Source organism: Sturnira hondurensis, unplaced genomic scaffold (assembly GCF_014824575.4).
Source record: "Sturnira hondurensis isolate 20B ecotype Veracruz unplaced genomic scaffold, ASM1482457v3 Scaffold0013381, whole genome shotgun sequence".
Taxonomy (NCBI): Eukaryota; Metazoa; Chordata; class Mammalia; order Chiroptera; family Phyllostomidae; genus Sturnira; species Sturnira hondurensis.
The window spans coordinates 2721084-2833909 of record NW_028086012.1 but is presented as its reverse complement, the minus strand read 5'-3'; the positions used below and the strand labels follow the sequence as shown (position 1 = coordinate 2833909).

The window sequence follows — 112826 nt, the reverse complement described above, 5'->3', positions numbered from 1 at the left end:
TGGGGGCTGGGTGAGGGAGGTCGGGAGAGAGGAATGAGCGAGGCTGGGTTGGCTTCAAGATGGGGTGGGATAGTGGAGGGACAAGGCTGGGGCTGTCCAGGAAGAGACTGAGGTGTTCTTGAGTCAAGTTGTCGTCACTGACTCAACGTAGAATGCTTACCCCTCACCCCTCCTCCTCCCACCTGCTCGCTTCCCTTCCTCAGTATTTCCAGGTCAGTCCAAACCCATTGGCCCCACCTTCCTAGGCCTCATATCCATGCCTGCTGGGCTGCTCCCTTCCTTCCCCGTTTTCTCCTCTTCCCAGCCAATCACCTCCACTTCCTCACCTCCCACGCTGCAAGGCCCGTTGCTGACTCCCTGGAAGTTTGCCTCTTAGCTGCCAAATCCCTCACCCAGCCCAGTCTGATCTCTCAGGGACAATGGGCACTGTTGCCCAGGCCCATCCTGGAGCTCTTTTCTTGGCTTCAAACACCACCCTGCTGGTTCCCCTTCTGTGTCTTGGACAAGTAGTTCCCATTCTGAGCTCAGCTTCCTTTCTCCCCCTTAAAGGTATGTGCTCTAGTCCTTTCTAGTCTCCTGCATAGGACAGGGACTACAGGAATGGACTTTGACATCATATGGGCCTGGGTTCAAATTCTGACTCTGCCATTGACTAGCTGTGTAACTTTGGATACTTTAATTTACTTCTTTGAGCCTCAACTTCCTCCTCCATCAAATGGGTTGATGTTATGTACCTCCTGGTGATCAGGTGGGAAAATGTCCATAAAGCATTTAGTGCTGTGTCTGGCACACGGTAAGTTGCTGTCACTATCCCTTCTGCCTGGTCAGTTTTCCTCCCATCCCCACCCCCCCACCTCCTGCCTACTGGGTATGTCCAGTCAGATGTCCTAGGGGTACCTCAGACTACAAATGGCGAAAAGCAAAATCCCTTCCCAGAATTTCCTCCCAAACACTAGTTTCTCTTCTTGATCTCCCTTTTATTTCTGCTACTGCCCCTTCACCTTCCATCAGCCCCAACCCCCAGGGAGGGTGTCCATTCGTCTCACAAGTACTTACTGAGAATGCAAAGCCACGTGCAGCAAAGACAGAGCTGAAAAAGCATTATCTTTGCCCTTAAGGAGCTCACAGTCTTGTGCTGCGAGACAAACACTTAAATAAAATATTAGAGGTTTGTATGGAGAAAGCCAACCCAGGAAGCCTTCCTAGAGAAGGCAGCATTTGAGCTGGCCCTTGTAGGCTGAGTAGGAGCTTGAAAGGTGAACAAGTCGGGAAAGCTGAGCAATCGGCCACAGGCAAAGGTGTGGCCGTGGGAGGGCTGGGAGGGCAGAGGCTCCTGTTTGAGTCTTAGAGAGCTCCCTGGGGCGCCATGGAAGACTGCTGGGAGGGAGTGAACGTGAGAAAGTGAGGCAGCAGGGAGATGCATTAGGGTCCCCAAATGTTCTCCTGCTCTGCTGTGCACTGGCTGTGCAAACTTGGAAAAGTCACTTCACCTCTCTGAGTGTCCATCCCTCATCTGTCAAACGGAGATAATAATAGGCACCCGCAGGGATGCTGGGGAGGGCCGAATGAGCTAATGGAAGGGAAAGTGCTGGGCAAATGCAAGCTGTTGTTATTGTAGACAATTGGCCGGGGCGGTAATGTTCTAGCCGCAGCCCCACCTCAAAAATGGCCTCCTTGGGTCTCTTGCAAGCTGCCGGGCCCACATCCTCCCCTGCTGGCGAGGGGGGGGGTGCCGGATGCAGGGGAAGGATGCCTGACTCCGGATCCTGGCTCACTGGCTGTGTGGTCTGGGACCAAGTGTGTTCCCCACTCTGAGCCTCATTTTTCCAGCTGCAAAAATAGGGCTAAGAATCCAACCTACAGGGCTACTGGGAGGATTTGGTGACACCTGGCAAGCGATCATTAACTATAAACAGTTCGACGTCCCCTGCCCTCTGGTCTCCTCCTCCAGGGCCTGGCACCAAGCTGAGCAGAATGGGAAACTAAATATTTAATAACAGATCGGCTGAGAGCTCCTGACCGAAGGGATGCGTGAAGGAGCCGGAGCACACCTGCTCTCCCGCAGGGTCTGCCAGGCTCCAGGGGCACCGCAGCCAGACATGGGGGCACTTCAGCCTCCAGCGACTTCCTGGGAAAACCCAGAGAGCAGGGCTCTCCCAGGGTAGCCCAGCCTCCCAACATCCCTCCCGTCTCTTCTGATTCTGTCATTCATGCGTACAGCAAATGGATGGGTACCCCAACTGACAGTCATCTACTGAACTTCTCCCCGCTATGCCAAGCCTGTGCCAGTTTCTAGTCTCAGAGTGTCCACTCTAGCTGCTGGGGGAGTGATGGAAGCATGATTGTATGTGGCTTGGCCAAGGACTGATTTCTGAGAAAATCAGACCCTGAGGAAGGGACTTAACTTCTCTGGGCTTCCATGACACCATCTGTGAAAAGGGGACAATGCTTCTCTCTCTCTCTCTCTTTGTTTTTTAAGATTTTATTTATTTATTTTTAGAGAGAGGGAAGGGGAGGGAGAGAAACACCAATCAGTTGCCTCTAGCAGGCCCCCAACCGGGGACCTGGCCTTCAGTCCAGGCATGTGCCCTGACTTGGAATCATTAATCAAAATAGGGAATCGAACTAGCCGCCTTCTGGTTTGCGGGACAATGCCCAGCCTGCTGAACCATACCAGTTAGGGCACTATTTATCTCATTGGGACTGTTGTAAGGACAAAGGGAGGCAATTATGTCATGCACTTTAGGGCAGGACCTGGAAGCTGGTCGGTCTATTGGCGAGGGTAAAAATGGTTGGAAGCCCTGTGGTGGGTGCCTCCTGGACAAGCTCCCTGGGGCGGGTGGTGGGGAGGGGGATCAGGGAAGGATTCCGCACGGGGCTGTCAGGGACGCTCCGCCAGAGGAGCAGTTGAGCTGGTTATAAAGGAGAAGCGCTTTGCCAAATGGAAAAATGGAGAGAGGCGGGTCAGGTCACAGAGAGAGAAGGGCTCTGTGTGTCCTGGAGGCTGGGACTTATCCCGGAGATAACAGGAAGAGATTTAAGCAGTGGAAGGACAAGGTCTCCATTTGGCCTTAGGTAGGGTCCCCTCTGGGGAATGGAGAGAAAGGATTGACTAGGGATGGGGTTAGGGGACTTGGGGAAGCTGATAGGACGGTCCTGGGGGTGGAGCCCTGAGTGTGTGAATCACTTACTCACCTGCTGGGTGCTCTGCTGAGGTCAGTGATTCAAAGGTTCCAGTCCTAGGAATACCCTGCCCTTTAACAGGAATTTACAGGGACAACGCCTTTAGCCAGAGGAGTGACCCAAGGGACCCAGAGCAGAGCGATCAGGCAGAGAGCCTGCTGGGACTGCCCACCTCCCCTGTGGGGAGATGCAGCCCCTCCCCCTGCCCCTGGGCCTCCCCTTTGTGAACTTGCATCTGAGGCTGCCTGTGGGCTGAGGCAGCAGAAAGGTCCTTTCGGAGTGAGCCGGGCTAAATCCAAATCCTGATTCTGCTACTAACTAGTTGCATGGCCTTGATCCAATTTCTTAACCTAGCTGAGTTGGTTTTGTGGAAACTTGTCCAAACTTGTAGTATCTTTAAATGCTTGTACGTACATGCACAGACAAAGTATACACTGCCCACTAATAATAGTGGTTGGGATGAGATGGGGAAGGTGTGTAAAGAGGCGCTTTTACATTTTACGCAACTTCTCCACTGTTCGGGCCTTTTACAAGCGTGTGTTCTCTACCTGATCGCGCTGGTGAAAAGCGGGCTAATAGTGCTCCCACCTTCACAGGTGGCTGGGAGGGTCTTCTGAAGACCCTACAGATAACAAGCCTTTGGTGCTGCTTGTGCAGCATGGACCCTCACCAAGTGTCACCTTTTCTTCTCCTCCCCTTTCCTGGGTTTGTGTCTGGTGTTTGTGTATCTGTATCTCTACTTGCAACTCTTTGATTCTTTATGTTTATAGAACAAGGCCTTCTGTATATCTCTGTCTGGTTTATGGGCCAGTGAGTAGCTGTGTGTGTTTATATATCAGTGGTTGTCGGTGTATGAGGGTGTGTGCATTGGGGAACGTGTGTGTTTGTGTTTCTGCGTACGTCTGGGTGTCAGCCTGTGTGTGATTGTGTGTGTGGGGTGTGTGTCTGTGCCTGGGTTTGGTGTCAGTATGTTCCTATGTCTCTGTGCCTGTGTTTAGATGCCAGCTTGCCGAGTGTACGTACCTTAGTGTTTACGGTCGTCTCTGTGTATCAGTGTGTATCTGGGTTTGTTTTGCTGCGTGTGTCTGTGTATCCGAGTGTGCCAGTGGGAACTGGTGTGCATGTGGGGATGGCAACCTCTTTGTGGCTCACTGGGTTTGTGCGGGATGGTGGGCAGGCTGTTTCTGAGAATCTGCATCCTGCCACTTCCCTCTGGTCGCGGGCAGGGAGCTCTGCCCACACGTCTTCACCCCTCCCCCAGCTTCCCAAAGGCCCTGAGTGTGGGTGTTTCCCTCCCAGTCCTGCCTTGGGCACAGGGCCAGTCCTGTTGCCCAGGATGGTGGGGTGGGTGTCTGCAAACACCTTGGGGGCTCCACCCAGCAACCCCCTACATGAAACCTTATCAGCTTGCAGGCCAGACTGGTCATCCCCCTATTCTGGGGGTGAGAACGGAGCACTGAACCCCTCGCCTTAGAGAGCAGTGAGCCCTGTGGTTCTTGGGGTCAGGAAATCCCTGTTGTCTCTGCCAAGGTCAGTGTCCATCTGGCTCGGCTTTTCGGCTTTTTCTGTCCTTGTCAGATGCAGCCAGACCGCTGGGAAACAAAGCATGTCTCCATGGAAACCCACCTCTGCCTGAGAACTTGGGCAGTTCGGTGGTTTTGTGGCCCCTTCTTCAGGCCAGAGCTCGGGTGGGGGTGGATGGTGAGGATGAGTAATGGAGTCTCTGCGTGTGTGCATTGTACCCCGCCCCCAACACCGCCCCATCGCACACTCAGATACCTCCACACACATCCTTTTCCTGGGTGAACTGATCCATGTTCCACCATGAAAACTGGTATCTGGGGTGGGCAACTGTCCTGCCCAAGGACACCCTGAGAGTGGCAGGACTGAGGTGAGAACTAGCTTAGGCTAACTTTTGACAGGCCATTAAGCTGGGCTGGCTGGATAACTCATTTCTGCGCAGACTTCAGACTAAAGCTTCTCCTCACATTTCCACTAAGTTGTTACAACTCGCCGTTCGCCCCTGCTTGTCGATGAAGCTCTGTCTTTTCTAATTACCGGTTGAAACAGACTGCCGCGGAAATGAATGGAGCGACGGCTCTCAGTTCAAACCATCACCATCACCTGTAACTCGGGGTTTCAAATTTTCAGTCCATCAAAATGCCATCGTTGTTCCCGCTGGTTTACTTTGTGGTGAGTCAGGGTTCTAAGTTCTGAGCTGTAGAATGAGTTCGTACCTAGAAAACAGTGCTTTTCTCCATTTTATCCAGGAGATAAAATTTGGGTAGCTTTTGTTGAAGGGGAAAGATAAAATGCCCAACGCAAAAAGAAAAAGTTTGAAAACCACTGGTCTACACTAGGAGAGAGATGGTCTGATCACAGAATCTGGTTGGTTTGGCAGCCTGGAGCACAGAGCTGGTGGGGGAGGGGAGGGGGAGGGGAGGGGAGGGGAGGGGGAGGATTCATGCTGTACTGGGGTCTGGGCAGCAGGGGCAACAGCTACTTTTCCTTCTCCCTTGTCCCCCCCGCCCCCCACCGCCCTCTCAGACCTTCCCTCCCTCTGCCTCCCAGGAGCGGGCACTAACTCAGAGCTGGGAATCCACAACACTCCACTCATTCCCGCCACACACCACTAACACCTTGGGGTTATTCCACCTCTCAACCCAGCAGGGAAAGTGGGTGGAATCAGACTGGCAGCTGATTCCAAGAGAGGCTGGGAGGATCAAAGAAGACCTCAGCAGGCAGGCTGTTTGATATGAACATGCTGCCACGATGCCAGGAGCCACGCAGTAGGGGGCGGGGGACGGAGGGATGGCCACTGGAGAGATGGGACCTGCAGGGCTCTCCCGTCACCCTTGGGCTACACCCTTGGGAGAGGTGTATCTGAGGCCAGGAGCCCCTTTCTATCTCCTCTCCTTGTGAAAAAGGATCAAAGGATACATTCTCGGATTTCATTCTGAAACAGAACCCCTTGGAGAAGCTGGTTAAAGCTGTGGACCCTTTCCCTAGATAAACACGTGAAGGTGCGTTCCAAGTGAATAGAGAACATTTTGGAAGGTTTCCGAAGCCCCAGGTGTGGCCCCGTGATAAATACTCTCCCCTTTTCTAGGGTCTTAACCACCAACTCTTGAGAACAACTTGCACTGGGTGGGGGGAGTGCCTGGTACAAGGCAGGTGCTCAGTCAGGAGACACACGCATACATACGGACACACACACACAAACACAAATCGGCTTTAAATTCCACCTCTGCCCCGAGGTGGCTGTGTGACTGCTGGCCGGTCCCTCCTCCTCTCCTTCTGCTTTCTTGTCCGTGGAATAGGAACACTATTACTCTCTCAACATCTTCGATTTTGCAGAGCTGCCCCGCCCTCCACTGTGATTCCAGCCCCTCTCATTGGTCTGAGCACTGAGGGGAAGCCACAGGTGCTCCCACACCTGGCTGTGTGATTTGCAGGCTCTTTTCCTCCCTGGTGTCCCTATAAAATGAGGGAGGTTCAGCCATGCCTTGGCCTGGCTGCCCAGGCTGGAGTCTGTAGGGAGGAGGCCAGGCCCCTGAAAGGGACAAAGCCAGAGCCTGTGGGAGGCAGGTCTCCCAAGGTGGAGGCTGAAGGAAGGTTGCATGGCTGTGAGGGCAGTAGCTGGGTGGTCCTGGATTTTCCAAAAACAGAGAGGGCAAAGCTAGAGAGCAGGGCGAGGGGGCTGCCACCCCCGAGTTGATTGTTGCCGGTTCCACCGTGGGGACAAGCTGGTACTTCCTTTCTGGTCAGGTGAAAGCCTGGCTCCAGAATGGACTTTGGGCCCTGCTCATGGGGATGCTGAGGGTTAGTTCTGTCAGCCAACAAAGACATGTAGCTGAGCTGAGCATTCACGAATCCAGAGAGGAAGGTTGTAGGCCAGCTCTCCCCAGGCGGGCCCTCTCTGGTGTCTTAGAAGCATGTCTGCCCATTAGGTCAGAGGACCAAAGGCAAAGCTGGGAGATGCCGGCCTGGAGTTGGTCCAGGTTGGCGATGGAGGTGAGAACGTCTGGGTGCTGTAGTTAGGAACGGTGAAGGGAATGTAATGCTGACTGCTCTCCACTCCCTACTGTCCTTGCCTCACCTTCAAACCAGGGTACCTAATGTATGGGTTAACTCCTGGGCATTCTGGTTTGAGGGGAGCCTTCAGTGAAAAATTATGAGAGCCACTGGAAGGGCCAACTTCATGGATGTCGCCACACATGGACCAGTATTTGGAATGGTCCACGTTCGGCTGAATGCTCTGCTATTGCCCTCTTGAAAGTTTTAATAATTTTTGAACAAAGGCCTTGCATTTTTATTTTGTACTGGGCTCTGCAAACCACGTAGGTGTCTTGACTGCTGGGAAGAAGAGGGTGCAGAAAGGGTGGATGGGGGACAAGACTAACCAATATTCCTCTCCTGATCAGCCCTCCCAAGAAACTTCCTCTCTCTTCCCTACCCAGTGCAACCAGACCGTCCAACGGGCCGAGCCCCTGCGTGCCGTTCTCTTTCCCAGTCTCAGCCCTGCCTGTAACACTTGTCCTCTGATGTTCACCAGCTGAGAGAGAGGCAGGGTCCTTAGAGCTAGTGCTGGGCTGGGCAGAGGGCATGAGGACAGGGTCCAGTGTGATTCCTGTGTGTGACAATGCTTGAGCCAGAAAGGGTGCTCTGAGCTTGTGGGCTGGCCCAGGACGAATGGTTACGAGACGGAAAACAGGCCCAGCAAAGACAGTGATTTGCCCCAGACCCTCCAGGCAGGAAGAGTGTCCGTGATGGCCCAGGTTTGTCAGGGCTGAACCTCTGGGGACACTTAGGAGCTAAGGCAGGTTAAGGAGGTTACACTCTACACTCTCCTCATCTTACAATATTATAGTGAGTGCTGTCTACATTGTGCCACGGCAGACATGGGCACCAGGACCAGGAGAAAGCTACCTGGCCAGGGTCAGGTTGGGTGACTAAGACAAACTCTACCTGGTGGGGTGTTCATGATGCTCTTCTGGGTCATGGGGACCCAGAAGGGGATTCCAAGACTTCTGAACCAGCAATTGGCCCGTAGGGCAATTTCTAGACCCTAGGACCAGACCTAGACCAGTTGGAGATTGCTGGCCTTGGCTCCTCCACTCCTGACCACTTCTGTGCCCCCAATCATTGTCTCCTGCTGGCTTCAGTTTCCCTCTTGTCATCTGGGGATAATGCTCCCTGTTCTGCTTCCCTCCTAGCTTATTGTGGAATTATTTTATTTATTTATTTATTTATTAAAGATTTTATTCATTCATCTTTAGAGGGGAAAGGAAGGAGAGAGGGAGAGAAATATCAATGTATGGTTGCCTCCTGTGGGTCCCCTGCTGGGAACTGGCCTGCAGCCCAGGCATGTGCTCTGACTGGGAATCGAACCGCGATCGTCTGGTTCTCAGGCCTGCGCTCAATTCACTGAGCCACACCAGCCAGGGCAGAATTATTTTATTTTTTAAAAAAGATTTTATTTATTTTATTTTTAGAGAGAGAGGAAGGGAGAGAAAGAGGGAGAGAGCCATCAATGTGTGGTTGCCTTTCACACACACTGCCCCCACTGGGGTCCTGGCCTCAAACCCAGGCATGTGCCCTGGACTGGGAATTGAACCAGTGCCTCTTTGGCCTGCAGGCTGGCACTCAGTCCACTGAGTTATACCAACCAGGGCATGAAATTATTTTTTGAAAATACTTATTGATTGATCTGAGGGTAGGGTGAGAGATTGAGATTTTGTCGGTCCACTAATTTATGTCTTCAGTGCAACCTTGGCAAATTGGGACAGAGCTTTAACCACCTGAGCTACCCGGTCTGGGCCTGTTGTGGGATGAAAAGATATAAAAGAGCTTGGTCAGCTATAATAAAAAGCCAGAGGCCTGGAGGGAATGAGCACAACCTTTTCATAGTTCCCTACCACATTCCTCAGTCACTTCTCATCTGCAGAGGATCTGAAAGCACTTTATAAACTGTGCGTTTATAAAGCCCCAGATCAGCCCCAATCAGTTTTGAGCACTTCAGTGGGAAATCCAGACCCAGGCCGGGGTACCTTGGGGCCCCACAGCCTGGCAGTGGGGTAAACTGAGGCACTGTTCTCATCCCCTTTGCTCCCGAGGCTTAGGCCCCACTCCACACTGACGATAGTAGGAAGCTGGGGGAAGATGAGATGAGGGAAGGGAAGGGAGTAAAGTGGCCTCAGGCGCTTCTGAATTTTCAACCTGTAGAGCAAAACTTTCAATACTGTCCGGTCCTAGAAAGAATTCTCAGAATTCCCTTATTCCAGGTAAAAAATTCCAGAATCTCTCATCTCTTTCCAGACCAAACACAGAACACCATGTGTTCTGGGGTCCAGCCCCAGCATTTCTCTTCCCTGAGTACCGCCCTCCTTTTCCCAAACCCTCCAACCACCATCAGTGACTCCCTTTAGAGAATCGAACACCCTTTAGCGGCCCCGCCGGGACAGAACCTCAGTACCGCCCCCCACCCCGACCCGCCCCGCGACCCTGCCTTCTCGGTCCCCGGCAGTCCGCGCGACTCCGGAGACTCTGGGCCGCCGGCAGCCGGCCCCAACCTCGCCCTCCTCCAGCCTCGCAGCGCCCAGGCCCGGGCGGCGGGGAGGGGCAGCAGGCAGCGCCGCTCCCACTCCGCGGCCGCTCCCTCTCCGGGCTCCGTCCCTCCGGGCGTCCGCCGCGCCCCGCCCGCTGCTGGTCGGCCCCTCCTGCCGCTAGCTCCTAGCTGGCTCGGCCTCCGCCGCCCAAACTTTTCTCCGGGCGCGTCTCCCGCGGTAGCCGGCCGTGCGACCCACGCATGGGCGCCCCGCCGCAGGGGGCCTGACCCCGCCGCCAGGTCCGTCCGCCGCGCCATGGCGGCCCGCGCGCCCCCTGCAGCACCTGCGGCGGACGAGCCTGGGGGCCCGGGAGACCCTCGGCGCAAGAAGAAGTCCCGCTCAGGCACGTCCGGCTTCCGCCGCGCCTTCAACTGGCTGCGGGGCAAGCGGCGCAAGAAGAAGGCGGCGGGGGGTGAGAGTGCCGAACCGGCCTCCCCCCGGGCCAAGAAGGCGGATGACAAGGCCAGGAGGGCCAAGGGCAAAGGCCGAGGTAAGGCGCCGGACACCTGGGCTGCGCGCCGGGCGGCGCCCAGGTTGAGGCCAGGGTGGCTCCGCTGGGGGTCCGCGGCTGTTGGAGGGGGATGAGGCTAGGCGTTGGTGCTGGGGAGGTGGAAAGGCCCAGGGCTCAGCCCAAGCAACCCCATTTTCCGCCGACCCTCAGCTTTTCCTGCACTCAGCCTACACTTTACATTAAGGAAGGCGCGCGGGGGGGGCGGGGTGGGGGGGCGCTCGGCTAGATCTGGCATCCCTGGCCTAAGCAGGAAGTGGTGTCAGTCTGGCTCTTGGGACGGTAAGGCAATCAATCCCCCATCCCCTAGACTCATCCAGATTCTGCCCTCTGCTGAGTCAGGGGGTCAGAGATTGAACCTGGGCTGGAGCCAATGGGTGAGGCTAGTGGCCTGTGGCTTTGGTGGTGGTGTTGAGGGGGTCCCCCTAGGTCTGGAAGGTCACCTGCTTTCAAAAGGTGTTTCAGCTGGCTGGGTGGATCTGGGTTGCCAGCCCCATATGCTTTAGGTTTTTAAAAGCTAACAGTGTTGCCTAGCAGGGTTGCTCAGTTGGTTAGAGCTTTGTCCCCCTATGCCAAGGTTGTGGGTTCGACCTCTGGTCAGGGCATACAAGAAGCAAACAATGAAGGCACAAATAAGTGGAACAATAAATCAATCTTTCTCTCTCTTCCTTTCCCCCCTCTCTCTCAAATCAATCAATCGATCAATCAAATCAAATAAAGACTTTAAAAATCTGACTGTTAGCTTTTCCCACCTGGTTGCTCTCACGCTCTCACGACTCACCTGGGCCAGACCGCAAACATCCACCTCCTGGTGTGGTGAGCTCACCCATGGGAACCATCCCGCCCTCCCCTTCACTCCTTCCCCCCACCCCTGCTAGAAACGTGCCTGTGTTGCACGTGTGCTTACAGATGGGGAAACTGAGGCCCAAGTGAATTGAGAGGCTGTGTTTGGACTGGGGCAGGTGCTTAAAATATAATCGCTAATTCCCTGCCTTTGGGCTCCCTCTGGCCTGAGGACGGGCAGCCCAAGGGGGAGGCTGACTTGGCCCATCCCTGCTGGGGTCACTTCTCTTTTGGCCATTTGCTTGGCTGTTCTCTCATTTCTCCCTGTTTTTGTCTCTCATTTGAAGGGGGGGGCAGACGTCTCTGCAAAAGGGCGGGGCTCCCTTGGGGCTTGCCAGGCCCCCACGTCCACCTACCTTTACTTTGCTTCTGCTGCTGCACCGGAGGTGAGGAAATGGCAGCCTGTTCGGCCCATCCCATTCCGCCCGTGTTTACCCTCCCCGTGTCCTTCAGCCATCTCCTCTGGAGGAGAATTAAAGGAACACTTCAGGGATCAGGAAGAGGGTGAAAAGTCTCTTGTGTGATGGCATCCGACATGATCTTCCTTTTGGAGAAGGGCCCCGCTCCCCTGCTGCGCTGCCACAAATGGAAGTCAGGGTGCCGGGGCTGGGATGGTGGTGAGGTTCTGAGGGAGGATTTGGTAAGGGGTGTTACCCAGGGCTCTGCAGTCCCAACAGGACCTGGGGTTTGTCCAGGGCTGCCCTGCCTGGATTCCACCTGAAGTCGTCCCTGTCTCACTCAAGGGCTGGGTCAGAACTGCCACGGGATGGATTGCGGTGAGACGTCAGGATTGGAGACTAGAGGCTAGTGGTGTGCCCCGCAGCAATGGACCAGCCAGGAGGCAGAGTCTGGGAAAGCCCACCCGTGGGTGCCTGCTCCAACAGCCTGCGCTAGAGGTCATCGGGTCAGTGGTCAGGCCTCCCCTCGCCTTATGTTTTGGTATCAGGTAGCATGGGGCTTTCTGGGCAGCAGGTCAGCTTGATTGAGCCCACGTGTAGGAAACACCTCCCCTGCCCCTGGCTGTTGTTTCCTCAGGTCTGGGGGTGGCCCCAGGTACAACTGGAGCAAGTCCTGCTCCGTTTTGCTCCAGCCTCCTATTATTCGGTCTTTTCCTTGTCACCTGCCTGGCTCTACTTCTTTTCTGTTTATTAAGAAAAATAAATCCGATCTCTCTAATCTCCACTGGCACCGCTGGTCCGGAAGGGGGAAGCCCAAAGAAGGTTTAACTCTTTCTGGGGAAAATGTTCAAATGGGGATTGGGGGAGATGGGAAGGACAGGTACACAGAAAATTCCTGGGAGGTCGGCTTTTGCCAGGAAGGCCATTATGTCCCCTCTCCTGTTCTCTGAACCAAAGGCCCAGAGATGCAGGTCTTGGCTCCTCTAACCTGGGTCCCTGCTGTAAGATGGGAAGGCTGAGTTTGACATAGAACTTGGAGCCCAGTTTTCCGGAATCCCCCTGCTCCCCCCAATTCCCTGCACAGACCTACAAAGACAAGAGAGGAAACCTGACATTTACTGATTATTCTGAATGTGCCAGTAGCCCCGTATCCATAATCTCATTTGAACCCATTTGTAGATGAAGAAATTGAGGCTCAGGGACAGTGAGTGAGTGATTTGCCCAAACCAGTGATTTTCAACCCGTGTGTCGCAAGAATTTTAAAAACATGTGATACCTGATTGTTTAGTCAGGGGCACTGACCTCTTTCAAACCCTTAGGTTGCAAAATAAAAAAATGATAACAGCCAACACAGCAATAGCTTTCTGGTGTGACTGAATGAAAATTATACCTTTTTTTCTTTGTCAGATAGGCAAAAAATATATCTTCTGATGTGCCACAGAATTTTTTTTTGTTTACTCAGAGAGGAGGGAAGGGAAGGAGAGAGAAACATCGACCTGTGGTTGCCTCTCATGCACCCCCTACTGGGGACTGGCGCACAACCCAGGCATGTGCCCTGACTGGGAATGGAACCAGCAACCTTTTGATTCATAGGCCCATGCTCAATCCACTGAGCCACACCAGCCAAGGCTGATGAGCCACAGAATTTTAGTAATTAGTTTATGTGTGCCATGAGATGAAAAAGGTTGAAAAATTTCTCACCTATACTGGGATTTGAACTTAAATCATCTGCCTCCCAAACTGGTACCGTTTCCATCATGCTCCCAAGGACATGGACTAGTGGGTAAGGCATAAAGGTCTTCTCGCCCAACCCATTTCACAGATGGGAAAGGCCCAGAGAGAAGCGAGGGAACCTGGTAGAGTGGGAAGAGTTGGGCAAATGAGAGTTCAAGTTCTGGCCCAGTGGTGTACAGTAGGCCCCATGACACTGGGCAAGTAGTGCCTCTGTGGCCTCACTGAGTCCATGCCTATCTCTGGAAAGAGAGGGGGCATTGCCTTGATGGATCCATAACTTTTCTGTTTCTCCAAGATTCTCATAAGAGAGGATGTGAAAATTACGTGAAAGTGAAGTCACCACAGAAATGCAAGGGATTGCTATTATTGTGTTGTTAAGATTAATTACCTGTGCCCTGGCTGGCATAGCTCAGTGGATTGAGCGCGGGCCTGCGAAACACACGATCGTGGTTCGATTCCCAGTCAGGGCACATGCCTGGGTTGCAGGCCAGTTCCCAGCAGGGAACTTCACGAGAGGCAACCATATATTGACACTTCTCTCCTTCCCTTCCCCTCCCCTCTAAAGATAAATAAATAAAATCTTTAAAAAAAGATTAATTACCTGTGACTTAAGGACCCAGGGGCTGATTGGATAACTCTGCTGCCTTGGTCTGCGCCCCTCAGGCCACAAGACACCAAGACCCCAGCGAGTTAGTAACCCCTCCAAGCTTCAGTTTCCTTATCTGTAAAACAGAGACATTAAATCCAGAGTCTACAGGGCTGTTTCAAGGATCAGATTAGATAACAGACTAAGTGCTTTGAAAGGGTGGTCCAGACAGTAGCAGGTTCTTGGTATTGGCTAAGTTCACCCTGATGCGTGTTTGGAAAACAACTCACTTGGTTACACCTCGCATGCTGGGGGTGGTGATGGTTACCGAGAACCCACAGAAGGTGGAGTCTTACCTTTGTCCAATGGGAGGGTACAGGCAGAAGAAAAGGCAAACAAACAGGGATCCATATTTTCCAGAAATGTCATTTGGTCTCTAGACAAATGTGTGTGGGAAGGAAGTGTTTCTGGGCCAGATGCCAGGCCTGCAGCCCAATAATCAGGGGAGGCTTGCAGGAGGAGGTGAGCAGGGTGTGGAAGAAGGACAGGGAGGTGGCCGATTTGAAGAGAAGTATCACGAAGGTTCCATGTAACAGGCCCTGGCTAGGCATCTTCATGAGTGTTTTCCCTGTCCTCAAAACAACCTGGGAGACAGGCATTGATTACCATTTGTAGGTGAGGAAACAGGCCCAAAGGGGGAAAGTAAGTTGGTCAAGGGTACTCAGCTTCATTCATCTGAAAAAGACATATTCTTCACTATGTAGTGTTCAGCACTGATCAAGGTAATGTGAAGACCTGGGCCACGACAGGCGAGGTCCCCACCTGCATGGAAGTGGTGTTCACAGCATGGCAGTGACAGGAGCACTCAGTCTGCTACCAGATGCTCCACTCTCCTAACAAATCAATATGAGGTTGCATGTGTTTCTGACTCTGGAGAGGAATAACCGTTGCAGTGTCTTGGGACCAGCTTTGGGGAAAGGCGTCTGTAGCCCTCCGGAGGTTTCTCTTGGGGAATGGGCGGGGGGAGGGCATGTGGGGGCTCCTATACCCATAGTGAGAATTCAGGAGCCGTCTTGCTAGGCCCAGTGGATTTAACCAGAGGAACTCCGGCTAAGCTCTCAGGGGAAACTGCCCTTGGTGTGGGGTTGTGGAGAAACTCCTGGGTTGCGGTCTGCTCTGCTCTATGACCTGGGCAAGTCCTGCCTCACTCTGGGCCAGACATGCCCTATCTTGACAAAGATAGGGTTTTCTGGCCTCTGAGATCCCTTTCAGTTCTAGAATTCTGTGGCTTTGAGAATGGGCTGAAGGAGCAAGCTGGTAGGGGCTGGGGATAGAGGGGTGGGAACTGCACCCAGAAGAGGAGGGCCTCCCATTGGTCGTGGATAAGTCATGGGGACCCAGGGCTTGGTTATCACAGGAAGGTGGAGGAGGAGAGTACAGCCTAATAATGCCACGTCTCCCTGTTGAGGAAAGGGCCTGCGCGTCACTCAGTGGGGCAGTGACTTCCACAGAGGAGTCTGGGTTCATTTCCTGCAGGCCCCTGGAAGGGATGTGCATTGTCTGCCTTGGGTGCAGACAAGAGAGGCAGCCCCACTAGTGTATTTCACAAATATTTAGTCAATATTTAATATTAGGTATAAGTACCTATTATAAGCCATTGTCTTGGGGAGGGATGAATGAGACAAGGTCCCAGTCCTCATGAACCTGACAGTCTGAGGGGCCCAGGAACCAAGATCAAGGAGGCAATTAAAGGTCAAATAATAAAAGATATAGGGTCAAATGATAAAAGAGTGATCCCAGGGGGAGATTGGGGATGGCTTCCCCGAGGAGGTGACACGTGAACTCCAATGAAAGGATGAGGAGAAGCTGGGGTTGAGGGATTTGCAACCCTAGAATCAGGTGGGGCACCTGCTGGGGATGGGACCAGATGGCAGTCTGGGCCCTGTGGGGTGCAGAAGTCACCATACCTCACTGTTCTGAGTACCCTGAGGGCAGAAGCTGCGGTGACTGTCTTTTCCCCCTGTGCCCAGTACAGGGCCTGGCACTAAGTGGCTTTGGGTGACAGGCCGGTGATCTGATATGGGCCCCTGGTGTATGAGCATTTCCACATCCTAGATGCTCAGAACTGATGGCCCAAGATGTCACAGGGAGCCCACATGGCACATGTAGGTGGGAAGCTGAGGCTGAGAGGTCTAGGTCATAGAGCCAGACAGCATTAGAGGATCAAAAGGGGCCCACACCTGCCAGGCTCGCCTCAGCTTTCCCACTCCTGTGTCAGACTTCGCGTGGGAAATCCCTTCCCAGAGAGGCACCTCTAGCAGGGGCGGGGTAAGGTCAGCAGGAAGCTGAGGCCGAGAAGGCTGCCATCCCCTCTTTTACCTCCAACACCTTCTGGGGCCACGCGGTTCCAGCTGCCTCTCCCTCCTTGTGGAGGCCCTGAATCTGCATCTGTGGCACACATCCCAGCCTTCTCCTGGAAATCCCCTCAGGTGGGGGGGCTGCCCCCCACTATTCTCTTCTCCTTCCCCTGAATCAAGTCTTCCAGCAAGGTTTGCTGAACTGGGGCGGCTAAATCCTGTGACTAGAAAAATCTACACTGAGCCTCCTTTTACCCGCCTACCCGCCCCTTGGAAATCCCCCTCTCCCCGAACCCTAAAAGCAGTCTCAGCTGCTCCTGACCTGTCACACGCTGGGGAAGACTAAGGAGAGGAGGCGTTGTCTGTTATGTGAGCTCGGTGAACATGGTGGGTGGGGCGAGCAGGTATGCGTACCTCTCCCTTCCAGCCACAGACCCCATGGCCACCTCTAGCCCTTTGGTTCACTCGGGGAAGGAAGCAGGTGGAAACAGATTCCTTGGGCAGGAGGGGAAAATCACTGTCCACCTCCCTATTTATTATATTCTACTGCACTCTGTGCTCTTGGGTCCACTGTTCTCGGGGCCCGTTCCTCAAAGGCCATCAGTTCCACTTAAAAGGTGTCTGGCTCTGTGCTTGGTATGGACGGGAGGTAGCTTGCAAAGAGGTTTAAGTCCCAAATCGTCCAGCAAAGTGCATGATTCCCAGGAGGCTACTGGTGGGGTCTGCTCTAAGTAGGGCCCCTGGTCTGCTTAGGACACCCTCTCCTCCAGGCCTTTCCCTGGGAGAGGTCTTCCCCAACATTGTCCAGGAGGGTCACAGGGTCATGGGGCACTCAGGCTGAGTGTTGTGCTTCCAGGAGTTCTGGTGCACACTCCTTCCATACCACCTACTTCTTCCCATGCTCTTGGCTACGGAGCAAGCGCAGCCTTTGTTGTGAAAGAACGTAAGGCTGGGAGAGTGCCCTGTACTCTTCTGCCCATACCTCCTCACCTCCACTAGTACTTAATCGCCATCATCACCACCTCCACCAGTATGCAAACCCTACCTTCTCCACCTCCACCAGTTTCTGTTCAACATGTATGGCACACCTACTGTGTTCCAGACGCTAGGCTGGGCCGGGAGTTACTAAGAGAAGTGAGACCATCACTGCCCTGAGGGACTTGTTTTCTGGTTGAGACAAGGGCTGGGGAGGCCTGAGCTATGATCAGATTTATGTCAGCAGGCAGCACTAATGCCTATAGGAGCACAGAGCACTGAGCTGGGGGAGGAGAGCACGCAAGGAAAACTGTGTGGAGGAGTAGACTGTGGAGCAGGGCCTAGAGGATAATGAGGAATCTTCCAGGCAAAGGTGGAAGAGAAAGGAGATATGTGAAGGCCTGGAAGTGTGTCCTGGTGAGTGGCAAGCAGCTTTGTGTAGCTGGAGTTCTGAGAATGAGAGGGATGAGGTTGGAGAGGAGGCTGAACTGGTGCGTGTGGGCAGCTCCTGCACGGCCTCCTGTGAAAGCCACGGCACCTGGCCCACAGGCATCCTTCAAGGCTCTTTGCATATCTGCCCCCACTCAGTTTATGCTCCCCCATACTACCTTTCCCCTTACGGGCCTCAGTTTCCCCATCTGTAAGTTAAGGGAATTGGGCTAGCAGATCTCTGAGGTCTCTTCCAGCTAAGACACTAGGACCCTCTTCTCTGTGCCCAGCAGTGAGTCCAGTGCACACAGTTTGCTGTACAGTGAGTGCTCAACGAGTATTTTCTAAATGGATGAGTAAAACACAACCCTGCAGAGACTGCACTGTTATTCGCCTCAGACTCTTAACAAGAAATGAGCATCGGGGGAGGTGGGGAGAACATCTTTGACTTTCATTTTGCAGAGAAGGCACAGGGGGTTCTGGAACCTGGGCATAAGAGGCAGCGTGGTGTACTGGATGCGCTTGCCCAGGTGGCAGAAAGGATGCGCCATTTGGGATTAGAACTGAGGACTCTGCACTCCCAGCCCAGTGTTCTCTCTGCTACACCGTGCTGTCCCTAGTTGGAGAGACAGGACAGAGTGATGGTAAAGGAGAGGCATTTCCCAGGCTGAGGGGCTCTGGGAAGGTCCCTGGGCACGAGGGTGCTTGTGAGGACACAGAGGGAAGGGGCAGCATGACAGCCTGGAAGGCTTTCAGAAGAGGTGATAACTTGGCCTGGGGTTGAAAAAGAAAGACCTGTATAAGGGGAGATGCACACAGACATGGGCAGTGTCACGTATGTCTACCTACTATACTCTCCTTACTTAAACCTACATGCCCACACAATGTAGATATGGGCACACACTCAGTAAACATACTTGCACAGTCATACCCATACACAAAAGCACCTGCAATCACACAGTTCATAGATAAACATATTTACACTGACATGTACACAGGCAGGTTGTTACCCACTGAAATACATAAAACCCATGATTCCAGCCACCTTGAGAGAGACAGTCACAATTACATAGGCAGAGACACAAAAGTACACATCTAAACATTTGGAAACAGACTAAATTATTACTGATATAGGCAAATAGTCACATGCAGATGATTACATGGAGAGGAAACTGTATGTTCAGGGTCACAGGTATGTACACAGGTACACAACTACACAGCCATGTTCAAGCACACAGTTACAGATTCCCAATTACTATGCTCTTCTTTAAGGTCCTGTAGAGGCATAAACTGGAGGAGCGGTGGCATGGAGAGTGGGCATTGGAGTCAGTCTGGGTTTGAGCCCTAGCTCTGTAGCTTAATGCTGTTTGACTCTGGACTAGTCAGTTGACTTCATGGAACCTCAATTTCCCCATCTGTAAAATGGGAATGATAAAGGTACTTACTTACCTTATATAAGTTTTGTGGATGAAATGAAGTAATGCATGAAAGCAGTTACACAGTGCCTGACACATACTACGCAATATTGTAACAGGGTACTACTATTATTTTGAAGACCATTACTACAGAAATACAGTCAGATCGATACATTTGTACATACACCTGTGATGTTTGTTGGACCTTAGCAGAAGGGTTCTAGACCCCTCCTGTCTGAAGCCCTGTTCCTAGTTAACTCGGTTCCACTGCAGTCCTCAGAATGGCGGCCTTTGGGCTGGGAGAGCGAGCTACCTGCCTGCCTCACCTGGACAGGCCATGCCTTTCCCAGAGCGCTCTGGGCGGGGTGGCTCAGCTGGTCTCCCAGGTCTTGGCGGGGCGGAGCCTACGGGGCGCTCCAGGCCCCATCCCTCCGCCTGCCCCGCCCCTGGTCCGGCCATTGGCCACAGAGCCTGGGGGCGTGGCTGAGCTGGGGCTGGGGGCGCCTGCGGTGGCCGCCCGCGCGCGTCTCTCTGCCTGCCTCCCGGGGCTGCGGGCCCGGCGGCCCGGCTGGTTGAGCTGTGCTAGGTTTCCTGTGCTGGCTCTCGTGACCACCATGGGCAACTCACACCACAAGAGGAAGGCCCCCAGCGGTCCCCGGGCCCGCAGCTTCTGGCGGTTCGGGCGGTTGGCGAAGCGGCCGGCAGGTAGGGGCCGGGGGTGGGGGCGGGGCAGGCAGGGAGGAGGGTCTCTCTGCTGCAACGGCCGCCACCGCTGCTGCCCCCTCCCGGGGCTTGGCGGGTGTGAGTGTGGGGGGCCGGGAATTCCCCGCATACAAACCCGATTGCTCACATGCACACAGAGACACAGACACATGCACACATATATACCCACGGTCAGGCACATGTACATGTTCACAATTTAGACACACACACAACACCCACTCAGATGTATGGACGTGCAGACGTAAAATCACATACACGTTTATATCCACACCATCGCTGGAGGAAGCACAGATCCTGAGACACATATACCTATGTGTACGATTTACATAGTCATACGATCTACATCACATACACAAATTCAGACCCACAGTCGTACACACACATTAGTCATGTAGATACAGTTGCCCAACATGTTAGGGACATAGATGTACACACAGGTTCAGAACAGCCCAACCAGCCAAACTCACACTCAGGATTAAAGACAGACCATAAGGCACTTGCGTGACACACACACATACACGCTCTTGTTTTCCAGGCTTTAGCCCCCAACAGGCTGAAAGTTTGCTGGAGGGAGGGGAGACAAAGGTGAAGGGGAGAAGCAGGAGAAACCAGGGGCTGGAGGCTCCGGGCCACATCCATCTGGCGCAATCAGGAGTCGGACTGGTTCTTTGGGCTCCCTCCCCACCCCCACTTGCACCACCGCGGCCTTTCGGTCCCCCTACCCCCACCCGCCGTCCCTGTGGTCGCTGCCGCATCTCCCCTCTTTCAGTGCAGCCACCGAGCTGGAACACAGCCTTTCCCAGCGTGCTGCGGGATCTGTCCTCGGGTCACATTCCAGCGTCCAAGTTGGGGGGGAGGAGGGAAGAATGGGGAAGGCCTCCCACCCCAGAGCTGGGAGGTGGGATTCCTGGGTTCCCTCAGAGGGTTCGCAGTTCAGGGTATTGCTCAGAGTCCCAAGGGGTGCTGGGGGAGGGGCGATTGAAGGTGCCTAGTTCCCCCACTGGTGAATCTAGAGATGGGGTAGGGGCAGAACAGGGGATTCACTGCCCCCCCCAATCTCCCAGGAAGATAAGGGCTTTCCAACAGATGTGGGTATCAGCTGGTCTTTGGCAGTGAGAGAATCCCCATTGGGAATGAGAAATCCCCAAGGGGGTGGGTGGGGTGGGGTGCCCTCTGCCGTGATGGGAAAATCCACCCATAATTTCCCAGGATGGCCCACATTCTCTCAGGTTCTGAACTGAACATGATGATCTCATCCGTCCATGCAGGGGGCCATGAAAAGAGCCTGGGCCGGGAAGCTGGGGGTCTGGGCTCTCAGTGTGGCTGTGGTATGGGCTCTGGTGACCTTGAACAGACTGCTCTCACTTCTCTGGACCTACCTGGCTCTTATGGCAGTGTCTAGGGGGGCTTAGTTTAGGTGACTTCTTGGGACCCTTACGGTGTGGCTAGCCATTTTATGGATAAAGAAACTGAAGTCTAGAGAAGATGGACTTGTCTGAGGTCATTTGCCTGCTGTGGTTTGAAGACTAATCGTGATAATCAAAATAACAGTAGGAAAAGGGTTAAGTTCTGGTAGGCTCTCTGAGGATTCCTCAGCAGGTGGGTTGATGAGAGCGTCCAGGACTTCCCGGTACAGTACTTCCTGTCCCAGCACTCCTGAAATCCAGGTTGTGCCCACCTGTCTCTCCTCTTGGGATCTGCATGGAGTGGGTGGGGCCGGGGCTCTTCATCTGCCATTTCATGGCCACTCTAAACTGATGGTTTCCTGAGAACCAACTGTAGGTCCAGACTTGTGACCATTTGTGGTGGGAAGAGAGATTAGGAGGGTTGTGTTTACAGTTTGCTGCCCTCTGGCCCTGAAGGAAGAGGCCAGGGGCTTCTAGCAGCCTGCTCTTCCAGTTCCTGCGGTAACTCAGGGGTCAACCAGGCTTCAAGGTGTTCCTCCAAAACCAATGTGATGTCAACAGAGAAGTGAGTGTGGGGGCTGGGGAGTGTTCTAGGCCACATATCAGAAAGCTTTTAGGTTGGGGTCAGTTTTTAAAAACTAGGAAGATGGTCTTAATTTGGTCTTTGAAGTGACTGCAGGGTTGGAATGAGTGCTGAATTGTTGATTAAATGAGATACATCTCTAGGGCGTGGTTGTGAGTGAAGGCATGGAGTTGAGACAGTGTGAAGGTTGGAGAGAAAAGTAGTTGAGGCCCTTTCCTGGTGCCTGGGAGAAGTTCCATTGTGAATGCAAACTTCAGTCCGCTTGGTTTTACTTGTGCAGAGGATTCTGAGGTCTCTTTGGCCTCAGCCTCTGCTGTCTCAGGCCCAGGTATGGGACTGGGACGTGAGTAATTATCCATTTGATTAGTCTGTGAGAGGATGAAGGAAAAGAAAGAAGGCAAGGCAAGCAAGGTAGGGCTGGAGTCTACAGGCCATAGGGAGCCAGTGAAGGTGTTTGAGCAAGGGAGGAGCCTATGAAACCCGCGTGTGAGGGAGATGGCTCTGTGTGCAGGCAAGTACAAGGCAGGACAGGTTGGCGGGTGGAGTGGTAAGTGTGGAAGCTGGGGCGAGCAGTCAGAGCTGTTGCGGTAATCCAGGGGAGAGGTGATGAGGTGAGGGTTAGGGACAGGGTGGGGGCTGTGGGAATGGAGAGGAGCGGCAGGTGCAGGGACACTGCAGAGGAGGTGACAGGAGTGCTAGGACCTGGGATGAATCAGATGTGGGGAGTAAGGGCCAGAGAGGGCTGCTCGGCTCAGGGGTTGTAGCAGAAATAACACAAAGATAAAAACGAGGCTCTATGCTAAACGTTTTCATTGATTCATTTGTCCTTGATCTAGAAGCTGCTATTCTCCCCACTTTGCAGATGAGGAAGTTGGATCTGAGAGAAGTGAAGTCACTTTCCTAAGGCCACTCCACAAGGACGTGGCCGAATCTTGGTTCAAACCCAAGTCTGTCAGATTCTAAAGCTGTGTCTTCAATCTGTTTAGCGATAGATGGTTTCCTCTTATGATGGAGGGGCCTGCGAGTCCTCTGGGCCTAGAAAGCCGGAGGCCCCAGGGAGTCTGGACTCTGAGGAACACAATTGGAGGGAGGCTGAGAGGGAGGGGAGGGAGTTCAGGACTAAGCATGGAATTCTCTAGGGCTCAGAGAGGGAGCAGGTGGAAAGTGGGAGGGATTCCAGGAAGGATTGCTCCCTTCTATCAAAGGCCCTTGGACCCTGGGGAAGGAGAGCGAGGGTGGAGGGGTGAGGCCTCCTCACTGCTGGAAAGACTGTAACCTGCTGGGATCGTGGGGCCCAAGACTCTATTCACCTTCTCCGGTGGTGAGGGGGTGGTGGGGTGCTTGGTTCTGGACAGTTGGGGGACTGTTGGAGGAGTGGAGTTGGGAGCCCATGGAACTTCCCCCACCTCCCACTGGCTTCTTTGTCCCCTTCATTGTCCCGTCAGCTTTCTGCATGGCCCTCCTCTTGGTAGGGTTTATCATCCCCTTCTTGCAGATGAGACTGAGGGAAGGGCTCAGTCTTTGGTGGGATTAGACCACCTGAAATTCTTTTCATTCCTGCCCCTGGACTGGGGGCATCAGGGGTCTTTGGAAGGTCCCTCGGCTAGGAGATGGCTTGTTCCTCCTGACCCCCATGCCTCCAGCCAGCTTCTCCCTGTCTCCTCCCCTTTCCTGTGGAGAGACTTGTGACTAACTGTATGTCTGAACTTGCGTGGAGGAGCCTTGAGCTTCCCCCTAGGGTCTGAGGGCTCTGTGATAAGCTGAGCTTCCTTGTTGCCCCAGGCTCTGACTCAAAGTGAGGGACCACTGCCTTCCTTCTAGGAGCAAAGCCATACATACTGCAGGCTCTTGAGAGAATTTTCCAACCCTCCCACCTCACAGCTGAAAAAATGAGGCCCAGAAAAGGCCAGAGCCTGGCTCAGGGTCATGCTGCAGCTGAGAGGCAGCAAGAGTTCAAACCTAGGACTTCTGACTCCCAGGGCAGGGGGGATGTCTGGGCTGGGCTCAAATTCCCTTCCCTCCCAAACAGGGGGCCAGGGCTGTCAGATGGGGCTAAGGCACTGAGGACCTGGTAGGGAGCTTATGTTAAGTGTCCCTTATCAAACCTTATCTTAATGGTCCTTAAGTCCACTTGAGATTTGAAGAGAGCTCTGGAAGTGGGTGGGAGAGGAAGCCTCTGGTGGCTTGAGAACTTGAGTTTTCAGCCAGTCAGAGGGCTCACATCTTGACTCTGCCGTTACCAGCTGTGTGACCTTGGGCAAGTCACTGACCCTTGGGGAGCGCTTCTGTATAACGACAGGGATTTAGTGAGACCACGTGTGTCTCAGTGAATCGGCACTCTATAATGGTGAGCTTATTATCTTTGTGTACACTAAGAGACATTAACTTTCCCAGGAAGTCTGTGAAGAGGGTTAGTCCCACTTTACAGATGAGGACACTGAGGCTCAGAGAGACTGGTTCATTTGTCCAAGGTCCGGAGTCCAGACCTCTGACTCCCAGCCTTTTCCTCCCCTGGCTTCATGGTGACCGATACTGGCCTCTGTGGCATTTATAGGAGGATAATCGTGCCTTGAAGGAACAAAGGAAAGGGCTTTGGAAAGTCAAAATTGCTCCCTTACTGAAAGAGATTATTATATCATTGTTGAGAGCAGACACTGACCCGGAAACTCATTATGACATTTATTAATATTATTGTAACTAATTCCTCCCTGCATTACTGCCGTTCCCCTAGGCACCTTCAGGATGGGATCCTCTCCTCCCTGTCCGGGGCACTCCCTGCCCCCTAATATTTATCTTAGAACCGGCCTGTCAGCTCTGCCTCTGCTGGGTGGGGCTCCCCACTGAGGGAAGGAAGGAGGGGGATTCCCCCTCTGCAGAGGTGGGGTGCAGAGCCTGCCCTCTTTGGGCAAGGACCCAGCCTGCGGCCCCCCACCCCTAATTCCTTCAGACTTAGGACTGCCACAGCCTTTGGAGTGAGACCCAGGTTCGACCTCCCAGGTTCGACCGTGGGCTGGGCCATTTCCTGGTTGGGTGACCTTGAGCAAGTCACTTTCCCTGGTGTCTCCCCTTGTTCCTTCGTGAAGAAGGAGTGTCACAAGCACCTTTCAGGTTTCTTGTAAGGTGTGTACAAGGCTAGAAGAGAAAGTGTTTTGGGAAGTGTAAAAGTGTCTCCACCTGAAAGTTTTTGTTATATTTAGTTCTCTTTGTCTTGCCTATGGAAGAATGAAGTCTACATGTGCTCTGGGTTCAGTTCCCATGGGCCAACCCCAGCCCCTTGGGCTTTGGTTTTTGCATTGGTCCAGCCAGGGGTTGAGGCCCAGAGCTTCCGAACACCCTGAGTTCCAGCTCCTGGGCTGTCCAGCGGCACACTCAGAACGTGGAGGGGGGTGTGGAGTGGGGACAAGGTCAGGCCTGGAGGGTTCCAGTTCCTGAGAGAGGCCACCTGGGCAGTTGTGCCCGCCCCCCTCATTCCTGTCCTCTGAGTCAGGCCTGCCTGGCTGTGGGTGCGCCGCCACCACCCCCGCCCCTTGCACTGGAATAGGGCAGGTTGAGGCCTCACCCATGGAAGACGTTGCCAAGACAGTGCAGACGCATGCGCATGGCCTTGGGGGCTGGGGCTTTCCCCCTCATTTCGCCCTGTCTCCAGGCTCAGGAAAGCCCCAGAGTGGGGGGTACGTGCACCTACCTTCATGTGCACACAGCCACCTGGCAGGGCCCTGCGTGAGTCTGCAGTCCATCTTGTGCGTGTAGAGGACATGGACTGGGGGCCTTAGCCGTGCTTTTTGGATATGGTCCTGAGAGCACCCATCTGTGGGATTGGGCCCAGTGGGACATTTTGGAGGTGTGTGCCTGCCCACCTCTGCTAGTGGACCAGACCTAAGCTTGTGAACTTGCATGTGTGCTTCCTTGGGTCCCTTGTGTGTGTGTGTGTGGGGGGGGCATGTCTAGAAGTAAGGTGTCTTCTCAGATCCAGAAGCCTGTTCTTTCAAGCAGGTAGAGGAGAAGGGGAGGCTTAGGCTGCACCTCTGGACTCTGGAGCAGAAGGTCCTAGAACATGGGCTCTTAAGCATGCCCTTGGCAAGGGTCCTTCCACTCTCTAGAACTGGATTTCTTTCTTTTTTTTTCCTTCAGTAAAGGCCTGGATTTCTTTGTGCAGTACCTGCCCTCCATCTGAGATTCAGGGTGCTGAGCCTCTCCCTTAGCAAGCCACAGATGTGTAGACCTGTGTCTGGGGTATCTCAGAGAAGCCTCAAGCTCTGGCTGAGCTGTGGGTGGGAGAAGGCAGGGGTGTTGCTGGGGCAACCAGGCATTATCAAGAGTGAGAGCCTTGAATCTGGCTGGGAATTTGCAGCTGTGACCCTGACTCTTCAGCTGTGCGCTTGGGACCTTGAGGAACTGATGTGCTCCCATCCCTAACTTAGTAGGAGCTCAGCCCTTTGTTTCCCTGATTAGGGGGAAGCTGAGGATGACAGCACCCTGTGTGGTTAAAGGCAGCTCTCTGAGCCTTACAGGTCAGGGACCAGTTACCAGGAGAGTATCTTTGAATGCCTGTCTTGAAGGGCTGTTGCTGTAAGATCCATGAGGGCAGAGACTGCCTTCCACCAGCACCTGGCACGGTGCCTGGCACGAATTAATCACCCTGCACGTGTTAGTCTACTGCTCTTTTCTGGTCGAGTGGGACTAATAAGAGGGGTGGACAGGCCTGGCCTAAGAGAGAGGGAAGAGGAAAGTATGTGGGCAAGAAAATGTGAATTGCCTTGACTGGTGTGGCTCAGTTGGTTGGTGCCAGTTCGATTCCTGGTCAGGGCAAATGCCTGGGTTGTAGATTTGGTCCCTGGTCAGGGCATGAACAAGAGGCAACAAATTCATCAATGTTTCTCTCTCAACATCGGTGTTTCTCTTCCTCTCATTCTCCCTCCCTTCCCATCTCTCTAACTAAATACAATCTTAGAGAGAGAAAGAGAGAAAAGAAACCTTGAATTTATGGGGATCAGACCCCTCGGCCCTTCTGCAGAGGGGAGATCAGGTTTGTAGCTGACACAGCGGACAGAGGATGGCTTTGAGTTGTTCTGAGTGCAAAAGCTGCCCTGCCGCCATTTACCGGCTTGATAGTGCTTCAGCTCTCTGGCCTCCATTTCCTCATCTGTAAAATGGGGATTAAATACCAATTTCTTAGAAGTGTTTAGATTTCAGTGATTGGAGGATATATACCATCCAGCTCCACAGAAGTTTGTTTTCCAGGGAGCAGGGGCTCTGCCATCTGCCTGACTGGCCTCTCAGAGGTGGGGCAGCAGAGGGGGGAGGGTCTGCAGAGGGGTCTGGCAGCATGGGAGCCATTGGGAATTCTTCAGTCCCTAGGAACTTGGAGAGAAGGGTGCTGTGAGACGGATGTCCTCAGGCCGGTGGGTGGGGGCGGCACTTTATAGTTCACAGGTTTTCTCTTCCACAGTCTTCATTGCACCTTTTGGAGTTGCTAGGGGCATCTCTTTTTAACACGGTCATTACTCAGGTTAACCTTCATTTTTACTGACCAACCTCCTGGGGGAAATTCAGGCTCTGCCGAATTCTGTGGGACCTACCACATCAGGCTCCTGCCCTTGCCTTCTGCCTGCCACCATTCTCTCCCTGGCTCACCATGTTCCAGCCACACTGTTCTAAAAAACCTACCGCTCCTGCCTCAAGGCCTTTGTCCTTGCCGATGCCCCTGTCTAGGAATCTCCTCATTCTTCAGGTCTCGGTTCCAGCGTTCTTTCCTTGGAGAGGCTTTCCTTGATGTCCCCCGAAGGCACCCTCTTCCTGTCACAGCTCTTGAGTCTTCCCTATCTAAAATTATATTGTTAGTTTATCTCATTTGTGTATTCATCAAATATTTACGGAGCTCACAGTATTACTGGGCACTGATGTAGGCACTGGGGATATACTGGTGAACAGGAGAAAGTTTTCCATTAGATACAGCCCCTGGGACCAGCTTAAGAAGTATTTCCTGATCAAATGAATGGATATAATAATATCATAAAGAGGAGTTATTGGCTTTGTTTCTATATGAAGTCATGACTTGTGTGGATTTGAACCTGGACCTGCGTTCCCCTCCAAGTACTGCTCCCCTCCTTCCCTCACCTATGAGCTGTTTCTTGGCAAACTCTGTTCTCCCTGCCTGGTGATCCAGCAGAGTCCCTGAGTCACAGTGAGGCCAATGGGAAGAATCCTGGCCTTGCGTGGAGCGGGGGGGGGGGGGGGGGGGGGGGGGGGGGGGGGGGGGGGGGCAGGAGGTCTGCGCTGAAGGCCTGTCTCTATGACCTCAAGGAGCTCACAGTGCTTCTCTGGGCTGCTGCTGTCTCATTACCTAAGTGGGAAGAAAGTCCTTTGGAAAGCGTGGGTCTGAACATATACATGAGGGTTGCCACTCTGGGCAGCTTCCTGGCTTCCCAGTACGGTGTCCTGGGCTGGCACCATCTCTGCAGGGGCCTCTCCACTAATGGCCTGGCCATCCATCGGCTCAGGGGCCATCCGCACAGGCATTCTGGTCTTCTGCCTGGTTGCTCCACGCTCTGAACTCCTTCCCCAGGGAATTACCCTCACCAGCCAGGAGGGCCTGGGGTGGGCACCATGCCAAGTCTAGGCGAGTGGCTCTTCTACCCACCATCTGGCAGCTGGGAGCCCTGCCTTAGCTTTGGCTCCTGACTCTTTAGAAAAGGACTTGAGGACAGGGTTCGTGGTCTGGCCCTGGAATTGAGTATCTTCAGCCTTCCTAGTCATACCGTCCACCAGAGCCAAGCACCCACAGGCCCTGGCCCCCCTTCCTCTGTGAGCCAGGGTTCCTGCCTCTGCGCTTCACTTGAGGGGCGGGGTCGGTAGGGGGCGGGGCCAGTGGCCAAGGTGGGAGGAGGACCTGGGGAGCAACCCTTCCCCCTTCCCTGCCGGGACCTGCGCAACGCAGCTGGGTGGGCGGGCTGGCGGACTGTATTCCTTAGTGCTGGGTTTGGGGAAGGCGTCACCTCGAGTGGCATTCTGGAGAGGTCGGGATAGTGACGATCCGAGTAGCGCCCGCCGTCATGGTGGTATTCCTGGGCCGCCACCTTCCCGCGCTTCTCGGGCTCTTTAAGAAGAAAGGTGAGTGGTTGTGGCTGGGTTGGGGGAGAAGAGGGATCCCCGACACCTCCATTTGCCAGACCCTGGTGTAGAATGGGGTGATCAAGGCCGGGGAAGGGTAACGGATGGGGGATGGGGTCCAGTAATGAGGCCAGACTCCCCTGTTCGCTGCCACGCCTTTGTCCAGCTGCTTTGCCGCTCCCTTTGTCTGGCCCAGCTTGTGTTTGGGAGGATGGATCCAGGTGTCTCTGACCTTGAAGCCTGCAGCCCTGGGGCGAGGCTGCCTCCAAAGAGTACCGACACTTTACTGGGTACTTCCCAATACCTCAGTTCAGAAAGGAAGGGCACTCCTACCCCGGGTGGTGTGTCTGGGAGGAAGGAATACGGGGAGCAGAGTAGAGGGGAAAAGCAATTCCACTGGAAGTTGGGGAGCATGATCAGTGGAATTCTGTTTAGAGGTCCCCCCGGGGTGAAGGTTTGGAGGGTGGACAGATGGCCACTTCTCCCAGGAACTGGACTCTCAGGTCTGGATTAAGGCATGGAGGCCAGAGGGTCCCCAGGTTGCGTGTGACCCAGGAAGTCCCTCTGGGAACTTGGGATTTAGTCCTGTGGTGCAGTTTGACTCCAAGTTGTTGGGTGACCTCAGGCAGTTCCTTTCCTCCTTGAGTCTTTTTCCCGATTTTTAAAATCGAGATTGGGATTAGGCGAAAGGACCACTGAGAGACCTCCCAGCTCTGACTTTGTGGAACTCCTGCGGATTCCCTGGGCTGGGAAGGAGGAAAGGGCCACTGAAGCCCCTGACCTGTGGGCGTGGCCCTTTAAAGGGCGTGTTTTATTCTTCTGCTCTGCAAGACACTGCCAAGGTCACATGACCCAGCTATTTTGCTTGTGTTGTGGGTTCCATTTAAAGCGGGGCTGGGGCTGCAAAGTGCTGACACAGCCCCCCATTCCCAGGATTAGATGACCAACTTCCCAGTGGGTGGGGCCTGTAACAGAATCGTTTGTAATGGATCCCTGACTTGTGTGTGTGTGTGTGTATGTATGTGGGGGGGGGGAGTGGGGGGCAGCAGCAGGAGAGGGGAATACCTGGGGCTGTTCTCCCAAAAGAGTCCGGAGCTCCCTTTCTGGGGGGTGTAGGGGCCTGGGTCCTTTTTCTCCCCCACCTTGCTTATTCTTCTAGTAAAGGACAGCCACATGGGTGAGTAGGGGACCCAAGAGGCCATATCCCTGCTTGGTTCCTCCTCCCCGATACTTTTTGGTAATCTGGTTATGACCCCTGCTAACCCCCACCTCTTCCTAGTGTCCCGTGGTCTCTTCTGTCTGGACCCTGGCCAAAGTGTCTATGAAAAGGGTGGGTGTTGTTTTGTTTTGTTTTCCTGTAAAGTGGAGCTTGGGGTCTGGAGATCAGAGAAATGTATTTGCTGTGGGCTGTATGGGTACTTGGTGACTTGCACGGGGCCCTGGGTACACAGTTGTGTGTGTGTGTTTGGGTATTGTTTGTTATGTGTGGAACCGGACTGGATGTTGTTGTGTGTATATGTGGTAGCTGGGTGTGTTCTGTTGGGGCCCCTCATGTGCAGTGTGTACACACAGATGTGTTTATACTTGGGTGCTTTGTCTGTGTACATAACGAGGCCTGTGGGTGTTGTATACATATGCGGTGGGCTTGTGGGCCTGCGGTGTGGTGTCCCGTATGGGGCCTTTTGTGTCGAGTGGGTACTCAGATCTGTGTATGCTTGGGGATGTAGTTTGTATATGTCCCTGGGGCTACGTGTACAGGTTGGCTGAGTGGGCACTGCATGTATGTGCAGGGGCCGTGTGTGGCCTGGAGGCTGTGAGTGCCCTTGTCCTTTGAGCCTCACTTCTCTTCCTCTCCCATCCCTCTAGGCTCAGCCAAGGCTGAGAGTGACAAGCGTCTGAGTGTAGGGCCTGGCCAGGGGCCCGGGTCTGCAGTGGATGAGCACCAGGACAATGTCTTCTTCCCCAGTGGGCGACTGCCTCACCTGGAAGAGCTGCACACGCAGGCCCAGGAGGGGCTCCGCTCCCTGCAGCAACAAGGTAACCTTCCAGCTCCTGCAGCACTCCTCTCAGCTCTGGAGGTGAGAGGCCTAGCCCAACACACCTTTCTCGTATCTTCCAGAGAAACAGAAACTGAACAAGGGTGGCTGGGACCGTGGAGACACCCAGAGCCTCCAGGTGAGCCCTGTCCACCCCCCCCCCCCACCCCCCCCGCTCAGTCTGACTCCTTTTCCCTCTTGTCTCCAGACCTTTTTGGATCTGTCTCCTTCCTGTACCAGGAAGTGTCTGCTCAGTGCAGGGTGATGCTAGGGGCAATCTGAGCCAGACATTCTAAGGGAGAGAGCCCTGTAGAGGCAACAGTAAGCCCCACCCAGGCCTCTGGGGGTGGTCCTGACCTGAGGCCAGAGCCTGATCTCCTTTTTCCCTCAACAGTCCTCCAGGACAGGGCCAGATGAAGATAGCATCTCCTTCTGCAGCCAGACCACATCCTACATGGCTGAGAGCTCCACGGCAGAGGATGCTCTCTCCATCCGCTCAGAGATGATCCAGCGCAAAGGTGTCTGCCCACCAGCCATGATTCTTGGGCAGGGTGGGCGGGTGGTGGGCAGGCACCGTCCGGGTCCCAGTGCCTGTAGCTTGTGTCCCACTTTCCTCCTCATCTAGCGTTTCTTGAGTCTCTGTGATTCAGTGAATTCAGGAAACAGAGTACCTTGTGTGCTTTTGGACAGTCAGGATGCCCATTAACTGCAGAGCAGGGCAGTTAAGGGTTGGGTTCAAGTCCGACACTGCTGTTCACTAGCTATGTAGCCTTGGGCTAACTCTTAACCTCTCTGAGCTTCTGTTTGATGTTCTACAAAAATGAAGACAGGAGCACTTATAGTATTGGAAAGAATACCAAGTGTTTAGCATGCTAACACCCATAGTGGGTGTTCACTAATGGAAGTGATCATTATTGACCTGGTAAATGGGAAAGCCTTCCAGAAGTCTTACAGAAAAGAAGTGCCTGGCTTTGACCTAGCTTTGCCCACGCCCGCTTGCCAATGAAAATCTTTTTTTGTGGAGTTACTGATATTCTCCAGAATGTCCTGAGACCTGCTCTAATGGTTTCTCTCCCCTGTATTGGCCCCCAGGCTCCACCTTTCGACCCCATGACTCATTTTCCAAATCGTCAGGGAAGTCAGGGCGGCGGCGGCGGGAACGGCGGAGCACGGTGCTGGGCCTGCCACAGCACGTGCAGAAGGAACTCGGTGAGCCCTGGGTTAAGGGGGGTAGCGGTGGTGGGTGGGGAGCCTTGGGCAACCCGTCTGCTGACTCCTAAGGCCTTCCTGTCCATTCCAGGCCTGCGGAGTGAGCGCGAGGCACCGGGCACTCCTCGGCCTCCTGGTCCGAGGGACGCTGTACGAATCCCCACGGTGGATGGCCGCCCAGCAGGTCTGGCCTCAGGAGCAGGGGTCCGGGTGTCCCTGCTGGCGCTGGAGGCAGAGGCGGAGGCTGGGTCCAAGGCAGAGGCCATACTGCAGCGCCACATCGACCGTGTCTATCGGGACGACACCTTTGTTGGCCGGTCCACCGGGGTGCAGCCTCCACCGATTACCCGGCCCATGTCCCTAGCAGTGCCTGGACTGACAGGAGGGGCAGGGCCTCCTGAGCCTCTGAGCCCGGCCATGTCCATCTCACCCCAGGCCACCTACTTGTCAAAACTGATCCCACACGCTGTCCTGCCACCCACAGTTGATGTGGTGGCCCTGGGCCGCTGCAGCCTGCGCACCCTGAGCCGCTGCAGCCTGCACTCGGCCAGCCCGGCCTCCATCCGCTCGCTGAGCCGCTTCTCCTCGGCCTCCAGCCCGCAGCCCCGAAGCCGCCACCCGTCCTCCTCCAGTGACACCTGGAGCCACTCTCAGTCCTCTGACACCATCGTGTCGGATGGCTCCACCCTGTCCTCTAAGGGTGGCTCTGAGGGCCGGCCAGAGGGCTCTGTAGCCAGCAATAGTGTGGTACCCCCGCCCCAGGGGGGCAGTGGGAGGGGCTCTCCCAGTGGGGGCAGCACTGCTGAGGCCTCGGACACTGTCAGCATTCGGAGCAGCGGGCAGTTGTCCAGCCGGAGCGTGTCCCTACGCAAGCTGAAGCGGCCCCCACCACCGCCCCGCCGGACCTACTCCCTCCGTCAGCGGAGCTCAGCGGCTCCTGATGGGCCCTTGGGGTTGCCTCCCAAGCCAGAGCGGAAGCAGCAGCCACAGCTGCCTCGGCCACCCACTACTGGTGGGTCCGAAGGGACAGGGGCAGCCCCCTGTTCATCCAACGCAGCAGGCAGCTGGGTGCCTGGCTTGTCTCCAGGTGGCTCCCGGCACGTGCCACGCTCCCCAGAACGGACACTGTCACCCTCCAGTGGGTACTCGAGCCAAAGTGGTACCCCTACCCTCCCTCCCAAGGGTCTAGCAGGGGCACCTGCTTCCCCAGGCAAGGTCCAACCCCCTAAACCAGAGCGTGTCACTTCCCTCCGGTCCCCTGGGGCCTCTGTCTCCTCCTCCCTTACCTCTCTGTGCTCCTCCTTCTCTGACCCAGCCCCCTCAGACCGTTCTGGTCCACAGATGTCAACCACCCTTGGTGACAGGTTTGTCATACCTCCTCATCCCAAGGTGCTGGCCCCTTTCTCCCCACCTCCTTCCAAGCCCAAGAATCCTAACCAAACTGCTCCTGCTCTGGCTGTCCCTGCGCCGGTCCCTGGGCCCATCGCCACCATGGATACCAGTCCTGAGTCCCGTCCCACTCTGCAGACATCCCTGGCCCCACCACAGGAGTCTCCTGTTGCCCCCAAAGACCACTCACCCCCACCATCCCCACCCCCATCTTATCATCCACCCCCGCCACCCAATAAGAAGGTAGAGGTGGTTGAAGAGGCCCCATCTGCCCCAGAGACTGCTGAGGAGCCCCTCCAAGATCCCAGCTGGCCCCCACCCCCACCTCCTGCGCCTGAGGAGCAGGACCTGTCCATGGCTGACTTCCCCCCACCAGAGGAGGCCTTTTTCTCCGTGCCTGGCCCTGAGCCTGCAGGCCTTTCAGACCCTCCAGCTCCTCTCAGCTCCCTGGCTGTTTCGCCCTCAGCTACCATCTCTTCTCAGAGCCAGCCCCTGAGCACCCCAGACCCTCCAGCTCCGCCAGCCCTCCCTGACAGTCCTGTCACAGGGCATGAGGCCCAGCTTCCTCGGAAGGAACCAGTGGGCTGCAGCAAGGGCAATGGGGCTCCCAGAGAGGAGGCCAGTGCCCCCCTGGTCACGCCCTCCCTCCTGCAGATGGTCCGGCTGCGTTCTGTGGGTGCTCCCACAGTGGCTCCAACTCCAGCATCGGGGCCATCGGCTCCCCAGAAGCCACTGCGAAGGGCCCTGTCAGGGCGGGCCAGTCCAGCGCCTGCCCCCTCCCCAGGCCTGCAAGCTGCCATCCGACTCAAGGCCTCCAGTCTGGCTGCCAAAGAGGATCCTGCGAGTGCCCAGCCCAATGGGCCGCCTGAGGGAGAGCCACGGTCTCCCCAGTCCCCCGCCTCTATGGCCAGCTTCATCTTCTCCAAGGGCACTAAGAAGCTGCAGTTGGAGCGGTCTGTGTCCCCCGAGAACCAGGCTGACCTCCAGCGGAATTTGGTGGCTGAACTTCGGAGCATCTCAGAGCAGCGACCACCGCAGACCTCAAAGAAGGCACCGAAGGCTCCCCCACCTGTGGCCCGCAAACCCTCTGTGGGCGTGCCCCCACCCACCTCTCCCAGCTTTCCTCGGGCTGAGCCCCTTACTGCTCCTTCGACCAATGGGCTCCCTCATTCTGAGGGCAGGACTAAGGGGGAGCCAGCCGAGAATGGAGGTGTGGTGCAGCTGGTGGGCCCGGAGGAGAAGCTGGACCGGCCTGGCTCAGGTACAGAGGGCAGTGGCAGCGTGTGGGTCTCGTTGATAGCGATGTAGCTGGGTATTGGAGTCTTGCACTAGGGGTTGCTCTTGGACCTTTTGACTGCTCTGGTTTTGGGATGTCTGGGGAGGGCGAACTGGCATCCTTGAGCTACTGTGAAGAAGCATGGCATGTGGGGCTTGGTTTTCTCGGTGGTTCTTGTTATTTTTCACACATACCGTGTGTATTTTTTCTTATGCAATTACAGTTGTCCCAAGTTTTCCTCTGTTGCTCTGCCCTGCCCCTCCCCCCAATCTCCACTCTGTTGTCCATTACCATGGGTCCCGTGGGCCCTCTATACATGTTCCTGGACTAGACCCTTCCTTTTCTTTCCCTCATTATCCCTCTTGTGTGGGGTTTTATTATCAGAAGTAGAGTTTGAATTCCAGCTCCGCCATTTTGTCTACCCATCCTAGCCTCAAGTACCTCACTGCCAGGTGGGGACATTGGTGTGTACGTCATAGTGTCAGATAATGTTTGTGAATTGTCTAATGTGCTGCTAGTCTGGTCAGTGAGCTGAGGGAGTAAGAATGTGCCTTGGGCTTTTAGTGTCCAGAACCAACTGGGGAGGCTCTTTGCTGAGTGTTCCTTTTTTTTCCCCCACAGATCCACAGAAAGAGCTGGTCTGACCACCAGGCACCTCACTGGCACTGCTGACCCCTCCCAGGAATACAATCTCAGGGACCTGAGCAGTTCCAAGGATGAGAGGATGTGGCAGAGACTTAACCTAGTAGAGAGGATGCCTGCAGCCTTAACCTCCACGGCCTTCAATATTTATGCAAGCCTGGTCTTGACCCTGTCCTCCAAGTCATCCAGCTCTCATGCCTTTTCCCTAATGGAGTCACCTGCGGCGGCTGCCACTTGAGTCTTGGCCTTAGCCTCATTTTGAAGGAGGTAGCTGGTGGGAGTGGGCGGCTGTGCCCCCTGCTGGCCCTGAGGTCAGAGTTGGGTGAACACCTCCCTTGGGTTTCATTTTTTTTAATGTCCAAATCATGCACACCCTGTAGTCTGGAATCAAAGCACTTTCAAAAGGAGACTGCATGTCCACCCTCCAGGGCCCATGAAGCCACATTCCAAGGGCCTGTTTACATGGCGGCAGCATCAATCCCTGGCAGCCAGCCCATAGCTGGGACCATCCTTTCCCTCTCATCCAGTTTGCTCCTTAGTTCTTGGAGGTGGGCAAGTCATTGCATCCCCACAGGCTGGAGGCAGGAGCAAGGCTGTGGAATTCCAAAGCACAAAAGGTGCAGCAAGGGTTAGCCTTCCTGTGCCTCAACTTACCACCAACCACCCTCCTGCCTTCCAGTTACGCTAGGTGCTCTGTGCAGGGAACAGGAAGTGGGAGGCTGCCCGAGCCCATGGGTGGGGAAAGAACAGAGGGGAGGGGGTCACAGACTCTCCTTAGAGGGCAGAACAGTATAGGGAGCCATCTTGGGGTCACTTGGCAGTTGTCCCTTGTTTCATCTGATCAGGTTGGGGTGCGCAGGCACAGCTCTTCAGGGACAAAGCTGTGTCCCTCTCAGTTGGGCAGAAGCACTATGGAGGTGGGTGGCAGGGAGACTGCCACAGGGAGAGCCCACGTGGGCAGCAGGCCCTGGCCCAGCCCTACAGGTGTGCTCCCCTGGCTTCCTCGCCTCTGTTCATGGCCTTTGTGCAGCTGCCTTTCAGCACAGGTGGCTCTACTGGGGGGAGCTGGCACTGAGTGACAAGCTTGAGAAGCGGAAGGTACATCCTATTCTAGGCTCTTCCATAGTCATTGGGGGCGGGCACCCCATGCTCCCAGGGAGCAGAATCGGTGGTTTGCCCCCCCCACCCCAAAAGAAGTTGGTCTCTGCTACTGATGTGCCCTCCAGGAATTTTAGTGACTGTTTCCACCCTGTGCTACCTCTGTAGGTAAGCTGGCTTCCTTTCTGGCCCCTGTGGTTGCACAGTGACTCAGGCTTGAGTCTGGCAAGGAACGTTCCCATTAGCTGTTTTTCTTCCACCGAAGAGTTTGGCCTCCTCCCGGAATGAGAGCTGGGACCATGGGATGTGGTGCGAGCACCCAGGTTCCTCAGGCCCTCACTGCTTCCTTCCTGGAGCTGTAAACCAGTGTTCTCCCCTCGCCCTTTGGGTAATGGAGAGCTGCTGCTGGGGACGTGTTTGGCCTGCCCCCGAGTCGGGGAAGGAAGATGGTCAGTAGCACCGCTCTGCTCAGAGCTCCTGATCCAAGCCCCTGGGAACCAGGACCAGGCCAGGGCCTCCGTGAAACCAGGTCCTGACAGCAGCCTTGGAGCTGCTGGACGTGGGAGGGAGCCCGAATTCCCTCTTGCCCTCCCTTCTTTAAACGTTACTCAAGCTCCTTTTCCTTAGTTGGAATCTTTATTTCCCCACCGGGTGGGACAGAGGACAACGGGAGGATCTAGCAGCACGCCCTCGTTCTCCTCTGGGGCAAACGAGCTTGATCTAGTGCAAATGGAGAGACCAAAAGCCTCTGATTTTTAATTTCCACAAAAATGTTAGAGAGAGAAGTATATATATATTTCTTTAAATTTTTGAGTCTTTGATAATGATTATATAAACAAGCCATTCACTCTGCCCTGAAGCTGTGTTTCAAGTGGTAATTAAATGATTAAAACTTGGCTGTGGCTGCTTCTTAATGGGAGAGGGTAGAGTGGGGGGTGGGGCCCAGATTTAGAAGGGAAGATGGTCTCGTGGCAAGCACCGGGCCCCCAGAAGGGGCCTCTGCCGCTTAGCACCGCCAGAGGGAAAGTCAGGTGTCCATGGACCCTCACCGCATCGAACGCCAGGGTGAAGAGGACAAGGTACAAGCAGTCCAGGGCGGGGGGAGGGGCTCTGCAGCTGCTGTAACACTCGGGTTTCTCTCTCCTGAGATGGTCCAGTTCACAGACAAGCCTCATCCAGACACACCTTCTCAGACATTTTATTTGAGTTCATGACACCGATGGTTAATGATCCTGACTAAGATGCCTTACGGAGAAGTACCCAGCCTCTAACGAAGACCAAACCAGGCCCTACGATCCACCTACTCCTGATGTGAACCACACAGCTGGTGGAGGGACTGCCCCAACCTGGCAGAGTCACGGGAAATTCCGGGAGCCCCGGGGCAGACCCTGCCTCCAAAGCCAAGCCTCAAGGCTGGCAGGCGTGGCGAATGCTGCCACCCGCGTGGCAGACCACTAGGTTCTCTTGTTTTCCCTTCCCTTCCCTTTTCAAATCCCACAATTTCCTGTCGGGGAGAAGCTGTAATTAACCCAATTCAGGCACTGGGTCCCAGGCAGAGGCGCAGCTGCCAGGATAACCAGGAAAACCAGAAAACCAGCATTTTTCCAATTAGAAGAACTGTGGCATAAACTTTTTTTCTGTGCGTTGTATTAAAACCAGGTTTCCGAAGTCAGCTGCCAAGGGAAGCAGCAGCGCTGGACTCCCCACTGCTGCCGCCGCTGCCGCCCAGCCCTCCTCACCGCCTGGGAGGTCGGCCTCCCACGGCAGCCAGCCTGGGATGGTCCCGGACTCTGGGCAGACTGCGCTGCCTCTTACCAAGTTCGGTACCTAATAAAGCCCCAAACTTCCTGCTTCAGTGTCCTGGGAGATGGGTAGACAGACGACAGAGCAAACCAAGGAGACAGCAGATGACTCAGGATGATGGGAGAAGGGTAGAGGGTGCTGGGGTAGCTAGCTGATGTTCCCCCCTTTCAGCGATTTACAGGAGACGTAACCCAGCTTGGTCATGAAGTTGGTCTGCTTCCACTGCGCAATGCACTCCTCAGAGACTTTAAAGTCAGCCTGGGCGAGAAACGAAAAAAAGTGATTACAGTGATGGTGCTGGGCCTGCAAGAAAACAGACTGTCTACACCACCAGTGTGCACAGCGACGGACACGCCCCACTCCTCCGAGGGCAGTTTGCCAAAGGCTTCCTCCTTCATATCTTTTTTTTCAGTCCATTTTTTTAAAAAAAGTTTTGCATCTTCTGACTCCGGTAAACCCAAAACATTGCTGGAGGCAAAATGACAAAACTAAAGCTGTCCTGCTTCAGGCACATCCTGAGAGGCAGGGTTCCTTGGAAAAGACAGTCGTGTTAGGGAAAGCGAAGGCAGCGGGACAAGAGGAAGCCCAAATACGAGCTGGGCTGACTCCGTAAAGGAAGCTGAGGGCCCGAGTCTGCAGGAGCTGAGCAGGCTGTTGAGGACAGGACGCTGTAGACGTCACTTGTTCACAGCGTCACCAGGAGTCGAAGCCAAACCAATAGCACGAAATTCATCTTAGGGGCCTAATTTAAGAAAATAATCACGAACCTGTGCAAAGAACTAAGTACCAGGGCATCCATCATGGCCTTCTCATGGTGAAAAACAGAACGGCCTCAGTGCCCACTCAGGGTAAACAATTTGCATACGTGAAATAATGGTGATACAATACTACGTATTAAGATTCGCCCCTCAATATTTAAGAAGACAGGAAAGTTTTTCAGGCATAAAGTTTAAAAATAATATGGTATGATTCAAACTATAAATATTTCTATGTATAAAGTCCAGAAGAAAATACTGACATTTTTTAGTCTCTCTAAGTGGTGGGACTATGGATATTTTATTTTTTCAATTTCTCCTATGTCTTACACATGTCTACAATGGAAATTTATTTTATACAGCCAGAAAAAAATGACTCATAAAACCATCCTGGAAAACCAGGGAGGCAGGGGACAAGCCATTTGGTACCCACAGGGGCATGGAGCGGTGGGACTCACTCCAGACACCCTCCAGAAAACCTCTAATGGCGGAACGAGTTACTATCTAGAAAAAGTCACACAAGTCATGTTAGTTCCACGAGGGGAGTGAATTTTTGCTGCTTCAGTCATGGATGTAGCCCGAACACACAGAACCACGTCTCGGGTACAGGAGGGACCGGGTATTTGTTGAGTGAATGGGTTCAGGGGTCGCAGGGGCAGGCCATATGTGACTCAGTGACCCAGAGGGACAGAAGAGAACGAGTGCTCCAAGATCAAGGTGGGTGACAGGGACCCTGGCAGGGCTCTGATCTTGCTCCCCCACCTCTGGTGACCCTGGCAGGTATCCTGCCAGGTAAAATGGGGATCACCTATCACAGACTTTAGATCAAATGAGGAACTGTCTGAAGTCCCTCAAGTAGCCTGTCAGCCCTCAGTATGGATGAGGGCCCCCTGCTCCTCGGGTGCCTCCTTCAGCAAGGTCCAAGATGAAGAAGGAAGAGAGGCTTAGATGCACAAAGGCCCAGCTGGGAAAAAGGCAGGTCTGGATTCAAGTACCAGACATAGCCCAGGCAGCCCAGGTAAGAGGAGAACTGCCATAGCTTTTTACCTGCAGCTTCTCAAAGATTTTCTTCTTGGGCTTGAGCTCCTCATCTGGTTGGCCCTTCTCATAGCCCTTCACAAACACGCGCTCGCCAGGGGCAGAGTCTGCCGGAGGGTCCAAAGGCTCGACTTTGCGGCTGACCCCTTCTCTGGGAGGACACACAGGACAAGGAGTGAGGCTCCGGATGGCTTCCAGCTGCCGAGGAGGCCAAGGCATCGGAGTCCCCACACGGAGGCCCCGCTGGGATGGAGGCCACCCCTGCTGTACTACATGCCTGCTCTTCATCAGTGTGGGGTTAACCAGGGCTAAACTGAAATCCCGTGTCAGGAAAAACCACATTCTGGGCCCTCAAGGGAGGGAATATGACAACAGCGAGAGCAAGGCCTTAACAGCCCATGAGAAGTGGGTTTGAATCCTGGCTCCGCCTCTTGTTAGCGGTGAGAGATGGGCGCACATGCACTGCTTTGAACCTTCCCTTTCTGTTATAACTGTGGGCGAAGCGCTCCATTCCGAGTACTTGTACGATAAATAATTCCTGCATGCACTATTTTTGGCCAGTGTTCTCAGGGCTTCCACCTGGCCTGGGGAGGGCCATCGCTTGCTTGGGCCAGTTCCCTACTCTTGGCCTTCCTGGTCCTATGCCCTGCCCCAAGTCCTCACTCACGTAGAAGCACACAGGAGCATGCCTTGGGACTCGACCCCTCTCATCTTCTGCGGCTTCAGGTTGCACAGCACCACCACCAGCCTATCCTGCAGTTCCTCCTTGGGCACAAACTGCACCAGGCCGCTCACCACGGTCCGTGGCTCAGCTTCCCCAACATCAATCTTCTCCACGTACAGGCTGTCCGCATCTGGGTGCTGCCAGCAAGAGACGTCAGACCCAGAGAGTGTCATAATGGAAGAAATCACGGCACCTGGAGAACCCTCTGACTCCGGAAAGGGAGGCACATCTCCCTAGAGAAGCCCCTGAGGGACCCTCTAGAACTTACTTTCCATGCCTCAGTGCACAGGAGACTGGGCTTTGAAGGTACATTCTAGTCTCAACCAAGAGGTGGGGTTTAAGTAAAACCAGCCTAATTACTTGTGTAAGAAGTGGAGGTAAGCTCTAATAAGAGAGAGGTAACGGCCCGGACTATCTGGGGGTTACCATGACGACCACAGCCACACCAGATCAGTCCTGGATGCAAGTCAGATGAAAACGGACGATGGCTGGTGTCACCACCTGAGAGCACCAGCAGCTCTCAAAGTTGTCGTGGCGGCTGGGTTTATACAGTGACAGGCCAATCAAAGCTGGGAGCAGAAAAAGCCCACAGCGCCCTGACGGGTGTGGCTCTGTGGGTCAGACACTGTCCTGCAGATGGACGGGGTTACAGGTTTGATTCCGGGTCAGGATGTGTGCCTGGGATGTGAGACAGGTCTCCAGCTGGGGGCATGAAAGAGGCAACCAGACATTGATGTTTCTCTCCCTCTTTCTCCCAACTTCAGCTCTCTCTAAAAATAAATATGATCTCCAAAAAAAAAAAAAACAAAAAAAACCAAGAGTGAGCAAGAGAGAGAAAGCCCACAACAGTGGTCCCGGCCACTGGGTGCATACCCTTCTGTCTCTGTGGAAGAGTGCCCCCTGCCCCACCATTTTCTCCGTGTGTACGTACTGGGGTGGGGGGTCTGCAAGACAAGGCAGCAGAACCAAGATAAGGTCTACAGCTAGTCCAGGCAAGCTGGTGGAGACCACCAGACCGGCTTTAACAAACAAACAAGTTCTCTCCAACTGACACCCGCCCCCACTCTGAGTTCCTGGCTGTGTTGGGTTGCATAAGGCCGAGACAGCAAAGGGAAAAGCCTGAGGCCTGGAATTAGACGCCTGGGTTCTGACTTGCAATATGACCTCAGGGATGTTACTTCCCAGCCCAGGCCAGGTTTCGTCCACATGGAAACAGACAAACTTGACCCCTACCTCCCTCTCTGGGATGTGGTGACAACAAGTACCTTGTCCACACTAATGACTCTTCCCACACGGATATCCAGTCGGGATGGGATGACCTCCTCTGGTTCTGAGTTCTTGGCAGGGCCTCTGGCAACTGGCTCTGGGAATGAGAATAACCCCAAGGGGTCAGAAGGGTCCTCCTGCCCCATGAGAGATCAACTGCTGATGCCATCACACGAGGACACCAGCAGGTTTCATGCAGAATCCCGACTCCACCCACTGGCTACACCTTCCTCCACCTACTTACCTACCACCTAATCCTTCCTCCTCATTTAACTTCACTGAAAAGATTTACAGAATTTTATATTAGTCATGTAGAATCGCACCAAGTAGCTGAGGACCTGAATAGGAAACACCACTAATATTACTAAATTTTAGGGACCGTGGGAATCCTGGCCTCTCTTTTAGAGGTTCGGACTTTTATGGATCAATTAAAGTTTACCTTACCGTGAATGCTACTTCTGAGTTACACCCTCTTTAAAACAGGGCTGGCAACCTTGAGAAGGGACGGACTAGATTTCCGTCTACTCTTTCCCTCAGTTACTAGGCTGGAGGGGAGGGGACAGTAGCAGCTCTGCCGCCTGTGTTTCCATTCCTGCGTTCCATACATATTTGCTGAGTCTTTTCTGGGTGGGGTGGACGGCCAGTAAGGGCCAGTCAGAGACACGTGGAGGGGTCTGCGCGAATCTAAAGATGAGCCCCTGAGAAGCTGTGCGGGCTCTGCCTGAGTGGCCATGTCGCTCTCACGGGCTGACCCAGCTGGTCTCTGTGACTGAAGAGGATTTCGTGGAAGGAACCATGCGCACGCCTTCCACTTCCCGGCAGTGCTGGTGCAACAGGACACGATCACCGCACAGCACCCGCCAAACCAGAATGGAGACGGCGCAAGTTCCGTCCAGGAGTCAACATCCTGGCACTCTCGACCCCCTGGCTTCTTCAGCCCTCCGGACAGGACAGACTTTTTTCAGAGGCCCACGAACAGGGGAGCTGTTCCGGTGATGTCACCCCCCCTCCCTGGCCCTGCTCCTTCCCCCTGGCCTTACTCTGCTTCAAAGGATCTGGGTAGGCAGCACTGGACAGTTTCTTCAGGGCCGGGGTATTAAACTTTTCCCGGATGGGATCCAGCAACTTGTTCAGGGCGACTTCAACAGAATTCTTTAGGTCTCCGGGGTGCACAACCTGAAAAAGTGTACGAGGCCTGGTGAGATAAGGCACCAGAATAGGACAAAGGACACCTGAACCTATGAACCACAGGTGCACAGCTGCAGGGTTTCCCCAGCCCGGTCAGGACCACCCTGTGAGCTGACAGAGAGGGGTCACCGGTTCAGAAAGGCCACCTGACTTGTTCAGGATCCAGGTCTTTTGACTCTGAATTTGATACCAATTTGAAGGTTTTTAGAGGCTACATGCTTTTATTAGCCAAAATCTTCTGGTCCCCCCATTTACACCTAAGGTGCTGGCATTAACCAGGTGTCACTCACAAGCAGAGAAACACCGGTACAGGCAACGGCAGGACTAAATGCCCAGAGAGGAGCTGAGTGAGAAGAAAGAACAAGGGCCGTGGGGTTCAAGTTCCAGGTAGCTGTATGACCCCGAACCAGGCACCCTCTAAGCATTACATTCTTTGCTTGAAAAATGAAGATAATACCTTCATCTTACAGAGTCAAAGTGAGGCTCGGATCACCGTGAAGGGGTTGGGGGGAGCTCCTAACTCAATTTCAAGGAACTGGGATGTAATTTGCTTTTACACCCTGGATCTGGCCGCAGTGATCTTCCAGATGCTCTGAGGGGCGATCTCTTAGTTGTGAATGCCTGTGACACAACACCCACACTTGTGGTTTCTGATGCTGTTCCCACATTTCCTCGCAAACGCTGAATTTTTAACGACACGGAAGCTTTAGGCCTGCATTGTCCGACATGGCAGCCACTAGCTTCATGGGGACATTTAAATGTAAATTAAGCTTCAGGTCTTCAGTTGACTGGCCACAGGAAAGGATCTATAGGCAAAGGTGACCAGTGGCGGCGGTGAGACAGTGCGGGCAGAGCAGTGCACCGGCACGGACAGTGCTCTGGGTTATTGCTGCGCCAGGCCCTTCATTCAAACGCATTTCTTCTTTCATCCCATCTCTCCCTCAGAGGACTGTTCACAGGGCTGGGGCGCAGAGGGTGGTCTGCCTTGGGCTGCAGCTGCAGCGAGGAGGTTTCAGAGCAACGACTTTCAAATACCCCAAAAGTGGGCCCTGAGGGCCCAGAGCCCCCAGAGGTCACTGCGTTTTTTCCTCCATTTGGTGCCCCAAACCTTATACGACACTGTCTCCTGTGGTCCTCTGGCCTGACACTTCAGTGGTGGGGGGAACGCAGGGTCAAGTGGTGCAGCCCTGTCTATGCCCACGTACCTGTGGCCATTAGAAAGTTCTTCCTGAGGCTGAACCTAAGCAGGACTCCCTGTGGCCCTGAACCTCGGTCTGGGTTTGGCCCTCTGGTGCCCCAAGAAGAAACCTAACCCTGCTCCTGTGAGGGTCCTTCGTGCACTCGGGGGCGACTGAGCCCACGCTTGCTCCTCAGCCCACCACGCCCAGTTCTTTCACCTGTGCTTCTGTGACGTGGTGCTGAGCCTGTGGCCTGTAGTGGCATCGCCTACACTCCCAGACTGCTAAACAACTCTCACACACTCAAAGTCCGGGGCACCACGTACGACCCCAAAAGGACGCAGCACAATGGAGAACTGAATGAACCACAAACTCCCTGGTTCTAGGACCCGGTGACTTGGGCCAAGACTTCATTAGCAGCTCTGACAGCCCTGTCACACTGCTGACTCAACTGCAATTCACAGTCGGTCCCAACTCCCCATTTCATTCCCCAGACACACTGTAAGTCGTCCCTGTACGATCTGGCCCTGCTTGCACATCCCACAACGCCCCACCTCACCTTTCAGACTCAGACCAAGCCACTTAGGGTCGCTTGTACACCACGCTGTTTCACCTTACCAACCTGCGGCGCGGTTTACCCCTTCACCGATTGCCTCACGGACTCCTACTCAGGTGAAACACTGGATGCCATCCCCTGTGCAAGGCTCCCCAGACAGCAGGTTAATCACTTCCTCCCATTTGATGTCTGGACCACGTTATGTGTCTTCATTGTGCGGTAAGACAGGAAGTACTTGTTTGTATGTTGGCTTCTCCTAGTGCATTATGAGCCTCATGTGGATACGTGTGAGGTGCTGCCAGCCCCCAACACGGTGCCTAACGCATGGGCACCGGTAAGTCCTGTTAGACTGAGTGCTGAAATGAATGGTACCCTCTATTCTGTCCCTGTTACTAACATTTTATTTATTTGAAGATTTTTTTTTTTAAGATTTTATTTACTTACCTTTAGAGGGGAAGGGAAGGAGAGAGGGAGAGAAATATCAATGTACGGTTGCCTCTCATGCGTCCCCTGCTGGGAACTGGCCTACAACCCAGGCATGTGCCCTGACGGAATCGAACCTCGATCGTCTAGTTCACAGGCTCGCCCTCTATCCACTGAGCTACACCAGCCAGGGCAATTTGAAGTTTTTTAAAATCCTCACCTGAGCGTATGTTTTTATTGATTTTAGAGAGAGAGGAAAGGAAGAGGGGGAGAGAGAGACATCAGGAAAGATAAAAACATCTACTGGTTGGCTCCTGGATGTTGGGGATCGAACCTACAACCTCGGTATGTGCCCTGACTGGGAATCAAACCCATAACCTTTTGGTGCCTGGGACAATGCTCCAAATAACTGAGCCACCTGGCCAGGGCTCTCTATTTTGTCCTTTTTCGTGTCTCTTTTTCCAATCCTGATTTTGTACCCATCCCTGAAATGTTTCCTTTTGGGGTGGGTTTGGTCCTTCATTCCAGGTTAAGTCCTTTGGAGAATGATCAGCTTTGTGCCGTTTGCCCATCTGATCTGCGAACCATCGGAGGCCTCATCTTACCCATTAAAATATCCCTGGAGAGCACCAGGCCAGAAAGCCTGGTGGCACATAACCACAATCCCGGCTAGGATAAGATGGAGGTTTGCTGGAACGAGTTCAATGGGGATTATGCCTCCTCTGGTGTTACCTCGTCAGCAAAGTCCTTTTCCAGGTCCAAGTAGGCTGTGTAGGTTTTGTTTCCACCCCATTTTTCATCTCGAAGGATCACAAACTCTGTAATGAGAAGGATCCACACCAACAAAATCACTGCTAATGGCACAGCCAGCATTCCTAGTCCAAATATATGGTACCTGTTGTTTCTGCCATCCATGTGTTTTGAACTTTATTATATGGTTTTATTACTTTTTTAATTGGATGTGTGGCCATGTTGTACACCCAGCTAGCACCCAAACTCAAGAGGCAAGGATCGTGTTTTACATTTCTTTTTCCTCTACTTCTTCCGGCCCCCACCCTCATTTCCACCACCCCGCCCACCCGGACACCCCACCTAGAACCTAACCCGGCGACAATACAATCACAGTTAAAGGTAGCTCCACTCCAGTCGTACAGCAATATATGCGAGTTCAGAGCAGAGAATCAGGGAAGCCAGCCCTGGAGGAAGACGGTGACAACCACACGTGTGATATGGCGTGTGACCGCACATGTTCACACTACTAACTCTGTGATCTCCCCCGGCCTCTGAGAAGAAAGCAGGGCGTGTCTTACCCGACTTGAGGGGGAAGAGGACGTGCTTAATGAAGGACAGCACCCCGTTGTTCTCCACGTTCCCGGGCTCGCAGAAGGCCTTCTTCAGCTTTTTCTTTACATCCTCCTTCGAGTCAAGGAGATCGATCTTGGATTCCTGGAAGCCAAGGAGGGGAAGAGGACCTCTTGTGGTAGAAAATGAGAATATCCTCAACTCATCTGTGCATAGCTGATTCTTGAACAGCACAGGCTTGAACTAAGTGGTTCCGTTACATGTGATATTTTTTTCAATACATACAGTCCTGTACATATACTTCCTCTTCCTTATTTTCTTAATAACATTTTCTCTTTTCTACCTCATTTTATTATAAGAATACAATATACATTGCACATAACACAAAATATGTGTTAATAATTGGCTATTTATGTTATTGGCACGGCTTCTGGTCAACAGGAGACCATCGGTGGTTAAGTGTCTGGGGAGTCAAAAGTTACGTTTAGATTTTCCACGGTGTGTGTGGGAAGTCAGTGCCCCTAACCCATGCGTGTTCAAGGGCCAACTGTATTTTAATTTTTTCTTTTTATTTATGTATTCTTTAAATTTAATTTTACTTTTTCTATTTTATTACTACTTTCCATTTTATTTTTTCCTGTATTTTAATTTTTTAAATGAAAGATTTAAACATTAAATAACTTCAACAAAAGCATAATTAATCAGAGTGAAGGACCGCTCATAATATTGCCACCCGATAAATAAGACTTTAAATTTTTCTGTGTTTTCCGAGGCCTTGCCTACAGTGCACAGAATCATCACAAATTTGTAGTGAGAGAACAAATGTCCTGTGATTTTTCACTTAAGGCTTATTTCTGAGTGGCTACTTAGCCTTCACGTAATTAGTGTATTATATTCTCCCAAATGAGTGACAACATAGTTTACGTAACACTTTCTAAACTTCCAGATTATGCTCTAATTGTTACATATTACATATCATGCTACCATGCATAGCCTGGCAGAGGTGTTTTTGTTTGTTTGTTCGTTTGTTTGTTTTTACTTTCTTTAGGATTATTTCCTTAAACTACTAAAATTGCCAGGCCCCTGAAAGGGGCACACAGATGAACACTGCCACCAGCAGTGTGTGAGGGCACTTGTTTCAGGGCGCTCCCCAGCGCCAGGTATCACGAATTACCTAGAGCCATTTCTCCTTTTTGGGGGAGTAGAATTTGTTTTGTATCTTAGAGCCAGTAAGCTCATGCTCATTTGAGTTCAGTGGTTACCAAATTCTGGTCCATGTGTGCCTGTGTGTGAATCACCTGGGGTGCTTTCAAAAAAACATAAATTACTGGGCTCCACCCAAAACTCATGAATCAAAATCTCCTGGGGTCAGGCCAAGTACTGCATCTTCACAAAGCTTTCTGAGCAGTTCGGATGCACTCTCAGGATTAAGGTATGGTGAACGTCAGCAAATAGGATGAGTAATAGGATGCTCTGTTAGAGAAATAACTGGCACAAGGAGCATTTTGAGACAAAAAGTGATGGGTATATTCTTTTAAAAATAATAGTAACAGTTTCCATGCATATATTCATTAATCTCTGATTTAAGATCAAGAAGTCAGACTTAAAGAACCAGATGAGTGCCCAAATGTGACTTTAAAACAGAATCACCTAGTAAGATTTGAAGGAAAATATAGATTCTTGAGTTGTTTACCCAGAACCATTTCATCAGAACCTAACTAAGGACAGGGTCTAATCAACTTTTTAAAAAAATTCCTAGTGATTCTGAAGACAAGCCATGCTTGAGACCTCTGAACTCAAACTTTCACTATTCTGGGCTCTACTGAGGCCTCTATTCTGTACTCTCAGTGAACAAAACAAAAGCGTGTATTCCTTAAACAGGACTTTCAAGTGTTCAAAGACAGCATATATACGTCATATTAATTATACAAAACATCACTCTAAGCACCGAGATGCTGGCTGGTGAAATGCAACCACAGCCTTCTTCTCATTAACATGCCTGAATTTTATCACGGTTCTATGAATAGAGAAATCACTTTTGCTTGTTCTTTTTATCAGGAGCAGCAAAACTCTGGAAATTCTCAGGACTGCTTCTGGGTCCTTCAGTACTCAAGAATCCCTGGAACTAATTAAATGCCTTCAGATTACTTATAACTTAAATTTTTGAGAACTCCAGTTAGCTAAGTTCCTCTTCTTTTGAGTCCCTATCTATCTCTTGCTGAAGATTTCTAAACTCAAGTCGGAGTTGGCAACCTACCTCTTCTGAAGAACTCATTTTGCTACCAGTTAATCCTGGAACCATGGGATTCATCAGATGGATCCGCTTCGAGTAGCCAAGTGCAGGGAGATACTGACGGGGGAGAAAGAAATACACCAAGCAGATATTACTATGAATTCCTCCTCAATTCCCTGATCTCATCGAAGTTGGCCGGCAACGTAACTGTTTCATATACTCCTCCTAATCTTTTTTTTTTTCCTACTGATTATATAACTTCCAATAGTGATCACAATGTAAACAAAGTTGTTTTTTCCCCCTAAAGCTTTTCTATTAGTATTATATTGTGAGGCCACTGGATATGCCCTCCCACCATAAACAGCTGTAAAATCTGGCAATACGTAAAACAACTTTGCAGGTACTGACAGCAACAGGTGCACAGCCACGTGTCTTGAGAGAAGAGAAAGCAAATGTGATCACACCTTTACCCTGGCGTTCTCCTTGAGGGCACCTTCCCAAGCCAGGTGCTAAGAAAAAGAGACTAGGCCGAAAGCAGCAGGCTGACTGCACAGAGGAGACAGAGAGTGAAGTTTAGGGCTCTCGGGAGGCTAGGATTTGGGAAGGGTTCTAGAGAGAAGGACTCCCCCCCTTCTAAAAATCTAAGTCAAACTTCCCCACTGACTTAACAGCTGACTCATAGGCATGCACGCGTATGGAGAGAACCCAGGGAGCCCAGCCGAGAGCGGGCTCTGGGAGGCTGGCGACCTGAGCAGAGATTCCAGGGGCTGTGCAGTGCTAGGGAGACAAAGGGGTAAATTCAGGTCCAATCAAAGCAGAAGGGGTTTCCTGAACACCTTCGAGTTTCAGTATGAGACCCCCCAAAATGCCCCAGCCTAAGAATAAATGCCACATTGTGGGAATAAGGGCAAAACTGTAACAGAGCCGTTCTAACAAAGCCTAAAACCAACCCCTGACAGGATCAAGGTATGTAAGTAATTTACCAATAGGTAAGTAAGTAATGATATGTAAGTAGTTTAACAGTCTACAGAAAACACAGCACTCTATAAACATAATCCAGAGCGTCTATAATGTATCTACAATGACTCTGATACATTTGTAAGTATTAGATGGGGATTGCCAGGGGAGGGGGGATAAATGGTGATGAAGGAGACTTGACTTGGGGTGGTGAACACACCATACAGTGTACAGAGGATGTGTTGTGGAATTGTGTGCCTGAAACCTGTGTAATTTTACTAACCAGTGTTACCCCAACAAATTCAATTAAAAGAAAAAAATAAGTACTAGCAATGGAAAGCAGAAAAAAATGACTGATCCCTAAAACAAAAGCAGAGCCTGCCCTGGCTGGCATAGCTCAGTGGATTGAGTGCGGGCCTGCGAACCACACGATCGTGGTTCGATTCCCAGTCAGGGCACATGCCTGGGTTGCAGGCCAGTTCCCAGCAGAGGACTCACGAGAGGCAACCATACATTGATACTTCTCTCCTTCTCTCCTTCCCTTCCCCTCTAAAGATAAATAAATAAAATCTTTTTTAAAAAGTTGATTAAGAAAAAAAGGGGAAAAAAAGCAGAGCCAGAAACCATCCAGATATTAGAATAAGCAGATCAGGGTGTCTCAATAATTATGATTGTGTGTTAAAGGGAACAGAGGGAAAGACAGACAAGATGGATAAAAGACAGAGAACTGTACCCGAGAACAGGAATCTACGAAAAAGAATAAAATGGAAGTTCTAAAATGGCACAATACAATATGAAATGGATTCCACAGAAGACAGTCAAACTTGAAGAAGAACTTGAAGAAAAGTCAAAAGAGGATATCCAGGCTAAACACAGAGGGAACAATGAAAGGAAAAGAACAGAATGCAAGAGGCATGTGAGACATAATTAAGAGGTCTAACTGATATATAATTAGGGTCCCAGGAGAATGGAGAGAGAACAGGACAGAAGCAATATTTAAGGAAATAACAGAGGACAATTAACCAAATTTGATGAAAACATCAACCCATAGATTCAAGAAGCTCAACAAAATCCAAGCAGGATAAATACAAAGAAAAATATAGCAAAAAATAGCATAGTCAAATTGTTGAAAATCAAAACAGAGAGCCCTGGCTGGTGTAGCTCAGTGGATTGAGTGCGGGCCTGTGAACCAGGTGATCGCGGTTCGATTCCCAGTCAGGGCACATGCCTGGGTTGCGTGCCAGTTCCTGGCAGGGGCTAGTTCCCAGCAGGGGCTAGTTCCCAGCAGGGGATGCACAAGAAGCAACCATACATTGATATTTCTCTTCCTCTTTCCTTCCCTTCCCCTCTAAAGATAAATAAAATATTTAAAAAAAAGAAAATTGTTTAAATGCAATTATAATAGTCTTCAGGATTTAAAATTTACATAGAACAGTGAACTATATGACTGCAATAGCAGAAGGGGCAGGAAGGCACTAAACGGCATAGAACAGTAGGTCCTTGCATTGTCGGAACGTGGTGAAAATGCCCAACCAAAACTGTGCTCAACTACAAGAAGCGTGTCACCTCCAGGGCAGGGGTGAGCAACACTTTTCTGTAAAGGGTAAGACAGTAAATATTTGAAGTTTTGTGGGCCACACATATGGTCTCTCTTGCTAACTTTTTTTTAATACCCCTTGAAAAATACAAAAACCAATCTCAGAGCATCTGAGTAATACATAAATAAGACCTGGGCTGTATCTCTGCTAGAATAATAAAAGAAGGTTGAACTAAAAAGTTAATAGAGACGATAAAGTGGATGGAACAAAGAATACTCGATTAATCAAAAAAGTTTACATTGGAAACATTTCCCCATTCACTAAATATATCCCAAAACTGCATAAAAATATGATATAACATTCCATTGTAAGGCTTTATCATAATATTTTTAACCAATTCTTTGTCATTTGATCCAATTCTTTGTCATTTGATATAAAATTATTTCTAGATTTTTGCTTTAAATTGATAATGACATACACTTCCATACATAATTCAAGTTGCGCCATCCAACCCCTGTCCAGGAATTTTCGCCAGCGGTGTTTTCTCGCCACGCTTGCCAGTGTGAGGTTTTGAGACGTTTTCAAAAATACCAACCACTTCTCAAAAGCCCTTTCCAACTTACTCAAGTTCTTTCCCAGAAAAAAAAACAAACAAACAAACCATGGGCTTGTGCTAATTTCCTCCTTTAAACCTCATCTGAGAGACGGGTGGTTTATGTAAGACCCAGAGCAAACAGGCCAAATGCTGCGGGAAAGGACACTAGTGCCCTTCCCTGGACACCGAGCTCTTAGGAAAGAGGAACATCAAATAGGTCTGGGGCAGCTTCTGCCAGAAGCAACGCATAAGCTTTTGCGTCCCACAGACCTGGGTGCTAATTCCTGCTTGGTCACTGATACACTGGACAACTTTCTATCCTTAGTTTTCTCATCTGTAAAAGAAAGGGAAATAATACCATACAATATGATTATGAGTGGTGGGACTGGCATTTTCAGTAACTTTTAATTGCATACCTCTGAGGCTCAAGAGAAAAAAAGATGGTAAAAAGGATACTAACCTTCTCTGCAAAGGTGAAAATCTTTCTCTGATCAATGCCTCCAAATTGTGCATCTACTTTCAGATACTCTTCATCCAAGGCCTGTGGACAGAAACACGGGAGCATGAACTCCTATTGTATTTCTTCTGCATGCATCTGAGCAATCGGAAACGTCGGAAAATCACTACGCTTTTCAGAAGGTAGAGGCAGGAAGCAACTGAGCAGCATTCAGGCTCCATGTCGGCCTCCAGAGCCGCATCAACCTCTGCTCAGTGCCTTCGGTGAGCAGCCCTCCAGGCGGAGTTCCTGGGGCGAAACAAGTCTCTGCCCGCAGGAAGCTCGCAGTCCAGGGCGGGGGAGAGGGAGACAACAAAGTACAGTCATGTCAAGGTACTCCCTGAACAACGCAGCCTGTGAAAAATGGGAAGTAAGTGGCAGGAAAAGGTGCTGAGCGAGCTCAGGGAAAAAGGCAAGGCTAAGCTTCTCAACAAAGAGTCACTGTCACTTCCTAGGTGCCAGGCCTGGTGCCAGCCCTGTGCATGCAGAGATGAGTCAAACCCAGACTCTGCCTTCAAGAAGCCAGTTACCGAGTTGAGGAGAGAGACGTGTGAACAGATAACTTCAGTACGGTGCGCTGAGGGCTAACCTAGATGTTCATTTCATGAACAGTGCTAACACAAAGAGAGAAATGACGATCTGGATCTGGTGAGACAGGTGGTGGTGAAGGCTTCCTAGAATGAGACTGTGGGCTGAACTTGACTTAGAAGAACCTCTAGGTGGTTTTCACCACGCAGCGGAAACAGTATGTGAGACGGCACAGAAGTGTGAAGTGTTTAGGGAAATTGTGAGTGATTCAGTCTGCGAAAGCACAATTTCCAAGGGATGTGGGAAGTGGTTAGTGACAATGACATCAGAAAAGTAGGTAAGAACCCCGAATGTCAAGCTAGGGTGCCTAGCGTTGTCCCAGCTGGTGAGTGGGTTTAAGGAGGGGAGACACGTGACCTGCACTGTAGAAAGGTCACACCAGTGAGAGGGCAGAGCTTGGGGTGGAGGCCCATGAGCTGGAGACAAAGCTCGTATCGGGGAAGCTGCTGTGAGAGTCCAGGTGACAAATAATGATAAAGCAGGTCAGTGGGGACACAGAGCAAGGCTGAATTTAAGAGATTTTTAAGAAGTAGAATTGGTAGCTTGGCTGGTGTGGCTCAGCAGATGGAGCACCCATATTGGGAACTGCCCAGCCTGGTTTCAGAAGCTGTAACCCCCCCATGACTAAGGCTGAGTAAAGAGACCTTGGGACCACAAACCCCTAAGGAGACAAAGCTTATCCTCCCAGCAGGGGCACTGCCTCTGTCCCCTTTTACTTCACCCTGCTTGGCCTCAGGTGGATGACTGGTTAGCCAATGACAGGTAAGATTCCTCAAGGGAGGGATGACCTAAGACAGGCATAGTCACAAAGGGGCTGCTCTCAGGGAAGGACTTGGGGGGCTATAGAAAAAGGGGGTGATGGACCCTCACCCCTGGGCTTTGACATGGCCTGAGTCCTCACTCTGTTTCCAAGAAGTCTCCTAATCTCTTGGCTGCCTTACTTCCCCTGCCTGACTTGAGCCTGAAACAATGCCGGAGGGTGGTGTAGCCTTGGGCAGAAACACATGGTTCCCCAGGGGTGATCAGGCCTAAGAAAGAATATAAGAAATCCTGTGAAACCTGCTTTGCTAAGAATGCCCTCAATTTTCTGATAAGGGTCTAAGCATGATGTGAGTTTGTTTCCCAAAGTTTTATAGCCCTTTAGCTAACTGACCCTGACTCAGAATAAATCCTCACAATTCTTTGAATGTTATCTATTATTTCATCATTACTGCCTGACAGTGATGAATGAAGACTTTCTTTGAGGTAATGCTCCCAGAAAAGCAATAAAAGCCTGTCTAGACAAGGGTCGGAGTGCTCTCTCACTCAGAGAGTGGTCATGCCATTGCTTTTCTCCACAGGACTTCTGCAGTCCATGTGATTTTGTTCGTTGCATCCACAACACCATGGACACCGCTGGCCGGAATCTACGTCACCCTGGCCTGCGAATTGAAAGGTCGCTGGTTCGATTTCTGGCCAGGGCACGTATCTGGGTTGCACAGTTGGGGGTGTGTGGAAAACAACCAATTGATGTATCTCTCACGTTTCTCTCCCTCCTTCTCACTCCCTTGCCCTCTCTAAAAGTAAGTAAATAAAACTTTCCAAAAAATGAAGTAGAACTGATATAATTTAGTGTCTGGCTGGATGGAGGGAAGAGGAAGGAGAGCTAGAGAAAGAAGGGCACGCAGGAAGAGTCTAGAACAGCGCTGTCCAGTAGATCTTCCTGTGACAACGAGCATATTCTGTATCTGCGCTGCCCAACGCTGTAGCCACTAGCTACATGTGACTTGTGAGTGACTGACATACTGCCAACGTAACTAAAGAACTAAACTTTTAACTTTAAACATTTAACAGCCACTTATGGCTAAGACTAGAGGCTTCCACAGTGGACAGTGCACATCTAGAATGTCTCCAGGTTTAACCTGTGGGAAGATCACGTGGTGGTGACAAGGGGAGAATGATTTCCTTATGTCACCATTACAGAAATATGCAAAGAAAAAGTTAAATCTATCTACATTTTCATCCTGCCTTCCTAAAGTAACCAATATTAGCAGCTGATTTGTATTTTCTCATCATTCTCCTTACTCACCGCACACACTCAAAATAGGATGTGCTTGTTTTATTTAAGAGAAAACAGGATCATGCCTAAAATGCATTTTTCACACATTGCTCTGAAGTTAATTTTCTTTTCTTCTTTAAAAGATATTTATTTATTTATTTTTAGAAGGGGGAAGGGAGAGAGAGAGGGAGAGAAACATCAGTGTATTTGCCTCTTGTGTGCCCCCTGCTGGGGACCTGGCCCACAACCCAGGCATGTGCCCTAGATGGAATCCAACCCGTGACCCTTTGTGGTTCCCAGGCTGGCACTCAATCCCCTGAACCAAACCAGCCAGGGCTGAAATTAATTTTCAATGAAGAGACTGATCAACTTGAAGAAGGTTTACAGGATGAGCAGTGTTTTAAAGACCAGACAGGTAGGGGAGACTTACAGTTGAAAAAGTCAGAGAGGGTTCTTCTAGGAAATGGAGGCACGGGGAGAAGGAGGGAGACAAAGAGGGCCTTCAGCACAGGTGGCCAACACAAGGCCCGAGGGTCGAATCCCACCCTCCACCTTGTTTCCTCTGGCCCGGCACCTGGTTTCTACCTGGTGGCAGCGCCCAGCTCTTGCTTAACTGTTAAGGAGCAGTTACATTTATGCAGTCCTACAATTACATTNTAGGGGAGACTTACAGTTGAAAAAGTCAAAGAGGGTTCTTCTAGGAAATGGAGGCACGGGGAGAAGGAGGGAGACAAAGAGGGCCTTCAGCACAGGTGGCCAACACAAGGCCCGAGGGTCGAATCCCACCCTCCACCTTGTTTCCTCTGGCCCGGCACCTGGTTTCTACCCGGTGGCAGCGCCCAGCTCTTGCTTAACTGTTAAGGAGCAGTTACATTTATACAGTCCTACAATTACATTCTGCCCTTTGAAGGCAACTGCGAGGCTGATGTGGCCCCCGGTGAAAATGAGCTTGACACCCCCCCAGGCCTACAGCACGGTGAAGGAGCAGCAAGTGCACCAGTTTCACCGGGCTGAGCAAGAGGCTTTGACCAGTGGTTAGAAACGGAACAGGAAGGGTCACCGGGCAACTCCATCCCTCGCAAGTACCTGGAGTCCGGGGTACAGCAGACCACTCAGCAATGGGTGCTCCACCTGCTTCACCACCTCAGCTCCCGCTTTCTTGGCGTCGTGCTGCGTGACCACAGAGGAGAGTCTGTACACATCGAGTGTGTACTCTCTGACGAGGAGAGGAAGGGGGACAGCTAAGAGTGGGCCCAGGACTCGGTTTAATCCTAAAGCTCATTAGTTCACGCTCCTAATCTCAACACACTTCAGGACAGCACTGCCTCAGTAGCTCTGAAATGTGAGCGACCCATCCTCTCATTCAAAATACTATTCCGTTTTTATGTCTTCCTTTTTTAAAGACAGCTTTAATTAACCTTTTTCTTCACTTATCTTTTGAAATACTGCTTTTCTGCCATTCCCCTCCATTGTCTTCTGGAACATCTATTAACTGAACATCTGAATTTTTCAATCTATCTTTCATGTCTTAAGGATAGTGTACCCATCAGTTAGTTTAGGAAAAAGAACCTACATACTTCTTTTTTTTTGTTTATCCTGACACAGTTGTCCCGATCTCCCCCCCTTTGCCCTCCCCTCCACCCAGCACACCCCCTGCTCCCAGTCAGTCCCCACACTGACCAGTCCATGTCCGTGGGTCACTCACACACGTTCTTTGCCCCTTCTTCCCACCCCCACCCCGTGCGCCACTCCACAACCCTATTCCCCTTTCTCCTCTTCCACAATAACCACTATCCTCAACTTCTCTCTCTTTCCAGTTTTATACTATTTGCATCTCTAGACGATGTGTTGTAAACATTCTTATATGTGTATCCTGTGCAGGTTCTCACATGTGTACATGTACAAGTCCCTTTATGTCATGCCTAGGAGTAGAATTGCTGGATCATAGGGGATTTGCATCTTGAACTTAGTAGGTAATGCTAAACTATTTTCCGAAGTGACTTTTATAATTTTTTTTACTTAATATTATCATTTTATTTTAAAAAGACTTTATTTACTTTTAGGGAGAGGAGAAGGGAGGGAAAAATAGAGGGAGAGAAACAAAAAGTCAGTTGGTTGCCTCTTGCATGCCCCCAACTGGGGACCTGGCCCGCAGTGCAGGTATGCGACCTGACCTGGAATCAAGTCTGTGACCTTTTGGTTTATGGGATCATTCCCGACCCCCTGAGCCACGCCAGTCAGGGCTGGTTCAATTCTTGATAAAAGTCCCCAAAGACCCTGGCAGGTGGCCGGAAGTGCCCCATATACCAGCTCTACTTTCTTCGAGGGGTAGGAACGAGAATGGAAAAAGGGGGAAAGCCCTACTTTATCCTCTGCGTTTGAGCGGTAAGCCTGGTTTGTCCTCACCGCCCACTTCCAGAAGACCCCAGCAGACCTGTAACTTCTGCCCAATTCACTAAGTTGCATTTCAATCCTTTCTCTTGCCATAGAGCTGGTCAGCTTGTTTTTGAACCTGGCTATGAGGTTTGGTTTATTTTTATCTGTCACTGCTGTGTTAGAATAGAGGGGGGCACCAAAGCGTGCACTTCCCGAGCCGTCTTCCTCTGGGTCACTTTTCTATGTAGGAAAAAACCAACTGACTTTGTAGCACGGTAGTTTTATGTATCCCACCTCTATTCCAGGGGAATAAAAACTGTGCCTGAGTTTGCAGATAACAGTGTCTGGCATATATGAAGAACTCAATAAGCCCTGGTTGGTGTAGCTCAGTGGATTGAGCGTGGGCCTGCGAACCACATGATCGTGGTTCGATTCCCCGTCAGGGCACATGCCTGGGTTGCGGGCCAGTTCCCAGCAGGGGACTCACGAGAAGCAACCATACATTGATATTTCTCTCCTTCTCTCCTTCTCTTTCTCTCTAAAGATAAATAAATAAAATCTTAAAAAAAAACCCTTTAAAAATAAAAAAATAAAAGTAAATAAATAAAATCTTAAAAAAAAGGAAGAACTCAATAAAATGTTTGCTCGACTTGCTCTCTCACCGTTGTTAGGCCTCTGTCTGGTACTGTCATAGTGCTCTCTAACTGCTCTGTGTAAACAGAAAACCCCGCCCTTCTGCCTGCTTTGTAGCACCTGTCACCACACCATGAGCACTCCCTAAATATCTGTAGAATAAATGTAAAAATGAGTGAAATCTCAGGCACTCTATCGAGGCTGTAGATTCAAACATTTGTTAACATAAGGATGTTTATATGCTTTATTTAAAACTCGAAATGCCCCACAGTGGGGACGAGTAAAGAACACTGTGTTAGATGAAGTAAAAGGAGACATTAACTTGTGAGAGATGTGAGTTCAGGTCCTGGCTCTTCTACTTGCTGGCTGTGTGAACTGAAGACAAAATTTATTTCCTTACCCGTGAAATGGGATGAAACAACGCTTACCTTGAAAAGTTGTTCTTAGGGAAAGTGACTAGCAGAGTGATACAAGGCTTATTTGAGAGATTTTAAAAATTAAAAAAAATGTAGAGGCTATAAGGCAGCGGAGGGTGGGGGTTACTTAGAAAATTGTCAAGTTAAAAAAAAAAGGAGGGCACACAATTATATGTAGGCTAACATTACAAACCTGAATAAAACTGACAAAGATAAGAAGCCATAAAAGGTGCTTGGGAGGCGAAAAACAAGTGAAATATTTTTCTTTCACATTTCTTTGATCAGTATTTGCTGAGGCTGGACGGAGGAAGGGAGGCTGAATTGCTCATCACTCTTCTCCCATACACTGTGAGCTCTATGAGAGCCAAGGACTCTGTTCTGGTTACATCTACATCTCCAGCAAACAGGAGAGTGAGTACCTAGGCATTTACTAGTCAGTATATTTTTGATGGGTGAATTAAAAGGACAAAGGGTATACATTTTTAAATGGTTAACAGGTAGAGCCTGTTAAGGCTCTAATCCAAACTGAAGAATGCCTAGGCTCCAACAGGCCTGTAATTAGCTAGGAGCCACGAGGAGGGTGGAGGATCAGGCACTTACTTGCTGAGCTGGTAATCTGTGCCTTTGATGAACTTGAGCTTCTCCAAGGACACACCGATGCTCTCCAGCATTGCCTTGATCACATTCTCATAGTAGCTGGTTCGGAGTTCTAGTAGTTCCCAAGGGGCCTTCATGTTATCCAGGTAGGCGTGAAGGTCCGCAAACAGAATTGTTACCTGGACGTAAGAGATAAGGGACCACCCGAGAGTGAATTTGTCCCAGTGCCTCCAGACCCTCCTCCCTGCCCTACCCTTATGAAGTCTTTCTTTTGGCCATTTCCCAAGGGCAGCTGCTTGGTTTAAAACGTTACTTCTTACCTCACACCCTGCTTTCAGGAAGTCTGCGATCTTGGACATAGGCACGAAGTAAGCCACATGTGGCTTGCCTGTGGTTGCTGTTCCCCAGTAAACTTTAAGTTCCCGCTCCTTCAGTATCTCCTTCAGCTTCTCTTCCCCCAGAACCTCCTGTTGTGGAAGCAGAAGAACTGGTTTAATGCCGGTGCCCCACTTTGCTCATCCATTACCCTGCGACAAGGAAAACAAAGGCGCGTGTCACTGAGGGGCCAGGCTCAGAGCCAGCAGCGGGGCGTCCAGCCATGCTTGGTGCAGAGTGAAAGCCAGTCTAAGTTGGCGTTGTTGCTTGAACCACTGCAGTGAAATGACACGGAAATTAGGGAAACGGGATATTTCTCCAATCACGTCTTCCTGACCAACTACCTCTAACACACACCCCACCCTTTCAAAGCCAACTTCTTGAAATAGTCACCTCTTTTTCGGGTCTCCATTCCTTATCTTTCATTTGAGTTTGAATTCCATTCAGCATCACACCATTGAAAATGCTCTTGCTAAGGTCACACATGGTCTCCATGTTGCTAATTCAATGAAGACTTCTCTGAATTTTTACTCCCTTCCTGAAACACTTTCTTCTTTTTTCCTCTGTTTCATTCTGTTAGTTTTCCTCCTACTTCTCTGGCTGCTGGGTCTTAAGAATTTTTTTGCATCTGTACTTCTCTCTAATCAGCAATTCTTGCATCCCTACCTCTTCTTACTCTACATTCTCCTTGATCCCCTTCAGTGGCTTCTGTGACTACTCAAGAGCTAGTAGCTCCCAAATATCCTGCTTACACCCATATGTAGAACTGTGTCTGAGGGGGCACCCCCCGCAAAACCAGAATCATCTTCGGGAGGGTGGGCCCCTGTAGTACAGGCTTCCCCTCCTAGGTAAGCGTTCTAGGAAACCAGCTGGCATTGTTGTGAGAGGCTGCATTCAGCTCTAGTAAATTTTTTTAAAGATTCTTTCAACGCGTTTGCTCATTTCATGATGAGTGATTTACGAGCGGGTGCACCTGCCCACACCGTGCTGAGTGTTCAGCAGTTTTTGACCAAAAAACAACATGGTCCCCATGCTCCCCTCTACCTATTCACTTGATCTCACCCTGAGTGACTTTTTTTTTTGTTTCCCCAGATGAAAAAAGTCCTCACGGGGAAACGTTTTGCTGATGTGAATGAGGTGAAACAAAAATGGCAGAAGCATTAAAAGGCAACAAGATCAAGAGTTCAAAAACTGTTTTGAGCAGTAGAGGAAGTTCTGGTCAGGATGGAGGCCTAGGTAAACATGGCTTGCCTCCTTGCACAATCACATCAAAATTACAACTAAACTATAGACTAACCATCACTCAGAACCATCAGAAATTGATAGCCCTGGCTGGTGTGGCTCAGTGGATTGAGTACCACCCTATGAACCAAAGGGTCACTGGTCGATTCCCAGTCAGGGCACATGCCTGGGTTGTGACCCAAGTTGTGCCCCCAGTAGGGGGTACATGAGAAGCAACCACACATTGATCTTTCTCTCCTTCTCTTTGTCCTTCCTTCCCCTCTCTAAAAATAAATAAAATATTAAAAAAAAAAGAAATCGAGTTGAATGGAAGTCTGACAACTACAGAATTAAAGAAACTACATCCATCCAGACTGGTAGGAGGGACGCAGACACAGAGATGCTGAATGGGCTGGACCCACACCCACATGTGGTGGATACAAGGAGGGACACCTCGGGAGTGAGGGGCCCTGTCCCACACCAGGCCCTCCAGCCCAGGGTGTTCCAGTGCCAGGAAGTGAAGCCCCCATAATTTCTGGCTGCAAAACCCAGCAGGGATTGAGCTGGTGAAAGTAACTATTGGAATCCCAAGCAATTCCTCTTAAAGAACGCTCGCAGACTCAGACTCACTCCCTCTGAGCTCCAGCACTGAAGCAGCAACTTGAAAGGCACCATGGGGAGGAACTGAAGGGTTTGGCATCAAGATGAGAACTGGGTAACAGCTTTCTCCAAGAGAGAAAGGCAGGCAGAAGCCATTGTTCCTTTTCTGAACCCTCCCCCAACAAAGCCACAGAGCCAGCAGGTAGGTTCCATATCTGAGACTCCATCAACCTGGCTAACACTGTTTGCCCCGCACTGGAGATCCACAGAGACTTCATTTCACCCACCTACAGGCCTACCCAAGCTGCTTTTCCAAATGAATGGCTGGTCTTGGCTCATATTTCACAACGTCCTAAATCCTATCTGACAGCAGTTGGCCTCAGTGAGCTCCCAGTCCCTGAACCTCTTGCTAAGTGGCCTCAGGCACAGTACTAGCAGCAGCCAGCTTAGGTTCACAACTTGGCTTTGCCTGGGAACCTCCAAGCCCCACACAAGTACCAGCCATCTACAGATTGTTTTGTAGCTCATACAGGGTGGCCCTGGGCACAACACAGGCCCATACCACCCGAGAAACCCCAGAGCCAGCACACCCAGTGGACAGCTACAAACCACACTGGAGCACCATCATCGTGCCCCTGCACAGCTGATCCTCCACAGAGGGCAAAGGTTAGTGGTCAGTGGCCACAGCCAGTTTTTGCAGCTGATGGGGCCCGGGGAAATCCCTCCCACTGACCTGCCAACAACCACCAAGGCTCAACTCCAAGAGGAGGGTGTACTCAGCCCACATGAAGGGCGTACCTCGAGTACCCAGCTTGGCTGATAAGGGAGGCTGTGCCACTGGACCCTACAGGACACCTGCTACATTAGGACATGCCACCAAGACAGGGAATAACAGCATAGAAACAAACAGGCGGAAGAGACAAAGAAACATGGCCCAAGGGAATAACAGGTCAAAACTCCAGAAAATGAACTAAACAAAATGGAGATTAGCAACCTATCAGATACAGAGTTCAAAACACTGATTATAAGGATGCTCAAGAAACTTAGTTGGGACCTCAACAGCACAAAAAAGATCCAGTCAGAAGTGAAGAATACACTAATTCAAATAAAGAACAATTTACAGGGAAATAACAGTAGAGTGGAGGAAGCTGAGAATCAAACCAATCACTTGGAATATAAAGAAGCAAAAAAAAAAACAACCAAGCAGAACAATAAGAAATATAATCAATAAAATATAATTTTTAAAAAACTGTTTTGAGCAGTGGAAAAAACATCTGGATGGGTGGATTGCAACAAATGGAGAGCACTCTGAAGGTGACTGAAGTTTAAACATGTAAGAATAAATAACTGGAACACCCAGTGTGGCACTGGAACACCCTGGGCTGGAGGGCCTGGTGTGGGACAGGGCCCCTCACTCCCGAGGTGTCCCTCCTTGTATCCACCACATGTGGGTGTGGGTCCAGAATAAATTGTAAGAACAATTTTTTATAAATAAATTCCATTTTGGGGGGGGTCTACCCTCATACCTGTCAGTAATCCAGTTAATTCAAACTCAGTGTGCTCAAAATCAAACTCATGCTCTCACCTTTCTGCCTTACTCCCCAACCATCCCTTTCTCTTACCGTTTCCCCACCTCGTTCAGTAAATGGTACTATCATTCAGTTGCACAAGTGACTCCGAAAGAGCTCTTACACCCTCCTGCTTCTCTCTTCCTCTATTCCACCAACCTAGTCTGGGCCACCATCAGGTTACGCCAAGATTACTACAGCAGCTTCCTTACAGGTCTCCCACATCTACTCCTGTTCTCTGCAATCCATGCTCCAAAAGGCAGCCAGAGAGATCTTTAACACCCCAAATCTGATGAACTCATTTACCTGTTTAAATTCTTCAATAATTTCCATGTGCCCTAAGACATACTGGGAAACTCCTAATAGTCCAGTATGCTGCAGATAAAAAGAGATTTTAGTGTTTCTTCAAGGATAACTGGGGAGGTTGTTGGACTCATGGTAACACATCCAAGGACATTATCAGGACTTATTAAAATTCTGTGCTCCAAGCTGGTTGGAGGGAGGTTGATCCTGCATCCTCCAAGCCCCTATTTGGGCACTTGGAGGTTCTTACCACCCAAGGAAAGGTCATATCACTCACCCTTCAAAATCTGAGTGAGTCAATGCCCTTAGCTTTGTATGTCCTCTATTCCTAACTAACAGTATTTTATGGAGAAAGGCTAGGAAACAAAGCAACTGACTAAGGGGAAGCATGCAAGAATCTCTGGTTAAGATCAAGTTATGAGCCCTGGCTGGTGTAGCTGAGTGGATTGAGTGCGGGCCTGTGAACCAGAGGATCGAGGATTGATTCCCAGTCAGGGCACATGCCTGGGTTCCAGGCCAGTTCCCAGCAGGGGATGCATGAGAGGCAACCATACATTGATATTTCTCTCCCTCTCTCCTTCCCTCCCCCTCTAAAGATAAATAAATAAAATCTTTAAAAAATCAAGTTATGAGTGGAAATAACCCACATGTCCATCAACTGGTGAATGGATAAACACAACAGTTAATCCATATAGTGGAATATTATTGAGCCATTAAAAAGGAATGAGGTTCTGATAGGTTTAAGAGCATGGTAGAATGTTGGAAATAATATGCTAAATGAAAGATGTCAAACACAAAGACCACATTTTGTATGATTCCATTTATACAAAATGTCCAGAATAGGCAAACAACACATAGAGACAAAGTAGATTAGTGTTTCCCTAGTTTTGGGGGAAGGAGAGAAATGGAAAGGGATTGCTAAGGGATATAGGTTTTTTGAGAGTGATGAAAATGTTCTGGAATTAGATAATGGTGATAATTATACAACCTTGTAACTACAATAAAACCCATCGGATTTTACACTTTAAAAGGGTAAATTTTATGGTATCTGAATTGTATCTCAAAAAAAGCTGTGTCCTAATCATCGCTCTTAGAATAAAACCCCAATTTTTTTCAAAGATTTTATTTATTTATCTTTAGAGGGGAAGGGAAGGAGAGAAGGAGAGAAATATCAAGGTATGGTTGCCTCTCCTGAGTCCCCCTCTGGGAACTGGCCTGCAACCCAGGTATCTGCCCTGACTGGGAATCGAACTGCGATCATGTGGTCATGTGGTTCGCAGACCTGCGCTCAATCCACTGAGCTATACCAGCCAGGGCTAAAGACTTTATTTATTTATCTTCAGAGGGGAAGGGAAGGAGAGAGGGAGAGAAATATCAATGTATGGTTGCGTCTCGTGCGTCCCCTGCTGGGAACTGGCCTGCAACCCATGCATGTGCCCTGACTGGGAATCGAACCGCAATTCTCTGGTTTGCAGGCTCGCACTCAATCCACTGAGCTACACCAGCCAGAGCTGAAACCCCAATTTTAAACAGGCCCACAAGGCTCTCATGACCTGGCCCCTGCTACCTCTCCCAAGTAAACAAGTACCAAGTATGGCGATAAGTTCTATGAAGAAACAACAACAACAAAAAGGCAGAGCAGGGGATGAGGCAGTTCTGGTGGCAGGGAATTTGTTATGAAAACATGTGGTTCAGGAAAGGCCTTCCCGATAGAGATGACAATAGTCAGAGGCCTGAAGGAGGCAATGGAATGAGCAGTATGAGCAATACATGGAAGTACTTATATTTGCTCACTCTACTCCAGCCCGATTAGCCTTCTCTGTGAATCAGCGTTCTTTCCCTCCTCCGAGTCTTGATTTGCGTTCCTTCTACCTGAAATGTACGCCCCGCACCCCGTTCTTTCACTGGTTAACTTCTACTCCTGCTGTTCCTGGAAACAGTAGGAACTTTGTGAAAAGGGATGCGCATCCTTCAGGGCTTTCAGGGCGCAGTTTGGAGGACACTTCCTTAACCTTCCCTGACCAGTCCTCCACCTTAATTTCCTTTCAAAGTTCCATGTATAGTAACTTCCAGTACTTTCTTTAGTTGTAATTAATTGTATGGGTTACAAGTCATTTTTAACGTCTCATTCCTTACAGACAAGCTCTGGGAAGGCAGGGCCTTGGCATATCCTCATCCTCAGCGCCTCGCACGTAATAGTAGGTGGGATGGGAGTTAAGCCTATGTGATTTTTGTGGTACCCAGATACTTGACTGAGTGAATGACCGATCAACAGTGAGAATTGCAGGCTGTCTCACAGCTGCCTTGGAGTGGAGCCCTGGCCCCAGACACTTAGTAGTGGGGTTCAGTATCTCTAAATCTCAGGTCCCCAGTCCCCAGCGACACGTTCTCAGTTCCAAGGCCCAACCTGCAGGTTCCGTGTGATAAGGTGCAGCTTCTCTTCTGGGCTCGGAGCATCCCCCATGGCTCCGTCCAGCACCCCGCGCCCTCTCCTAGGTCGATGCCGTCGCCGCCGCCGCGTGCCGGGAAACGTACTGCGGATCTAGTAAGGTTGCATCAGCTGAGCTCGTCTCTCGGCTTGATAGGCTTGGACCTTCCGCCTGGAAGAGGTCCGAAGTCAAGAGCAACAGAAAGTCGAGTGGCTCGATGAGACGAAAAGAGGTGGGGCTTGTAGTTGGGGTAGGCGGTGCGGAGGGCGGGATTACGAAGCCTACGGGGCTCCACCCTCCTAGAGGCGGGGCGTCTCCCTGCCAATCACGGCCTGTTTGCCCACCCCCTGGAGCTGCCGGGGCTGCCTTAGGGTGGGGGAGGTCGGGGAGAGGGGCGATAAAATGGCGCAGGGGGCGGAGTGAGGCGAGGTCTTTCGCCCAGGCTTCGGCCCGGCTTCCGGAGGTGAAGAGTGGGAGGGGCGAGGGGTCGGCATTCCCTGGCTGGAAGAAGGATGGGGGCGCCTGTTGCTTCTTCTGGGGACCGCGTACGCTGTCCACCCCGTTAAGGGGGTTGGGAGTCCCTCACTCTGCTGGGAGAAGGGCTCGTTTTCGTTCTTGAGGTGATGGCGGCGGGAGGAAAGAGGAGGGGAGTGTCCCTGCCCCCACCTTCACGTCGGCGGGCTATAGGTGCCCCTCACCCTGCACAGGAAAAGGGAGGCTGTTCGGCGGCTTGAGAGGCGGGGAGTGACGTCGGTTCTCCCAGCTTGAGCGGGATGGGGAGGGATGGAAGTGTAAGCGGGTGGGTGATGCCACTGTGCCGCTGCCCCCCTGCCCCCCTGGACCACTGCCGGGTGGTTGTAGCTGGGGATAGTGGTCTTTCTACCGCGCCTACTGGGGTGGGGGAAGGAGAGGATGACCTGCCACTCCGGGGGACGGGGGCCTTGGTCCCGCCGCGGTGTGTAAGCGGGTAGCCATCCTCAGGAAGAGGGGTGCTGGAGCTGGCTTGCCGACGGTCCGGTTTTGCCCCTGTTGGGGGAGGGGCGGAGATCAAGCCAGAGCTTCTCCCGCCTTCCACGGGGAGGCGGGAATTACCGGTCTCATCGGAGCTGGGAGGAGGGCAGTGCGAAGGCCATGTCCCGGGGCGATGCTGTTCTGGCGGCTGTGGCATTTCTAAGGCAGTGCTGGAGGAGGTCAAGCGGCAACCTCCAAAGGATGGATTTGGGCCACTCTTCCTCCTGGCCCTCAAGAACTGGAGGTGCCCACCATTTCCTTCCCGGGCCGGAGGGAGGGCAGTTGGAACGCAGGGTGGGCCCAGAAAGTGATTGCATTGCCCACCTGGTCCCCCCCACCCCGACTTCCAGTTTCTTGTGGATATGTTACAGGCTCCAGGCTTTAGCAAACCTGTCTAAATTAGTTTTTTTAATTTTCTTAAAAAGAAGCCTGTTGCTGCAGCTTAGAGATTGGTCTCCCATGTCTGTGTGGGAGGAGTGCCCTGGGGCCCTCAGCAGAGATTTCCAGCTCTGGGTTGTTTTTCTGTCCTAGAGTTCTTTCAGATACCTCAAAGGGAGTTGCACAATTCTTACAGATGATTGCAGCTTACTTTGATCTTGTTTAAACTATGTCTGTCCCTTTTATAGGGTAGTAAAACCTACGGAGTGCAAGGCATATGGGGAAGGTGGGGAAATCCTGTCCCTTGGAAATAATCCTTGCTCATATCTGTCAAATCCAGCTTGGCAGTGCTCTTAGTTTTAGAGCCTTGAAAGAGGGATACGGGGTCGTGTCTGGTGTTGCAGTTTTAGTGTCCTGAATAAAACAAAGCTTTGTGCTTTGTTGAGGCAATAGGTTTCTTAGGTATGATAAAAATAGGAAGGGAACCAGTTTCTGAGGTTGCAACCGGGAGGTTAGAGAACAGGCAGGGTGGGCGTGGTAAGCTGAAGTGTGAAGAAGAAGGGGGTGGACAAGTGAGAGACGTGGAAGGACAGAATAGGGTCACAGAAGGGATGGGGAACAGAGGAATTGAGAGTTGGGAGGTGGGGAAAATATTCTTCCCTTAAAAATAAAGAGATTCTCATATATTTGGTGGAGCTTACAAAGTAAGTACCAAGAAGGGCAGGTGATGGTGCAGTGGCAGGCAGAAAAGTACTAAGGCAGGCAGTCTTGTGGAACTTCACTTCAGAACTTCATTTTTATGTGAGATTTCCCCCCCTTGCAAATTTATTAAATACCAACTTATGTTAGTATAGGGCTTTTAAGGGTTAGACGCTTTCATAAACTTGTCCTCATTTGAATCTCTTGATGACCTGTGTTTGAAGTTAACAGTGAATAATTACCATTTTTTCAGATGAATGTTCTCATCTGTATTAAGGTTCAGAGACTTCGAGTGAATTGCTGACATTTCTGAATTTTGGTTTGCAGAATCTGCCTGCAGTTTAGATGTCCTTACAACCTGGTCTTTAATTCAGTGACAGAATGGTTGAATGCTGGGTTAAACTAGAAGAGATGGGGTATCTAACCTTTTGGCATCACTGGGCCACCCTGGAAGAAGAAGAGTTGTCTTGGGCCACACACGAAGTACACAAACACTAACAAAAAATGATGAGCAAAAAGGTTTTAAGTAAATTTGCGACTGTGTGTTAGGCCGCATGCAGCTAGCAGCCGTGGGACGGGGTAATTTCTTCACAAGCAAGGACTAGGAGAAGTTCCATACCAGTTTAGCATTCTTTTTCCTATCGTTGGTATGTTTCTCTTAAGACCCTTAAGGGGTCAGAGAGGTGATGAGCGTGGGGTGAAGTAATATCGATAGCCACTACTTATTCAGCCTTTACAGTGTGCCTGGTGTGTGCTAAGTGCTTTTTATTCATGATCTCATTTAATTCTTCCAACAACCCGAGGAGGTAGGTGTTACGATGGACCCAGAGAGGGTCCATCATTTTACCAGGGGGGACATTTGAAACTTCAAAAGGTAGTCATTGTATCCCCACTGACTTCTCATTTTAAAATGTTTTTATTATTAAATATTTAAAGCATATAAAATTATAGGAATGAATCCCATGATGCCCACCATTTAGCTTTATCTTCCGTTGCCACATTTGTTTTAGGCCTTTGTTTCGTTTTGTTTTATTTAAGAAAACAGGTAGAATTGAAGCTCTTATGCCCCCAGCCATTCCCCTTCCCTCTGCATGACCAGAAACAACTCGTCCCGAATTTGGCGTTTCTTATTTGTATGCATGTTTTTATAATTTAATGATATATATGTATCTATGCATATACAATTTGTGGTATTGTTTCTTTAACAAATTACAAGAAAATATGGGGAATCTATAGATTAAAATACAAGACATCAACTAATTGTGATGTATGGGCTGTATTTGGGTACTGATTTTTAAGGATCTTTAAAAATATATGACATTTATAGAAAGAAATCTAAACCAGATATTTTATGATAAGGACTTCTTGTTATTTACAAATAAAATGATGTGATGCCTGGGATTTGCTTCAAAATAATCTGGTCAAGTGGGGAGGTGGTGGGGTAAGACTAGCGATATGTGGATGGTAGTTGTTGAGGTTGGCTGATGGGTATGTGGGGGTACATTATGCTATTATTTTTGTATATGTTTTAAATTATGAGTATGTTTTAAAATGGGGAAGTGAAATTAGAATGATTTGTGCAAGTTAAAAACTGTATGTATATGGTATTGTAGTGCATGGTTTTGCTCCCGGCCCCTTTGGAACATTCTGGGCGCAAAGCTCAAAAGAGCCAGCTCTGCAGCTCTGGACGTCAGCGTGGTGTAGGAATTGATGTTTCCAGTGGTTGTGAGGATGTTGGTCCCGAGTGTGCACAGTAAAGTAATGATGTGTTTCTTCCAATGAGTTTTGGCCCCTTTCAGGGGTATTTCTCATGTTCTTCCTTTCCACCTGGGAAGCCAAGGGAAGCCTGTGCATAATAATAAAGTGGCTTAAATTAGTTTTGCCAAGGCACAGAAGCCCTCACTGATGTCCCCATCTTTCATATATGTCAGAGGGTGCAGTGGATTTAGGAGGCTCTGGCATTTGCTGACTGACCCTAGGCAAGTCTGTCACAGGGTGAAAGAAAAAACATTGCCTTTGGAATTAGACTTGAGTTTAGGTCCTTGTTCTAGCATTATTACTCTGTGTATTTGGTTAAGTTACATTATGCCTCTGAACTTTGGTTTCCCAAAAGTGAAAATCTATTGAACTCCTAATTTGGTCGAGCAGGTGCTTGAACTAGACCTTTTGGAAGGAGTTGGAGTGAAAGTAGGGGTAGGGGCCCAGAAGGGGCTCCTCTGAAATGGAGTTGCTTAAACCCGGTGCCTGAGGTACTTGTGATTGACAGCCACAAACTTTAAGTGAAAAAGAAATTTCCAAAAGTAAACTTTTCTTCTGCCTAAAGAAATAATTTAAAAAACTCGTCATTGGGCAGAGAAATTGCCTTTCTCTTCTTAGAGGGACCTGCTTCAGTGCCTGGAACTCTCACAACAGTTGCTGGTAAAATAAGAGGAAAAAGTCTTAGCAACTCTAAGATTAAATACAACAGAAAATGTAGTTTCTTTGATAAGACCTGTGTTACAGGGATAAGTTGAAGTGTTAAGTTAGAGTTGTAAAGTGTTTCGCAGTGCCTGATTTATAATAGTTAATATTTCTTCTCTTTTTGTCCCACCTCATTTCTAAGATGAGTGAGTCTAACTAGCTTCCTTCTTTCTCTTACTACCCTCCCAGTTTTATTGAGACATAATTGACACCTAACATTGTATTAGTGTAAGGTGTTCAACATAGTGATTTGATATATGAACATGTTGCTGTATTACCTCACAGAGTTAAAATTTTTTTTTCTTGTGATGAGAACTTCTAGGATCTATTTTCTTAGCCACTTTCAAGTATAAAATACCATATTGTTAACTATAATATCATGCTGTTTACTAGATAGGTCCCTTTTACCATCATTCTAAAATTCTGTCATCCCTTCCCTTTTAACTCTTTCTGTAGCACTGTATTGACCTTACCATTTCGTATTTTCTCTTAGTAGTGTGTGATTTTAAATTGTTGTCTCCTTGGCAAGAGTATGCATTCTTCGAGGGTGGAAGTCACATCTTTATTTCTTAGAAATTATATAGAGACATATTATCTAGCTCAGTGCTGGGTGGTGATAGGAGCACGGAAAGTGTTTTCTGTAAGAATGCAGGGACTGAAGCTAAAATCCCAGGCGTGGTGTGCAGGCAAGCGGGGTGGGCAGAATTCACAGTCAAAAGGCTAGAACGAGTTTTCCAAATTATTGAGTTCGATGTTTAATAATTTCTTACGGCTTCTCAGATGGGGACATGAAATATGTAAAATACTAGCTTAGACATTGCCTGCCCACTCCCCCTTTCCATCTCCATTTAATAAATGAGGGAGCAAGTCCAAATGGTTAAGTGGCTTGTCCAAATTGTTACAACTGGTTAGTGACAGAACCAAGACTGTAATCCAGGACTTTGGACTCCTAAGCCAGTATTTATCCTACTAGAGCAAGCGATACCCTTAAGAAAGTACAAATTGTTGAGCAAAACTAGTTTCTTGGTTGCATAATTTTTCCTTTAAAGGTTTTTCTTTGGTGTTCTTGACTCAAAATCCAACTTTCTGGTATTTAAAAAAAATCAAGATGAAAATTAGTAGCTGGAGCACCTTAAATGCATAACACAGTTGACTTTGTACTTAGCTGAGTTGAAAGGATGAGAAGATCTTTAATTTCCTTTGTGCCTGCAGGAAGGTGGGAGTCGATCATTTTGACAAGTCTCCTGAAAGGCGCAGCTCGCAGGGGCTGAAACTGCTGCAGTTGGGCTCCTGACAGAGGCAGAGCTCATGCCAGCAGCTCCACACAGTGTGGAGGACGTTTCTTAAAGTTGTGTGTTTTAACGTCAACAGGAACACCTTTGGTTTTTTTTTTAGAGTGTAAACTGTGAAAATGCAAATATTGTATATAATATATATTTGTTTTGTCTGTATGTCGTGGATGTTATTCCATGATAGTACATACAGATCTCATTTTTTTTTTAGATTTTATTTATTTATCTTTAGAGGGGAAGGGAAGGAGAGAAATATCAGTGTATGGTTGCCTCTCATGTGTCCCCTGCTGGGAACTGGCCTGCAGCCCAGGCATGTGCCCTGACTGGGTCATTTTTTTAAAAAATACAGTAGTCCCCACTTGTCTGCAGGAGATATGTTCCAAGACCCCAGTGGATGCCTGAAATTGTAGATATTAATGAACCCTATGTATGCTCTTTTCTTCCATACACACATACTTTTTGACTTAATGGGAAGCAATTTATAGCTTCTCTTTGGCATATTCGAATTGCCAGCATCACTACTCTTGCACTTTGGGGCCATTAAGTAAAATAAGGGTCACTTAAACACAAGTACTGCAGAACTGTGACAGCTGTCCCGAGTACCAAGATGGCTACTAGGTGACTGATGAATGGGAGGCATGTGCAGTACGGATACACTGGACAAAGGGGTACTTCACGTCCTGGATAGGACAGAGTGTGGAGGCATGAGATGTCACTGCACTACTCAGAATAGTCTGTGTTTTAAAATGTAGAACTTATTTCTGGAATTTTCCATTGAATATTTTTGAACCTCGGTTGACCTCAGGTAACAAACTGTAGGTAACTGAAACTGGAACGTGAAATTGCAAGTAAGGGGGACTCCTGTAGTTGTAAGTGATTTCATAGCATGAGTGTGCCATGATTTTACTTAAGTTATCCTGGTGATGGACATTTCGGTGGTCTCTGGTATTTGGCTGTTTTGAGTAATGCTGCTTTGGACGTGCTTATAACTGTATCCATGTGTGTGGTTTGTGTTGGTATTTCTGTAGGATAAACTTGTAGAAGTGAAGTATCTGGGTCAAATGGCGTTGAGTTATTACCCACAAAACAGTGTGCGGACTCACGCTCTCACTGACCATGTGAGGGTGCTTTTCTCTCACACCCTCACCAGCCTGGATTACTACGTCATCTTAATGTTTGCCAGTTGGATAAGGAAAAAAAAGTATCTCATTGTCCTAATAGGTATTTCCATGGTTCTGATAAAGTTAAGTATCTTGGTTATTTTTCATGTTACAAGTCACAGTGTAAAGAATTAGAGATGTTGGGACCCACCCCGCCACAGAGCGGATCGGAGTTGGTATAAGGTTCCTGTTCCTCAGCAAAACCGCCTCTTGTTGCTCCAGATATGATGTGCTCACTCGTGCCCTCGCGGGCTTCCTTGGATGAGGACGCGTTGGATGACGCCTTGCTGGACCCAAGTGAAGGAGAAGAAGATGATGGCCTTTTCAGTGTCACTGAGGAAGAGGAGGAGGAGTTACTGAAGTCAGACGAAGAGGAAGAGAAGTTACTGCAGGCAGATAAGGACGAGGAAAATGTGTTGGGTGGCTGCGGACCAGCAGCGGAGACTCCTGGCCTCTCCAAGTTACCTCCACTGAGTACATCAGTGGGTCAGGGACCGACTCCTACAAAACCATTAAGTAGACCCTTTGCACTAGAAAAGAACCACGTAAAGTTGACAGTGGTTGCACCATTTAATCCAACGGTTTGTGATGCCTTGCTTGATAAGGACCAGACTGATTCACCCACAGGTGTTGAACAGCCCTCCTCCCTCGGAGAAGACCTGAGAGGAGATGGTGTTAGCCCGGATAAGAGCAGACTTTGCACTTACTCTGAAGGGATCATTCCCAATGACTCTGCCTGGGGTGGGCCCCCGCCCCCTTCTCCTTCGAATAATAGCTTTACACAGACTGTCCCCGAGAAAAGTACACCCGATAGTAAGAAACCTGCGCCTGTCTGCACTCAGGCCTCGGACCACTCAGAGGCTCCTCGCACAGGGGCGTCCTGGAGAAACGGGCCCCATAAGTCAAGTAGCGAGATGAGGTTGCCAGTCGTTTCCAGTTCCTCAGACAAAGTAAGTATATTTTTTCAAGGTGGAGAGAAAAGCAAAATTAGTTTCATTCAGAAGCTATTTGGCAGAGCTTTGTCTTCAGACAAATTGGGTTTTGAATCGTATCCAGCACCGTGACCTGGACAGATTATTTAGCCTCTCTGTTTCCTCACATTTCTTATTTATAAATTGGAGTAAGTAATATTTCATGGTAAAGATTAATAAAAAGTATATTTACACAAACATACATGGTATTAAATTACCATTTATTGAATGATTACTACGTTGATGATGATTTTACTATTATTTTTCCTTTCTTTGTGCTTCAGCCTAAATCCCGATCATTGGTTATATTGTCATATTAGGGACAGCACAGCTCTCAGTCAGCCTCGGGAGAGCTGAGAAATCTTGGGCAATTTACTTATCCACTTTAAGCCTGGTTCCCTTTGTTCCAAGTAAATGTAATAATCCCTACTGCTTAGGGTTCTTCTTTTCCTTAAGATTATGCTCGCTCTCATTTGAAGAACTAGCGTGGAGCCTGTACACAGTGAGGATCAAGGACAGGCCTCTGAGGCCTTTAGTTCAGGAATATTTCCATAGTATGTTCAGTTATGTTTTTATAACTAAAAACCATCTTTCTTTCTGCGTTTCTTCCACTCTGAAAAAAAGGATGTTCTTGACAAGGATTCTGGGAAGCTGAAAGTCCCTGAGAGAATAGGCAAAGTCATCCCTGTTCTGCAAGCCAAAGCAAGGTAACTCTAAGGAAATATTCTATTTTCTTCTTCGGTTTCTCTTCTCAGTTCCCTTGTTTTTGAGGGGGGGAGGCGGGGGGAGCGGAAACCCTGCCCCAGGAGTGAGCATACTTGAAGTTCTGGGCAAATCGAATAGTCTCTGACCTTAGTCTGTCAATAAAATGAGGCTAATGATGCCTTCTCTGCTGCCTCACAGGATTATTTTTGAAGAGTTAAAACGACATACTAGTGTCCTGGCTGGTGTGGCTCGGTTGGAGTGTCATCCCATAACTGAAAGGTTGCAATTTCAGTTCTTGGTCAGGACACGTATCTAGGTTGCAGGTTCGATCCTGGGTCTGGGCACATATGGGAGGCAGCCAATTGATGCTTCTCTGTCACATCAAAGTTTCTCTCTCTCCTTCTCTCTAAGAGCAGTGGGGGAAAAAGACATTAGTGAAAGCACTGTATAAATGTAAGATTTCTTTTCCTGGGTATGGGCGAGCCTGGTCACAGATATGATAGGAGGTTAGAATAATTTTGTAACAACGTAGAAAGTCATTTAGTCATCTCTCCCGACTTGCATACAACTGTTCTGGCAAAAAGTTCCTACAGAGGTTGCAGGTTTGGGTCGCCTTCTCCGTCCGTGCTCTCGTTGCCAGGAGATGGCAGTGTCTCCACATGGGCCTTTGTGATTAGCAAGGCTGTTTTTTTAGGTTGAATCACGTTGACTTTTTTACAGCGGTATTTAAACGTTTTTTATTTGTCTTTCCGTTTACTTGTTTAGTCTTTATTGTATTTTTTCCATTAAATTTAATCCCTGTATACTTCCTCTCCCCAACTGTTTTATTACACATATTTATTCTGCTTTTGAAAATGTAAAATATTACAAATAAGGTTAAAGTTTCTTTTCTTTTTTTTTCTTTTGTTTACATAATTTGGAAACTTTATGAATTGCTTACAATGGAAATTACACCAGAGAGCATAAGTCAGGCTACTTGGAACAGTAATGAATTAACTTATCTCGATACTATTCACCGCAGACTTCTCAGTACAGTGCAGTCAGTATGAGCAAAGGCCAGACGTTGTTCTTGCCAAGGTCACCAGTCTTCTGATTGCCAGGTCCATCTGGTTCTTCTCTGTCTTTATCTCATTTAATTTTTCCGTGGCTCTGTGAAGGAAGTTAGCTATTTCCTGACTAACCTTGAATTACTCAACAGATTCTTCCCTAGGAACTAAGTAGTCTTCACTTTCCTGTGCCTCGTTACTAAATAGTTGTATATATCCTTTTTACTCCCAACTCCACACTTGATTTCTGAAAGCTAGTTGTTCTAATTGTTTAGCGGTATTTGACTTCTGTCCATAAAACTTACTCACGTTGCTAATGGACTGGTTTTCTCCTGGTTTGCTTTGTTCCAGGACTAACATTCCGACGTTTTCACAATCAGATCTAGAACGGAAGAAGCAAACTTATGTCAGGAGTGTCTTTGCTCATATAAAAGACTCAGTGGACTCGAACCAAGGTAACACAGGAACCAAAGAATGGCATGTGACCGTGTGATGGGACTTTTTTCCCCCCAATGTAATATAGCTTATATTGGGAGGTTGTTTGGAATTTTCCTAAATTGGTGAGAAAGGTAACTTCCTTACCCCCAAATTTTCATTCGAAGGGATTGCCTAACCAGATAATCCTTAACGTGGCTGGGCTGATCGTGTTAGCAAGGGGTCCAGAGACTCATACCAGTACACGGACAGTATCATCCCTGTGGCTGATGGCTGTAACTAAACCTATACTTTTTACTAGGGATTTTCTTTATCTGAAAAATGGTAGTGGATGCCTAGGCACTGGTTAGTAATCATTGATATTTATTTGGAATATTTATTTTCCCTATTGCCTTTAGCATTTAAATGTAAAAAAGCAAGCATTTCAGATTTCCTCCTGCATCTTGCTATCACCCTTGAAAGGCTTTGACTACCTTCCAGATCCTTCAAGCTGAATTATTCTTAGTTCATTAAAACCTGTTACAAACCAAAATCGCTACACTCCTTCTGTAGCCCTCAAGAGACCGTTAGAGTTGATGTTATCGCTCATCCTGAACTGTTGGCTGATGGGAAACTCTTTCAAAGGAAACTTGTGAGCTGTACTGAAGGTGCAGAGGTTAGGCAGATACTGGTAAGAGAATTCCTTCTCGTGAAGATAAGTCCATATTCCGTCACCCTCAGTGTCTATTTGTGTAGCAAATCTTTTTCAAGTACTTTCACTGGTGCTAGGTTTGAAGATTAGGGATTGTAAACGTGAAGAGAAGCGAGGTAGAGTCTTGGCCCTTCGGGAGTGGATAGCCCAGAGAAGGGAGGATAACTACCCTGCACTGTTGACAGTGCTCTAGCAGAATTACGGACAAAGTGCGGTGGGCGCAGGGAGAGCGCCCTTCTGTCTGTGCGTGGGCAACGTGGAAGGTGCGGGAGGAGGACGCCCTTACGTGGGCTCCACAGAGAAGATGAGTAGTTCAGTTACTCTAAAATTACTAGAGAGGGTTTTAGAAGAATTTTTGGTGAAAGATCAGAGGAGTCTCCCCTTTCTTTGACAAATCTTGAATTAATTAGTGGGTTTTTTTTCTTTTGTTTTATAAGGCTATGTGTGAATAGGCTTAGAACTCTTGACACATCAGTTGGAAGAATTTTTTATTCCAGGTCCTTCTATTTTTTTACTCAAAGATTTCTCTAAACAATCAGATATTGCTAATACTGATTGCTCAGCCCTCCCGGTTGTGAGATCCCTTTGCTTGAGTTATCTTAAAGGTCTGGTGGAACTGGGAACACTCCCCCGCCCCACCCCAAGTCACTGGAGGCTCAAATTAAAAGAAGTTTGTCAGTATTCAGCCTCTGAGGAAGAGGCTCCATCATTGCTTTTTCCTCCCTGGGGTGATTTTTCTTCTTTAGTTTTTAAAAAGATTTTATTTGTTTGTTTTTTAGGGAGAGGCAAAGAGAGGGAGAAAGAGAGGGAGAGAAGCTTCAGTGTGAGAGAGAAACACCAACTGGTTGCCTCTTGAACGTGCCCCAACCAGGGAACGAACCTGTGACCCGGGCATGTCCCCTGGCTGGGAATTGTACTGGCGACCTGTCACTTTGCAGGATGGTGCCCAGCTGAGCCACACTGGTCAGGGCGAGGTGACTTTTCTTTTATGTTCTAGGCAGCTGCTACTGATATATTCAGATATACATTTTCCTTTCTCAATTAGATCATTTAGAAAAGAAATTTCACAAGAAAAGCAATGAGCAGCTGCTCATTTTATAGCATCCTTTCCAATCTCTTTCCCCATTCAGCAGTCCCCCTCCCAATTTTTCACAACTATGGCCTGTAAGAATCAGCTAGAATAACTGGTACAGAGGAAAGACAGCATGCTTTAGTGGTTCGGAGAGTAAAGTCTACTCCGGAGTTAACTTCTGGGTTCATATCCTAGCACCATTGCTTACTGGCTCTGTGACCTTGAAACAACAAAAACTCAGTTTTCTCATTTGTAAAGTGGGGATAATAATGAGGCTTGTGTAAAAATTATGTCACATGTAAGTAAAGTACGATGCACAGAACAGTACCTAGCCGTATCAACTCACATCATTTATTGCATACTTGGTATTAGTAAGAAAGTGAATTTTTTCATACTGAAGTTTTTATAGGTAAAATAATATGATCTCAGGTGTTGGTTTTTAAATCTCAAAAAAAGAAAGGACAATATGGAAAGTTAAAATAGCTTTAATAAAATGTTGATAAATGAAGCTAGATGAGTGATGGGTATGTGGGGTTTTGTTATACTGCATATATTTTGGTATGTATTTGAGAAATTCCATAATAAAAAGTTGTTTTTTTAAAAAGTTCATCTTTTCCCCTGACCAGGGTGGCTTAGTTGCTTGGGTGCTGTCCTGCAAAGTGAAGGATCTTGGCTTAGAGTCCTGGTCAGGGCATGTGCCCAGGTTGCAGATTCGGCCTCCCATTAGCATGTGTTCAAGAGGCAGCCGATCAGCGTTTCTCGTGTTGATGTTTCTCCCCCTCTCTAAAACAATAAGTAAATAAATAAAATCTTTAAAAAATGCATCTTTTAGGGAATTCCTCTTTGATATCAAAGAATATTTAACATTAACAGTTAAAATTTCACAGGCCTTCCACACTTGCTTCTGCCTTCTGGGAGCCCAGTGTGATACTGAGTTCTTTTGTCACTTCCCACTGTCCAGTATCCATACATCCAAAGTTAAAGACTTTCCATGCCATGTTGTAGGCGCAGGGGCATAGTTTACATCTCTTTGTGTTTGTATGTGAATTACAGAACAGCCAGAAGCAAAAAGAGGGAGTGTAGCGCCTGCTGTCTTTCTTTTTGAGGTGTTTAGTGCTATTTCACCTTGGAAAAGTGTGTCTTAGGTTCTTTATTAGGCACGGAAATTGGTAGGGCAGGTTCTAATGCAGTTCCTGCCAGTTCACTTTGAATCCTCTCCATCGGGTTCATCCTCATATTTCATTTTAACAATAATTATATGTGTATATATGTGTGTGTGTTATAATTATATATTGATGTATGTTTATATATTATTGATACAGAGTATAATAATATAAATCACCCTTCAGCTCCATTATTGTAATATAGGTATGATCTCTTTTTGCTTAGTGCCCCCTGGTTCTTCAGTAGCATTTACAAAGAAATACCAACTACTTTCTGACATCCCAGCTAGTGGAAAACTTTGTGTGAAATTATAAGTTCTTAGAGTAAGAAAGACCACTAAGATCTCTTTAATTTCCAAATACATAATTCTGTTATGTGTATCTTTGCCAGGTGACCATTTAGCCTTTGCTTAGAATTCTAATAACGCAAAACTCATTACCTCATGAAGCAGGCTTCATTGCTTCATGCTTAAGAAATTCTAATTGTTAGAAAGTCATTCCTACACCCTGGCTGGAGTAGCTCAGTGGATTGAGCTCCAGCCTGTGAATTTTTAAAATTTTTCTTTACAGGGTAAGGGAAGGAGAGAGGGAGAGAAATATCAATGTATGGTTGCCTCTCATGCATCCCCTGCTGGGAACTGGGCTGCTACCCAGGCATGTGCCCTGACTGGGAATTAAACCTCGATCCTCTGGTTTGCAGGCCTGTGCTCAATCCACTGAGCTACAACCAGCCAGGGCAAATTACCTCACTTTTTTTTTAAAACTGCAAATGAATTTATCTTTAAGTTTTTTACAAATTCAACTTATATTCTTATCATTGTTTCTTTTGCTACCCCTTAAATGCTTAAACATATATATAGTAATCAATCAGTTCCTCTTTAGTTTTTTCTGGAGACCTTCTTTCTAGAGTCTTCTGTTCTTTTTTGCTCAGGTGAGCCCTGCTTGTCCCCTAGGCCCTGTCCTCCGGGCATGCCACAGAACTGACCTCCTGGTACTTGCCCTTGCTCCCCCCTGGCTGGGCCCTCTTTTCTGGATGCCATTTCTTCCTCTTTCTCGATCTTTTGCTTTAGTGACAAACAGCCTCTGAGAAGTTCTTTTTTAGAAAAAAAGGTAAATAGGTGCACTTTTACTTGTTCTTTCCTTATTTGGATGTCTTTTATTTACTTTTATTGTCTTATTGTACTGGTTAGAACATCCAGTGTGTTCCAACAGGTAATAATGAGTAGCTTGTTGCTGGTCTTAGGAAGAAAACAGTAGTCTTTCACCATTAACTATTATGGTGTAGGTTTCTTTTGGATACCCTTTTATCGGCTTGAGGATAGTTCCTCCTATTTATAGTTTGTTGAGAGTTTTTATTACAAATGGGTTTTGGATTTTGTTAAATACTTTTTCTGCATCTGCTGAAATCATACAGTTTTTTTAAAACATAAGTGTTAATTAGAGAATTACTGTATTTTACCATGTTTAATGTACACTTTTTTGCCCAAATTTTTGAGGGAAAAATAAAATATTCCTAATTTCATATGTATATAAATGTTTTTAATTCTTTTATTTGTGCTTATGCATTAAAAGTACAATTCTAGAAAGCAATAATGATATCCGTATGCAAAATAAAGCCCTGGAAAACGATAATTGGATTGTCGTATCAAATTTCTAGTATCTTGTATTTGTTCTTGTGTTTTGTAATTATTTGTAACATAAAATTTCTTGTGTCATAATATGTTCAAAAGTAAATGTTAAAATTTATTTTAATACAAAAAAGTAAGTATCTAAATATGAATAAATGAACGATTGGATTAAAAATTAAAACAAAGCCCTGGCTAGTGTAGCTCACCAGCTACTTTATTTTAATTTTAAAAATTAAAATAAAGCCCTGGCTGGTGTAGGCTGGTGTAGGCTGGTGTAGCTGGTGGATTGAGCACAAGCCTGCGAACCAGAGGATTGAGGTTTAATTCCCAGTCAGGGCACATGCCTGGGTTGCAGGCCAGTTCCCTGCGGGCCATTTCCCAGCAGGGGACGCACGAAAGGCAACCATACATTGATATTTCTCTCCCTTTGTCCTTCCCCTCTAAAGATAAATAAATAAAATCTTTTAAAAAATTAAAATAAAAAATTTTCCCCTGAGTTTGGGTCAGAAATATGGGTGCACATTATACATGGTAGAATATGGCATGTTATTTGATTTTCCAGTGTTAACCAACTCTGCATTCCTGATCTTGTGGGTTCTGTGCTAAATTAAAAGTGTTATCCTGCAATAAAAGAATTAGGCTGATTTGCTAAAATTTGGTTATGAATTTTTGCATCTGTCTTCATAAGGGAAGTTGGTCTGTACTTTTCTTATAATTTTTTCATCTGGTCTTAGTATCAGAGTAATGTTGGCCTCACAGAATTAATTGAGAAGTATCCCTACCTTTTCAATCTTCTGGAAGAGTAGAAGAATAAATATCTTTTCTTGAGTGAGCTTTGGTACTCTTTCAGAAAATTTGTTCATTGCATCTAGGCTGTTAAATGCATTGGCATAAAGTTAATATTCTCTTATTATCTTTTTATATAGTATCTATAGTGATGTTATTTTTCCCATTCTTGGTTTGGCAGTTTGTTTTTTCTCTTCTAATCAGTCTGGCTAAAAGTTTATCAACACTTTTAAAAAAGATTTAGTTATTTATTTTTAGAGAGAGGGAAAGGGAAGAAGAAAGAGAGGGAGAGAAACTAAACTTTTGCACGCCACCAACCGGGGGTCTGGCCTGCAACCCAGGCAAGTGCCCCCACCAGGAAAGGAACCTGCGATCTTTTGGTTTGCAGGACGGCACCCAACCTACCTGCCACACCAGCCAGGGCAACATTACAACTCTAAAAGATAATCAGCTTTTGTTTTATTGATTTTTTTCTCTATGTCTCTGTTTGCTATTTCATTGATTTTCATTTCGATATTTCATTTTTTCTGCTTGCTTGTGTTTCATTAGCTCTTTTTTTCCTACTTTTTTTAGGTGGTTGCTAAGATAACTGATTGGAGACCTTTTCCAATTTAGCGAGAGGTTAGCAAGAGGAGATAAACTCTTACAGTCAACTGGGGTTTGTCTGGCACTATGCCTTGACTTTTTAAAAATCACTTTATTGGAGTATACATTCAGTAAAATACACCCATTTTAAGTATGTATCTTGGTGAATTGTGGCAAATTTGTACACCTGTGGAAACATCACAGCATTCAAATTCATAGAACATTCCCATCACCCCCAAATTTTCTCTTATATTCCATCTTAGTCTATCTGTTCCCATCCCACTCTAGCCCGGGGAAAGCACTAATTTCTTTTTGGTCACTGAGGATTAGATTTGTTTTTTCTAGAGTTTGATATAAACAGAATCACGTGCTCTTTTGTGTTTGGCTTCTTGGAATAATTTTTAAAATATTCATCCATGTTGTTGCATGTGTCAGTATTTCTATACTTTTAAAGACATTTTTAATGAGAAAAATAGTCATATTTATTCATGTATTTACCATTTTTAGTACTCTCTATTTTGTTCCATCTGTTATTTCCCTTTTTCCAGATGAACTTCTACATTTCTTATACTGCAGATCTACTGGTGATGAAGTCTCTGCTTTTGTTTGTTTGTTTTAAAGATTTTATTTATTTTTATTTTTATTTATTCACTTTTTTAAATATATTTTATTGATTATGCCATTACAGTTGTTCTATCCCCCCCTTCATTCCCCTCCACCCTGCACACCCCCTCCCCCACCATTTCCCCCCTTTAGTTCATGTCCATGTGTGGTAAGTTCTTTAGCTTCTACATTTCTCATACTATTCTTGCCCTCCCCCTGTCTATTTTCTACCTACCATTTATGCTACTTTTTCTTTGTACCTTTTCCCCCACTTTCCTCTTCCCACTCCCCTGTTGTTAACCATCCATGTGTCCTTCATTACTATGGTTCCACTCCTGATCTAGCTGTCCTCTTGGTTTGCTTTTGTTTTAGGTGTGGTTGTTAATAACTGTGAGTTTGCTGTCCTTTCACTGTTCATATTTTTCATCTTCTTCTTCTTAGATAAGTCCCTTTAACATTTCATATAATAAGGGCTTGGTGATTATGAACTCCTTGAATTTGACCTTATCTGAGAAATACTTTATGGGTCCTTCCATTCTAAATGAAAGCTTTGTTGGATAGAGCAATCTTGGATGTAGGTCTTTGGATTTCATGACTTGGAATACTTCTTTCCAGCCCCTTCTTGCCTGTAAGGTCTCTTTTGAGAAATCCACTGACAGTCGAATGGGNACTGGGTCGCCCGGCCCTGATGAACACCTAAGGCCCCGCCCCTCAAACATAACAGGTGGGAACAGACCAAACATTAGGACCCAAGAACAGCTCAAAGCCCCAGAGCCTATACTTCTAAGTGACGAAGTATAGGCTCTGGGAGCCCTGGCTGGTGTAGCTCAGTGGATTGAGCGCGGGCCTGCGAACTAGAGGATCGCGGTTCGATTCCCAGTCAGGGCACATGCCTGGGTTGCAGGCCAATTCCCTGCAGGCCAACTCCCAGCAGGGGATGCATGAAAGGCAACCATACATTGATGTTTCTCTCCCTCTCTCCTTCCCTTCTAAAGATAAATAATTAAATAAATAAAATCTTTAAAAAAAAAAAAAAAAAGGAAGTATAGGCTCCGGGACTTTAAGCTGTTCTTGAGTCATAATGTTTGGTCTCTTTACACCTGTTATGTATGAGGGGCGGAGCCTTAGGTGTTCGACAGGGCCTGGTGACCCAGTCGCTGGGTTGTGACGCCATATGTGGGGGCCGGGTCAGAGAGGGGGAAAAGTGGTGCTTTGCTCTGCTCTGCTCTGTCTCAGATTTCTGTGCCTTCTGCAGCTTCCCACAAGCAAATTGGGCCCCTCTGGTGCTCATTCCTGGGTGTGTGGGCCCGTGTACTCTCCAGGACCCTGTGGGTCTCTCCAACAAACTCTCTGTGAGCCTGGGAGCCTCTCCTGGCCCCTGGACCCCAAGAAAGTCTTCCCGGTTGGTGCTTTCAGGCTCTAATTCCTGTCGCTGGGGCCTTAGCCTGAGTGATCTGTCTCACTGTTCGCTCCTTCGCTTGGTTTATCTGTGCGTGAATGTGTGACCAGTCAGCCAGCCGCTTTGCGCCCTCACTGTATCCGCCCGTCACCACCCCAGGACTGGGATCCGCCAACTGCCTCCACCTCCGCTCCTGGGTCCATAGGATGGAAAGATCTTTCCAACCTGACCCCGCTCCACTGCTGGCTCCGCCCCTCTTACCCGTCTGGATGAATGGTTTGTTGTTGTTGGACTTCTGTATAGTTCAATTTTCTGTGTTTTGGCTGTGTTTTTGTTTACTAAAACTTGGTTGTCTTTAAACTTGGTTGTGGGAGAAGGCACAGTGTTTCCACCTACGCCTCCATCTTGGCGGAAGTCCCAAGATTTTATTTATTTTTAGAGAGAGGGGAAGGGAGGGAGAAAGAGAGGGAGAGAAAGTATCACTGTGTGGTTGCCTCTCACGTACCCACTATCTGGGACCTGGCCTGCAACCCAGGCATGTGCTCTGACTGGGAATCGAACCTTTGATTTGCAGGCTGGTGCTCAATCTACTGAGCAATACCAACCAGGGCTGCTCTTATTTATTTACTAAGTGGGTATTTTTTCCCTTCATTTAAAAGAATTTTTTATTTTGAAAATTTATAGACCAATAGGCTCATAAGAACTTTCAAGGCCCACCTACATTTTTTCCCGTTACTCAGGGAGCACACAATTCTGAGTAGTCTGAAAAGAGTTTTATATATTTTGTCCACTTTCTAGTAACTTACAATGGGACGTGAGCCCATTCATCGTGACTAGAAGTGGAAGTCCCTGCTTCGATTTTTTAAAAATATTTTATTTATATATTTTAAAGAGAGGGGAATGGAAGGAGAAAGACTGGTGTGGTTGCCTCTCATGTGTCCTCCACCAGGGACCTGGCCTGCAACCCAGGCATGTGCCCTGACCGGGAATTGAACCAGCGACCCTCTGCGTCACAGGCTCATGCTCAATCCACTGAGCTACACCAGCCAGGGCCCTGCTTCGATTTTTACTGAAGATCAAAATCAGTAATAGTTACATGGATTCTTGCTCTGCATTTGCCATTACTGTTAAGAACTCCCATGAATCATTCAGTATCACCTATATGTCACTTCAGAAATGAGTTTTATAATAATTCCTGTTTCTTTTGCTTTTTGCCTTGTCTACAAGGAAAATCAGTCAAGATTTGTGCTAGATCACAGCAGTTTTGTTGACCTACAGGCGGCACGTTTGCTTTCTTGCTTTCTACTTAATCTTTTTTTCCTTTTTATTCCATTTTATTAATCTATTCAGGAAAGGAGCAGCCTATACTCTGTAGCGCAATTTTGTCTTTCCTTCTCTTCTCCACTGTGCTTGGTATTTTTTTGGTTGCATGGCATAGAGACATTGTGATTGCCTTTAAGTAACTAAGTTTAAGGATTTTTAGGGGGAAAATGAGGATTATTAGATGCTCAACAACATAGCCAGACCTCGTAGTGAAAAGAATCAGCCATAGAGCGGGGCGTCCTAGAAACAGGTGCCTTTGCTCCCTACTCGGGTCTCCCTGCTGATTGAGTGCTTATGCTCTCTATTAGCTGTCTCAAGCGTCTGTTCCCTAGCTTCCTGCCTGTGCACGGTGCATTCCCCTCCCTCATTCCCATCACTAAAGTCAGTAAAGCTCACATTCGCGTTACAAAGGAGAGTATCTGATTGATGCCCTTAATGACTTGTTGGTGCCAGGCCAGCTGGATTTTCTAGCAGAGAGATTCTCTGTTCTTGAGCCATGTGGTACAAAGTGTGGTGCTGTATAAAACCTGTCACAAGGGCCGTGGGCATAGAGAGCATTATCATTTCCCCTCCTTTACAACAATTGATTCATTTTTAACTTATTAGGGACAGTTATTAGACTGAATTTTCCCCCAAACTAGTCAGCTACATATTTCTAGATTAAGGTGTAAAAGAATTGCTGGTCTCATTTCTGAATGTTGAGGGTTTTTTCCTCCTAATTTCATTCTTAGGTGAATTTCGTTCTTAGCCACAAAACAAGACAGCCTTCACTACCTTTTAGCCACAATTTAAAATATGCTCATGGTACTGATTGTTGGTCTAAGGAAGCCCATCTGTTAGAGACTATGAAGGGAAGAGAAAATTCAAAACAAAAATGATGTTTCCATTCTTGTTAGCATCTCTAAATTTGGAGGAAGAAGAGAGTCAAGCAGTGAGCTGAAATAAGGTCTTTGGATTATTAGCTCCAGATGGGTTTGAATCCTGGCTTTCCTATTCACTAGAAGAGCGAAGAGTATCTTTTCTAAGCTTCCATTTACTCATGAATTAAATGGAGATCGTGGTATTTGCCTCCACATGGTATGTGACTTTTAGGATTAAATGATAGCATACATACAAAGCAGTCAGCAAAGTGCCTGGAATAAAATAAATGCTTGATAAATGTTAGCTCTCATTATCTCTAGATCATTAAGTCTTATTAATAATAAAGGTTACCATAGTTCATCATGAAGTTTTAAGTGCTAGTGGAAACTAACGTTTTTTTGTGCATGAGCTGAGACCTAATTACTAAGCCCTTGTTTACAGAGTGCTGTGCCGAGTAAATAAGGCACCGCACTGTGTAAATAAGTGCTCCTGCCTTCCTTCCTTCGTTGTTTTTTGTAATGATTTTATTTATTTTTAAGGAGAGGGGAAGAAAGGGGGAAAATGGGAGAGAAAAACGTCGATATGAGAGAGAGACAGCAGTTAGTTGCCTCACATACCCTGTCTGGGGACCAAATCTACAACCCTGGCATGTGCCCTGACTGGGACTCAAACCAGCAACCTTTTGCTTTGCAGTATGACCAGCTGAGTCACACTGGTCAGGGCAGTCCTAGAAAAAAATTTAAGAACACTCAAACCATGGTATTGTTGAAATTTGGACTCTGTCACTAGCTGTTTAACTTTGAACAGATTACTTCTCTGTGTCTCATTTTCTGCATCTCTGAAATGGAAATACCACATATGATTGTTACCAGGAATAAATATGTTAATACATATAGGACAGTGCCTGATAGGTAGATGGCTGCCACTAGATCATGGTACCTAACAGTTGACTCCGTGAAGCCTCCTTGGCCTGACTGACTAATCTTTTTCTTCTTTTAGTTTATTTTTTTAATATTTATTTATTTATTTTTAGAGGGGGGGAAGGGAAGGAGAAAGAGTGGGAGAGAAACATCAATGTGTGGTTGCCTCCCATGTGTCCCCCACTGGGGACCTGGCCCACAACCCAGGCATGTGCTCTGACTGGGAATCAAACTGGTGACCCTGTGGTTCCCACGCTCAATCCACTGAGCTACACCAGCCAAGGCTCTTCTTTTAGTTTAAAGTGTATAGGTTTCTGGGCAATTTTATAGAGTCTAGGTCGTAAGAAAAGAGTGAACTGGACTTCCGCCAAGATGGAGGTATAGGTGGAAACACTGTGCCTTCTCCCACAACCAAGTTTGAATACAACAAAGGTTTAATAAACAAAGATACAGCCAAAGAACAGAAAATTGAACTATACCGAAAGTGTGACAACAATGAACTGTTCTACCGGGACCGTAAGAGGGGCGGAGCCAGCAGTGGAGCAGGGTTATGCAGGAAAGATCCTGCGACCCAGGCGCACAGGCAGCCGGGGTAGCAGCACGCAGGCAGCTGGAGTATCAGCGGGGACCCAGCGAGGGTGCAGGGCAGACTGACCGGGGTTACACATTCACACGCGGATAAACCAGCAGAGTGAGCAGTGAGACGGACCGTGCAGGCCCCAGCGGGCGAACGCAGTGGCAGAGGGCTGACTGAGGTCGCACATTCACGAGCAGTGGGACAGAACACGAGGGCCCCAGCGATGGTGACAGCTGCGGCGGGAGGCGGCAGACAGGACCGCCATTGCTCCTCTCTGACCCTGCCCCCACATACAGCGTCACAACCCAGCAACTGAGTTGCCCTGCTCTGGTGAACATCTAGGGCTCCGCTCCTATACATAACAGGTGTAAACAGACCAAACATTATAACTCAAGAACAGCCTAAAGTCCCAGAGCCTATACTTCTAAGTGATGAAGAAATAGCCAACCTTTCAGATGCACAGTTCAAAACACTGGTGATCAGGATGCTCACAGAACTGGTTGATTTTAGCCACAAATTAGAGGAACATATGAAGGCTAAACTAATTGAAATGAAGGGAAATGCACAGGAAACCAATAGTGAAGGAAAGGAAACTGGGACTCAAATCAAGGGAGTAGACCAGAAGGAAAAAAGAAATAACCAAACAGAAAAGAATGAAGAAACAAGAATTCAAAAAAATGAGGAGAGGCTTAGGAACCTCCAGGACATCTTTAAACGTTCCAACATCCGAATTATAGGGGTACCAGAAGGGGAAGAGGAACAGCCACAAGTGGAAAACTTATTTGAACAAATAATAAAGGAGAACTTCCCCAGTCTGGCAAAGGAAATAGACTTCCAGGATATCCAGGAAGCTGAGAGAGTCCCAAAGAAGTTGGACCCAAGAAGGAACACACCAAGGCACATCATAATTACATTAGCCAAGATTAAAATGAAGGAGAGAATCCCAGAAGCAGCAAGAGATAAGGGGACAGTCACCTACAAAGGAGGTCCCATTAGACTGTCAGCGGATTTCTCAAAAGAGACCTTACAGGCAAGAAGGGGCTGGAAAGAAGTATTCCAAGTCATGAAATCCAAAGACCTACATCCAAGATTGCTCTATCCAGCAAAGCTTTCATTTAGAATGGAAGGGCAGATAAAGTGCTTCTCAGATAAGGTCAAATTCAAGGAGTTCATCATCACCAAGCCCTTATTATATGAAATGTTAAAGGGACTTATCTAAGAAAAAGAAGATGAAAAATATGAACAGTGAAAGGACAGCAAACTCACAGTTATTAACAACCACACCTAAAACAAAAGCAAACCAAGAGGACAGCTAGATCAGGAGTGGAACCATAGAAATGAAGATCACATGGAGGGTTAGCAACAGGGGAGTGGAAGGAGGAGTAGGGGGGAGAAGGTACAGAAAATAGCATAGATGGTAGGTAGAAAATAGAGAGGGGGGAGGGCAAGAATAGTGGGGGAAATATAGAATCTAAAGAACTTGAGACACATAGTCATAAACTAAAGGGGGGATGGTGGGGGAGGAGGTGTGCAGGGTGAAGGGGAATGAAGGGGGGGATAGAACAACTGTAATGGTATAATCAATAAAATATATATATTTTAAAAAAGAGTGAACTGAAGGACATGGCCTATAGATAATCTTGTTTCATTTTAGAGAGAGGGGAAAGGAGGGAGAGAGAGAGAAAGAAACATCAATGTGTGGTTGTCACTCAGAGAGCCTCCACTGGGGACCTGGCCTGCACCCCAGGCAGTGTGCCCCGACTGGGAATCAAACCAGTGGCCCTTTGCTTCACAGTCCAGTGCTCAGTCCACTGAGCCACACCAGCTAGGGCATACCTTGCCAGCCCTCTGATGATATAAAGCTGGTTTTTGCCCCAGTACAATGTCCTTTTGTGGGGGCAAGAGGGAATGGATGTCAGTGATGTAAAAGTAGGGTATAACCCAGGCTGGTGTAGCTCAGTGGATTGAGTGCAGGCTGCAAACCAAAGGGTTGCAGGTGCGATTCTGTCAGAACACATGGCTGGGCTGTGGGCCAGGTCTCCAGTGGGGCGCATGCGAGAGACAACCACACATAAATGTTTCTCTCCCTCTCTCCCTCCCCTTCTCTCTAAAAATAAATAAATCTTTAAAACTAAAACTTTACTTCCCTTCTTAAATGGGGAATTTGTTCCCAATTTATATTAACTTATGACTTGAGACTAATGTGTTTTCTTTCCATATAGTGATATTGAACATGTTTTCATTATGTTTATTCACATGTTACTTTTGTGAATTGCCTGTTCATATCCTTGACCTGTTATGTTTGTTGTGCTTGTGATTATCTTTCTAGAAAAGGGGCACTAAACCCTTGCCAAATATGTTTCAGATATATTTTCATTTTGTCAGTTGTCATCTTTTGCCCTTGATTGTACTTTTTTATTTTAACTGCACAGAAACTTTTAACGTAATGAATCTATAAATTTTTCCTGAAAAGTATTATCTCATTATGGTTAGAGAGAATTTTTGCTGAGTGCTGCTGAATATCATAGTTCGTGTGTAGACTGATGCATTTAATAGGCATTTTTCCTTTCAAGTCAGTGATGGACTGTCGCAGCATTTAAAGACTCATTGTAAACCAACACAGGGCTGCGAAGCTACAACACCGTAGTAATAGATGGCTGCTACTTACTGCACACGGGCTGTGTGCCAGGCACGATCCTAGGTCTCTTATGTACTCTGTTCTCAATACTCAGCTTCAAGCTAAATATTATTGTCCACAGTTCCTTGATGAATAAAGTAGGACTAGAAGAAATGAAATCATTTGCTCAGGGTCAAAGCTAGTTAGTGACTGGATTGTAATTTTAATTTATCTGCCTGACTCCAAAGTACATACTTTTTGTACAAAGCTGAGCTTCTTGAGGCTTCAAATAAATTAAATTGGTCCTATAAGTTAATTAACTAATTAATAGAGAGAGGGGAGAAAGGAGGGGGAAAGAGAGGGAGAGAAACATCAATGTGTGGTTGTTTTGTGAGCCCCCATGCCTGGCCTATAACGCAGGCACGTGCCCTGACTGGGCATCAAACTGGTGACCCTTTGGTTCATAGACCTGCACTCAATTAACTGAGCTACACCAGCCAGGGCTAAGTAAATATTTTTTACCAGAACTTGAAAAGAGGGTCTGTAGCCTAGTTATAGTGCTGTTGATTCCTGAGAGCACAGTAGATAAGATAATGAGAAATATGTAAACTGGTTGAAAGAAAAACCTCTGCTGCCTAGGGCAGTGGTTTTCAAAGTGTGATTCCCAGACCAGCAGCATCAGCATCACTTGGGCATGTGTTTGAAATGCAAAGCCTCAGGGCCCACTTGGACCTTCAGAACCAGAAACTCTGGGTTAGGGCCCAGCCATCTGTTGTGTAATACCTCCATCTGATGATAATTTCTGCTCTTGTGAGCTTCAGCCTACATTGCAGCCCTTAAGTGCAAAAGTGTCATCAAGTAGTGACAGAGCTGGACTCAGACAGGAGCTAGTTTTGAGTCCAGTTTAGTAAGCACTGAAGGCAAGTCTACCTCCCTGAGCTGTAGTTTTCCATCCCCAAAATGGCATTAATAGCATCTATCTCCATATTAAGGTATTTTTTAGAATTAAGGTAATGTGTAAAATGCATACTAGCATCTTGCTAGACTCCCAGGTATTTGAGAAATTGTCTCCAGCAATTTTTCTTGTTGAGCAAAAAGCCCCCATCCCCCTTCGCTTCTCAGTTTCTTCTTTCTTGAATGCATTTTGCTATCTCGTGTCTCTAGGCCTAGAAATTAGCAATTTCTCTTGGACACTCCCACCTTCTATCCTTTATCTCACTAACTTCTTACATTCTTTAGATCCTTGCTTATAGTTTACTTCCCTTGGTGGGGACCTTGTCTAAGCCCCCAACCCCCATTCTCTGCTCACATTGCAGCCTATACTTTTTGTCACTGTACATATTACAAACTTTGGAATCACCTGAGGGCAGGTACAATGTCTTATGTACCACCATATTCTGGGGGCCAGTAGAGTTCTTCACACATAGTAGGAGCTAGTAAATATTGAATGAAAGAATGAACGAATGGTGGCTGTCGTTACTGTTATTCTCCATCATCATCATCATCTTCATCATCCAAGAACCAGCTTTCCTCGCTAGTTTGTCGTTTTTGTGCTGAGTGCCTGTGATGGTCATAAACAGACAGGGTTAGGGCCAGGGCCTGTTTTCTCCTTCTCTGAAGCTTTGACCTAGGCCGACATGGAAGTTCGCCGAGTGGCTTCCTAACCACTGCTCTCTTTGTCCCGCAGGTGCCTTGGTGGAACTGTATTCTTTGATGGATCAAGTTCATCATATGCATAACCATTCACATCCTTCGGACCTCACCATTCGGTGAGCGGGTGATTAGAAAGGAGGGGGAGAGGGTGGAATTTAGCTAAAGGAGGACTGCGGTGGGGAGTTGGGTTATAATTGTTGTTTAACTCCAGAGCTGGAACAAGAAACAATACAGTGTAATGGAATAAGAACTGGACTGAAATTCAGGAAACCTAGTTCTAATACTAGCTTTGCAGTTTTTAATTAGCTGTATAATTTTTTTTATATTTTTTAAAATTTATTTTTAGAGACGGGGAAGGGAGGGAGAAAGAGGGAGGACAGAAACATTGATGTGAGAGAGAAACATCGATTGGTAGCTTCTCGCACGCCCCCAAGCAGGTACCTGGCCTGCAACCCAGGCATTTGCCCTGACTGGGAATTGAACCCCGATCCTTTAGTTCGCAGGCCCGCACTCAATCCACTGAGCTACACTTGCCAGGGCTATTTTTCAACTCTTTTCGACATTCTTTACTTCAGCCTGTACACTCATTGTTTCCTCTGTGGTTGTCAAACAGTGTTGTATAATGGTTATTAGATAAATTCTGGAGTCAGGTATGAATTCACATCCTGGCTCTTCTACTTCACTATATGACCTCTGTGACCTTGAGCAAGTTGTTTCACCTGAGGATCAGTTTCCTTTTTGTACAAGTTGTTAATGAGAGTGCTTTTCTCAGGATTGCCATTAGCATTGAATGAGATGAGGTGCTTCAAGAATTCAGCAAGTGCTTACATGTAGGGCCAGGTAAACAAACGCCAGGTACTGTTAGAATTATTTGCAATCCTGGCTATTTCTTTTAATCACTTGTGGGATGTCTAAAAATATAAATGTCCAGGCTCTGACTACGAGGATTCTGAATCATTAAGCCTGGCGGCGAGACGGGGCCAGGAATCGCTATCTTTAAAAAGCCTCCCAGGTGGTCGTTAGGGCCAGCTCAAGTTGAGACTGGACTCCCATCACCTCTGCGAGTTGTGTCCAGAGCCCAGCCCAGCACACGACCAAAGAGGCTCTCAAGAAACCCTTAAGTCTGTGCTATTAATTGTTCAGTCTCCAAACTTGCAGTGTGATACTCACATGACGATTTACCTTCTCTGGGAATTTTATTCTAATTTTAACCGCCGTGTCCTGAGCAACCTTGAGCTGTGCCAGACAGTGGGGCCCTGTTGGAAGTGCAGGTCCGATGCAGGCAGTGAGATGTAGATCCTGTTCTGAATGTTCCCAGGGGAGGAGTGCTCCCCACTTAATCAGCGTGCATCGTACATGGGGTTTCCTTGGAACATTGTGGATGTGCCGCTGATCACCATATTGTCTATCTGCGAATTGGGTAGCTTTGGAATGTGGAAGGAAATAGCAGTTCTAATGTAAGTTTCATATAAAACTTATATGATGGTTGTGAGAATTGAAATATAAAATTAATACTTGATTTCTTAAAGTAATGATATTCTTAAAATGGTGGTATACACATGGTCATGCCAGCCAAAACCTTCATCTTTTCTGGTTTTACTTCCCTCTCTCCTGGTAGAAACTATGCCCGGTTCCGACCGAAACCTCTGGAGAGGTACAGTCTGACCGAGTGGGTCGACAGGAATAAGGGAAGCCACCAGCGGTTCCAGAGTCTTTGAGATGACGTCCTGTGCAGCTTGCTCACCATGTCCCACCCACCGTGGACGTCCCTGTGTGGCCTCCTGTCCAGAGCAGCTGCTTGTCTCTTGCTCTTTTGTGCTTCGGAGAGTTTGACTTTTACTTTTCACAATATTCTTATTTAAAGAACTTGTCACCTTTTGGAAATGCCCATTGATGACTTGAATTTTTTGTATAAAGTTCGTGTGTGTGTGTGTGTGTGTGTGTGTGTGTGTGTGGTATAAGCAGTGTTTAGTTGATACAGTTTTTTAATTTTTTCTTTAAATTGAAGGTGGCCGCCTCCTGAAAGCCAACATTAAGCCAAAATGCCATTGGCCTAAGCAAACCCCCGCCTTCATGCAGGAGTAAAGTTTACTGGTGCCCAAAATTCATCTTTTTCGTGTCTGAGGAAGAAGCCCTTTGTCAGGCTGCAGACCCGAGTGACAGGCTTTGTGCAGCCCCCTTCATGGCTGTCTTAGCCATTTGCTGTTTCTTTGCAGACAGCTCAAGGCATCTTCCAGGCGATCGTGCAGCCCGGCATTCGTGCTGCTGCTCTCTTTCTGTGAAGGTTGTACCTAGTCGTTGAAGTGCAGCCGGTGATACGGGGCCAGCTGCCTCTGTCTGGTTTGGTGGCTTCACCAGCCCATCTTTGTATGCGAGTGACCCATCGGGAACATCCTTCCCTGCTTCAGAAACGGACTTGGGAAAAGCTTGCTCGTTCAGCCACCAATAAATGTAGATGGTTGCCCCTAAGTATTTACTGTTTTTGTCCAGTTAAGGATTCTCTACTCTTTGGACATTTGGTTTAATTCTGAGAACAAAATGCTAAAAAGTTCTGTTCAAAGGCAAGGGTCAAATCTGTTTTTGTTGTCAGTCATGAGTCACTTCTCCAGGTTTCCCGAAATTAGCTTGAGAGAGTGAGATGAGCAAACATCTACCTTTGGGAGCACAGCATGGCTGTTACAATTATATAGTTACATTCCATTATAATTATAGCTGGAATAGCTTGCTGGTTCCCCATAGGTAGCCCATTAAAGGGACAGTGCTTTGCTTTGGCAAAAATCTAAGACTCGTGTTTCTGCTTTCTCGGTGCAAAAGGGTTAAGTCTGAATGTGTAATGGGAGCATCGCCTTTGCCAATCAAATGAGTGACGGGTTAACTATAAAATGTGACAATCACATTTCCTCTCTGCTCACATAATTCTGTTTTTCCAAAGCTTTAGCAGCTTAATTAAATCTGTTGGACTGGAGGAGGAGAAACTGTTCTCGAGCAGCTCACATGATATTCTTTAAGGAGGAAAAAAGCTAAAGAAAACTCATTATCAGGCATGCTCGCCTTAAAGGCCGTAGTGGGTGAAATCTGGAGTTTAATGTTTTTAAAGATGCATCTCTCATGTGTGGTGTTGGCCTCCAAGCCTAGTATTTCATGTGGGATTCTTGCTGTATTTCATGTTATGTACATTTAACTGCCTGACCAGCTTCCTTCATCCATGAAGACATTCTCACCACAGGGGGCTGATAAAGCAGAGTGAAAACGTGCTGTTTATGTGGTTTACTTGTAGTTTTGCCTCTAATGCGGACCCTGCGCTCCTGAGTTGTTGTCAGGATCAATTACGAAACAAGTTTGGTGCCTCCTCTTTATCATGTTTTTTCTCTTGTAGCAGTTATGTTTAATGTTATTAAAAAGAAATCAAAGTTCTCGTTAGTGGCATATGCTGTGGGACCGTCTGCTGCAGGCTTGGAAGGGAGGGTCCTTCCTCCTCTGCGTGGGCAGGTTAGTGGGATACGGGAGGGGGCGGCAATTAGCGGAAGGTGGTACGGGGGGGCAGGGGTGCATGCTCCCTGTTCTTTGGAGGGTAAATTAGGGTTGAGAACAGTGTTCCAGAAGTGAGGAGAGGTTGGAAGTGATTGGGATTTGCAGCTGCATATAGGGCATGTCAGGAGCCTGACGTGGGGAGAGCCTGAAATACCACTGCGCCACCGTTCCTGCGGGGGGGGGGGGGGGGGGGGGGGGGGGGGGGAGANGGGGGGGAGGACTCAGCCTGATCAGATAGGCGTTGCCTTGCCTTCTTCCCATGTTTTCGTGGCCGGCCTCCGTGTCTCCTCTCCAGAGTTAGCCCTGATTAAGGAAGACCCTCTCCTGGGACAGTCTCCCTTTGAAAGGGTTGTGAAGTCAGAATTGATAGTACAAAATTGACGGTTCTTTAGAAATTGACTGCTCCTAGAATCTGGGCTGAAGGTTGGATAAGTACAGGGAGATGTGGAGGCACGGTGTTCCTTAGATCCTTTTGTGAACCTGAGCTTCTTAGACTTACCCCCCAGGGGCGAGGATGAAAGGGACGACAGTAATAGCTCAGCACCTATGTCAGCCAGTGCTTTTCAAATCTCAGCTCTTGCTGAGAAAATAAGTGGCGACATGTTTGGACAGGCTTTCTGTGCTGCTGCTCTATAAATTTTATCTAGTATATATTTTACAGTCCAAGCAAAAGGTTCAGTTTAAATTTGCTAAATACTGTTTGATATTCTTGTCCGGACCTGAGGGCTGTCTGGCCCGTACACCTCTACTTTGTCCCAGGCAGGTAGATGAACCTGTGTCCAGTAATTGCTTATTTCCTTTTTAGCAGCATGTGACTGCAGGCCTCAGAGACCGGGCTGGATTCTCTGAAATGGTGTGTCCCTCCCTTGCCCTTCCTTTGTTCCATGTTCTGGGAAGGGGAAGGAGAAACGGACCCTAAAAGGAATGGGCTCATTCTGGAACCATTCTTTAAAGCATGCTCCTGTTTTGAGCTTTTATAGGAAGGAAAAAAAAACCAGGGACCTAAAACTAGAAAAAACAGCTCTCTGCTCTTCTTAGTGGTGTTCTGCTTTTCTAAGAGAAAACCGTTATTCCAGGCGGATTCTAAAGCAGGCCTGCTTCGTATGCCAGCGCACCTGTGGGGGGGGCGGTGGGGCGGACTTCCACTTGTCACAGGAAGTGTCAGCTGGTCACTTCTGGTCACTCAGTGAACAAGCCCCTGCCTCGGCAGTCCTCCCCACCTGACCTCCCCCGTGACAGCTGGAACATTCCATAGACAGAAAGAAAACCTGACCCTCCCTAGCACCCATTAAGAAGGGGGTGGAGTGTAATCATTTTGGATAATCTTCAAAACAGTCCATGTGTTAGTCCTGAAATGTATCATGAAGGAACTGTTTGCATGCAAGCTCTTCAGTTTAGTTTCAAGTTAACATTTAAGGTTCTAGAAATAATGTTGGGGCTTGGTGGGGTTGGGGCTGGGGGGGTGGCATCCCATTTATATACAATTTGTTCCTGGTGGCCACTTCTTGAAAGCAAAATCCAAAAGTGGAATAGGTTTAAAGGAGGTGAGAAGTAAAGGGGAAGTCTGAATTTACGTATTTCTGTAAGGAGCTGAATTAGAGATCTTAGGAGTGGATTCTAGAGGTCACCCATCCTGAAAAGCTAGTGCTTGAGGGAGCTGGACTGATGAGGAAAGGACCCAAGTACCCAGTCCAGGTGTGGTGGGGGGCACCTGGGAGTCCTCTGTCCTTACTGCTTTGTTTTGGCAGATGAAACTGCCCTTCTCCCCAGTAACTGGCCTGCGGTGTTAGGTACATCCCAAGGCGAGCAACACGCTGAGCGGCACGCATCCCTGCCTGTCAGTCCTGCATTCTCCCCACAGGCTTACTGTGGTCTGCAAGTCAGAGCTCAGTCTCAAAAGAATTGGCCTGGGCCCCACCCACACTGTGAGGAGTCTGTGGAGCTAAGTGAGCAGTGCAGAAAGGACCACTTCCCAAGTCATAGCTGTGGGGTTCTGTGCCAGTATGTTGATTCAGGAAAAGCTCAATTGTTAAAAGAACTCAGGGATGTCGGGAGCGAATTAAAAGGCAGTGGAGTTTGAGCCAGGAGTGTGTTCGCTCCTCTCCCCTCATCCCCTCTGCTGATGCACTGCAGACAGATTAGGGGGAGACAGGAAACTGCCGTGAGCAGTGCTTCCTGAATCCCACCCACGGCTATCTCCCCCTGATGCTGACTTGGGGGCTTCTCCAGCATTCGGCGCAATGCAGACTGGGGACCTGGGAAGTAGCACTCTGGGATTTGGCTTAGAGCTCTGTGTGCTAATGGATTTCCCACTCAGCCTCTGAGACCTGCTCCCTTCTGCTCTCAGAACAGCTTTCTCTGAGCTCAGACATTTGCTGCCTGAGCTCCTGCTGGTTCTGACCAAAATGTTCGAGGTGCCCGGAACATGGTTTGCTCCTTGGCTAAAGGCACCATCGCTCTACCTTGCAGTGTGCCGTTGGGATCCGAGTGATGTTCCTTTCCTGGCCCAGAACAGCGCGCTGCGCACACTGCACTGCTCTCAGCAGGCAGGTTTGGCAGTGCCCTTCACTTCCCTCCTCACCCCTGGGAGAGAAGAACAGCATTCCTTCGGCCATGGAGAGCACCCAACCCCAGCAGAGGGGAAAGCCCTTTGTTTTAAAAACAGCACCAGCCTGCATACCTATGTGGTGAGGCAGCCTAAGCTTGGTTTGGGGGGCGGGGATGGAGCAGCTATTTTCTCCTCCTACACGTGCACCCCCATCTGTTCAAGCTTTGCCTTCCAACTCCAGCTTGGCTGGCAGGCATGTCCCTAGGAAGCTGCAGGCCAAAATGGAGAGAGAACTGACTGGCTGCCAACCGCCAGAAAAAGAGGGCAACGTTTGGGCATTTACCAGATGACAAGGATGTGCCTTTTCATTTGTCTTTTTATTTTACATTTAAAAAGTGGTTATTGCTCTAACTGGATCAGAGGTAAGGACCTCTCCCCTAAGGAGCCTTGGCCTTGCAGCCCCATTCAGCAGGGATGGAAGTCACAAGACAATGAGTGAAGCCTCATGCCCTCCCATGAGGAAGCCCTTAGTATTGCCAACATCTGCCTTTTTCCCTATCCCTCCTCCCTCCCTGTGCTTCACATTTGGGCAAAGCAGATTGGTGGCTGGCCCGGCCAGGAGAGCTTTTGTAGACCGGAAGGAAGGGGTGGTCACTGGGTGATGGCTTGCAGCTCTCTGGCTTGGGGCTATTGCTCATGTTCGGTTCAACAGGTATTCACAGAGCACCTACTGTGTGCTACACTTGCGGTAGGCGCAGTCCTCCCACACTCCTGCCTGTAGCCACTGCTGGAAGACGCAGAGGCCCGTCTCTCCCCGTGCAGGCGCTCAGCAGCCGTAACTTGTCTAGGGAAGAGTCTGTCTTCCCTTATCAAGCACCATTTTTTTTAACCGGAAAGGGGCAGTGGAGAGAGACACCTGTCACCTCACACCACACAGGCTCTAGGGAAGGACATGAGGACCCTGGCTAGCTTTCACAGAATGCTGGACGAGATGGTACGATACGGAGACCCCAGAGGCCAAGCCTGCCTTCCAGCAGCTTCCACTACAGCATGCATGATTCAGCCGCCTTCAGGGTGTCCCGTGGGAATGTTCCTTTTCAGTTGTCCGAGCTAGCATTGAAACAACTCTGAGAGATTTTCTCCAAGAAGAAATGGGGCCCATACCTTCCAGATGTCTTTCCCACTTTTCCTTCTTAAAGCCCCAGACTCACGGTTCTACAGTCAAAGGAAGAGCCAGAGAACACAGGATGCAGGCAGCCAGCGCAGGTGCCCCTCCTCCCTCTGGAGCGGAGCCCTTCAATTGTGTTTTCCAAGACACAAATCAGGTAGCGTCACACACTCAAAAAGTGCCTCACACCACATACAAGTCCTTGATGCCTGGATCCAGAGAAGGCTTGATGGCAGCCGTGACCCTGCGCCGGCGGGCAGCCCCGTGGTTTCCCGGGGGGTTCTCGGTCTGAACGACAGCTTCGGTCAGTCTAGGTTCCCATCATCTCCCAGAAGTCTGTGCATCTTCTCAGGGAGAAATCCAGTCCAGGAGACGAGAAGAGGCAGAAAGAAGGCCGTGTCTCATGCAGCTTTGCCTTTTGCAGAATGGGGCCAGGCCTTTGAGTAGTGTGGCTTGTTTATTTTTTGCAGAATTTGGGTTTATAGTTCAGCCTCCTTCACCAGACTTGGACATGGCGGGAAAGACAAAGGCACAGCTAGCCACACCTCCCCCCACTTCGGTCCTCCCTCTCCCTGTGCCTGTGGACCTGGGGACCAGCAGAGAAGAAAAATGAAATCCTCCTCCCTGCAGACAGGGGGTCACGCTTCGATGATGTTCACCGAGAGCCTGTTTGGAGACTGGGAGGGAAAAATGAGGGAAGTGCCCAGGGCTAATTTGAACAGACTTCTTGTGAGGCTGGAAGCAGAGAGCCTGAGAAGGGGGCAGCAGGGCCACAGCCTAAAAGCCGGACTCTTGTCCCGCGTGGAAGGAAGGGAGCAGCCCTGCCTAGATGTCTCGTCCCGGCCTTTCCAAACCCAGCCTTCGGCCACACTCAGCAAATGGCCAAGCCCAGGTCCTGGACCCACCGTCCCTGGTACCAAGTCCATCCCCGCAGAGCCATCCTGCTGGCTGGTTCTCACATCCTGCAGATCTGCCTCTCAGTACAGCCTCAGCCACAGACGTTGTTGAGGTGCTTCTGGAGATGGGGGTTAATAAGAGGCTTCAGGAAAATGTGCCAGAAAGAGAGAAGCCAAGAGACAGGACGGAACGCCAGAGGGTGTAAGGGTGCAGGGAGGAGGAAATGTAGAGAGGGCCAGGTGTTTGTTGGATAATCATCGTCGGAACCGTGAGATCCTCTCACATCCTCTACTGTCTGTCTTCGGCGCTGCTCAGAGCCAGCACTGGAAAGGTTTCATATCTGTTTTACAGAAGAGGAAATGAAGGTGCAAAGTAATGAAACACCTGTCCAGGGTCACACAGCACAGCTGGAGCACAGCTGGAGCAGAGATGAGCTTGGAAGCCCTTCTCTTGCCCCACACCAATCAGGAGTTCTGTCCTCCCCATTCGCTTCCCGGGCCCCTACTCTAACACCGACTGGCCCCTGGCTCCCTGCAGAAGGACAGGATCCAAAATCAATTTGCAGTATCCTCTGGGTCACACAGGCAGCAGCCAGGCTTGGCTCTGCCTGGCTGCAGGCATGCCAGGCCCAGAGCTGACCCCTTCTGCCGTCCAGGGACTCCCAGTGCAGGAGACCTGGGGCCACCCACTCAGTTCCCAGTCCAGCCCTTACCTTGCTGCGGAGAAGACCCCCTCCCTGGTGCTCAGGTGTGCTGGTTTCTGATGCACTCTTGGCTTTCTCCTTGTTGTTATTGGGTTCGTTGTCCTTGATAATGTCATACTGGCGGCAGAAGAGAACAATGACGCCTAGGGGGACAAGGGAGAGCAGTCAGTCCTTGCCACCTGCTTCGCTCCCATGAGCACTTCTGAGCTCCTGTTAGGTGCCAAGCTCCAGATGGTCTCTCACCTGCACAACTGCCACAGTCTGCCTCTGGCTTCCGGCTCCTGCGTCCGACCTGTGACCTTGCCAACCTTCCCCTTCGCTGCCACTGGGTTGGCCTTCTACAACATGCATGTGATCATGTCTCCTCCCTTCCCCTCTTTAACTCTCTGAATCCTCTTTTCTTTTAGGGGAGAACAGAAGCGTGTGCCAAGCCCTGTGTTGGGCACTGACCTATTCTAGCCGACTCGCCCCTCACCATGCCCAGCTTAGGAGAGGGGATGCTGCCATGCAAGGGTGCTCGGGTGGAGCTGGGGTGTGTGCCCCAGCACCTGCACCCTGCCGAATGCTTACAAAGCCCCACCCCCCCTGCTTCCCTCCCTGTCACCCTAACAGAATCACGTGACAACTGAGTTAATTCACTACGTTTACATTGTTGTGATGAGGTAATGCTCTCTGTGCCAAGTCTAATAATGCACCATAAGCAAACCTCCTCTTCTGTATAAACCTTTGTTTTTGCCTGCTTTTTTTCAAGTGCCTGTTTTTCTGTGTGCCTGTGGAACATTGTTTTCCACATTCTTCTGCCTGAGAGAGCCGGCCCTCCCACCCGCCAGGCTAACACAGCTTCGGCATGGCGGCCAGGTCGGACTCCAGTCCACTGCACGGCCTCACCATCCTTGACTCCCCCACTTTCCACCCTTTTCCTTGGCTCCCAGCTGCACTGAGCCAGAGTAAACAATTTGTTTCTTGAACACACAGTGCCCAGAACACCCTTCCTTCCTATTTTTGGCTGCCTGGTAAACTCCTATTCACCCTGCAATGCTCAAATCCATGTTACTGCTCTTCGTGCCTTTCCTGTTTTGATTCCCTCTCCTCTGCTCCCATACCTGGTACTATTCAGCACTCGTCCCATTGAATTACAGGTAAGTATGGGCCTGCCTGCTCCCAGACTGAGCTGCTTGGGAACACAAGGCCGTCTCTCCTTCGTCGCAGCTGCAGCACCACCTGGGGTGCACCACCTGGACTGCGGCGCTGTACATAATGGCTGTGCAGACAACGCTGGCTGAGTACAAAAATGAAACTTGATATTTATCCTCAGGGAGCTCACAGATACATGGGAAAAGAGATATAAGTCCAACTGATTTATCTAAGATGGGCTGAAGAGAGCGGCAAACAACCCTGGCCAGGTGGCTCACCTGGTTGGAGCATTGTCCCATACACCAAAAGGTTGTGGGTTCGATCCCCGGTTGGGGTGCACACGGGAGGCACCTGACCCACGCTTCTCTCTCACATCGATGTTTCTCTCTCTCCCTCTTTCTCTAAAATCAGTGAACATATCCTTGAGTGGGGATCGGAAATGGGAGGAGGGGCAAACAGTGTGCTGCAGAGGCACTGAGGCAGGAGTGACATTCTGGTGCACAGACTGGGGAGGTTTTACGGAGGCGGTTTCCGAGCCAGTGCAGAAGGATGAGAAGGTAAGCGTGTGTCCCAAGCCTGAGCTGCTCAGGCCTGCAGTGCCTGGAGGCCCAGGAACCCACAGCACGGCGGCCAGAGGGCAGAGGGGCTGTAGATGTGTCACCACAAGGCAGTTCCCTCTCTGCTGTTTTTTTGGTGAGGGCTGAGTTAGAGAAGGGCTCAGATCTGATCCCCGGAGCTGTCCCAGGAAGGACTTGGAATCTTCTGACCTCTTAGCTCTCTCCAAGCCCCTTACTCTTTGTTTCTTTGAGAGAAGGGGTCTGGTGAGGATCCTCCCCAGCCCAGAGGTTGGGTGGAGAAGGGCTCAGAGGTCAGACTCACCGGCCCACATGAACAGGACCACGACGATGATCAGCACCTCGCCCGTCTGCAGCTGCTGACTCCTCCCCATCTCCTTCATGGTCACCTCATCTGTGGGAAGAGAGATAACAGGGCTGGGCTCCTTTCCTCCGCCAGCCATTCCTCTGCGGCCAAGCCCAAGACATCGAGTGCTTGTTTCTATAGGTGCCCACACATCTATCAAAAGGAAGTTGTAGCCCTGGCTGGTGTGGCTCAGTGGACTGAGCGCTGACCTGCAAACCAAAAGGTCACTGGTTCAATTCCCGGTCAGGGCACATGCCTGGGTTGCCGTCCAGGTCCCCAGTTGGGGATGTGCAAGAGGCAACCAATCGATGTATGTTTCACATATCATTTCTCTCCCTCTTTCTCTCTCCCTTCCTCTCTAAAAGTAAATAAATCTTTTTAAAAAAGGTTCTGGAATGTGTTGATGGTGACTTGGGGTCACAGCAATAAGACAGTCCAGAACTAAGTGTTTATGTACGCAGTCTCCTACTGCTGTGCCCCTGACCAGCCCTTCCCCACCCTCCACCCCCGAGCAGCAAAGGGCCTGCCTTTGTTCTTGGAGGTCGTCTTCTCTGCCTCACGAGGGGTCTTGAAGAGCACTGGCTCGCTCGCCGGACTCTGGCCCTGAATGGAGATGGCTTGCACGTGCACGATGTACTCCGTGTCCTCTTCCAGGTCCCAGAGGGCGCATGAGCGGGTGGTGGTGTTCACCTCCTGGATGAAGCGCAGCATCCGCACATCCTTCTTCTGCCAAGGCAAGAGCCGGACCCCCGTCTCAGGGCTCAGTCGCCGCCCTACTCTGCGCCTCTCCGGGGGCGATAACGGGCTCACCTGGCTACCACACTAAGCCCTTTGCACATAAGACCTGACTTCTGCATCCCCTCATCTCTGCAGGTATCACCATCGCCACTTTACAGATGGGGAGACAGGTCAGAGAGGGCAGGGCGGCGGCCCACAGCCACACATTTCGTGAGGACCGGAGCCAGGTCCAAACCTTAGATCTGTTTAAGATCCAAACCACACTCTTAGTTCTCAGGCTCCAAACAAAGGCTCCAGAGCCCCCTTCACTGACTGAGCCCCTCGAGGGCCCCCCTTTCAAGCCTTATGTACAACTCTCTGCCTGTCCGCCTTGCTCCTCAGTCCTCTTCCTTTCTCCTGCCCCACCGACCACTGCTGTCTTGATGTGCTCTTCCCTCCTGGAGGGTTACCTGCTGAGAGATGGCAAATCCAATGACAACTTCATCCTCCAGGACATCCCAGCTCACCACCGCGGAGTTGGCCTTGAGGTGCCGGACAGTGACATTCACTGGGGCGGAGGGGCTGTCTGGGGGCAGGAAGGCACCTGAGCCTGAGCGCCCCCTGCTGTGAGGCCCAGGCCCTGTGCCTCAGGAGTGGAAACCTGGGGCAGGCCATGCAGTGGGGGGAGGAAGAAACCAAGGCCTTCATGGCCGTGGCACTTGGGCCTCAGTCCCCTGATGGGCGGCAGGGCCAGGCCAGAGAGGCCCCAGGCTCCTTGCGTTCAGATGGCTACAAGTGGCCCTACTAGGGGTCCAAGCTGAAATTGAGGGGTCTGGGCCACAGCTAGCTCTAATGGAGGGGCGTTAAGAGGTGGGGGTGCTGGCTGGGGTGACACAGCTAGCCAGGGTTGCAGGAGATGAAGGTTAGTCTGATGGAAAGCAAACAAAGGAATCCCAGTCCAGTGCTCTTTCCACAGTTCTGCACTGTCAAGTGAGTGACCTTGAGGAAAGGGGTAAGATGTGCAGGTCGAGAAACAGCAGGCTGGGGTGAGCCCTGGGATTGGGGTGAGGATCGAGAGAGGGTCCTCCAGACTGCAGCGATCCAGGCAGAGTGAAGCGGGAGGGCCTCTGTGAACTCCAGGGGCAGGTGGGGGTGGCAGGGGGACTGGGTCACTCAGAGCAGGAATCAAGAGTACAGGGTAGGTGGGGTCTTCTGGATGTGGGAAGAGGGTGGGAGGGGGTCGGCTGAGAAGGGAGCAGGAGGAAGAGGTGGGGCAGCGGGGGCTAGAGAAGGAAGAACCTTCTAGGAGAAGGTCAGTGGAGTCACACAGACTCTGTATCTCACAATGGGCAGGAGCTGACGCAGGGCGGGGAGGGGGGGCGCACACCTGGGCCTGAGCCGCACCCTCACCCCACAGATGAGTGGATCTGAGATCCAAGAGGAGACAAAGCCAGACGTGGACTGGGAGCCAGAGGGACACAGACAGGTGGCGGCACACAGACCAGACAATGGTCAAGTGGGGTATCAGAGACAGACACACAGATGGAAGCAGTGAGAGACGCAGTGCTGGGCCATGGAGGGATGGACAGGGAGACATGAAGTAGGAAACGGCAGCCAGAAGGGGCAGAAAGAGGGCCTCAGGGAGGCTGGGCGAAGGTGAGGCCAGGCCTCACAGGACAGGCCAGACACTGACTGCACCAGGCTAAGGGGGCCACCCTCGCCCACCAGTTGCCATCCGTGCCAGTCCTCACACAAGTCCTCACACACATGCTCATGCACACTGGGACCCCACTGGGACCCTGTTCCTCTCTGACCTGCGGAGTTGGCCTGCAGCCTTTGGGGACAGGGAGGGAGGCCCACGGTGGGGGGACTGGTGTCCTCAGATGCTCCCGGGGCCAGAGAAGGGAGCAGGGCAACTGAGGCAAAGGCCTAGGCTCAGGGCAATGGAATGAGGGGACTGAGGATCACGAGATTCACATCCCAGGGCTAGGGGTGACTGGAAAGGATGGGGAGGGGCTGGAGGATGGGACTGGGGGTTAAGATAGCAAGGAAGAGGCTGAGGGTGGTGTTAGGGAGCAGTGAGGGGGTAGAGACGGGTTCCCAGGGAGTCGGGGGAAGGAACTAGGAGCTCCCTCCCGGCGCGCGCCCCCTTACCCGCCTGCACGAGCGCGAGGCAGACGCAGCCCAGCCACAGGCGGAGTGCGGCGCGGGGCGGCCCGGGGTGCATGGCGGCAGCTCCGGCCGGCCAGCCTGGGGCGGCGCAGGGGGACGCGGCTTCGGTGCCAGGCGGCCGCTGGCGCTCGCACTCCGGCCCGCGGCCCGGCCGCCCCGCGCCGCCCCGCGCCGCTTGCATGTCGGCTCCGCGGACAGCGACTCCCGCGAGGTGGCAGTGGCGGCGGCGGCGGCAGCCGCGTCCACGTCGGGCGCCTGGGACGGGGGGCGGGGCGCCCCCGGCTGCGGGGAGAGGCGCGGGGCGGAGTGAGGGCCGAGGGCCGAGGGCGCCCCCACCCACCCCGCTCTCCACTCAGCCGGCCACTGGGTCCGCGGAGCTCGACAACTGGTCGCTCCCACCCTCTCGCTGGTGCAGGAGCGCAAACGGGGTTCTCCACGCCCCACCGTGCTCAGCCTCAACCTCGCTCAGCCCCAATCTCGCTGTCCCTCTCCCCGCACAGAGCCCGGACCCGGACCCCATCTCTGCTCTTTACCAAGGGAGAAGGAGAACAAGCGCTACGGAGATGCTTCTCTCTGCCTCTTCCATCCTTCGGCTTTGGGGGTCGCCACCCCTCACTCTACCCTAGACCCGAGGCCTTGCAGATTAAGGCAGGAGTGAGCTGGGGGGCATAATCACAGTAAGGATGGGGTGACTGTGGAGTGCAGGGTAGGTGCTGGGTGCACACAGTAGGGTCTCTGGCTCACTGGAGGGCCTAGCTCACCTCTGGCTCTGTGACCTCTGGCCAGTCCTTCCCCTTTTGGGGCCTCCCTTTCTATCTCCATAAGGAGAGTGACAATGAGCATCTTACTCGGTGGCACATCCTGTGCAAAGGGCTTTACTCGCATTATATCACCTACTTCTCACCAATAAGGCCCGGCTCTGCTGTTTGAATTATGCACAGGAGGACACTGCAGCTTGCAGAGCTTCCTTGACTTGCCCAAGGACCCACCGCGGAGCCAGAATTGGAACACAGGCTGATCTGATTCCCGAACCTGTGCTCCACACGACCGCCACCCACCTAAAGTGAGCTCGGTCACACTGGGATCCCTGAGATCCTAGAATACTGTGCCACCTCCTTCCCAACCAGAGAGCAATCTGGAACAATCTTTTCCCAAGAGCAGGGTGAGGGAGCATCGGCTCCAGTGCCCCCACCCCTCCCATACCCACAGGGCTGATTGCTGTGAGCAGTGAATGAGCTAATGACTCTAAAGAGCAGGGACTCTGGAGCCGGGGCAAGCAGCCACCATTAATAACAGGGCTTGGATGACCCCTCCCTCATTACCTTGGGACATCCATATGCCTACCACTGTCCCTACCTCAGTCCCACACCCCATTCTACCCAGTCCACTTCTTTTCAGATCTCGGAGTGCAAGAAAAATGTCTTCACCCCGCACCCGCTGTGTCCTCCTCCACAGGAGGATCTCTGAACAGCCAGGGAAACTCCCTCCCCCACCCTGCCACACGCTCCTCCCCAAGTCCCTGAGAAACAGGTTGAGGAGCGAGGCACAGACCAGGCCCCAGGGCCCGCAGCATGGAGGGGCCGCCCATCTCTCCAAATGAGCCCCTCTCCCCACCATCTGAAATTCTACCATTAGAAAGGCATTCCTTTGGATCTTAAAGGCCTCCTGGCCTTCCAGAGGCCCCTGGGAGGACTAATCCTTTGTGAGGGGGACCCCTTGCACAGTTACCCCACAGAACCAGCCTCAAGATCTCCCCACTCCCCCTTTTAGATTACGAAACTGGGGTCCAGAGATGGAAAGAGCTTGGTGCAAATTCACACCATGAGTCAAGAGCAACAATAGAGCCCTCCTCTCATAATGCTTAAGGAGTTTCTACTTGGTCACCTTGGGAGGGGTAAGAAGGGAGGGGGCGCAGGGGGTCTTGCTGAGCAGCGAAATTTCATTGGCCAGCCCCTCAGTACCCCCGGACCTGCTCTGCTTGGCAGGTTGACACTCCCCCAGCCCCGTCTGCTTCCTCAGCCACATACCTTGTTCTGGAGTGGGTCTCAGTTGTGGCCCTGGTCCAGAGGGCAGGCCCCTAGTCCTCCTGTTTGGGATAGGAGCCTGGGAACCAGAGCGCCTCTCTCTGTCCTTTATCTTTTCTTCCTCTTTTTTTTCTTTTTCTTTTTTTTCTTCTCTCTCTCCTTTCTCTTTTTCTCTCTCGGCAGCTGCTTTCTGCCCCACCCTACCCGGCCCCGCCCCGCCAGCTGCAGCTTGGCCCCTAGGGACCCCCTCACCCACCAGGCAGGAAAGGACAACCCGGGGGCCTGCAGGAGCAACTGGCGTTTTCTTAGGTCTCCTTTCAGGAGCCAACAGGAAAGAGAGGGGTCATCTGGAGGGCACAGAGCCCACTCCTGTTCCTGCTGGGGAGGAAAGGAGGGAGGGACAGGGTCCTAGTGGGGTCTGGAGTCCGGTCCAGCGCTGGGGAAAAAGGAGCCTCAGCACCACCTGCTGGTCGCTCTCGGTATAACCCCTGGTAGATGTAGGGCATTGGGAGGGGGGAGATGGCTGTGTCTGAGAGTTTGAGAGGGATGGGGAAGGATTGCTGAAGTTGGGACGGGAAAGTTGGGGAGGATGTGGCAGCACAACCTTCCCAAACCCCATGACACATGGGGTGCTTGGGCATGACCTTGACGCTGGGAAAAGTCCTGGCGCTCGGAGTGTGGCAACCCCCAGAAGCTGGGTTGGGAGCGAGAAGAACTGGGAAGATCTAGAGGCATCCTGGCTGGTCTCTGGAAGGAGTCTCCAAGGCCGTTCACTCCGTGCACATCTCTTAACGCAGAGCTGAGCACGAAAGGTGCTCCTAAGTGTTTGTTGAATGCATGGAACAATTCTGTTCTCTCAGCACACATTTATTTAACACCTATTCTGAAAATACAGCAGTGGAAGGATGAATCAGTGCACCAGCGAGGATCTGAGCAGGGGTTAGCGGGTGAGCCTCTGCCCTCCCGAGCCGCACCGATGTGAGTCCATTGGGAGGGTTCCCCAGACCTCTCCTAGGGGGCTGGCCGGCCACTTACACATTGGCACCTGGGGAGGTCGGGAGCATTTGGATGCCCCGGAGCATCTAGAGCTTCCCAGAGTCCTAGCACCTAACCTAGGCTGCAGGTGCCACAGCCAGATCCCAGGTAACCATGGGAAGGCTCCTTGTTGCTGCATAGAATGGCCATGGTGTAGAAGGCCCTAGATGTACAACTCCCAAAAACAAATCAAGAATCAGAAGAAGAGCAGGACATTGCTTTGGGGATATAATGATCAAGCTCCCACTAGCAACTTGCCCGTTTGTCCATGTAATGTTGAGTCTTAGGCTGTGTGTTATTAGCTCCCATTCCAGATAAGGCAGCCAAGGCTCCCAGATGTGTGGGGACTTGCTCTGAGTCACACAGCCAGTGAATTACAGAGCCAAGACTCAAATTCGGTTATGTGGCCCCAAGTTTAGGGTTTGATCCAGTCTGCCTACCTCCTTCCTTCGCCTCTGAGGGTGTCTCAAGGCAGAGGCCCTGGGCCAGGAAGGACATACATTCTAGAAGACACACATTCTCCGTCCCTGGAGGGCTTGAGGGGGCTTGCAACTCAAAGAGACAGTTGCTAAGCTTAGGGTCCAGACCACAACCTGGGAAGGGCCCTGCCACTCTCCCAACCTCATCCATGTGCCAACATGTTACATACACAAGAGAAACTTCTTTTGAACCCTCTCAACCCCAAGAAGTCGGGATTGTTAAATCCATTTTACAGATGAGGAAAACAAGGTTCAAAGAGAGGAAGTCACATGGCTGGGAGACACCGGTTTGACCTGTCTAATCCCCAACACCCCCACCACCAGCCCAGCCCCATGTTTCCCGAGTACCTTCTGTGCCAGACCAGCCTGGTGCTGAGTGCTAAGGCAGACTGGTGATGAGCCAGATTGGTCCTCGCCCTTGAGGGGCTCGCATGGTAGAGAAGGAGAAACGCATTCTTAAAATACAGACAGCAGACTACCCTCTGGACCAGGAGGCACCAATAATCTACAGGGGCCAAAAGTAAGCGTTAACCTGAAAAGGAAAAGCATGGAAGGCTGCTGGGAGGAGGTGATGCTTGAGCTAAATTACTACTGACAGTCAGGTGAGGATTAGTCAAATGAGGGGAAAAGGACAGAAAGGGAAAAGGATATTTGGTCTTGAGGCCTGGGAGAGCTGTATTTCTGTGGAAGGGAAATAGAGCCGGGTGGGTGGGGTGGGTGGGAGGGGTTCTGACAGGCTCTGGGCCATGACGATGACAGTGGGAGAATAGGGCTGATTTGAAAGACTGTTCCAAGCTTGCAGAAGAAGTCAGGGCTCGGGAAGGCTTTTCTCATTTAACAAATACTTATGGAGCACCTACGAAGTGCCAGGCGCTGTGCTAGGTCCTGGGGCCACAGCTGTGAAAGGTCCAGGGCCGCCCACCCCTATGGACTTCTAGTGGGAGAGACAGGCAATAAACAAGTGAGCTACCAACTAAATACAGTATCTTCAGGGACTCACAGGGGCTATGAAAAAAAATGGGGTAATGTGGTGGAGAATGGGTGGGGTAATGTGAGGTAGTGTGGCCTGAGGAGGTGACAGATGAGCTAAGACTGAGGAAGGAAAAGCAGGCAGGAATAACACACATCACAGGAAAGATGCTCCAGCCACAGGAACCACAAGTGCAAAGGCCCTGGGGCAGGGGCCAGCTTGGTATGTTAAGAAAACTTGAAGCCGTGAGGCTGGGGCTGCATGAGCAAGAAGGAAAAGATAAGGGCACAGGGCCTGGGGCCGGGAGGGCTGTGAAAAAGTTTAGGTTAATTCCGCTTGCAATGGGAGCCTTAAAGAGAGACGTGGTGTGATCCAATGTACACAAAATAAAAGGTTCACAGTACCTGCTGTAGTGCATAGACGGGACTGCAGAAAACTGGGCCAGGTGACCCGTGAGGAGGCGAGGGGGCTGCTACAGTCGCCTGGCTAGAAAAGATGGGTCTTGGCCTGGGTGGTGGCAAAGGACAGGGAGAGAAGTTGATAGAGGCTTCAGGACACTTTCTGTAGGAGGAGCTGAGGGATGAGAGGTGGGGAGTGAGGCGAGAGGAGGTGGAAAGCGAACGGGGCAGGGGTCATCTCTCCAAGGTCTGGCTTCTAAACCAGAAACACCTGGCTGGGTGTCTCTGGCCAGTTACACTACGTCTCTGAGCCTCAGGGGCCGCCTGTTGAAAATGAAGACAATAGTAACACCCATACCACGGAGGGGTGGGAGTGGTGATGGGGGCTGGAAAAGAGGAGGAAGAGAGGAAGAGAGGGGGTGGAGAGAGGAGGAGGAGGAGGAGGAGGAGGAGGAGGAGGGGGAGGAGGGGGTCTTTCTGACTGGGAGGAGGGGACCTCCTCAGAGTCTGGCAGGAGCTGACTCCCATCTGACAGTGCTGAGAAAGGCTGACAATCTCTCCCAACGTCTCTCAGCCTGTCAGTGGCAGCTTCATGTCTCAAACTGCAAGCCCTGGGCCCAGGTTTGCTTTTGGAGACAGATTCTCAGCTACAAACCAGTCTTCAAGATGTGGAGGGGCGAGCGGCAGGAAGGGAAGGCATCTGAAGTAACATCTCTTTCTCACCAGGCAGGGGTGGGAGGCCAAAAACCTGGGAATCGGTCAGCCATTAGGCTCAAAGCTCAGCTCAGCCCCCTCAGTGGCTGGGTGGCCTCAGGTACCACTGTCTGAAAGCAGGGTCCGAGCCTTCAGGGCTCCGGGCGGCGCACCTCCCACGTCCCAGGTACAGGAGGATCTCCCCTGATCTGAAGGAACAGAGCTCTGCAGAGCCAGGACATGGCCAGCAGAGGGCGTCCACCTTGGTCATTGTGAAGCCACTGTAGCCCAGAACAGGGAAGGCTCCAGGGCCAGAGCACCTCACTGGGAGAGGTCGCCCCGCCTCCTGCTTTGCTCCCTTGGCCCGTCTGCAGGTGCGCAGACCACAGACTCGGCAGCCAGGCAGAGCCTGAATCTTGCTGCTGCTGCTGCTGCCCTGAGCACAAGTCACTGAACCTCTGAGCCGCAGTTCCCTCACCTGTAAAATGGGCTCATGCCCAATAGTTCTGGGAGGAAACAGTGAAGATCGACCACATATGGGGCCGAATACACAGAAACTGCTATTGTTTTTTAACCCTCACCTGAGGATATATGTACTGACTTTAGAGAGAGAGGAAGGGAGAGAGAGAAACATCGATTGGCTGCCTCCTGCGTGCACGAGATCGGACCGGGATCGGACCCACAGCCTAGCTATATGCTCCCGCCAGGGACAATACCTCCACCGTCTGGTATAAGGGACGACACTTCAACCAAATGAACCACCTGGCCAGGGCTGGAGCTGCTATTTTTAATAGCAGGGGTGGCAGTTGTAATATATCTTAAAGTGCCTGACACGGAGGGTGTCCAATCAGTGCTAGCTATAACGACGGCAATGAAGATGATAATGGTGCAGAACTTGGTCATTGCTTATTTTGAATTTTCTAACCCAGAAGCATCCAGGGCCTATTCACCTGGGATGCCTCCAAGGACAGGAAGTTCACTACCTCTCAGCAGCATGTTTTCACTCTCAGATCATCCTTTTGCTGAAAGCTGCCTCCCGGAAGACATACTCCTAGCTCAGGGTGACCCCTGGCCTAGCTTCGGCCTTCAGTTCTCTTGTTTCCCCAGGGTCTGCCTGAGAGGCCCACGAGGTCAGAGAGCCAGGCCCCCGACAGCTGGGTTCCTGCTTTTGCAAGAAGGGCAGGGAGCTCGCAAGCGAATCCAGGAGACTTTACCAGCAGGAAATTCCCAGTGGACCTTGTTCCTGCTCTTCAAAGTTCCTCTCCTGCTAACTGGGAAAAAATAATTGGAAGGAAAGCCCCTGCTGTCCTCTGGAGCTCCCTGCACTCCTCAGTCTCAGGAATGGTAGGAGGCCTGAGAGCGAATCTGAGGACCCCGTCACACACCAGGGATCCCATACCTTCCAGTCCGGAGGCCTCAGCTTCGGCCCCGCCCCATGCCAGGCCTCCCCATCTGCATCTGTGGGTCTGGCATTGAAGGATCTGGTGGACAGGGCGGGAGCCAAACAGTCCTGGGCTCAAATCTCGGCTTGGTCACTTGTGCTCACAAGGGGCATGGGTGCACACACACACACTGGGCATGTGCATGCGCAAAGGTGTGCGTGAGCATGTGTGTGCATGTGTGCACGCACCCAAGGCTGCCCATCCAGGGATTCCCTGGGCACATGCGTGCTTGCAGGTCTCTGTGCAGTATTTCTG

The 112826-nt window shown here is 49.8% G+C and overlaps 4 protein-coding genes across 11 annotated transcripts; 2 read left to right on the top strand and 2 right to left on the bottom strand.

The window, feature by feature from the left end:
- Positions 1 to 9896: 9896 nt before the first annotated feature.
- On the top strand, positions 9897 to 37404 carry NHSL3 (NHS like 3). Of its 3 annotated transcripts, none has more exons than XM_037061531.1 (7): positions 9897 to 10281; positions 30725 to 30895; positions 30978 to 31033; positions 31289 to 31412; positions 31987 to 32103; positions 32195 to 34753; positions 35390 to 37404. In XM_037061531.1, exons 1-7 carry the CDS (start codon positions 10047 to 10049, stop codon positions 35410 to 35412), a joined length of 3285 nt encoding a protein of 1094 aa, XP_036917426.1. In that variant the 5' UTR covers positions 9897 to 10046; the 3' UTR covers positions 35413 to 37404. The 3 variants fall into 3 exon arrangements, with proteins under 3 accessions (XP_036917426.1, XP_036917427.1, XP_036917428.1); XM_037061532.1 differs by lacking the exon at positions 9897 to 10281 and adding an exon at positions 19551 to 19741; XM_037061533.1 differs by lacking the exon at positions 9897 to 10281 and adding an exon at positions 28711 to 28858.
- A 286-nt stretch (positions 37405 to 37690) lies between these two features.
- On the bottom strand, positions 37691 to 66177 carry YARS1 (tyrosyl-tRNA synthetase 1). The gene is made up of 13 exons (XM_037061535.1): positions 65683 to 66177; positions 59529 to 59675; positions 59212 to 59387; positions 56273 to 56402; positions 52525 to 52605; positions 48999 to 49091; positions 46750 to 46885; positions 46172 to 46257; positions 43135 to 43270; positions 42094 to 42191; positions 40772 to 40965; positions 40114 to 40255; positions 37691 to 38569 (listed from the first exon to the last, which is right to left on the bottom strand). Exons 1-13 carry the CDS (start codon positions 65737 to 65739, stop codon positions 38459 to 38461), a joined length of 1587 nt encoding a protein of 528 aa, XP_036917430.1. The 5' UTR covers positions 65740 to 66177; the 3' UTR covers positions 37691 to 38458.
- Positions 66096 to 95007, top strand: S100PBP (S100P binding protein). Of its 6 annotated transcripts, XM_037061540.1 has the most exons (7): positions 66208 to 66324; positions 72364 to 72392; positions 72927 to 73654; positions 74300 to 74382; positions 75778 to 75881; positions 91774 to 91855; positions 93358 to 95007. In XM_037061540.1, the coding sequence occupies exons 3-7, from the start codon at positions 72929 to 72931 to the stop codon at positions 93455 to 93457; spliced, it is 1095 nt and encodes a 364-aa protein (XP_036917435.1). In that variant the 5' UTR covers positions 66208 to 66324; positions 72364 to 72392; positions 72927 to 72928; the 3' UTR covers positions 93458 to 95007. The 6 variants fall into 6 exon arrangements, with proteins under 6 accessions (XP_036917433.1, XP_036917432.1, XP_036917435.1 ...); XM_037061538.1 differs by lacking the exons at positions 66208 to 66324; positions 72364 to 72392 and adding an exon at positions 66096 to 66167; XM_037061537.1 differs by lacking the exons at positions 66208 to 66324; positions 72364 to 72392 and adding an exon at positions 66114 to 66167 and having other exon boundaries at positions 72821 to 73654.
- Positions 95008 to 98176: 3169 nt separating this feature from the next.
- Positions 98177 to 105763, bottom strand: FNDC5 (fibronectin type III domain containing 5). The gene is made up of 6 exons (XM_037061530.1): positions 105513 to 105763; positions 103829 to 103944; positions 103169 to 103367; positions 102600 to 102689; positions 100596 to 100729; positions 98177 to 100223 (listed from the first exon to the last, which is right to left on the bottom strand). The coding sequence occupies exons 1-6, from the start codon at positions 105709 to 105711 to the stop codon at positions 100218 to 100220; spliced, it is 744 nt and encodes a 247-aa protein (XP_036917425.1). The 5' UTR covers positions 105712 to 105763; the 3' UTR covers positions 98177 to 100217.
- Between the last annotated feature and the right edge of the window lie 7063 nt (positions 105764 to 112826).

Excerpts from the sequence above, each read along its gene's own strand:
- YARS1 (XM_037061535.1), bottom strand. The coding sequence starts at position 65,739 with ATGGGGGATGCTCCGAGCCCAGAAGAGAAGCTGCACCTTATCACACGG. Across the intron at positions 46,886-48,998 it reads AAATGAGTTCTTCAGAAGAG|GAATCCAAGATCGATCTCCT; the intron begins GTAGGTTGCCAA and ends CTTGGCTTCCAG. Across the intron at positions 46,258-46,749 it reads CCTCTTCCCCCTCAAGTCGG|AGTTTGTGATCCTTCGAGAT; the intron begins GTAAGACACGCC and ends TTCTCATTACAG.
- NHSL3 (XM_037061531.1), top strand. The coding sequence starts at position 10,047 with ATGGCGGCCCGCGCGCCCCCTGCAGCACCTGCGGCGGACGAGCCTGGG. Across the intron at positions 30,896-30,977 it reads CCGCTCCCTGCAGCAACAAG|AGAAACAGAAACTGAACAAG; the intron begins GTAACCTTCCAG and ends CGTATCTTCCAG. Across the intron at positions 32,104-32,194 it reads GCACGTGCAGAAGGAACTCG|GCCTGCGGAGTGAGCGCGAG; the intron begins GTGAGCCCTGGG and ends TGTCCATTCCAG.
- FNDC5 (XM_037061530.1), bottom strand. The coding sequence starts at position 105,711 with ATGCAAGCGGCGCGGGGCGGCGCGGGGCGGCCGGGCCGCGGGCCGGAG. Across the intron at positions 103,945-105,512 it reads CCTCGCGCTCGTGCAGGCGG|ACAGCCCCTCCGCCCCAGTG; the intron begins GTAAGGGGGCGC and ends TCCTGCCCCCAG. Across the intron at positions 102,690-103,168 it reads GACGACCTCCAAGAACAAAG|ATGAGGTGACCATGAAGGAG; the intron begins GCAGGCCCTTTG and ends CTCTTCCCACAG.
- S100PBP (XM_037061538.1), top strand. The coding sequence starts at position 72,929 with ATGATGTGCTCACTCGTGCCCTCGCGGGCTTCCTTGGATGAGGACGCG. Across the intron at positions 73,655-74,299 it reads TTTCCAGTTCCTCAGACAAA|GATGTTCTTGACAAGGATTC; the intron begins GTAAGTATATTT and ends TCTGAAAAAAAG. Across the intron at positions 91,856-93,357 it reads CCTTCGGACCTCACCATTCG|AAACTATGCCCGGTTCCGAC; the intron begins GTGAGCGGGTGA and ends CTCTCCTGGTAG.